Source organism: Hippoglossus stenolepis, chromosome 15 (genome assembly GCF_022539355.2).
Source record: "Hippoglossus stenolepis isolate QCI-W04-F060 chromosome 15, HSTE1.2, whole genome shotgun sequence".
Lineage (NCBI taxonomy): Eukaryota > Metazoa > Chordata > Actinopteri > Pleuronectiformes > Pleuronectidae > Hippoglossus > Hippoglossus stenolepis.
Window position 1 is genome coordinate 10,866,994 of NC_061497.1, and position 123,917 is coordinate 10,990,910.

At 41.0% G+C, this 123,917-nt stretch overlaps 6 protein-coding genes and 1 pseudogene across 11 annotated transcripts; 4 read left to right on the forward strand and 3 right to left on the reverse strand.

The window, feature by feature from the left end:
- Nucleotides 1–2,309: 2,309 nt before the first annotated feature.
- On the forward strand, nucleotides 2,310–2,432 carry LOC118122713 (annotated as a pseudogene).
- A 5,853-nt stretch (nucleotides 2,433–8,285) lies between these two features.
- Nucleotides 8,286–42,162, reverse strand: klhl13 (kelch-like family member 13). Of its 3 annotated transcripts, none has more exons than XM_035178953.2 (8): nucleotides 42,038–42,162; nucleotides 40,370–40,430; nucleotides 23,770–23,911; nucleotides 21,836–21,968; nucleotides 20,532–20,728; nucleotides 18,387–19,182; nucleotides 15,033–15,146; nucleotides 8,286–9,386 (listed from the first exon to the last, which is right to left on the reverse strand). In XM_035178953.2, the coding sequence occupies exons 2-8, from the start codon at nucleotides 40,420–40,422 to the stop codon at nucleotides 8,899–8,901; spliced, it is 1,923 nt and encodes a 640-aa protein (XP_035034844.1). In that variant the 5' UTR covers nucleotides 40,423–40,430; nucleotides 42,038–42,162; the 3' UTR covers nucleotides 8,286–8,898. The 3 variants fall into 3 exon arrangements, with proteins under 3 accessions (XP_035034844.1, XP_035034842.1, XP_035034843.1); XM_035178951.2 differs by lacking the exons at nucleotides 40,370–40,430; nucleotides 42,038–42,162 and adding exons at nucleotides 29,070–29,141; nucleotides 37,484–38,080; XM_035178952.2 differs by lacking the exons at nucleotides 40,370–40,430; nucleotides 42,038–42,162 and adding an exon at nucleotides 37,484–38,075.
- A 1,148-nt stretch (nucleotides 42,163–43,310) lies between these two features.
- Nucleotides 43,311–52,120, forward strand: wdr44 (WD repeat domain 44). Its single transcript, XM_035178947.2, has 20 exons — nucleotides 43,311–43,851; nucleotides 44,635–44,668; nucleotides 45,535–45,612; nucleotides 45,958–46,576; nucleotides 46,671–46,819; nucleotides 46,933–47,028; nucleotides 47,122–47,258; nucleotides 47,649–47,732; nucleotides 47,841–47,947; nucleotides 48,509–48,660; nucleotides 48,746–48,884; nucleotides 48,986–49,050; nucleotides 49,174–49,290; nucleotides 49,407–49,529; nucleotides 49,621–49,812; nucleotides 49,920–50,021; nucleotides 50,132–50,247; nucleotides 50,687–50,814; nucleotides 50,914–51,048; nucleotides 51,132–52,120. The coding sequence occupies exons 1-20, from the start codon at nucleotides 43,775–43,777 to the stop codon at nucleotides 51,218–51,220; spliced, it is 2,739 nt and encodes a 912-aa protein (XP_035034838.1). The 5' UTR covers nucleotides 43,311–43,774; the 3' UTR covers nucleotides 51,221–52,120.
- A 96-nt stretch (nucleotides 52,121–52,216) lies between these two features.
- Nucleotides 52,217–63,184, reverse strand: zgc:163098 (uncharacterized protein LOC100037380 homolog). Of its 2 annotated transcripts, none has more exons than XM_035178948.2 (24): nucleotides 63,024–63,184; nucleotides 61,264–61,336; nucleotides 60,991–61,102; nucleotides 60,399–60,508; nucleotides 60,171–60,238; nucleotides 59,952–60,076; nucleotides 59,798–59,862; nucleotides 59,549–59,714; nucleotides 59,231–59,430; nucleotides 58,560–58,603; nucleotides 57,226–57,330; nucleotides 57,057–57,123; nucleotides 56,686–56,852; nucleotides 56,432–56,594; nucleotides 56,270–56,349; nucleotides 56,085–56,172; nucleotides 55,868–55,996; nucleotides 55,534–55,723; nucleotides 54,587–54,667; nucleotides 54,446–54,509; nucleotides 54,176–54,329; nucleotides 53,861–53,971; nucleotides 52,708–52,886; nucleotides 52,217–52,606 (listed from the first exon to the last, which is right to left on the reverse strand). In XM_035178948.2, the coding sequence occupies exons 2-24, from the start codon at nucleotides 61,327–61,329 to the stop codon at nucleotides 52,492–52,494; spliced, it is 2,649 nt and encodes an 882-aa protein (XP_035034839.1). In that variant the 5' UTR covers nucleotides 61,330–61,336; nucleotides 63,024–63,184; the 3' UTR covers nucleotides 52,217–52,491. The 2 variants fall into 2 exon arrangements, with proteins under 2 accessions (XP_035034839.1, XP_035034840.1); XM_035178949.2 differs by lacking the exon at nucleotides 63,024–63,184 and adding an exon at nucleotides 62,851–63,007.
- A 1,893-nt stretch (nucleotides 63,185–65,077) lies between these two features.
- Nucleotides 65,078–89,921, forward strand: lrch2 (leucine-rich repeats and calponin homology (CH) domain containing 2). 2 transcript variants are annotated; one of them, XM_035179391.2, is made up of 21 exons: nucleotides 65,086–65,430; nucleotides 74,983–75,127; nucleotides 75,352–75,478; nucleotides 75,713–75,818; nucleotides 76,937–77,073; nucleotides 77,280–77,410; nucleotides 77,798–77,885; nucleotides 78,455–78,551; nucleotides 78,670–78,764; nucleotides 78,945–79,012; nucleotides 79,320–79,424; nucleotides 79,821–79,889; nucleotides 80,423–80,485; nucleotides 80,911–80,959; nucleotides 81,046–81,186; nucleotides 81,922–81,969; nucleotides 82,055–82,118; nucleotides 84,032–84,144; nucleotides 85,267–85,404; nucleotides 85,537–85,614; nucleotides 85,977–89,921. In XM_035179391.2, exons 1-21 carry the CDS (start codon nucleotides 65,100–65,102, stop codon nucleotides 86,094–86,096), a joined length of 2,313 nt encoding a protein of 770 aa, XP_035035282.1. In that variant the 5' UTR covers nucleotides 65,086–65,099; the 3' UTR covers nucleotides 86,097–89,921. The 2 variants fall into 2 exon arrangements, with proteins under 2 accessions (XP_035035283.1, XP_035035282.1); XM_035179392.2 differs by lacking the exon at nucleotides 79,821–79,889 and having other exon boundaries at nucleotides 65,078–65,430.
- A 1,238-nt stretch (nucleotides 89,922–91,159) lies between these two features.
- Nucleotides 91,160–100,594, forward strand: il13ra2 (interleukin 13 receptor, alpha 2). Of its 2 annotated transcripts, none has more exons than XM_035177694.2 (9): nucleotides 91,160–91,494; nucleotides 91,755–92,017; nucleotides 93,661–93,817; nucleotides 93,907–94,027; nucleotides 97,376–97,560; nucleotides 97,673–97,827; nucleotides 98,844–98,991; nucleotides 99,491–99,608; nucleotides 99,707–100,594. In XM_035177694.2, the coding sequence occupies exons 2-9, from the start codon at nucleotides 91,955–91,957 to the stop codon at nucleotides 99,774–99,776; spliced, it is 1,017 nt and encodes a 338-aa protein (XP_035033585.2). In that variant the 5' UTR covers nucleotides 91,160–91,494; nucleotides 91,755–91,954; the 3' UTR covers nucleotides 99,777–100,594. The 2 variants fall into 2 exon arrangements, with proteins under 2 accessions (XP_035033585.2, XP_035033584.2); XM_035177693.2 differs by having other exon boundaries at nucleotides 91,866–92,017.
- A 2,871-nt stretch (nucleotides 100,595–103,465) lies between these two features.
- On the reverse strand, nucleotides 103,466–114,465 carry LOC118121937 (transmembrane protein 47). The gene is made up of 3 exons (XM_035178221.2): nucleotides 114,099–114,465; nucleotides 110,030–110,170; nucleotides 103,466–106,266 (listed from the first exon to the last, which is right to left on the reverse strand). The coding sequence occupies exons 1-3, from the start codon at nucleotides 114,313–114,315 to the stop codon at nucleotides 106,085–106,087; spliced, it is 540 nt and encodes a 179-aa protein (XP_035034112.1). The 5' UTR covers nucleotides 114,316–114,465; the 3' UTR covers nucleotides 103,466–106,084.
- Between the last annotated feature and the right edge of the window lie 9,452 nt (nucleotides 114,466–123,917).

Genomic DNA, 123,917 nt, shown 5'->3' on the forward strand with positions numbered 1-123,917 from the left:
GTCTTTATTTTGGCCCGGTGACCTCACAGGTCATGGGGTCCAGAGTGACCAATGGGAGTTGAAACCTGTGTCCCTGGGGGTTTCACCCTCTGTGTGAAGTTGATGCCCTCTGGGAGACTGAGTTCCTTGCTCTGGTTTTTGATGGCCCCTGGGAGACTGAGTCCTGGGGGAACATGCGGCTTCAGGCTTTGATGGCACATGTAGGCCGAAGTGTGGTTTCACAAAAAACCATGGCCCAACAGGTGTCAGATATGTACCAGGAAAAAGGATTGTAAAACTCACACCGTGTGCCGCGGGTGTAACAAATACATCTGCAAGGGCTGCTCACTTGTCTATTGCCCTACGTGTGCATCCTAATATGGGGTGGGCTATGTGAGGGGGCCAACAGCCGGGGGAAGCAGGGACAACACAAGGGTTATTAAATAATTTTATTATTTTAATAATCATATTTTATGATTATTAATAATTAGCCAACATCAAGTCTACCTACTATTGCACAACACAGCCTTATCAAACAGTTCCGCTTCTTGGGCTTCTTCTTCTGAAGTGGACTCTTTTGAACGTTTTTTTCTTCTTCAGCCTTCAGCATTATCTTGGCATTTTTCAAATCAGCCTGGAGCTGCATGATGGTCACTTCCTGGCTCCTCAGTGTATTCTCTTTCTCCCCCCTCAACCGCCTGACCTCAGTTTCTGTGATTTGCTGCACATCACTCATGGTGAGGTGAACCATTACCTTCTCATTTTCCTGAAAAAGATTGACCATTTGGAGCTCAGGACCCTCTTTTACCATTTGGAGCTCAGGACCCTTTTTGACCATTTGGAGCTCTGGATCCTCTTTGACCATATGGAGCTCAGAAGCCTCTTTGGCCATTTGGAGCTTAGAAGCCTCTTTGACAATTTGGAGCTCAGGAGCCTCTTTGACCATATGGAGCTCAGGACCCTCTTTGACCATTTGAAGTTCAGGAGCCTCTTTGACCATTTGGAGCTCAGGACCCTTTTTGACCATATGGAGCTCAGGACCCTCTTTGACCATTTGGAGCTCATGACCCTCTTTGGCCATTCGGAGCTCAGGAAACTCTTTGACCAGTTGGAGCTCAGGAGCCTCTTTGACCATTTGAAGCTCAGGACCCTCTTTGGCCATTCGGAGCTCAGGAGCCTCTTCAGCCATTTGGAGCTCAGGACCCTCCTTGTCTTCCTCTTCTTTTAGTGCCACATCATCTGAGAAGTCAAGCCAAATCTCTCTTAATGATCTCTTCTCAGTTGCCTCAACCTGCATGTCCTTCATGTCATCACAGACATCCATGCACTTTCTTGCTTCCTGGAAGTCTTCTTCTGTCTGCTGTTGTAACTGTTTTGGGATGTTGTTTAACTTGCACCTAAGATCCATGTTGAGGATAGATGTTATACTCAATTTCGTGGCACACATCATCTTAGTGTCCTCCAGCTGAAGGAGGAGATCATGGTATTTCTCATCTACTGCTCTTTGTGACTCATATTGCCTCTTACGCTCTACATGAATCTGGCTTTTAACTTCCGTGGTGATTTTCTGCTGTACATCCAATTTTTCATTAGTTTGACGCAACAGTTTTTCGGTGTCACGCAGCCAATTCCTGAGAAGGGCTATTTCCTCCCTCTGCTTTGTAATAGTGGGATGTTCCTTTTGGGGTTTACCCTGGAGTAGATCAAGGACTGCAGTCAGTGTCTCAATATCTGTTTTTAGAGAAGCTCTTTGATGTGGTTTCAACATAAAGAGCTTTGTTTTGGCAGCCTGTAGATTTTGTGTGACTTGCTGCTCCCATTGTTCAATGTAGGCTTGAACACGAATGTTCAGAGTCATTATTGGTTTTGGTCTTGCCATCTTTCTTCTTCTTTCTTTAGTTTATTGGTGAGTGGAAACCAATGTCAAGGTGTATTACTGCCAGCACACAATTGTTCTTCATTATTCCTTTACACTCCTTTGTGATTATTTCAGATGCTAGAATACTTAGATTAAATGAGCAGACCAGAGGGACAGATATAGACTATAGACTATTCTTTAAATGAGTGATCATTACTCCTTTGTCTGTACTTCAAAGGAATGCTTTTCCTTGAGGAATCAAAGGATTTCTCTTTTGACGTACACTTTAAACGTTTCCATAGCATTATGGCTGTAGAGAGTAATTGATAAAGCTGTTTGTTTTTGTCAATAAACCGAAGAAGGCTGCAGACATTTGAGATCCAGTAGGTGGCAGTAATGCACCTTGACATTGGTTGCCACCCGCTAATAAACCGAACAGAAGAAGTAGTAGTCTGTAAAAAGGATTAATGTGTCCCCTATCCAGGGACCATATATTAAATTGATTTTAAGAACCAGGAGATGGAATAGGGGCTTGCTCCCTCCACTCCATGCATCGACCTGGTATTGCAGTACCTCCAGGAATGGTGCACCAACACAGAAGATGGCGGTAATGCACCTTGATGTTGGACCAAACAAAGAAGAAGAGGAAGAAGATGACACAGTAGATGGCGGTAATGCACCTAAACATTGGTTGCCACCCGCCAATAAGCCGAGCAAAGAAGAACTGGCATTAAACAGTGTTGTACAATTGATACATTAAACGTGACACCATTAAATGGTGAAAGAATATTGAATATTAATATTAAAAAACAACATAACTAAAATAACTTTAATTGATTAAAGTTACCTCAGGGCACCACCCTTCAAAGGAAGGGAAAAGATAGCCAATTTATTGATTAAGTCTCATGAAAGTACTAACTACAAATTTGGAACACTGATTAACAATTAAATTAATAATTATTACCAAAATTACCATATAGATAGTTAGCAAAGTTGAAGGATATAGAGTTCTTGACAGTGTAGAGGTTGGCAAAATTCACACTTGTGCAACATTAATGAAAACAACATTTGTGAAAGAAAAACATTTATTATGAAGATAATAAAGTATGAAAACACAAATTACTAAAGGTGTACTTACTATATAAATATATGTATGTGAGTATGCGTGTGTGTGTGTGTCTGTGTGAGTGAGTGTGCTTTCAAAATGGCGGCTGGCCACTCTGAAGATAACAGACCCCCCCCCTTTTTGGAATGTTTACGACATGTGGCGGGGGTTAGAGAGATGTGTGGGGAGATATGCGTGTGTGTGTGTGTGTTGGTGCCAGGTTAGAGAAAGTAGCTAGTTGCATGCAAAGAAAGCCTGTGAAAAAAATAAAATAACTAACATTAACTTTCAAATAACTTATAACCAAAATATCACAGCAGCACAAATCAAACTTATAAACATCACACGGAATTGAATAAACAGTCTTTGCTTAGCCTAGTATAATTATTAAGCCCAGTTGTTTTACCCGTCCATGAAAAGGGGAAAAAAGTTGATGTGCTGTTTGAAGTCCAGTTAAGTCCAGTCTTGCTGGTTTGAGGCTCCTGTTTTGTGGTTCTGCTGTGCGATGCAGCTCTTGTGCTGAAGTTCTTAGGCAGGCTCTTGCGTCGCTGCCTTTTGGAAGGTTTTAGCAGTCTGCTCCAGGCAGGCCTGCTTGAAGGTTGGTAGAGCTTGGGAGGGAGTTTCCCCCCGCTGGGTGAGCTGAAAAGCTGCACCTCTCCTCCATTGAAGTTGAGCAGAAAGAGAGGTGCTGGAGAAGCCACACTTCTCCTCTTGGAGAGTTGAGTCGAAAGAGTCGAAAGAGCCGAAAGAGAGAGAAGAGAGGAGGGACTTGGCTTATATTGGCCTGGTGACCTCATGGGTCACCAGGCCTCATCACCAGGCCTCATGGGTCACCAGGCCAACAATTATTATTATTACTATTATTATTATTAACAATAATACTTATTATTAATTAATTATAACATGAATTGTTGCTGCTATCATTAATAAAATTTTTACACTTATTGTTTTCATTATAACTAGTCAGAGCTGAAACCTGATGGATTATGATTTGGCGCTATATGTGACTCATGTTGGTCTTAAATATAAGTACAGGTGAACTTCAATGATAAAGCCAACAGTCGGTGTATGTCAAAGTGCCATAACAGGCTGGTTTATTAAAAAGTTAATTCAAAGTTGTTACAGTGGTGTGGCACACCAATCAGCCGGCTGGTGCACTGGAAGTATGCTATTGGTGAGTAACAAAAACTATACACACATTAAACCCTTTTCCCAACAGAAAACACCAAAACTAGTGCCAGTACCAGTGCCACAGCAAACCACAAATGATAATACAGTAACCACAAATCAACAAGTGAACTCCCACTGCACCAGCCACTCCTGTGACTGGGGGCCAACAACAACTACAGCACTAAAAACGATAAAGATGCAGATTAACACTATGCTTCACATACTTTAATACAGGAAATAAAACAATATTAAATGAATATAAAATAAACGGCAACCAGTACTTTGCCTGTAAAATGAACACAGCACATGTTATTTTCAGTCGAACCACCTAATACAGTTTAAAAGTAAGAAAGTCCTTCCAAGGACCGTCACGTCCAGTTGTACATATCCCAGATATGGGATAGACAGTCCATTGGCAGTTGTTTAATCTGTGTTTGTCAGAGTCAAAATTGGCTGAAAAGAAGCTTTCTGTTATTGTCGTAACATTTGATCCTGTGTCCAGTAATGATGGAACATCAACCCCATTTATTACCAGGTTTACAACAGAGCAAGCTGCTTTAACAATGCAGGTGTCACAGGGAAAACTGCTTCAGTGACTTGCCTTCTTGCTGCTTACGGTCATAAAAATGTTGTTGCAGTACTACCAACTGCTTTTTTTCATGATACAGGGCCTTCATAATACTGATAACCTTGACAGGGTTTTCCCTTTCACTGCTTGGGCAGTGCTTTATCTCACTTCGGGGTTCTCCTCCCAAATGATCAAGGAGGAAGATGGCTTTTTCGTTGTACGAGAGGTGCCTGCCTTCCAGACAAGCCTCTACCTCCACAATCCAGTCCTCAAGTCCAATACTGTCAGGTGGGTCTTGATAACCATAGAATTTGGGACATGTAACCGCGCTTTGAACAGTGCGCCCTGGCATACGAAAATAGGGCTCTATGATTTTATCATCATATGATTAATTGAAATGTTTCATCTCTCATCCAGGAGGCTTGTTCGATTCAGTTGGCCCAGTCTTGTCAGTAAAGAATGGATTGATATCCTGTGGCCACAAGTTACTTATCCCACGACTCACCATTACATTTTTCCAAAATGTCACCAGGGGGGCTCCATAACATACGTAAATGAAGTCTTACATGTTTCACAAGTATTGTTTAAGTCCACAACTCTGGTAAAGCTGCTAATTTAATGTTTCTGTGTCACTTTGAAACAAATCCAAGGTGCATACTGCCACCCACTGTTCTTCTCTTGGTTTAAGCCCCGACATTCAAATTCAACTCACGCACGGTCAAGTGTTTTTAGCCTGCCAATGTCTGTTGTGATCCTCCTCCAGAGCCGTGCACACACTGCACACAAGCTCTCGCCCAAGGGTGCGTGGGGTGCTAGGTAGCATTCCTAGTTCCGGTAGCATCGCTGAATAGCTGCAGTTAAAGCTTAGTATCGCTGATGTGTCACATGGCCCTTGGGCCAGAGAATAGAGGGGCAAGCTTGTACCACACAAGAACGTGAAAGATGACATTTTGGCTAAAAACATGATGCAAATGTTATGATGCCGTTGAATTCGAATGTCGGTGCTTCCGGACTCTTGGATGACACCACATGAGCACTATGGAGGAATTTTCTGTTTTTTTCTGTTGTTATTTTACGTTTTGGGGAAGTGGTCCCCAGTTACTTAAATTGTATTGGATTTGGCTGCAAAGCTGTTTACCCCTGAAACTCCAAAAGTGTTTTGTGGACTCAAACACTTCACCCACCCCTCCATCGGCTCAGTGGTGAGTAGATAATGAGTGAATTTTCATTCATTTATTCAGCATCACTGGTGCTTAGTGCCCCTAGTGTCTACAAATATGAATGCAAAAATAACAAATAATAATCAAACTAATGAAATAGCTCCTACAGTTTGGTATCATAGGTAGAAAAATGGAAACTGATATATCTACATATAAGATGGCCAAGAAGAAGAGGACTGGACGCAGCACTGCTCTTGTGAACCATTCATCCAAAATCTTTCGCAGTCAACACAACACTTCCTTGGGTTTTCAACAATACACAAGCCAATTGGACATTCATCTGGCAATTGTTTTGTTTTGTTTAATGTTTAAACAGAGGGAAGCCTCTGCATAGAAAACAGATTTCACCATTATCCCCCTTCAGTAGATTCTGGTTATTCAGATTTTTATTCAATGAATACTGCGGCCCTGACATCTCCTTTTGTGGTCCGGAATGCTAAAAGAGCAGTGAAAGTTTGTAGAAAAGTGTTTAAGTCTATTTGAAAGAAAAATGGACAATGACAGTCATAAATAAATCCTGCCAGGACCTATTGTCCTATCATACTGTCAGTCTGAGAGCTTAATGAAATGGAAACACATACACAGGCATAGGAGTTGATTTATGTAACTGCTGATGTGTGATATTTCTAGTTAAATTCCTGACTCCCACGCCGAAAAGAAACGTTTAGCAAAAACTGTAGCCTACATGATTTGTTTGATTTGATTAGATTTGTTTATTAATTTTAAACATAAAAAAACATAAAATATGTAGAAAATAACAAAGAAAAAACAAAACACAATAAATATTAAACAGACTTTCAATGAGAAACATAAATTAAATGATGTCCGAAAAGTAGGGAGACACTTCACCACTAGATGTCACTAAATTCTACACACTGAACCTTTAATAGAAATGAAGATTTGCAACACGAAGTCAGTCTCTTCCCTCACTGGAGTTGCACTGCACTGCCCTCTAATCCTACGTTTTCAGGAAGGATCAATGTCGTTGTTGTGGGTTTGATTTAGAAATAGCGACACTTCATCTTCTCTTTCGACTCTCCCGCCGTGAACGGGATCTATTATGCTTTTTCTTATTTTCAGAGGTAAACATAATATCACAATGTTGGATTGTCATTTTAATCGTGGTCAGTTTCAAACATTGGCTAAATGCATGTTAGAGTAACAGGGAGCAGGGCTTTTCTTTTCTCAACAGCTTCTTTATATCCTCTGGGTATTCAGAGGTCAGAGAGCCTTGTACTTCCATATTTAGACATAACCACGCCCACCTATCAGCGGGATACACCTACCTGCTCGGTTTGCAACTGCTGTGCTCAGGGGTCCACAAAGTGGCCTAATAGGTAGGGGGGCCTTAAAGCCAAATCCAGCTGTTTCAGAAAAGACAGTGAACTGCAGGATCCATGAGGGGCCAGTATAAGACTTTTGAAAGGTAAATAGATACTGCAGTGGAGTTCAAGAATAAATTAAAAGAGCTGGAAATGAGCATAATTGGTCAGGTGATAGAGAGGGTAGATGGTTAAAAGTGAGTTATGTATTTTCAAAGTTATGTCTATGGAAAGTTGACACTAAATTCTTACCCTTTCACCGTTCTCTGGTTTGTACGCCTTTGCCAGCAGCTGAGCCTGTTATATTATTCCTCTTCTGTTCAGTCAGCTACTTTCTATCACAGGATTACAAACTGCCTATTTTTAAATGTTGGAGAATGATACAAGCTGCTCCATCAAAAGGGCCCAACAATAAGATGCAGCATAAAAATAGAGCTTTTGAACTGCCACAAAACAAAGGTATTAACGTAGCTGCTAAAAACAAAGCTTAACTGTAAAACCAAGCACAAGCCATGCTATAGGTAAAGGAAAATGTAACACAGAAGGGATTCAAAAGCTAAAAGTGAAACATTAAAAAAGGCACAAAATCATCATGAATTTACATGTGAAATAACCTGACATCATGGTGGCTGCACAGCAGAAATTCTGTTGCCACCAATACCGCGGGACCAGCCATTAAAACCTGAGATGTGAGACACCACTGCAGCGGCTCATTAATTGAATACGATGAGAATATAATGAGGATTTAAATCACCAGACCAAACTCACCTGATGACTACACAACCTTTTGTTCCTGGGAGCAGTGTGAGGCAGACGTCTCCGACACCATATGCTGCTACATTAAGGCTTTAATCGTCCCGGAGCAGGTGGGCAGCCTGTTGGCGACACAGCCGTCTCAAATCCATACCAGACAGTCTAATCACTATCCAACCAAAATCTAATTCATATATAAGACTCTGAAATGTCCAAGTTTGTGCACATTCAAAATGTCCATCAACATCCACTTTTTGGGGGGGGTTGGAGGTTTGCGTTTGCTGCAGTCAGTAATGACGACATCATTTTCTTACTTTCAAAATCATGTTTATTAAATTTAGAAAACACCATTTTGTTAACAGTTTCATAGCAACCGCAGGAAAGGACTGAAACTGTAAGAGAGACAGAGAGAGCGAGAGTGAGAGACGTCGATGGGGCCTGGGCCAACCCCTGAGTTAAAAACCAGCTTGTGTTGTTGAGCTCATCTGTCCCTACGCTTCTGCTCTCTGGGGTCACCTGCAGCTAACCTGGCATAGACTAGAAGAGACAGTCAGTGTGGTAAGTCAGCATCTCAGGGTAGAACGCCTACAGAAACGAGACATAAGAAAACTTTGTAGACATCAGGTAGAAAAGTTGATTTGCAAAGTCACTTTTCAAGTCAAGGTATTTCCTGCCAAAATATACCGAGTATGCAACATTAACATGTAATTAGGTTGCCAAATCGCATCGGTATGTAGGTTTTAACCACTTCGGGAGGGGTTTCTGCACAGCTGGAGGGGAGCGGGAGGTACTTGGGGATGCAGTACAGATGTAGTCCAAAGAGGAAGTGCAAACAATGTCTATAAGGTGTGTTTGTTGAGGGGGTTGGGTGGGCGAGGGGTTAGGGGTGCGTGAGCAAAGTGGGTCCCCCCTCCCTTTACTCATCAAGGAGCCGAGAGGGGCGACTCTCTGGAGGGCGAGCCCGAAATATCCTCAGGGGGGAAAACTGTGAGTGTGCAGGCTCGGATCCCGCCCAGCGACTCTGGTAAGTCAAACACTTTGTGCCATTCATCTTTCTCAGGGTCATACTTCTGTACTATTTCCACCATGCAGCGATTGTTCCACGAGTAGCCCCCAACCACATAGATCTTGTTCTCAAACACGGCAACGCCAACGTCGCTCTGGCCTCGCAACATGGCAGCGATAGGTGTCCACAAGTCGAGGGCGGGGGAGTAGTATTCACAGCTGAGCACGTCGTCGTAGTCGCTGGTGCCCCGGAAGTGATTGCCCCCGATGACGTAAAGACGGTCCCCGACTGTGCACATGCAGTGCAGACCACGCACCGTCGTCATGGGGGCTTTCTGAGTCCATTTATCTGCATCTGGGTCAAAACACATTAGCTCCTTCTGAAAAGTGTCATGAGTGATTCCGCCTGCAGGAAGAAAAAAGAAAGAGTGCAAATTAGAAATTTTTATTTATTTGGGCCATGAAGTGGATCAGCCATAATATGTTCACAGTTGCCTCAAAAGCATTATGAAGAATGAGAATCAGAATTAAGGCTGTAATTTGTTTTATCTCACCTTTACGCAATCTTCATTAATTTAACCTAAACTCAAACTCAACCATGAATTAACAGGGTTAAGTGTAATCTTCCGAGCTAGAGTGACACCGATGTTCGTTCAGCCTCTTTTCTGTACCGCGAACTAACACCGATGATGAGCACTCATTACAAAGCTTTGATTCAAATACGCACAACAACAGTCTGTGGATGCCGCGACATGAAAAACTGAGGGAAAGATAAAAACAGGACATGTCTACAGGGAAGGCTTAAAATAAAGAGGAACACAATCCCAGCATGCATTTGGGTAGCAGCCAAGGCGCCAAGCCGCCAAGCCCCCCCCTCCCTGCCAGAGTGACTAGGACCAAATGAGGTGAAGATTTGCAGAGCATGCCGAATAGAGGCAGAATCTCTCTTTTGCTGCTGCCCAGTGATCGTGTGCTTGGTTTATTGTTGCGGCCTAAGCTGTCTATTCAGCAGCCATGACTCAGATCTGTGATGCTGCGCCTCCTTAACTGATCAAATCCAAAGATAGCCTAACTATCCATTCTCTTTATCCAAGTAGCCTGCTATTGAAATCCTGACAAGAGAACAGTGCTGGAGTTGACATAGTAGGGTCCTTCTAATTCCTCTCAAGAGACCGTGCTGCTATTATGATGCAGTTCAAGGGCTTTGGCCTGTCCCTGATATGATGATGTCTGATCAGCATCCTGGTGTTCCATTGTCTACTCAGGTACCATTAGTGAGACTTTGAGAGTAGACAAGGTTTTGCTAAATTGAGCCTAAAAGCTTTTGCCCTTCCATAGACGGCACAAAGGAGAATGGGTAATTGTTTGTATTAGAGCCTGACTGACATATTGATATGAGCCTTTTACAGACGTATCGGAATCTGCCTTTATAGCCGATTTCAGACGTGCACCGAACTCTGGATAATCTCCTGAAATTTTTTAGGAGGGCTATATGTGAAAGACAATGAGATTCGAGGGCTATTGGTGATGAGGGCTGATGCCGGTATCACTGTGCTGTAGACGAAAGCACGTGATCGCCACAGCGGAAGTAATATGTTACATCCTGCCTCCTTCATGCTGTGTCACTCCTCATCTGAACGCTCTGGAGATGTTTCCATTGTTGTGAATGTGTCTGACAGGAGAATCTCCTGCTGCGTTCTTCATATGTGAATAGGAAAACGGCAGAAAAAAGCCAGGACCCCGCTGTGTCTATATATTTGGTTGTATTTCTGTTTTCTCATAATATATATCTTAGGATAATTGGTATTGGCCCCCAAGAGCCCATATCAGTCAGGCTCTAGTTTGTATTATATTGTATATGCTAATAGTTTATCATTTAAATGCACTTGCTTTTAGCCGTGTAGAGTCCACCCCATACAGCTCATTATGATTAAAAGCATCCAGACTTAAATCCCAGTATAAACTTCTAGTGAACCGTACTCATCTCTGAACAAACGCATGTACGATCAGACCGCTTAAGGATTAACTCTGCTCAAAACATGCCATGGATCCAATCAATCATTTTTCTACAGGAGGTCATGGAACATATGAATCAACATTAACATGCAGTGTGCAGATGGTAAAACCCATTTCATTGGCTTCTCTTTTCCCATCACATTAAAACCCAGTGCTTTTCATTATTGTCCCTATTCAGTTAAATTATATGAAGTGACCAGTGTTTCTCCACTCTTGAACTCATACTGGCAAATTTATTCTGCAGCTTTATGACATTTCTGTGTGGTTATCAGTCACTGCGGGAACATTACAATCAAATTTCATCTGTATTGTAAGTCACTCCCTTAATTGTCATTCACTGCTAACTATATAATAGACAATCATTAACTCTACAGTGACACTTGCATGAGTCATTGTGATATTGGGCCATTGCTGACGGACATTGAGTTCCACAACAGTCATTTCCACATCTATAAAACTAAACAACTTGAATTGTGGGATTGCTGGCAGAAGGTAGTGTACATGCGATGCACACAAATTTTTTCATTTCGTTGAGTATTCTTTTACTTTTTGGAATAAATTTCACACTCAGAATTGAGACACAAATAAAATGGCAGAAGATGAACATACTGCATGGCGCTACATAACAAACAGGGTGTGATTTCTGACACAGTCCCCACATTATTTGCAAGAGCTGCAATTACAGTATGTCAATACGTGCAACATTTCAATAATGATCCAGCGGGGAGAATGCACCCATACATTACACATCACCATCCTTGTCTGCTCTGATCTAAACCCACAGTTATGAGGCCGTCATGAACAGCTTTCTTGCAAATACATCAAAACGTCACAACAAACTACTGAAGAAATAATCAATTTAGATTATTCAATGCATATAGTGTCCTCGCTGTAGATGACTCAATAAATAACTTAGACCTCAAGCTCTTCTTCACACCAATCTTAATCTGTGTGATCAGGCTCTGGACCAGAGGCGGTGTGGCTCTGCAAAGGTTCGCCACTCATGTCTGAGCTCTGCCACGCCACTTGAGCTGTGATGGTCCGTGGGCATAGTGCATTTGTCAGGTTCATCCGGCTGACGGGATACCTTCAGACAGCGCAGCACAGCTCTAACTGTGAGACTGTGGTGAGACTGTAGGTGTTGGTCCAACAACATTCCTCTAATGGCTAAAGCTCTTTTACATGTACCTTCTGCACTGAAAGCACTTATACTATTCAGAACAGTAAATACCAAATACACTAAATTCATATAGAGCTTTTTTCGAACCTTAACAAGTCAAAGCACTTTACATTTTCTATATGAGCCATGCACGTTCCTTTGTTGGGTTATAACCTTCACAATGTTGTAGCCGCTGCAGGTGCAGAGCGTGACACCTATTTTGCTCTTGTGACAGCTGGCTGGCTATTACCTGCCTCATTGAAACATGAAACCAACAAAAGAAGAACCCATTACAATATCAAAAGGGGTGAGCCATGAATCCCAATGTTCTGCAGAGTACAGACTGAGGCTGAAAGATTGAAAAAAAACAGCTGGCTACCAGCGGATTAGCTTCGTCCATGACTATTATGTTATTCATCACTCCAGTTTATTTATTTTAATAAGTGAAAATTTGGCTTTCATCTTCACTCCATGATAATGTTACACTTGCCAAATCATGAGCACTGCGTGTTCCCAATTATGCCCCAGTTCTTGGGGTTGCCAAATGAAATACTAACTATATTCAATGTTTTTAAAGTTCTGTTTGTATAAACAATGATCGTAATCATGTATGAAGGTAGGTATGAGTTTCTGGCCCGTTTCCATCAAGTCAGCAATAGATGACATCAAATCAAATTAAAGGGAATACACTCACTATTGGCTTTTTACTTACAGTAACAATTCTTCCTCCAACACTATGGTCTGCAGTCTGTATTTATATAGCACTTTTCTAGTCTTGATGACCACCTTGAGATTTTTACCATTCTCTCACACACACACACACATTCATAGACATATTACACATTCTATGGGCAGCATTTTTTTCCTATGAGATGAAACGGGAACGGGGGTCGAAGTGCCGACCTTCTGATTTAAGGTTTCTGAAGAAAAAAATTAAAATACAATGACAAATCTTTGATAGTAGAGACCAATAAAAGTAAAATAACTATTAAGGACCACTCACACAATCACTAACATGACATAACTGGAGCTAATAGGGGATGTAATTTGCCGTGTATAGAGCCACATAATACTGATGCAGGTTTGCAGGAATAATTAGATCTGTGGATTATGAAATAAAACTGACTGGTGTAGTGCACAGTAATCAAAAAGCAGGGAGTGTATCTAATAACAGTGTGTATGCTGGTCAGCACCTTACAATGTAAACAAGCTTAATACTACCGCTAAAGAGCTTTTCAGTGTTATATTATATATGTTTGGGTTTTTTTTGCCAAAGCCTCCCAGGCGTAAATGTAAGTACAGTATCTGGCTCGTGCAGATAATGTGTATTAATTTGCTGAGGCTAAAGAAACCAGTCTATCCTCACTGCCAATATAACACTTCTTTAAATATTCATTCCATGGATGCTCATGTGTATCAGTTGAAATTTGGACATGGCCATTTTTTACTTGTCTCACTATTCAAAGAGCTAATGTTTATGTCTTTGGTGAAATATGCTCACAGATTTTCACAAGATCTTATGTTGAACCGGTGCTTTTCACTGGTGATACTCAAGAATCTATGCATTGTACATTGAGAGATTACAAACCTCCTAAATTGATTTTTTTCTTTCCCATCTCCTTCATACTAGAAAATACATATAAGAAAAAAATCCTGTGATCCCCTTTTTCATGTTTATGTGTTGCAGAATGAAGGCGGTACCCACGGCCAGTAGGGATTAACACAGGCTCTTCTGTGTTACACCTCCTACACAGGTTTCAGTCCTCTACTTTGCTCCATCCCTCCCCAATTTCTCCTCCACCTCCCCTCCTCCCCTTCCTTTGTAGCATGACTCTGGATTAGTCACAGCGAGAAACTAGGGCTCATCTCCATAATGCAGGATTTGTTTTCAATCCTATGAAGTCAACGACTACTGAGGTGACACCTAAAAGAGTAAGTATTGGCTGCTGAAAGTCTCAGTCCCTGCGCTCTTCCCCGAGCACTGACAAAAACACACATTATCTTCACCTGATCACTCATCATGGATGAATCAAGTGAGTGAGGAATTGTTTGATCAATACTCTAAGTGTGAAAGACTAATACCTATCATTATCAAAATGCGGGTTTCTCACCATGTTATCTCGCAAACTACAGGCAGAGACCTGGTATCCAGGTTTTTTTCAGTTATCACTTTCAAGTTGGTCTCGTTTGTAGCTCTATTACAGTGGGATAATATCTGTATCGTTGAGAATGAACTACAACCCACGCAGACACAAACTATACATACTGTCAGTCATGACACCACACGAGCAGTATGGAGGCATGATATGTTTTTTCTGTTGTTTTATTACGTCTGAAGTATAGGTCGCCGGTTACTTCAATTGTATCGGATTCGGCTGCAACAAAGTTTACCCCTGAGACTCCAGAAGTGCCCTCCAAGGGCATAGTGGTGAGTAGATGAGCAGTGAATTAGAATTTTTTGGTGAACTATCCCTTTACTGTATCAATCATGAACTGAATCATATAAAAAAAATTCTGTTTGGAAATTTCCATTGAAATGAACCAACGCACACATACAGCCCTCTGTCTATGACTCATGGCAATGCATGATACATGAAGTGGAGCTCGGAGGAAAGGTTTCAGATGATGTAACCACAGAGTAGATTTTATGGCCTTGAATGAAATAAGATGTAATCAACTGTTCATTGCCGTGAAATACTTCAGTACGGAAGAGAAAAAATAATCTAATTGTAAACTGCGATAAACAGAAATTAATTCCAATTATGACTCAAAGGCAGTAAACCGATTTTTTAACTACACATTCCCGCAGCATTTCACATCCCTCTTTATTTGGGTTGAGTACAAATGAACTTACTTAAGCTCCCTGGAGCCACTTACCTGAAATATACATATATCCACCATACACTGTCCCAGCATGGCCATAATGTGGCTCATTCATTTTGGCAACGTATGTCCATTCATTTGTCCTTGGGTTGTAGCACTCCACAGTAGCTTGAGGAGAAAGAAAAAAGAATAAGAACGTATTAGTAGAAAGTAGGTCAAGACACAACTAAGGAGGACAAACAGCAGCAAATGAGGCCTTGGAGGGTCTCAGCGTGAGAGCTAAAATGCGGATTTAAAATACAGAGTACACATCCCAACAACCCCACCAGCACTGATTGCACTGACTGCTCCGGAAATAAGGAGATTGTAAGATCCTTTATCTTGATGTCCCTGAGGCTGGTTTCATTATATCTGTGAGACCCAGGAATAAGGACACTGGGATTCATAAGAGATGCTTGTCGGTGAGCGAAATAGTGTCCTAGTGGCCCCTCACCAAGCAGCCAGGGTCCGTCGACATGTGGAGTCACTGTCGAATTATCTCTGCCAGGGAGCAATGTTTTCATCTATGTCTGTCTGTTAGCAGGATTTAGCAAAAACTATTGAGCTGATGTTATTGAAACTTGGTGGAAGGGTGGGGTAAGGGCCAAGGAGGAAGCCATTAACGTCTGGAGCAGATTCAATTAAGGATGTTTTTTTGCACTTTCTTAAACATTGCAAGAGAAAGGAATGTAATAAGAGAAGGGTGTCCTTCCACATTTTCTAATTTCTTTTGTACTGCTACTGTGAATAATCTGGATATTGTGAATGAAAATGTGTATTTTTATGGGATGGCTGATCAGCCATGGTGGAGGTACACGTTCTACTGAGTGTCATTCTAGTTAGAAACAGGTTTTGACTGGGCGCAGAGGAACTTGGACAACCAGCTGGAGTCAGTGTAGTCTTTATTACGTGTGTTTTGGACTTTTTTGCCTTTGCCTCAAATGCAATCGTCAAACATAAAGAGCACAAGTGTAAATTTGATCAACGTATTGTGGCTAACAGATAAGTTATCTTCTCGTTATCTTCCCTGCAGAGGGAGGGAAGTCACATTAGCATATGCCAGGATAAAAGAGACAGCAGGCTTTTGGCTGCATGTCACAAGCAGGGATGGCTAAACCTCAAAGAAAAAACTCAGACAGTAAATGTATGCATTTATTAAAGGCTTTGGTTTAAATCAATATACTGGTTCTATAAACAGCAGTGAGCTCAGGACCACTACGAAGTGTGAGCCATCTCTGGGCGAGCTGAGTAAAATCTCAGTGGAGAAAATGAGTGAACACCTCCTTCTGCTTGCTCAACAGCTATCATCAAAGGCAATCTGAGTGAGGCACAATATTTTGCAGCCGCTCAGAGGAAGTTGTGCAGACATATCAGAAAACAACGACTGTATTTAGCAGATCTAAAACACAACAGTTTAACTGAATGAACTCAGAGCGGGGTTGGACTGGAAAAGGAATGTATGATGATTAAAAACCCTCAATAAATAAATCATAAATGATAGTCTGACACACAAATGAACTGTGACTGTTGCTGCTTTAAGAGACGTCCAGAGACCGATGTTCCAAGTAATTTGATTTACAGGTACACCGATTTAAATTGAACCTCTTTTTCACGCAGTCAGATTTAATCAGATTTTCATATGATCAGCAGAAAAGGACACGTTCCTAATTAGCTGGAGTTTCTCTTTCTGCAGGCTGTGCACCATAAATTAATGGCACACAAGCTGGGAGCTGATGATATCTTTCAGTGGTCGCTCTGTGGCATTATTTTCTGACCTTCATCAGTGTAGATCAGTGTAACTGGTTCTGTTTTTAGAGCCAGTTACATCAACATGGGGAGGTGAAACGAGATCGAATGATGCTGTGAATGATCTGATTGGTACCAATAACCAGATGAATAACAGGAGGGAATTGGGGACAAAACACTGTGAAAAAAAATTGTGCTCCCTTTCACTCAAATTTTAAATGTTTTTTTTTAAGCCAAAAACTTCACCTCAAGATTTTTGCTGATCTACACATTTTGCTTAGGTTAGCCTAAACAACCATTAAACAAGTTTAGAGTGCATTATATATGATGTTGCTCAGCAAGTAGAACATTTACAAAATAAAAAATCTTGCATAATTATCAAATTACCATGTAAACACAGACAACATTGATTGTCTAAACAATGTTATAATTACTTTTAAAAAAGACCTATACAAAGTCAACAGGGTAAAAAAATGAATAATTTGACAAACCTGTAATAAAACTAACATTACTAATGTATTGTAGCTCCAAGAAATCTTAAAATGAGACACTTATATTTTTGTCATTTTAAGATAAAGAATCTGCACAAAAGCTGTCCATGTAAATAATTGCACAGTATTCCCTGTTGGGATTGAAATCCTGCTCCTGTAAATAATTTGTTTTCCTTTTATGTATAATCACAGCATTGTAGCTGTAACAATAAAGCCGCACCCCGTATGACCCCAAAACAAACATCAAGCAGGGGATGGGCAAATCCAGAAAAACATGAAGGATAAAGCACATGCAGTGAAGGAGCGGTGGAACGTGAAGCAGTAAAAGTCAGTTGTGTAGAGAGGCAGCGAACTGAGGCTGTGCTTTTTGGTCTAATTATAACCCAGAAGAGTCGACTGCTCACACAGTGGCCTTGCTCTGTCCACTGCAGTCACAGAGCTGAATTTAAGTATTGGGTGGCACCTCTCTGTGGTCCACAGTTACGGGTACAGAGATTCCACATTGGTTACTCACAAACATTCAACAGCCAAACTGCCCGGAACAGATATAAATACCTTGATTAAGTCAGCTGTTTACTTGAGTAAGTTGAGTATTTAAACCAAAGTTATTTTCCTTCAGTTTGTCTATTTGCAAATTTGCATCTGTACATTTCAATAACGGATGCAAATAGTTTCTTTCCTCATGCTCTTGAGCCAGAAATCTCCACTTCAGTAGCACTTAATTTTATATCTGTTGATATTCTGAAGCTTTTCACAGACAGATTTGTTCATTTATCATTCAAACTATTCATGGAGATATCTTCCAAGAAGATTTTTAACCTTTAAACCTGTAGTGTCTTGCCTGACATGTTACACAGAATTATGTATGTTTTTCTCCTGTATTGAATTCGTATATTTTGTGATCATGTGCACATCCTCTCAGATTATAAATGTGATATGTTGAAAAAGGAAATGAAGTGTAGACACAACACTTGATTACCAACGTTAGTATGCTTGCAGCTTTATTAACCTGCACACTTCGCTCATTTCTTCCCTTGATAATTTAAGTGTGTAATCTCATTAAATATTAATTGAAGTTTTAGTTGTTACTTAAAAGTACAGATAAAACAAACAAGCAGGTAAATAAACTCACCAAGCTCCCCGGCAGCATTCCTTCCACCGACAGCATAGAGGTGTCCCTTGAGTGCACTGAGGTGGAAGAAGGTACGTTTCTCATTAAGGCAAGCCACCTGCATCCATTTGTTGTAGCGGGGGTCGTACCGGAACACGGTGTCCACTGCTGTTTTGCCTTTGGTGTCGTAGTTGCTTTGGCCCCCCACCACATAGAGAAAGTTGCCAATGACAGCAATGCCATGTTGGTAGCGGGGTGCGTCCATGGGTGCCAGTGCCTTCCACTCATGAGCCTTCTCATCAAACAGACGCAGCTCTTTACTCACAACTAGCTGCTGGCGCAGAACACCACCCAGGGTAACCAGGTGGGCACTGTCCGAGCGGATGGCTGTCCGTTCTGACTGCATAACTGGCTGCATGTAGGGCATCATTTGGTAGTTGCTAGCTTCCAGGAGGAGGTTGACACAGGTGTTGTCCGTGCGCATAAAGTCCACTGTCTGCACGTGATTGATGAGCTCCTGTGGGTTCATTAGGGGAAAGCGGATGTTCTTCATAAGCTTTGGGGCAAAGTCCATACGACTGTCTTCATAGCGTAGCCAGCGGCAGGCAGCCTTAAACAGGTCCAATTCAGTGCAGTGTTTCAAGCTGTTACTGGACAGTACAAAAGCTAGTCGGTCAAACGGCAGCTTCACAAACTCTCCTGTGCTCAGCAGTGAGGGGAAGTTCTTCAAGATGAAGTTATTGACATATTTGTCCACCTCTGTGAGGTTGTATGCGTTGGCAATGCGGCCCACTTCTACACAGTTGTCTAGAGAAACCTGTAAGGAAGAAGAAATCAAAATCTCAGAAAGCTGCTAACTGACATTGGGAAGTCAATTAAAGATACGAGTTACTGGATCTTCCCATCTTGTATCCAGAAACTCATCTCCTTAGACAAAACGATTCCTAATTACAAAATAGTGAATGGTGATTTATCTTTGACGGTTTCTGCAATCAGAGACAAATTAACACCCACTCTACAGGTAAGAGTGGATTTGAAAAGATGATATGATGTGTGTTTTATATCATTTTTGGCAGGAGAAGTGAATCATTTTAAATCATCAATTTGGCTCTAGGAATTATTTAATAACTACAATTACCGCACTGCGGTTGTATGCCTCCGCCAACCAGTGCAGTTTCCGTATACATATTTCTACATACTCTTCTTAAACAGATTCATATAGTGTCACAGTGACCTTTTACCTTTGACGACCGAATTGATTTAGGTGATCTAAATTTGATATTTTATAAATATAAAGTGACTGCTTGTTTTTATTCGTATTTAAGTGTCTTTCTAAACCCTGAACCTGTGGCTCCTTGTGACTAGACTTCAGACGACTGACCTGACATAAGTGTTACCTTTTAGAATTTTCTCGCCCCTTCTAACTCATACTCTCACATGACTTCTCATCTGAAGGAATTTTATTATTTCCATGGTTCAATCGTGGGTCACTTATCATAAACCATAGTTCAGTATCCGTCTTCGGTTTAAACATCGCACTGTTTAACATTCACTTCTGAAGACGGATGACGAAGGCACGGATAAGAAACCCAGCTTGCCGACATTGGCAGTTACCGTGGCAACCAAGGTCATCATCTGGACCCTGAACAATATCATAACACAGACAGTCGCAGCATTATGACCATCAGGGTCAGGAGAGACAGGAGTCGTCCCCTAAAGAACGGAAGTGTTACATATAATGTGCAATGTGACAGGGGTCAACATGAATTATGTTTAGGTAACCAACAGAATTTAAGGTGGTTTAATGAAGAATAAACTCCAACATGTTGTAACTTTATCAGATATATACAGGAACATTACACTTGTTCTCCTTGATGCATCATGCTTTAATAAATGCATCTGCGCAAGACATCTGAGGTCTCCTGGAAACTTCCTCCATCAGCTCAAACGATTTCCATCACATCTAGAGGAGCTTGCATCCAAAAGATTAAACCACAGATTTTTTAATCTGGCTTGAAACCCTAAAATCCTTTATTTCAGTCAATGAACTTTAAGCATGCTCAACAACAGTGAGTTGTGAGTTACAACCGAGAACAACAGCTAATTTACAACTGGTGGAGACGAGAGGAAAACCGAGCAGCTGTGGATGTGCTTCTGCTTCCTTACCCCAGATATAAGAAAGACCTTGCAGAAGTCCAACACAGGAAGGATTTGTAAGAAACTGGCTGCCTCGAGTGTGTCTTGCAGGTTCTCCATGTTGAGTGACAACTTGGCTGTGTAGATAAAGTCGATGATCTTCTTCAGGCCTATTCGGTTAACTCCGTGAAGCTTGATGCACATTAAATCTTGTTCTTTCATTCCACCTGCATCAGGAGAGAGGAGGGGATAAATAAAAGTGGATGCTTAGATGCTGTGCAACTCAATCTGATTTGATTGACAGTGCACATAACACAGCAACACACTTTTTACAGGATAAACCTTACATGAATTAACCAAATCAAATTAAACTTATAGTAATAAATTACATTCTTGCAACCTTTATGAATATGCCATTATGCGTTAATGTCAGTGAAATATGTCCCGTGTCAAAAGACGTGTTCAGAAAGGATATAAGGTCGAAGAAACCTTTGCTCAGCATCTCCGCTCACACAAGAAATCCCTCACTGCAAGTACAGTTTCCTCTTCCTCCTACTTTAACAAGATCCTCTTCTGTTCTTATGGCAGAACTTTCTTCATCTTCATCGTATATTTTAAATGTCAAATGTCCAAACTTCTACAACTGCCATAAAATGAGATCCAAAGTAGCCCCGTCAGCTGTTCTAAGAGTAAAACTCACCCTCATTGCTCATTATACATGTACCTTGTAATGCAAATGAGGAGAGTGGTAAATTCAAAGCTCAAGACATAAAAAAAATAAACCTCAATTTAAGTGACTACAGATTAATGTATGGTCCAATCAAAGCAGAAAGGTTACTTTCACTAGCAGTTACCAGTTTGAATTGGGTTTATATTAATAAAATAACATTTGGTACAGTATACTAGTTTAATTACATTTTCCTAATGTGAATGCCTTATCAAAAATTAGGTACATTAAATATCTATTATTCATGATAATACCCTTGTACCACTGTATGTATTTATAAGTACTCAAAGTCCTTCTTCCTCTGCATACAGTGTGTCAAGGAGATGAATCTGGTCAATAGCCCACATTTACATTCAATTTCAATTCATTACGAAAAAAATGACCATGAACATTATGAATGTATGACAATGACTTCACAGGGTTGGTTATATAACATGGAAACTTTTATGTTTACTAAAGAATACAGGGCAGCGGAAAGAAGACACAAGGAAATTGATGGATCTGTCAAGGCAACACAAACCACATTCCAGATGAAAATAGTATATCAGTATTAACCGTAAAATAGCTAACCCACTGTTCCGGTCAGTGTGAGGCTTTGTGGACTCACCTGTGAACATGGCTTTGAAATAGTCGGAGGAGGAGGCCATCATGGCGCGGTGTACAGGGAAAGCTTCATCGCCGTCGCCAGCCACCAGCGTGACATCGCATAGCAAACCCTCTATCCTCAGCTGGTCAAATCCCTAACAGAGGCGGAGAAAAGAGAGATGAGAGTTACTGAAATGTGCAATGATTTTATTCCAGTGAAGTAGGCCATGTCTATTTTAGCCACTACATTTGGTGCAAAAATGTTATTTCCAACAAAAATACTGTTTCCCAACGGCCAGTCAGATTTGAGATCCCAGCATGTGACACTTCCACAGCCATCTTTAGACATGAACTCCCGAAAATGTCCGGACAATGGCTTCTGGACTTTGACCGAAATGTTCAATTCACACATGAAGAACGCAGCGGGAGATTCTCATGTCAGATGCATTCACAACAACTGAATAATCACCAGAGCTTTCAGATGATGGGGTGGTTAAGCAGGAGACAGGACGTAACGATTAAATTCCCCTGTGGAGATAACATGTTTTTGTTTCCAGTACATTGACACCAGCGTCTGCCCTCATCACCAAAAGCTCTGGAATCTTGTTGTCTTTCCGAATTGACATCTTCATCAGAGTCTTCAATGTGTACGACAACTCTTTTTCATCATATTCTTTTTTTGGTTGCAGTTTTGCATCTGTCATGAACTTAAAACATCATCGACACACCGACTGGTGGTGAATCCTCAAAATAATCTCCTGCTGTGTTCTCACATGGGCTCACTTTGAGAATGTTACACACACAGTCTGAGACTTTTTGTCAACCTCGCACCACATTCTTCACACATGCACTTAATTTCCCCCAATGTTGTTTTCTCCGTCAACCACATCTAAAGAAAAGAGAAAGGATGAAAAACTCTTGTAATAATCAATAGGGACGTTTTAGGTGGGTTGCCTCCATATGCACCAGCTAAGACTGATTGTACTATGAGGGAGTGGCCTAGAAAAATCATTATTATTCCGTTACTGTGCTCCGTCACCCAAAGATTAACGAGCAGCAAAAGCAGCAAACAGCCAATCATTTCTAATGAAAGCTGGTGATGAAGGGCAAACACTGCTGTCGCAGCAACAAACAGCGCAATGCAAGCACCCCGCAATAACTTCAGAGTGGCCGTAACTATATGCAAAGTGGTGACATGCTGAAGCAGCCTGCTTCTCCATAGTGGTATAATTTTGATAGATTATTCAGTTGTCTGCTATATGGGAGCTATTTTCTTGATTTTTTATTGTTTCCAGAGTGCAGCTATTATTAACAAGGTGAGATATAAAGTGTGACTAAACCTTAGCAGGGGGATGGTTTAAGTGTACTTTTGCCAATATGGTGCGATGATCTTCAAGTGTTAAGCGACTTCTTGAAATACATACAACAAAGCAGGTGACTTCAAAAACGTATTACAGCTTATTAAAGCTTTTATACTTTATACTTATTATAAGCAGTACATCAAAATATTCATTTTGGCCTCACTCAAATTAGACAGAAACAAAAACCCAATTGGTTTTGGTTACTTCAATTTATCTAAGCTTTTAAATTGTACCCAGTAATTCGTGCTATGAAGTGGTTTTGATTATGCAGAGTGGGACGTTTTTGAATTGCAAATAAATAAAATTCAGAAATTTTTTTCTGTTGTTAAGTCTCATGGTTGGACTAGATTAACTTGGATAAAGCTTAAATTTGTTTCATACATGATTCAAAGAAATCAGAAACACGGTCTTGCCAGCTTGCAATCTGCAAAGTCTGACAGACTTGTGCAGCCTTCTTTACTTATCTTAACTCTAAAGAAACACAATTTTCACATTATTATTATTAACACACATTATCGTCATCATTAGAGCATGACTGCTTTAACTAACATTCACTTCTTAAGAAGTCACTGTCACTGGCTGTCTGAATTCTCACCTGAAGAACAACTGAGCTGTGTGTGTTACTTGTGAAGAACCGCGTGTTTCCAGTCTTTGATGCCTGAAGGTGAGCAGAGACGCCCATATCACCATAGCCCAGAGCAACTTTCATGTGAGCGTCGTCGTCCTCCACGAGGGATCTATTAGGAAAAACAGGAAAGCAGAGTTTTACTTCAAAAAAAGGTTTTTAAAAAATAAACATTTCCATCTAATTTTAGCTTACGGAAAGTAGGACAGAGAAGTTTTCCAAAGTGACTTAAGGACATATTGGGTGTATGTGGCCTAATTGTTAAAAAACGGACACTTGAAAGTTGCAGGTCTGCAAGCCTGGGCCAATTGGGAAAATAGCTTTGTGGAGGTGCACGAGGAATGCTCCACCCTTCCCAAAGTGCCTTGGAGGATAGATCCCAACTCCTCAGTGGCCTAAAATATGATTGGCTGCTTGCGTATTTGATCTTGTGTGCTACTGTAAATCTCCATCTATTCTGTAAATATGTTTGCAATTTCCTGAAAACATATAAGACATATACTGTATAATAACAGCTAAGGACAGTGAAGTTGTATATTATCATTATTATAATTTATATAGCACTTTACACTACAAGTATCAAAGTGCTTCACAACAGTTTATGAAAAAAAACACATCACAATAAAACAACATATTATTCCAAATTAATAATAGAAAATGTTAAGTATAGATAATATTATGGAGACAATTTTCTCCAGAAGGTCAGTGATAATCAACAAATTAACAAAAATCTGTGATTAATGTGATTATTAGAAGTCATATGATCCTTGGGATGTCATATATTTACATTTTTAACTGCAAAGACACGATACAGTATAAATGTATTTCTAAAAATGAAAAGAAATCTGTTATGAAGTCCTAAGAGTAATTTTATTTGAACACAGGTGTAGCTAAATACATATATACTGGCAGGGACTAGGAATTGTGATGCACTGACTGTATGTCATCAACTGGCAAGAGTGTGTTGAAATGTGGCATTCATCCTTTGAATTTGAACCATCCCAGTGATATGTGTGACACTCTGACCTTTTAGTTTGTGCCACTGTCAGGTCAAAAACTTCTTTGATGGCTTTCATGACATTTAACTTGGATATTCACTGCAATCCCAGTATGAATCCTGTATTTTACAGAGACCCTGACCTAGTTTAGTGCCAAAATTGACCATCTCCCTGGAGGCGGCTGTGGCTCAGGACATAGCAGGTCATCCATTGATCACAGGGGTGGCAGTTCAGTCCCCAGTGTCTCCTGTCCACATGTCAAAGTGTGCTTGAAGACCCTGAACCCCAAATTGCTCCCAATGGCCTAGCCAAGTGTGTGTGTGTGTGTGTGTGTGTGTGTGTGTGTGTGTGTGTGTGTGTGTGTGTGTGTGTGTGTGTGTGTTACAATCTACAGCCCTTACCACTTAAACACAATACATATCCAAATCTGATAAGCGGTTTCCATAATATTAATAATAATCATAACACACATTCAAGCTAATTCTCTGCTTTGGATAGTCTAAATAATATATGCCATGTTAGGGGAATTTTTTCTACCTCGCATTACCTATTACACCAGACATTTTACAAAAAAAAGACATGTCAGCTCAATATCTGTGAAACGCTTACATTGACCTTTAACAATAGGCCATTATATAACTTAACATAACTGTAGCCTACAACTAAGTAGTGATAACTAGTACTTTTTCAGTGTGTAACTGATTTACCAGCCTAATAAGTAAAAATCTGATCTGTGGAACTTTTTGTGTTTCTCATGATCTGTAGAGTCCAGTTCTTATTATATTATTTGTGTTTTATGATTTTCTAAATAGAAATGTGTAAAAGGATAAAAACTGCTATAACTAGGACCCTAACTTGTGATCTGTCTCACAGAGAATGAATGTGGAAAGATGTCAAGTGCGGCTCGGCACCCAAAAGGGAATATGGGTACATGGTGTGCTGACCAAACTGCCAACAGTTTGAGTACGAGGCTCATTTGGGGACGAAAAACTATCAACAGTCTGTCGAACAAAAAACCCGGCCAAGCATTTGTTATCTGCTACTAAAGTGCAAAACCATCTCCAAAGGCTATGTCATAACCAACTTGGACTGCTCTGCTATGACTTTGATTTCAAGCCCCTGTGTACTTGTTTTTCAAAAGTGAGACTGCTGCCTGGATAGAAAGAAAAACAGTCGGCCTTGGTGTTAACAGAGTAATTTGTCAAACAAAAGATCACTAAACAACCCATCTGTTAGAGCAGCTGGAGTTTTGGCTGGAGTTTTGGAGGTGAGACACGCAGAGCTTAAGAGTGGTGAGGAAGGTAGTGTTACACCAAAAGTAAAGACTTGTAAAGACTGATAATAATGGTGAAAACCAACCCTCAACTTGCACTGTTTGTGGTAAGAGGTGATGTATGGACAGAAGTGCTGCAAACCACAACGATTCATAACAATCAGTGAAGATTTATATGGTTTATATACTGACTGAAATATGAGCTGAAAATAATACAACTACTTTCCCCGATATAACTCATCTCTAATATTCAACGACTGTAGCCTGTTGGATTGCAAAGGTTGGTTTTCTGATGAAAATTGGCCTGGTTTAGATAAAAATGTTCTTTTACAAAATTTTCTGGCTCAGCATTACAGTGTATTTGTGTCTTCAAACAGGCCCAGGCAGCGCATGTCAGATGTAGAAGACTAATAGTTTTTAGGTGGAATATTTATATACTAATGAAGCAATTTAAGGTCCTTGTTAGGATATACAATATTTTTGTAGTTTTAATATTTTTATATAGACTTCTCCAATGCTCTGAGGGGACATTATTCAACATTTTTCAATAAACCAAATCCACTTGTTCATTATAACGCAAAACTTATTTCACTTCAAATTAAATAAATTCTCTCTCCTAATGACAGTGACACTAAAACTGAACAAATATTTAAAAAAAATGAATACAAATATCCATATAATAAAAACATTTTTCAAACCATTTAACCTTCCAGTGCAGGTCTATTATAAGCAGGATCAGGTACAATGATTTAAACCAGGGGTGTGGAACCTTTTTCCTGTCACGAGCCATTTCAATTTTTAAAATATCCTTTGTGAGCCATACTAAATTATTGAACGTATCACCCTCTTTAATACGATGGCTGGAACTGGCTGAGAAACTCTAAAAATGTCTTGTGGTGTCCTTCAGTGTTTTTTTCAATATTTCGTGCTGTATCAGTAATCTCCTCTTTGAGACAAACTGGCACTTAGGAACAGTATTACTTTGTCTGGTTCAAGCAGATCTGCCGCAGCAAAAGGCTCTTTAGTAAATTCTCCTTCTGAATGAGGTTTCAGCCTATTAGCCATTAGCTCGCTAATCACAGAACTTTGTCATCCCTGCGACCGCATCCCACAAACTAGACACACTGGCTTCCTTTTTACTTCAACAAAAAAATAGCTGTTTGTCCGCCAGTCCACATCGCCTGATTCCTTCTTGACAGTTACCATGATGCTTGTCAACGGTAACAGTAACAGCTATGTTTGTGTTTCAATCACTCTGAATGCAACCAGACAGGCATACAGCTAGAAGGCACCACCCTGAAGAACATGTTAGTTGACTACTTTAGGTTTTTTTCTGTTATCACAGGAGAAAGTAATTGCTGTGATGAAAATTTTCTTTTGTATTTATGAATTGTGTCAGGGGCTTGATCAGATCTCTCAGTCTCGCATACCTTATGAGCATGGCCCAGAGTCCAGAGCGTCCCTAAACCTGATCGGTTACATAGAAACTCCTGTCCTGAGTCATTTTATTCTTTTATAGGTAGCACACCATGACACATCTGATAAGGAGGTTTAATGTTACTTTAGAGCCATTACATCGGGACACATCTAAGCAGAAATGCGGCCATAAAGGCTCAGAATAAGGTTACACTGGTGACTGAATCAATGATCTGTGTCATCTTAAAGGTATAAAGGATTTATATGTTGTTTGTTCCAAAAGGCTCAACTCTTTGATTTAGCCATTAGATGACCAAAACCACCAATAAAAAAGGGACACATAATGTGGAGACTTTTATAAGTCAAATACAACCGCCATAACCTCGTAGAGTAAAACTTTGCGTGAAAGAGTAGCAGAAACCTTTGTTGTACTCTGCTTTGTATATGAAGAGAAAATGGCATAGTTGTCAATGTGCACATTATTATGAAACTCTCATGCTCATAATAATAATGCCTAAAGCAACATTTACACAGTGCAGACTGAACGAGAATGCTGGGAGTCTGAAACAAAAATAGAACATGATACTAGATACTAGGCCAAATGCTTCTAAGCTTCAACCAAATTAGTATATGAAATATTTGTCTATTATTGTATTCGTCATGCATTACATTAATTATGACTAGTTATTCTCAGATGAGGACATTTAATCTTAGCAGAAGTTTGACTTGTCAAGCTGTGCAGTCATGTTACCAGTACTGACACAAGGACAGTGACACACTGGACCGCCCAGCAAGGGCATATGGGCTATTGAGATAATTTTAAATTTTTGGAAAACACCAGATCCACGCTTATTTCAAATGTGGCAATACACGAAAAAAATGTTTGCTTACCACCATATACATTAGGAGAAGGGGGAAGGTGCAGAAAAAAGATAAGCATCTGGAATAATTTGCAAAGATGATCCCCAAAAGTTGAGTGTCAGATACGCTAAATGAAACTTTAGCTACCATTATGAGGAAAGTTAGACTCGGCACAAAGGAAACTTGGGAACAGTTGTGCAATTTGCTCCCGGCCCCCCTCCTTAACACATCAAGAAGACTTCAGCACACTGAACATCGACTCTAGTCTTTTTTGCAGGAAAATTAGACCAATGGCATTTGGGGCATATGATGGATAAACATTAAGAGAAGGTCAGGTAGAATCTAATTGTCATTCCTTTGACATGCCTTGCAAGGGCTGAGGAAAAGGTATGAAGACCAATTTGGATACATCAACAAAGACAAAACAAGGACAAAAACATTGAGATTTCTGCTACCACAAGAGGAAAGGTAAACAAGGTATAACTCTGATCTACCCCACACATGCTTGACGAGTAATTACGACAATACAATACAAATTTCTAAATGAGGACGAGTGGATGGGATCAGTAACAGGGTACATTTTACAAGGAGACAATCATTGACCACAGCTAGAAGGAGTTTGAGAACATCACCACCACTGAACGCTGAGAAACGGGCATGGCTTGGAACAGTGGTCACAATCACACTGACACACAGCACAGGAAATGTACTGGTACATTTACCCCGTCAGGTGGTAAGTCGGACAGGCAGCGAGGAGAGAGTGGGTTGTCCAAACCACAAAGGAGTGTTGGTGGCTGCCGGAACGAAACAAAGAAGACAACAGCTACAACATCCCACATAAAAGTTTGTTGTCATTACACAACAGAGACAACGTTTGTTGTTGTTGTTTGATGTTAATTATAAATAAAGAAGTAATTATAAATAAAGATTTATAGCAGTAATTAGACATCACAGAAGAATTCACAAACTATTTTCGCCTGTCCAATGCCTGCTACCGATGCCAATTATGGGTTAATTCTATTTTAGGTCGGCACTTTTCCCTTCTGATTTAATTAAAAAATATATAAAATAAAAATGAAAAATATCTCTAAAAAGCCTTTTTTACAATTTCCATTGTAAATAAAGCAGTATGTTGCAGAACGATGTTCACAAATCTCTAACAAAATTAGGTTGTACCTAATATAAAACCACATTCAAAAATTTTAATAAAATATACACTTGAGGATAACTGTATGTTAAAAAAGGGGGAAATTAAAATTATCACAAAAACTGAAAGAATGTTTTTGCCAATACACATCATTGGTGACAAGTGATAAATCATAGAAAGGCGAGGAAAAAGAAGGGACTGAAAGTAAACGAGGAGTGAAAAATAACTAATGAAGTAATGAAATTAACAATCTATCCAGTCTCTTTATGTCAGTAGAAGTCTTACACGTCCTTCCACCAGTGACAGTTCACCAAGCTGAAGTCAACTTGGCGTTTTCCCAGGGATGACAGTGGAAGGGTCTTAAAAGATTAATGAGTATAGCTTTGCTCTCTTGTCATGTTTAGCCATACACTGATTGAAACTTCATTAATCTCGTCCATTTCAGGTTCAGAACATCTGAAAGGGCAACGTCATGTTTTATGGAGCAAAATAACTAAGAGCTTATGTGGTGGAAATTACTAGAAAATACTTTTACAGTCATGTTAAAGTATAGGTTGACATTTTTTTCCAGGTCTACCAAAACAATGCATGCCTCATCTTTTCTGACAAGATCAGTATTGCCAAGAATAAATTTGCAGCAGTGTGGTGTGGTTTATCTCGGGTTAGTGTTCGCATGGGGTCAGTTTAAAGCTGTATTGGACATGACGATGCACTAAGTCGATATCAGCCAAATTCTTTATGGATTCACTTCCAGACCCCCACTTCATGGGGGGGGGGGAAATGAGTCACTATCATCCCGAACACAATGTGTCTATAGACTGCATTACACAGCCATTTAAAAGTTTCACTACATTTTTCAAGTTGCCTGTGGTTACTGTGACCTAACGTGACATTCTGTTTCAACAGGAACTAAGGAAGAGCCTGAGAGCAAAAAAAAAAAAGAGACAATGAAGAAGCAGTGGATGTGATGGAGCAGCAAGAAAAGAGCAGCACCAACATTTTATATATAATTGAAAGGATGATAGGATACCTCTGCCACATGGACAAAACCATAGGGGATCATAGGACTCTGTCTGGCTGGTGTTCCCTGGACATACATTCCAGCGGCTGAATCCAAACCACTTATATTAAAAAATAGAAAGGTGATAAGGTGCATGGAAACTAAACAAGGGCAGCTCTCTGAAAACCTCTGTGACCAATGTCAGAGAGTAAATCCCTATTTGCTCTATCAAGCAGAACAATGACAAACACCTACACTGAGGAATCAACTTATAAGACCCCCTGAATGGATGTCAGAGTTCTATCTGATTCTGCACGTTTACCTATTTCTGGTAAAAACAAAAAGCTACGTCACTCTTTGCTGTTGAAGACTTCACACAACCACCTACGCCTGCAGATATATGAGTAGGACAGCGTAACACTCTAGTGGAAATTATAGTCATGGGCGGTGTGTTGATAATTTGAGAAAGCATCTTTATTGGATGCAAAATTAGTAAAAACCCGTGAGCAGTATCAGTCCTCAAACACAGGAGTTTGAGAAGATTAAAAATATTCTTTTGTTTCATTTTTTTGGCACATACTTAGCAAGTAAGAGATAAACGAACAGTTGACATGGGGATGCAATTCGGCCTTTAATCACTGAGCAATGCAATAAAGCATAACGTTACATGTTGAATATCTTCTGCTTCTTGGGAAAAGCAACATCTTATGATGCAGTAACGCTAAAGAGAGATGCAGAAAATAGAAACCCCCTAATGTACAGCAATGGAACACAATGTTCTTGCAAAACAGCACAATTTTATGCCATGAATAAAAAATGAAGAAATTTCAGATTAGTGCATACTACAGACAGCTGAAGTCCACAGAATCAAAAAATGACATAAGCAACAATGATGGAGCAGCAACAGTGTTGTAGCAGTAGCATTACTAAACTGAAGTAAATGTAATAAAGAGAACCTCCTGGAATTTCTGTATTCGTCTATGTCATTTCAAAAAATATTCTGCTTAGTTGTTGACTAGCCGCATGAGTATATTATCCTACAAATATTCCTCAATTCAGCTGCTGCTCAGTTTTTCAGGCTTCTTCACCTTACTGGCAGCAATGACCCTTTTACTTCCACTCTACTGAATAATCAACAGCTGATAGGGAAATGAGAAGGTTCGCTCAACATTTCAGATACCTGGAAGCAGCTCTTGTTTACCTGTTTCCCCACCACACTTTGCAAGAGGCAATGCAGCACAAAGAAAAGGAGGTAGATGTGCAGTCTTAAAATTCTTCTCTCATACCAGCTCCATTCCATCAAACAGACTTTGGCGCATCTAAAATGTGACAATGCGTCTGGTAGTTAGACTACAATATGTATAAGTGAATATGTTCATGATCAGAATAAATATAGACATTTTTGATGCCAGAAAATATAAAAATAAGCCATTATGTATTCAGTGGAGATAATCATTTTCCTTTTTTCGTCCATTCATAAGAGTTCCAGTAGAAAAAGCAAGCGATCAGTTCATCAGAATATTACAAAAATGAAGCACTTCCCTAATTAATGCTATCTATCACAACTGAATAGGTAGCTGCAACTCAATAGTAAGTATTTCAAAAGCTTGATCACATAAAGACTTCTGAGTTTTAAAAGAATGCTGTGGAAACTGTCAAATGAAAAATCGGTTACTCGGAGCAGGTTCTATAATTGAAGAAAGAATTAAAAAGATTTGAATTTGAGATATATTTGAGATATAAAGTACACAAAATGTGATTGCAACCGCCGAGGGTATGCTGCCAGATATGTGAATTGCATGATGCTTTTATGCTCATGTGATTATGTTGCATCTCCTCACACTTTTGAATGCCTCGCAGCGAGTAGGTTCAAGGCTCAAATCCCGTTTCTGCAGGGGCCTCTCTGTGTAAACTTTACATGATGTTCTCTGTGTGTCTGCGTGGACGGAAGTAAATAAGAACTGTCAAGGACACTATATAGCATCAAGTCCACTGATATTTCCAGGACGTACAGTATTTGCAGGTCACTCTGTCCAGGACAAGCTGGCCATGATCTCCAGATAATTGTTCCACTAATGGCTAATAATCTCACCCGTCTGTGCGATATAATGAGTCTGTAATTACACTTTATAATCAGAGAGCACTTTGAGGTCACAGCTTTTATATTAAAAAAGGCTGGGGAATATATAAGCACCTACAATTAAGTCTCAAAACAACAGTTTCAACCGGAGAGGACAATCGGTCCACATATGTAGACGAGGCCAAGTAAGTGTACCCAAGGTCTGCATCCAGATTCACAACAGATATGTAAAGCGGTGATGAGAAGTGTCAGCATATTACTGCTGGGACTCAAATGAGGAGAGAGGCATAGTTTTGTATTCAAGAGAGTTTAGCACACGTCCACAAATTAGTTTAACTGAGTGTAAAAACAAGCGTTTTAGCTCCAAATCAGAAATCACATGACCTTTCAAGTAGACTGGGAACGTGTATGCCAGCGTAAAAACGAAGGAGATTATCCACTCTGCAGTTAGTTGCAGAAAATACCAAGAACAAGGAACAGCATTGGCAAAGTAAGATCTTTGACCATCAACGAGGTGGAGCTGTTACTGACGGCAGTTTGTTATCCATATTGCATTCACCACTGGTAGTCAAGGCTGAAATGACTCTGCTTTAGGTGCTCACAAACTCTAGAGTGATGTGAATGGCAGGTGTTAGTGTAGCAAAAGTAAAATACTCTATAACTGCACAGCATTAGTGGGGGGTGTAGGCCTAATCTGGGACGATCTAAATGCTCATTTAATTGCAGTTTTTTACAGAATCAAAAATGTCCGAAATAGTGTGTGGTGCACCTCCAATTATGTGAGCTGCTGACAAATCCAATCCAGTGGAAATAAGAGGGGAAACAATTTACATCCAAATGAAAAGTCAGTGCAACAAGTGTGAAAAGATGGACCTGATCAAGAGTAAAGTAGCTCAGGCCTGAGCTGCTGAAAGGTCAGGATTTAGAAGTTTACTTTTATTTACATTTCAAGTTACAGTTTACATCTCAACAGACACTCAATGAATCTTATGATATATCCATTGAGGGAGTTTTATGATGCATTAGTATTTTGTGATTTATTTTTTTATCAGACATAACAAGTGCTCCACTGACTGGTCAAGTAGGCGCTGAAACTCCACCCATCACAGTTCAGCTTTCAGTAGGCAAATGTGTGTCCATGTGCTGGTGTGTCCGCGTGTGTGTATAATGAGCACAGACATGACGTTTTCACCTGACTGAACTCACTTGATGCTCTGCCAGCCAGACTGGCTGTGTCTCCCCTCCGGCCTTTCAGTGAAAATAAATGATCCCTGGGTGGCTACTGCTCTTTCTGCAAAATGGCTCCAAGTCAGCAAGAACTTAATGTCCATTTCAAAAGGGCAGGTAAATTAAAAGCTCCACCATAGTGCTTTAAATCTGATAATCTTTCCAGAAGCAAGGCATGTGTCTAAGGTTTACCTAAGACTGATGCGTGTGTTGTGTGTAAAACTGGACACTATGAATATGAAAAACCAATCCATGACACAATACTGGCCTCATTTAAAAACAGTGGCAGATGTTGCTCTCAGGAAGGGGGCATTCAATATTCTGTTTTGGCTTTCAAGCAAACAATTAAGCAAGCTCATCTAAAATGTTTATGAAAATTATCATATGCTGTTTCACATCACTGTGATCAGTGACTGTCTAGCCAGGCATTTACAGGGCATATTAAATAATTTACCTCTTTTAATTTCTTCATTTCAGACCAGGCTGTTTCTGTTGAACTACTTTTTAACTGATATCAGCACACCAGCATTTTTTGCCGTCCATTGAAATCATACAGTGTGATGGCTAAGACCATCAGTGTAATTTTAACATGCCTGCTGGCATATCATCCAATCAGCACATAAAACACAATGATATATCTGGGGAGGCCATTGGGTATAATTCCACTGTTTAATTCAGTTTTAACCATTAAAATGTATTTTTGTCAGTGGGAGTTGATGTTCAAAGGTTCAAAACTAGCTCTTATTCGGTTTTCTGTCAGCTATCAAATCAACTATGTCCTTATTTTAGAAGTGATGCATTGTTTAATTGATCGAACAATTTATTTTAGGATGATAATGAAGTGGGTTTTAAAGAAATCTATGTAAACTAATGGGCCATTTAGCTCAGAGATTGTAAAAACTGTCTCATAGCAGTAGCACTGAGGATTCAGCAGCAGCAGAAGGATTTAACAGCCACATGAGACTTGTGAAGCATCCACATTTGGAAAATGTCTGTTCAAAAGACTTTCAAAGCTTCTGTATGGAATCTATATGAAATTGAATATGGCCACCCGAATGTAAAAATCTAAATCATTATAACCAAGAGACAGGAGCAGATAAGTCATGTTCAATGTTTTTAAACAAAATATTAAGGTGAAAAGAGGTGATTGTCTTTGAAAGGCAGATTTTGTAGCATTTTGCATTACTGAGATTGTTGATGAAAAGCAGCGAGGCACAAAGGGAGAGAGAAAAGAGGTATGACATGTGTTAAAGGTCCCCGACTGGCATCAAACAGGCATTGCAACCGTTAAGGCTGCTGGCTCACCATGATGCCTCCAAGAGGTGATTACTAAAGACAGCAGTCACACATATTAAGTGCTTGGTACTGAAGCACTGTCAGATGAGGGATGACATTTATTTCAAGGACTTTTTGTGGAATGACAGATACACTCAATGACTTCTTGCTGAGCTGAAGATTATTCCATGGGGCCATACTGGGAGGGAACCTTTACCATTCCTCGCTAGCATGAAATCTGCACCACAGGCAGTTCACCAGTCTATATATAGATCAGGGTGGTTTCACAACAGCACAGTACATTGTGCAAACAGATCTTAATTCTTTATACATTATGTATGTAAAATATTAAAAAAAACCTCACCTGTGCCATCCATCATCCTGCTGCTTTGTATACATATTGTATACAAAGACTACCCGACCAGCATACAGAGTTAAAAATGCCTCTAAAGACAAACAGACAGAGGCACCACTCAAAGGGCCTATAAAGAGTGACTTCTCCCTGACCACAGAGTAACCTATAATTGGGGGCCCAATATCAGCGTGCCTAAAAACACAGCTTACAACATACATGTTTTAAAATAGACGGTGGTCTGGTGGGGCCGAGAAACACTGGGCAGAGTAAGGTGGAGCTTCGTGGCTTGGATATGCTTGACTTGACAGTGTGTGCGCCCTATCTGCTATGAAAACAGGCAAGTGTCGCCCACGGCCACTCATATGCACGTGATGCACTCTCATCCTTACGCTTTCATGGGGGGAGTCGCCATAGTCCGCCAAAAGACATGAAGACGTGCTGGTGTGAAAACCCTCTTCTTGCTTTTGTGCAATGTCAAGTGCTGAAAATTAAGTAAATGCTGTACATACACAATTTATACAGACTCTTACTGGGTCTTTGTTAATGCTGTAGCAGGAGGAGACGCCAGCACTCACTTGTAATGTACAGCAGTTAAGTCATTCCAATGCAGGATTTATTCTATACTGTTTTGAAATAAGCTGCCAATATATATCAAAATTATACAAGTGAAAAAGGAGATTTAATGACCTGTGATTTAATATATTATAATGTGCTAAACATAAATGTACAGCACATGACTGGTTTTATATAGAAATTCAAATGAGCAGTATAAACAATTGCTGTGATGCTATAGAAATATACAGGATATTTCACTAAGTGAGAAAAACACATACAGAACTTAAGAAAAAATGAAAAAAAGAAAAGATGAAAAAGGCAAAGCAGGGGAAGGGTGTGTTCCCCTCTATTGCTAAATCCACTAAGGTGCCCTTGAGCAAGCACCTTAACCCACAGCTGCTCCAGCAGAGCTGCTCAGTGACCAACACCTAATATTGTGGGAGGACTGAGCATTCACCATGTTTGAGCCAAGGTATTCCAGTTTAACTACCCTGGTTAAATAAAGATTAAGATCATAATTACCATGTCAATACTGTCAATAATAAAGCATTGTGTCGTTCTGCAAAGAGTCTACAAAGAGATATCCCTAAGTCAAGATTTCTGTTGGGTGTCATGGTTGAAGATGAGCCTATTTAAATGTACAGACATGTTGTATTTGCACATTTACAATCAGCCATGTAGCAGATATCACTTGTTTCACTGAGGACATTTAAATAAACCTGCAAAAAAAGAGGTAAGAGCACATTGCTCTTGCTGTGGTACAGTAATGTTCAAAATAAACATTTCATTTAAACTAACAATATTAAGCTTTTAAGCTGAAAGATAAATGTACTGGACTGCATAAATCAAATTTTGTAAAAATCCATTCATTCTGGTGAGCCCCACTAGCCTATGAAACTACCTTTAGGTAATCAGCTAGCTTAGCTTGTCTTGAAAACTGTAGGTTTATTTGTCTCACTGTTTTGGACGACAGTCGTGTTACTGATCAAAAGTCAAACAAAACACTTGTCCTTTTCAGCAGAGCACAGGAAAAGGGGTGAAGAGAGAGGATGGCGAGAGGCTGTGTGAAGCACTCCTATTCTACCCTTCCCCCCTCCTGAACAGTAGCAGATGACAATAGCTTCTAAACCAGGGCACGCCAGACATCCTGACAAAGGCAGGCTCCTCCCAAGCTGCTGAGTCCCTGTTCCCAAATAAACATAGCCATAGGGAGAGGGCAAGAGTCGGGATGTGGCGCTTGCCATGTCCAGACTAGCGACAAAATGAGTCCTTCAGCCCAGGAGCAAAGCATTCAGCCAGTAAACCGTAAAATGCATGCTGGACAAGGCAATCTCTTGACACAGTACATGGCTCAAATGCATTCTTCCTAATTTGGGCTGCATCAAAAAATAATGTTGCAAAAATATACATATATACAAAACTGAAAAGCAAAAAAAATCTATCACCAAATACACTCCCACAATGGTAAAATATAAATGCTATTTAGACCTTACTCACATGTATGCAGGTGAAAGGGGTGAGGACCTGGATGTCTTAAGAACTGGCACTGGGAATTTCCAGCTGACAGGAGAACCGCTTTTCCATTTCAACGGCATGTTGTTGTCACCAGAATGGTGCTAAAGCAATACCAACAGCAAAGACCATTTCCATGAAAAGGTTTCCAATGCAGTCTTCCATCCCACTCTGCCCACACCATTTAAGGGGGAGGGAGAGCAGCAGCAGTGGCGGTGGCGGCAGCAGCAGCTATAGAAATAAACTGGTAGAGGCAGTGCGGGTTACAGTCAGGGTTGTGACTTTAGCGGCAGCGCTGAGAAGCCAATAGATTGCATCCACCGCGTCTGCTTGCCCTGCTGCATTCACAGTTGTCTTGTGGTAGGAGGGGGAGGTAGTCCTGCCTTACCATCGCCCTTACAGCTTTTGTGAATAGTGCAGTAGCTAAGCAACAGTGCCACCTTGTTAAAAGAGTTGTGATTACATCTCTGGGATTACTATGGAAAGGGGTTGATTAAGTAGTAGCAAAAATAGTACAAAACCTCCTACGAAATTTATACAACTCAATACATTTATTTGCTCAACATGGTTTTGTCCATTTTTATTAAATCAGTAACAATGCTAAAATTTATTCTACCAGATAAACTGGAGAGGTCTTATCTCTATATCAACAAAGTTTGGATTTCAAGTTTTTCAGTAATTTTTCTGAAAACAATAAGTTAGCAATAAACAATTATATAAATAGTCCTAATGACATTTTAGTGGATGTAGAAATTAAATGTTTAAAACAATATGTCTTGTCATAATTGAAGTCTAAGTTTTATGACTGTGAGCTGTGACTGCAATGTAAAAATTCTGAATAAATGCTCACAAACTCCTTCCCTTAACATATGTCTTTATTACTGAAACTAATCACCAGAAATAAATGTGAGTTTTCTTAAGATGAGCCCTTTACATCTACATTAAAAGCAGGTTCCTTCTCCGTGAGTGTCGCCATTTTCCCATACTCAACACATTCTAATGCAACGGAAGGGTAGAGTGCTCCTTCTTCTTCTCTTGGAAATCTAAATGCCACATCCACTTTTGCTGTCACAGCTGCCTGATCACACTGATGCTATTCATTTAAATCTTTGAATCTGTATTTTCTTTGTAATATTGTGGTCTTCCCCCCTCAGTATCATTTGCCGAGTAGAAGCTTGACACAGCAAAGACTGCTGACTTGGGGTAAACAACAACAGCAGCATGCTCAGGCCAAGTCTTTCACAACTTTCCGGAGCTTGATAAATATTAGTCTTTTACTTGGGGGGCTGATTAATCAGGACAATTTATGGCATTTTTAGAGAATCTGCACTGTTGACGCCTGAAACTGATGAACAAAAATAAATGGATCCAAATTAATTGTTTAGGGACTCAGATTTTTTACCTCAGTATCTGCCTCAAAAAACAGCATTGGTTGGTTGTCATTATGAAAAAACATGTGCAGGCATGCATTCATTGCAGACTGCCTCGTCAAAAAGGCCCTGAAACTTGAGCGCATTAACTAGGTCAGAAAATATTCGTGGATAACAAGGGTTTATCCAAGGTCAAAGCTTAATCCTGAAAGCTGTGTTAGCCTTTTAAAGGTTGATCAAATGAAATGATCAGAGGCTTTGACAGAAGAATGTAACATTATAGACCAGGTGGCCAAATAGTTTGTCAACATGCATATCTTGCCTAATTGTCAGTAAATGAGATAAGACAGGGGTAGGTATAGTGATTTAGAAGCTGTCAGAGAGAAGGTACAGTAAACCACTAGGGCCGGACAATGATGAGCTTCCTGGCATCTTCTATTCACAGAGCTGTGCTGTGACAACAGATCTCAGTTCAAACATAATGTACATGATGTCTCTTGATAAGCCATTCATTTTGCATTACACTTGATGTACTGAAGGCTGATTGTTAATGCTCACTTTGATTTCACTCAACTAAAGAAGACAAAAAAAGGAGTCCATATTACAGCAATAGCTGATGTCCCAAACCAATTAGCCACACTGCACCCTATTAACTGATAGTGTAGCGATATAATATTCATAAACCCTGGTAACATCTAGCATACAAACGCGATTAGACCCACTTTATTTGTCATTCCGCCTCCAATCCCTGTCGGTCAGGCCATTTAACTTTAAGTACCCTTTTTATTGTATAATCAAACAAACAGTTCACAGTCATACTAATATACCTCCATAGCCAAGTCAAGAAAAACTGAAAAGGGTGTCGCCTCATCAATAATTGTTTTCCCTCATACTGGAACACTTGGTAAATATAGTCACGAACACACACTGCGACTAGTTAATTATAAACTCCCTATTTCAGTCTTTGTATACAGTGTAACAATCCTGTCTCAGTGACAGAATTAGTGCTGGCAAATATTGAACAGGCCATCCAGGTGTGGAAGACTGTCACAGGTAAATTCATGTAGCAGAAGCACTACAGTGTATTTCAAGTGATTAGCAATGGTTCTCAATCCTGGTCTTTCAGTGCCACAGTCCTGCTTTTCTTTCTCACAATCTAATTAAGGATTATCCGATTAACACCCTTACAATCCAAGTGGGACCCATAGCCTAGCCAAGACTGATACCAAGACGGATAACTGCTGCAATATACAGAGTTTGAGAATGGTCAACCAACAATCCTGTGTCCACAGGAACTTATTTGAAAAAGAAGTAATTCTGCCTGGTTACCATTAATGATGTTGACAGCAATGAAAATAAATTCTTCTCCCACAATCACATTTTTCGTGAATTTTTGGAAAGGTTTGTGAGCCATTAAGTGAAACATATTTAGCTAAGGTGAATCAATCGACATTTTCACAAGGGCTAAGTAAATGATGTAATATGAGATAGTGCTCTTTACCTCTCATGCGGTCCGATGGGCATCGTCTCCCCTCTGTGTACAGGGTGCTCCATACCCTCACCTCAAAAACAGAAAGATGGCACTTTCAACAATTGTGACAAGTCTGTCTTCCATATAACAAACATTCAGCAAAGGAAAAACATTCAGTTTTCTTCGGCCAAGAAAAACAAAATATTGCTGTTAGATGTTGCAAAGTCATTTTTCAGGATTTGTAATTTAGACTCACATGTGCACTTTTAACAGACCTCACCTATTTGTTTCGGCTCGTTTGCAGTGCACCACACTATTTTAGATACAATTTATTGCCAACGATTGTCAATATTCTGATGTTGTAATTGAGAAGCCTCTCTTTACAATAGGCCACGCTTCTAAAGTTAGCAAATATGGTGCTCTGTAATCACAACATACATGGGCAAAAAAAATCATTATGTAGCGCAGATCACAGGTAACAGTCCAGTTTCACAAAGTTTTAACATTTTCAAAAGATATCTACAACTATTTTGTAAAACTGAGGTAGCAATGAGCAGCAACACAAGCTGTCATTTAAGAAAAAAACAACTACTTTATCTTGAAAGCAAAGTTTAGTATAGTTTAGTAAGACTTTAGTATTAAATTGTATATGTGCTGCCTGTAGCTACGTTACTAATGACAGTGGGATAATATAAATATATTCGTTAGCTCATTTTGAATGCATATTGTTATATTGACAAAGGTGGGTGGGTACTTTTTGACCCCTAAACTCCTGCTGAGATGTGACAGCTGCATCATATGTCTATAACTTGTTGCTTTACACAGAACTGGGCTAATGGAAGCTAAAAATATCTTCAGCGTGCGTCACCTAACAGAACAATCTTCCTGTAATTCTGCTAAAATGACGTTCAAAACAACGGGTACTACCATTGATCTCGAGTGTTGTTTTATTTTTAAAGAATGGTAAACAGGTAAACTTTCCTCTGAGGTCACAGCCGGGTTCGCTGTTGCTACTCTTGGTACATGACACACGCTTCAAGTCACACAGAACTGATGGAGCTCACAGCTTCAATGTGCTAAGGGCTGCAGCTCCCACGCATTCTCAACAAGTCGCAGAGGTTTGTCATTTAAAGAGCTAACTGCGACATGTTGGGAGAAAACTAAGTCCTCGGCGAGGAAGCTGACTTTGCTAGCAAAGCCTTTGGGCTACCATCACTGAATGTTAGTGCTTGTTAGCCGGGGGACGACACGGATGTACTGTCACAAGAGGCAACGCTGTCAGCCGGGAGCACCGCTTGTTTTCTGGCCATGTTGCCTCAACACTGTCCTTACATCTCCACTGGGAACAGGCTAATGCTAACTAGCTAAGCTAACCCTTTTAACGTTGGCATTAGCTAGCTGGATATAACATTAGATCAGGACAGTCGACTGTAAGCTTACCGAGTTGGTTGTTGTTTGTACCACTATGGTATAGCTGTGTTACATCAACCAACAAGAGTGTTAACCAGCGGGGTCTTAACATGAGTTAGTTGGGTTAGTTATTAGTTAGTCTGGTTGGTCGCTTTGCCACCCTCAGAAAATGACAGTGACTAACTGTCAACCTGCTGTTTGTTGAGCTTAACACGCTATGTGCGGTATTCTATCCAGTGTATGAACCTTAAATACACTCAGTAAACTTTTAGAAAGCAGATTCCATACCTTCGACAACGAGACAACGTTAACCAGCGTCCTTGTTTTCTTTCCGAGCCCTCAAATCCACTTACACGACGGGAGCCTCCTTCCCGGTGTTGCCCAATGGGGTTGTCGCTTACTGGGGGAGCCGGAGCATCCGAACTTCTCATTGGTGGAAGAGTATGGCAATCTTTTCCCATTGGCTCAAAACTTCCGTTACTAAATAAAGAGGCTCTAAAGGAGAGTCCTGTTTCTTTGGAGCGCGTGTAGCCGGGAACAAGCATCTGCACTGCTGTGACACCAACTCATTGTGATTTATAGAAGTTTACTGTTGTCGTTTATATGAAGTCTAAGTTCGAACTTCTATGGAACTCTACTTAGGAGGTTGTGTTTGCATTACTGTTTCTATTGAAACTAGGTGGAAGTTTGGGGTATGGGCCCAGGAAGAACTCATTCCTTTTACAGTTGATTGCATTATGGATGGTATCAGAGGATACCATATCTCTGAGTGTGTGAAACTTCATGTGGCTTGATTGAATTTAAGGGGACTGTTTGCCCTGAGTGAAGTGTGAATGCCATTCTAGTTCTTTCCATCAGCGAACAAGGAACGTAATGAATAAAATGAATACATCTATAAAAAAATCTTCTGCCAAACATATTTCTTTCTTTTAAGGAATCCTTTCTTCAGCTCCTAGAAATTAAATAAACATAATCTCCTTTTTCCTTTGTCTTCTTTTTTTATTGTCATATTGTATCGAACCAAACAACACATATTTTATTTTAGTATGTCATATTCCTACCTACCTCATTACATTGTTTTCAAATGCAAACAAATACTTCTACTTTGCACACTTGTCTCTTGTTCATAGTTTGCCATCTCTTGTATTTAGTCTCTTGTTTATAGGCTTATTCGTTGTTCTATTATATTTAGTACTTTACTGTGTATTCTAGTACTTTATTGTGTATCATTTACTTAAGGAGTATGCGCAGTTGTTAGTAGACTTTATGTTTAACGCTCTCTCTCTCTGTCTGTCTGTCTGTCTGTCTATCTATCTATCTATCTATCTATCTATCCGTCTATCTATCTATCTATCTATCTATCTATCTATCTGTCTATCTATCTATCTGTCTATTATCTATCTATCTATCTATCTATCTGTCTATCTGTCTATCTGTCTATCAGCACATCCTGGGCTCATCCACCTTGCCTGCAGTTACTCGATAAGTCCAGCGGGGGGCGGACTCGACGGGAACCCCTCCAGCAGCTGCAGTCCGAGTGAAGCAGAAGAAGAGGGCTCCTGTGTTCCGCCCCTATGGCCCCGCCCTTTGACTCTCCTCCTGTTCTCAGATGTGTTTTCTTCTGTTGTGTTTATGACGCTCTGCACTGGCTCCGTTAGCCTGACAGCTCATCAAACACACCGGGTTGGGAAAGGCGATTTTTGCCGTCTGCTTTTATGGAGGATACTTTACCGCGAATGAGAGGAATTGAAAGCAGCGCTGGATGCTAGTGAGCAAGTCGGTGTCGCTCAGTCCTACGACCAGATTACATTTGTTAGCCTAGCTGCTTGTAGCATTCTCACTGAGACGTTATGGCGTGACGTGGGAATAGAGAGTGGTTTTAAATCCTAACGCCGGTATCAAGTGGGCCGTGTCTATAGAGAGACAAGCACATGCGTGCAGCCCTCGGTGTATTCGCAGGTTAGGCTTTTAGACAGCTGCCTGGCGACTAACTTAGACTAGCTAGCGAGCTAAACCCACGTTAGCATGGCGTCAGATACAAGTGACACCGAGGAATTTTATGATGCTCCCGAGGACGTCAATTTTACTCCATCACCTAAAGTGTAAGGAAACATTTTTTTTATAATACAATGTTGATAAAGGGGACCGCTGCTCGTTTTATCCTATGTGCTGTAAGTTTTACGTGCTTAGCCAACTTAGCATTTGCAGCTAACTGGTTGAATTGGCAAAGATACTATTAAAGTAAAGGAAACGTGAACTCTGTCAAGTTGCTTTGAAGACAAGTAAGTTCTAATTAAGTGGCCATTCATTTTTTTTTAAACAATTGCAATGTGCTGTATGGACAGACGTGCAGGTCGCCAGCTGTTTGACAGGGCAGGGAGAGTCCGTCCCGACATACAAATCACATGATGTTATTCCTGAGATCTCGGCCGCACAGGATTTGTTTGTGATAACAGGTTCCCCCTGAAAGCTGAAACCAAGATGAAGTTCGACAGTTTCCATTCAAAACAACTGTGTGTTTTTAACACCAACGTGATATTTACTGGCTGTCAGTGTGGGGGAGCCTGGAGGCTGACGTTCAGACGGCCCAGTTAAAACAGCTGAATATTGACCAAGTAATGTTTGGAAATACAACCACTTTATGTAAGATTTACATCACGATTAATTGGCTACACTGTCTGTTGGATGGTGTTTAAATTATGGGAAATTGTGAAAGATTTGACGCCACCCTGTATCGTGTAATTTGACATGTCAGGAATGAATCACTATTCATTTTTGAACTCTGTATCTATGTGTTTGTTCGCAAGCTCATCCAGTTTTATTTTTATTTTTCCATCTGTTTTGTTGTTGCATTTTGTAACCTTACCTCTTTGTGTGTTTTTTAGGTCTCCTACAAAGTTTGTCATTCCTTCACCTAAGGTATGTTTATCTAAACCCAGGCACTATTGAAACAAGGCAGTTTACAGTATACTGGTGTGCTGACTTGCTGTTGGAGTGATTATTGTAAACAGTAGGGGCCTCACGTTAAAGGTTGAAGTTCAATTACATTTTATCGTACCAGAATTCTCTTGAAATCAAATCTATTTTAGGCAGTTTGTTGTTAGTTATACGTGTTTGTTAGTCTTTGTTATTGGGCAAAATGGGTTTGTTAACGACTTGTCTCTTTGCTAGTTACAAAAAGTGCATCAGAAACAGGCCTTGATTAAGTAATTTACAGGTTTTGGCACCAATGGCTGAACTGAGCCCTACTAATCACTGTTCTAACATTGAGTGTTTGACTAGCTAGAGGTGACTGCAGTGTTTACATTAGTTCTCCTTGTAGTTGCACTTACCTTAAGGGACTTCAACATTAAGATATATCATGTGAAAATGTGTGACACAATCTGTTGAGTTATGAGTCAGGTCTGCAAATATTCAGCCCTTTGCCTGGTCGCCTGCCCCCTTCATTGTGTAGCCGGTGCTACTTCACTGCGAGGAAAATGTAAATGAAATGCAAATTTATCCCTGCATGCCTTTCCCGACAGTTAAAACTGGAATTCAAATTAGCCCTGCTCGTGAGAGATGGCAGATAAGATGTACTCTAACTGTAACACAGCACTGAACTGATATTGGAATGGAACCAGGAGTGAACTTTGCTCTCAGAACTGAAAACATTGATTTTTCAGCAAAGCAAAAGTTGTCTCTCTCTTTTCTTCTAATGTAAACGAAAGCTGGTCTTTGACCTCACTAATGTTCTTTGTGCATCTGTGGTATGTTACATAGTTTTCCCATTCTTTTCTGAACAGCTTTCACAGAGATCACTTGCAAAAGAGGTGAGCTGTGGCACGGCCACGTCTGAGACTCAGCAAGATGATCCCCTCCAGGTAATGCTTTTCTCTGTTGTGCCCAAAAGGACATTATTTTCATCACATGGTCAAAATATTGGAGTTAAGTCCTATTCCCGTGTTTTTATTTAGTTTGAATAAAGTGTGAGATAGTTTGAGCCCAAATTGAGACAACATCTATGACTGTGGGTTTTAGAAATGTCCTTTTCCACACCATACAGGTCTTATGTGGATGGTGTGGTCACTTTTGATCTTTCTCTTTTGTGATGACTGCTTTAAAAACAGGCGTAACTTATTTCTTTTGTACTTGAGTTAAACATGGGAACTTGCATCACAGGTTCTGTATCGTTAAATGAAATAATTGTTATTTTCTCTTCCTCACAGATCATTGATAGCATCATTGAGGAGAGTAAAAAGGGAAGTGCTGGGGAGGTGGGTGAAGTGGCTCAGCTATTAGATCAGCTACATGTTGATGCAACGGCAGAGCCGGAGCTAAAGGAAGAGATTAATGCTCAGGAAGTTCCTGTGGAGATAGCAGCGGCAGATGTCAAACCTCAGCTTGTCGAGAGGCAAGAGGAACAACAGGAAAGTGCAGCTACAAACGGAGCATGCTCAATACCTGCCCCTCATCCCGCAGATCTCCCAGGGCCGTCAGCTGGGTCACAAGAACTTGTTCAGCCCCCAGACATCACCAGCACTATAGGACAGACTCAGTCATACAGGGCTGTTGTGGTTGCAGAGGGGGAGCAGGAGCAAAGGCCTGCAGACATCTTAGAACAGGTACCATTCACAGACGGGCAGGCTGACTCTGACTCCTCTGGGCCGACCAAACCACCACGTCAATTCACTGTAGAGCCAGACATTGTAGCCAGCACCAAGAAGCCTCCTCCCTCACGCCCACCCCCTCCCAGTGGAGGTCCTCCGCCAAGACCGCCTCCCCCATCGTTGCAGACTCTTCCCTCCAAGAGGTCTCAGGAGTGTCTGAGGCCAATTGGACTGGAAGGTAGAGTATAATTAACAACACAAAAGTCGATAAGTGTTTCTTAAATCTAAACTGTGTTTTGAATTATGGAATGTTCTGTTGGATCATTGCTCAGTGTGTACGGTCAGTCCAGTCGGCAGCGACGCTCTGGAGCCCTCTGGCCTGGTCTCTCCCAGCAGCACTGTGAGGAGTTTAACCAAAGAGCTGCAGCATTCCTTGGATTTGGCCAGTGCCACCAGTGGGGACAAGGTGGTAACGGCTCAGGTGAGTGAGCCTGGGAACCGAACCTGTTTTTAATGGTGGTGGAACCACATAGGCTGTAACAGTTCCCTTATCCACAGCACTATTGCACCACTGATTTATTTTAATTTTTTTAGGAAAATGAGGATGAACAGGGGCCATCTCAGGGCGGAGGACAAACTCCAGGCCCTCAGCGTCCACGTTCCAACTCTGGTCGAGAACTGACAGATGAAGTAAGAGTCCCTCCGTGTTTCTTCATAAGTCAACCTCTTGCACATTCCTTCTCCCAACCTTCCACACACCAAATGTTTGATTTCTTAAAATAGGAAATCCTGGCTAGTGTGATGATCAAGAATCTGGACACTGGTGAAGAGATCCCTCTGATCCAGGCAGAAGAGAAACTCCCTGCTGGAATTAACCCTCTCACTCTGCACATCATGAGAAGGACCAAGGAGTACATTACGTAAGAAGAGAATGTTTGCTCTGTATGCGCTGATGAATTGATTTGTCTCAGTGGAGGGGGGCAGTGTTATCTGTCCCTTACATAAACTGTCATGTGAGAAACCCAGTGTGTTTTGAAGACTTAAATGCATTCATAAAATGAAAATAAAAAGGATAAGGAAAACAGTGTTAGATTCACACTTCAAATTTATAAATAAGAAGCAGTTTGTGTAGTAATAAAACACACTGTACACAACTAAAAGTCAAACATGGACAGAATATAATGAATCCAGGCAAACCATCAAATCAAGCTCTGCAGTGTTATTGTCTTTGGATGGTTTAAATATGTATAAAAACATTTCCCCCACAGTTAAACAAATGTTATATTTTCTGTGATATCTTTTCCTAACAGGAACGATGCAGCACAGTCAGATGATGATGAAAAGTCTCAGGCTGCACTGACTGACACAGATGGAGGGAAACTGAAACAGAAAACGTAAGGATTAGTCACTTCCTGAATCGTATTGCTGGGAAATCATGTTTCCCCTTCACATTACAAGATCTAATACTTTTTATAAACTGTTTATACCATTTTTATAAACAGAACCCAGTTTAAAAAGTTCCTGGGCAAGTCTGTGAAGAAAGCCAAGCATCTGGCCGAGGAATACGGAGAGAAGGCAGTCAACAAAGTCAAAAGTGTGCGGGATGAAGGTAAAAGAACACAGCAATTTAAAGCTGTTTCTGAAGACATTTAAACACTTCAAATGTAATCGTGTGTTTCAGTGTGAGAAAATATAATTGTAAATGTACTGCCCAAAACTAGATTGTACAGTATATTGTGGGTTTTTATATTTTACGCTGCACATAAGCTACTCAAATACATTTCACAACAGGGTGATTAGTTTTATATTAATAATTCAAAATACAACACAATGCAGGTAGAGATTACTATCTGTAAAATAATGTTAACAATGATAATATCACAGGATAAAAAGCTTGATTCTAATTTCTCATTGTCCAACTCTTTCTATTCCCTGAGGAGAAGACGTTTAACTTTTAAAAGTATTGGTATTACCTGTGGCTCGAACTCTACATATTCATGAAGAAATGATGGAAATGTACCTGCTCCCACAGAGCACTTGCTAAATTAATCAGTCTGAGCGTCTACATTATTTTTAAAGCCAACACATTCTCATTAATTATGAATGCCTCTGCTGCCGTGCAAGTTTTGATAATCTCAGTTCTGAATTTAGTTTTTTTTTGTGGGCTCAGTGTTTCACACAGATCAGGACGACCCGTCATCCAGTGACGATGAGGGCATGCCGTACACCAGGCCCGCCAAGTTCAAGGCAGCGCACAGCTTCAAGGGTCCTTTTGACTTTGATCAGATTAAGGTTGTGCAGGACCTGAGTGGAGAGCACATGGTGAGAGGAGCTCAGTTCGATTTGTTTCTTATGTTTAATTATAGATGTGCACTGATGTACTACAGTATCGTTGTCTCGTTCTCAGGGTGCCGTTTGGACGATGAAGTTCTCTCACTGTGGGAGGCTGCTGGCTACTGCAGGCCAAGATAACGTGGTTCGCATCTGGGTCTTGAAGACTGCCTTTGACTACTTCAATAACATGAGATTAAAGTACAACACTGAAGGTAGCCTCATCAGCAGCTCAGATTTTGTGTTGGGGATTGAGGGATTATTTTAATTCACACGCTCGGTTTTGGCTGTAATAATTTTCTTATTGTTCCTCCAGGTCGCGTTTCACCATCTCCGTCTCAGGAAAGTTTATGCTCCTCTAAATCTGACAATGATCCTGGGGTGAGTGACATTAATGACTTTTGATTTATGGGTCGTCAGGTCTCTCCAGAATTAATTGCTAATAGTGTGATTATTGCTATATTTTAGTCTTGTGGCTCATAACATATTTTACTCTTACCCTAGGCAAGTTGTGTTCCAGAGGACCCAGACACAGAAGACAGGAACGCCCCTTTCCGTCAAGTCCCCTTCTGCAAGTACAAGGGTCATACAGCTGACCTGTTGGACTTGTCCTGGTCTAAGGTGATGGTCTTATTGTCCTATCTTCACCCTTTTGTCCCCGCTCTTCACATATTTCTATGGAATTGCACGGCTGAGTTTTATCTCGTAACAATTTTCCTATTTTTGTCTCAATCCAGAACTTTTTCCTGCTCTCCTCTTCCATGGATAAAACTGTCAGACTATGGCACATATCCAGGAGAGAGTGTCTCTGCTGCTTTCAGCACATTGATTTTGTCACAGCCATTGCTTTTCATCCCAGAGTAAGTTGACTCACATTGCATTACTTGTCTCCGCACAGATCGGACTTCTATCCAAATGTATTTATAGTAACACTTTTTCCTTATTTCTCAGGATGACAGGTACTTTCTAAGCGGCTCTCTGGATGGGAAGCTACGGCTCTGGAACATTCCTGACAAGAAGGTGGCGCTTTGGAACGAGGTGGACGGCACAACACGTCTCATTACTGCTGCCAACTTCTGCCAAAATGGGAAGTATGCTGTAATTGGCACCTACGACGGCCGATGCATCTTTTACGACACAGAGGTAACCAGATCAACCTCCTTTCTTCTTTATCTGGTATCAGTCGATGTCCAGACAATATTCATTCCAGGTTATATCCAATCAATCTTTCTGTTTGTGCGTCACTTTAGCGCCTGAAATACCACACCCAAATTCACGTGAGATCCACCAGAGGCAGAAACAAAGTAGGACGCAAAATCACCGGCATCGAACCTCTACCTGGAGAGAATAAGGTAATATCTGATTTCCACTACAAATACATCTACAGGATGACTGATGTCCATGTAATGAAGCATATCAGAGAGATTTATTTTAAGACAAATTTCCTGTTTTTCCTTCACAGATTTTGGTGACCTCAAATGATTCCCGCATTCGCCTTTATGACCTGAGGGACTTGTCTCTGTCCATGAAGTACAAGGGTTACGTCAACAGCAGCAGCCAGATCAAGGCCAGCTTCAGGTGAGGAGGACTTGGCTTGAGCATTTTGAACTAGCATTGTTGATACTAAAGGTTTCTTCAGACATGAACTTACCTCGTGTTGTGAGAGTGCCAATGTTGGAATCTGTTACTCCGGACATTTTGGAGAACTTTTCCAGCCAGTCCCCTAATAAAAAAAGTCCCATGTGAGAATATGGCAGTAAAATTCACAGCGACACTGAATATGTCATGTCCTGCACGCTCTACCCAGATGCAGCCCCTCCCCTGAATGACATTTTCCTCTTTTTGTGAACACATCTAACTCTGACACTCTCCTGCTGCTTTCTTCATATGTGAAATGCAAAATTAGCAGAAGCATTTTCCAGAGTTCATGTCTGAAAACAGCTCTTGTAACACTTGGACATGTTGGACTATACCGTTTATGCAAAGAATAATGTATCGTGTGACTGTCTTCCTACAGCCATGACTACTCGTTCATTGTCAGTGGCTCAGAGGATAAGTACGTGTACATCTGGAGCACTTACCACGACCTGAGCAAGTTCACATCTGTACGACGAGACCGCAATGACTTCTGGGAAGGGATTAAAGGTAACTGTGATGAGTGATGAATCACAAACAGCATATTCATACAACTTCCTGTCTAATTATTGCGTCATCTTTACTGTCACTAATTATATTTCCTTTCAGCACACAATGCAGTGGTCACCTCCGCCATCTTTGCACCCCACCCAGGCCTTATTGTTCCACAAGAAACCGCGGCAGAGAAACCAGAAGCAGAGTGTAAGAGCCTGGACTCTGAAGACTCAGAAACAATACCCTCAGGTATGTTCACTTAAATTCTTTCATGTTCAGATTTTAGACGGGACTGTCATTTCAGTGCTGTAACACTGTACTGCCCTTTGCAGGAGCCCTGAAGACAGACCACACAGAGGTTCTTCTCTCTGCCGACTTCACTGGAGCCATCAAGGTTTTCATCAATGTAAAAAAGTACTGAGCAACTCAGAGGGTGAAACATCTTCACGTTCAGGCCTGTCTTGTGAACACTGGTCCTACAGATGCATTTCAGCCCGACAGGAGCCGTCGATCGTCACCCAACTACCTAACGGTTACTGCTCTGAGACAGAGGTCCGGAGCATTTTCAGGATAACAGGGACCCTAAAATGGAGGATGAGAGAACGGGTGGAAGAAATTGACTCTACAAAGCAGACCGTGTTGTGTTTCCCTGTCACATTTCTGTTTTTTATTTTTTAATACCAAGCAACTGTGAATGGTTTTGGCATTAAGAAAAAGGAGAATAGGCCTGAATGCCAACTGTCTGTGTGGTTTGAGCAGAAACGAAACCTGTTCAGATGTGTAAAGTTATAGCTGTATGGAGACTAAGTGTAGCTAGAAAGCTATTTTTAATAGTATGGGCACCTTACTAGTCTGTTTTGCTTCCACATTTCAGAGAAATTAACTCCTAACATGTGCAAGACACTGTCCTAATGTCCGTCTCAAATTTTAATGCGTCTTTGTGTAAACAGATGTAACCATTTGTCTGACAGCAAAGTGGTTTGAAATGTCATTTACAAACTATTTGTGCCTAAGAAATCTAGATCGCTTTTCAAAATTGAAGCTGTCCTCAAGTAAGAAACATTTCAGCGGATCACAGTAAATACAGTGTTTGATACAGGAAATCTGTACACGGTTACAACTGATCAGGGCTGGGTATCATAGGTTTTTTCAGCGAGTACTGGCTCTGAAATACTTTTGATACATTTCTTTGACCAATGAAAGCACATTTCATTATATAAAATAGTACTGTAAATTTACTATGTAACATTGCTTACTTACTGCTTTTGTAAACAACCAAATGATGCTCTCTTAATTTCCTCAATAAAAATCCACACAGAAACTGCTGGTTAAGCTTTTGGTGTAACCTTGAAAATCAATTCAGTAGAACACTAATTTGATACCTGGCCCTATCAATCATTTCCTCCAGACACACACACACAGTTCATCACCAAGAGTGATTTATTTTTGTGTCGGATCTTTGCAGCGACAGTTCTGGTTGACATTTTAAAAACAAACATTAAAACAAAATATATTTAATTAGTTACAGTGTTCAAACTTCATCATACAAAAGGGTGCTGAATCTTGCATGGATAGTGTAAGTCAGGACTAAGTGTACTGAAGTGTCCGTCTGTTCAAAGAGCGCTGCGAGGGGGCAGCGTCCAACTCATGGACACCAGCAAGCGAATGGAGGTCAAGGTCCAGAGCTGAGAGTCAATGTTTGCTCTTCTTCGTCTTCTTGTGGGAGCGGTGAGGTGACCGCGATCTGGACTTTCCTGCCTTTCGGTCAGGAGACGGGGAACGTTTGGACCGTTTAGGAGACCTATTCCTGTTAAATAAGCGGAAACAATAGGAGAGTGATTTCAAGCACAACAATCAGGGTGAAAACTTCAGTACGTTACAAAAAAAACAACCTCTAAGGGCACTAACCTTGGAGGAGAGATACTCCTCGATTTTTGAGTCTTGTCATCGGGATCTCGACTCCGTCCTTGTTTTCTGTCTCCATCTTCACTTCTTTTGCTCCTGTCTTTGTCCCTTCTGTCCTCTTTTGACCTGTCTTTGGACTTTGACGATGATCTCTCGGTCTTTTCTTCATCTTTCTCAAACTCCTGCAGTAGACAGAATGAATTAACAGTGTGATCAGATAGCAGCTTCTATGCAAAGCACCAGATGGAACTGGCTTGTAAAACAAAATCCAACACATTTGCATTTAACAGCCTGCAGGTTCTTTACAAGGGGGAGCTAATCAGTCAATGTCCGACCAGTGCAAGACGCAATGAAATGGAAACATTATTTGAAAAGACCATGTCACACATGAATATTCCCAACTTGAAGATACATGTTTTTAGATGCTTTTTCCTTTGTGTACCTAAAATATTGACTGAATGATCCACAATCCTTATTAGATTATGCAAAACTACAGGATGCATTAACATGAAGCTTGGAAGAATGCCCATTCAATATTGCTGCGGATCCAGGAACGTTTTTTCACTTTTATATTATTGTAAAAATAGGGCGTTTTCCCACATTTTCCTTGATTTCTCAGAGAATAATTCATGGATCTCGATCATCTTGATGGAAATCTGACATGTTTAGAGGACTGACATTTGAGTGTATTCCAATTGGTGCAGATCCAAATCTGGATCTAGAGAATTTAAATGCAGTCTTATACTGTATGTGCCATTCTAGTTTCTTCTTTGGACGAAGGCAGATTTAACACAAACAGCAGCGTACATGTTTTTGCTAAACTTTACTTCCCTGTAGGTGGCGCAATCTGAAGACCTCTTACTGCTGGCCCTGAGGCTGTGCTGTTTCACATTACTGTCTGATTTCGGGTATGTTACATCAGTAATAGCTCTTCATTCTTGATGTTCAGTACTTATAACAAGCACTTTCCTTAATTTTACCCCCTGTTTGTAATTAAAGACCATTTCTATTACACATCCGTGCCACTGCAGAAAAAATACTAGGTGTTAATATTAACGGTGTATAATTAAATGTGTGATATATCAGAATATTTATGTACGGTTAAAAGATTGCAATATAAATTCAAAGCTATGCTAATAGCTGTCCAATAGCTCACCTTCTGCAGCAGTTTGTTTCTGTAGTGCTCCACTTGTTGTTGTATGCTCATTCCAGACTTTCTCTGCCTCTTGCCAGATTCCAGCTCATCTTGGAACTTCATAACCTTCACCTGTGTCACACCCATTTTATCAGTTCTTATCTCGAAACCTTCAAAATATTATAAGAATCACACCAGACAGGCAGCCAACTATTGGTCTCTAATGTATGTCCTTTACTGTTCTATTCAATCATCAGTGATAACTAAAAATGACCACAGTGTTTCAAACACTATTTTCAGCTAACCTAGATAAAGATAAAAAAAATGTGCACTTGCCTCCAGCTCTCTCAACCTCTTACGTTTGCTCTCAGACATCTGAAAACTTCGGAGGGAACTCTGGAAGTCTGCACTTTCATATTTTGCTGAACTGCCGGAGTCTTCATCAGTGCTGTCACTCTCCGAGTCCTCCTCCCCGTCCTGTGACTTGACGCTGTCACCACAAGGGAGAGGACAACTGTAAATCTCCATAACCATTTCTGGTGTTTTATACATTACTGTGAATGCTTTTCACAGATGATGCATTGACAACGACCACTAGGTGCTCACCTGACATTCACTTCATCTTCACCGTCTTGCTCCGCCACGGTGTCCCACTTAGACTTGGCCTTTGCTGAGAGACAAAGGAGAAAGATGAGCAGGATCGCAGGAGGAAGTGATATGATACAAAGTTATCTTGACCTGATTTACCTTCAGAAAAAGTCCCGGTATCACTTGTCTTCTCCCACTTAGACAAAGGCACTATGGAGAGGGGAGCGTTGCCGTCATCCACTGAGAGGGAAAAAATAAAGACAGCTCGTTCAGGACAAGGACAGAGTATAATTGAAAGATGTTTTCTGAAAGTCCTAACCAAGGTTCACGTTTTAGTTGCATTATTTATATTAAAGCCAGATAGTTTGGATTTGACAATGTAATTTAGCAAGCTCACTATAGAATGTTGTAGGACACATGTATATCCTATCAGCTATGTTGGCTGCGTCTACCTTTACTTGAAATGTATTCATTTACATCTGATGTCAATTCAGCACTTCGTAGTCTTTCTACTTTAATGGAGAAAATAAATGAACTGTTTAGTTTCCACTGTAATATCATTATTACATATATTACTACCAGCGCATCACCAACTTCTGGCGCAGGACTCAACACGAGTTTGAATGCACCAAATGATCGTCGAAGGCAAAGACTGCAAGCAATCCTGCGAGCCTGGGCAACTCTGGCTTCCACTTCTCTTTCTTCTTCTATTATTTAACGCTGTCTTAACTTCCTGCAATTGGTCTGAAAGTCTGAACGATCCATTAAAGTGTTTTTACACAAACCCAGCCATGGTTTGATCAGGATCAAGACCCCTTCTTTTCGTCTGATTAAATTTTGGTTTGTTAATCCAGACCCCACAGAGTAGTTGTGAAAGTGTCCAAAATGCCAGAAGTCACGTAATGATTATAGTTTACATTCGCATTTAATTAAATTGATGACCTTTTCTAATCCCTGAAGTAAAACTCACTGCATGCCTTGTTCCCATGGAGACCAGAGTACACACTCAACTACACAATGGGGTGGATCGCTGTATTGATCTGAGACACCTGACTTGGACAGATAATAAATGACAGGAACAGGAAACTATGGGGCATGTTACTCACAGGGCATTCCATCGATGTCATCAACAACGACTCCTAAAGGAACGCCATCCAAGTCATCGGCAGGGACTCCATCCAGAGGGTCCCAGCCCATGGGGCAGCCGTCCAGGTCGTCCACAGGAGCTCGGTCCAGAGGTAACCCATCTATTGGTGCGCTGTCCATGGGCGCACCATCAAGCTCAAAGGATGATTTCTACCAGGAGACATATACTTTGGTATTGCTGGTGTTTTGTGTGATGTTCAAATACATTCTGAACATGAACAGCTGTCTAATTGTCGAAATGTCATTAGAAAAAGGTCATAGTGTCCATAATGAGCAGATGAACATTGAGCTCACCTCTGCTGGCTCCGGCAGCTCTTCCACTGCTTTGGCAAAGCCCAGAAAGATGTTTTGAAGGTGGATGAGATAAGGCTCGGGGTATATGGCCCAGTCTTCCCATGCTCTAAAACAACTCATGACCTTTTGCTATGGAGATAAGATATGAAAATGATTTCTTTATTGTGGTTCTTTTGGGGTAAATGTCCTTGTGTGAGGCAAATAAAGACAGAAATACCTTAAACTGCTCAGCCTGCAGCCTGGCTTGTATATTTTTGTGTGCTGCATTAAGGTCTGCAAATATCTGGGTTAGGTTTGTTTCAAAACTGAAAAGACAAGGACAAAAACACGTCAACACTGTCAGACGGAGAAGAAACAGAACATTATAAATGTGTTAAAGATTTTTTGTGGCAAGTCTCTTACTATTTCCTATAGTACGATGCACCAGCGACTTTGGCACATGAGTTATGCAAGATGTCTGACACGAGATACAATCTGGCAATCTGTGGGAACGAGGACAAAAATACTTTACAAACACATTCTGTGTAAGCTCCTGGATATGAAGACCTAAAAGAAGCCACTAGCCTTCTTCTGAAGGGGCGTCTGAAGCAAAGCGAAAGATTCAGCGATGAGTCCCACTACTTCCTCTGCTGCATCTGCCCGCTCAAGAGAGAACAGCATGGTGCTGGCTATATCTTCTCGGCTTGGAGTGAGGTCTTTAAGCAACATCTCCAGTCTCAGCCTGTGCCTGAAAGGGTGTGCACAGACGTATGAGAGGTCTACATTTCACACTTTTGACTACATTTACAAACCTGTGAATGCCTGTAAGACACACTTACTCATTTCTGAGCTGCCCTTTCTTCACCTCCTCCTCAGGAGAAGCTTCCTCCTCCGCTTCTGTCCCCTCTTCCTCCTGAGAGTAGTTGTTTAGGACAGGGGGTCTCCACAAGGAGCCTCCTCGAAACAAACGGAAATCTGTGGTTCTCCACTCTGTCGGGGATTCACCCTGTGGAAGAGATGGAGGCCAGATACATGGATACTTACATAGAGCTACACCAGTTGGATTTTCATGGGGTAAAATATCTATCTGGAAAGGATTGGGAGGATTCAAATTTGCTATTCCCAATACAAATTTGATTAGCAAGTAAATTATTAGAATTGACAAGTTTTCAGATTTCTCGACTAACCCCTGGAGGTTGCAAGGAAATACCTGGAGAATTGAAAACAGTTTCCAGCGGTAGTACACATGATCCTGGCTTTTGTTGTCAAAAAGGAACCTGAGGCAGCAAAGAAGGAGGAAATTAAACATACTTTACTACTACTTACTTCTTCAGAAGGTTACTTAGGAGAACAACACACTAAAGTACGGCAGCGCTTACTTGTACTCTGCATTGTTTTTCTCCTTGTTCATTATTATGGCTTCAAATACAGGTCCTTCACGCACCACAAACTCTATCATCCTGTGAATAAGTAATAATAGATTCCTGTGGAGAGAGAGGAGAGTATCAGACCAGGGTTTGTGTCAAACTGTCTCTGTCAGATACTACATGAGACTCTGTCAGATACCTGCTCACAGTGAACTGTTGGCCCATGCAAACTGCTGGCTGACTGAAACTGACCCCGACAGTGTTATTCAATGTCATTCACTATCTAAAACACATTGAACATAATGAGGTGATATTACACAAAACTGTCACTCCCTTCCTCCCTTCTAAATGGGACAAGCACTGTGTCAACGTGTTTTAATATTTCCAGATCCAAAAAAAATCTAAGCAATCACAACATCCATTCATAAATAATGACTTATGTTGAAAGCCACAACCCAAGGTTAAAGTTTTGCCATTTTGCCTTGATTGAGGAGAAGAAACTAATTATTATGACTCTGCAAGACTGTTATTATGACCACTACTTCATCTGAACTACAAAAGTCATCCATTTTTTGTTTTTCTGTCGTATGGTCACCAAACTAATGGTCTCTTTTAAGATTAAGTGATTCTTATGTAAGGAAAAAACAAAGCCTGAGAATCTAAGAACGATAACTAGAAAGAGACAGATTTACATCAGGATATGATTGATAACATTTCAACAAGAAGTCTGTTCATGCAGTGTTGCTGACTCTGTGTCTCATCTGCCACTGCAGTAATACATTCATATTTACTGTTTCTCTAACCTGAAACATTACCTAGTTTTTAGCACTGGCGTCCACCTACATCTGACATAATCATGGCTTGGGTTAATATTTAAAATCGATCTGCCTTCTAGCTGTATCGGTCTGCAGTGTCTCAGCCAGCCCACGGGAAACCCAGGGCTCAAAGATGTTGGTATAAATCAATAAAGCTTACAATCATTTGCAAAGTCTGCTGCTATTCACTTCAAAATAACAAGGAATTACTGAAACAAACTAGAGGAGAAAATACAAATGTCTGTATAAAATATGCTAAGCACATTCAATGCACGGAAATCTGAGGCCGAAGTGACTTCTGACATCTACAATAAGCACCCCCCAGCTATGATGTCAAATTGTCCACTGACGACGGAAAGTGTTGCGACACTACAAAGAGCCTGAGGTGAATGCTTGTGCTATACATCGAATGCAGAAACAGCTCTTGGGACTTCCTGCTCTCGGGACATAAGAGGAGTGCACCACAGCCTCCGTCCTGTAACACTTGTGTTATTAACAGCTGGTCAGTCGTAGTAAGAAGAGTGTGTGTACCTTTCGGTTGGGATAACCACTTTGACTACGGCTTCGGACAGAGTCTGTTTGTGAAGTCAAACCAAATAGTGCAAATATTAATAAGTGAGTACTTGTACAGATGAAACACTGCAGGATACATACAGCATAGAAAACCACGATAGCATTCACAGTCAGTGAAATGGAGGAGGGGGCAGGGTGACACAGGTGAATTACTCCAGTAAATTATTCTACAATGCTGAACCGTTTAAACTACCTACATTTATCCGAAAGATTTCAGAGCTAAAAGGCATTAATGCTACACACAGTCAAACTGTTACTGCATTGTACATAGCACTGCATCCTGTAATACAGCACTACATGAACATGGTGATGAATTCAATGAACAAACAAACATGCGACAACATCCTAATATGCGTCCCTCTTTTTTGATTAATGACAAATTTTGCTTCTTACACATGGATTTATTCCGAGTCAGATGCAGAGGTTGCTGCAGTTTGAACTGATTGCATTTGAATTTAGCATAAAGGCCTAAAATTATACATTTTCATTCATCTCATTTTAAAGCCTTATCCTTCCCTAATTTTTTTCAACATAAATTACTTGTCAGAGAAATGAGCATATAGAGCCGAGTGAAAATTCACATTACAGAGAAATAACGGTCACACAGTCGTCCCCAGACAAAGTTTTACCTTGTCAAGCTCCCCTTTGGACACGCCCAGCGGCTTAGTGAAGTCATTGCGGAAGCGACCCCTCGGCTGGGCATTGAACGGCAGACCGGAAGGGGGAGGCGGCGTGGCCCTCACCCCCACCGGTGTGTAGAGAGGCTGAGGTGGAATGCGAGCTGGTTTTCCCCACCCCAGCTTCATTTCAAACCCCATAATCATTTTACCTGCAATACAAAGCATTATTCCTCAAGCACAGACAGTGTGGAACATAACCATACAATAAAAAAAAAAGGGAGGATGGTTATTCTATAAAGCAAAGCTATTTATAAGAGTCAACTGTACCATCAAGTGAAGCCAGGGCTCGCTCTGCATCTTTCCGTGTCATGAACGCTACAAAGGCTCTGTTGGAGGTCCTGTTGCGCTCCTCGTCAGTGCGGGGCCACATTATCTTCACACTGGCTAGGGGACCATACTTACCAAACTCTTTGCACAGCAACTCCTCATTCATCTGAAATATTAGAAAACAGTGTGAGAGTGAGAAAGGTTCATCTGGGCGGCCCTGAGCCAAACAAAGTCGGAGTGCTCCTTTACCTTTGGGCTAATGCAGCTGATGTAGAGGTTAGTGGTGGTTGGCACAGTTAGGTCATCATATAATGCTGAGGGGAAGAAAAATAAGCTTAACTTGATTTAGAGGATCGCAACATTTTCAACTAGTAAAACATTGATATTGAAGAGGAACCCTTACTTGATCGACCTGATAATGGTATATCCAGATCGCCATATGCTCCTCCTCCACCTCCTACACTTCCTCCTCCTGTGCCAGGGTCATTTTTCTTCCTTTTATGCCTTTCCTCACGTTCTTCTTGTATTCTGCATTTTTTTAAAAAAAAGATATTAAAAACAGGCTTACACATGGAAATAAAATATATAAAAAGATATCAGGTTGATTTGCAAAAACACTTACAGCTTAAGTTCTTCTTTGAAGAGTTCGAGATTACTCTTCTTCTTTTCATCTGTCCTTCTTTTAAATGTCTGTGGATCAAACAGGCAGCCATTAGAACTGATTTGTACAACTGTACCGTCCGAAGTGAGAGGTCGTAAACAGCATTTAAAGATCAGTGTAAATATTGTGTTAGCATTTATACTGATTTCAGTAATCACGCCATCACGTAGACATTAAAATGCATCTTACAGCCTTTCTGCTTTCAGTGGATGATACTGGGGAGACATTCTGGGACCCAGGGACAAACTTTGTCGGAGGTCGATAGAGCTTATTTTTCTTGACCTCTGCCGCTTCCTCCTCTGAAAAAAGGACAGAAATTCATGAACACTGACAACTCAAGAATTCACAAGGTGTGCAAACTGTAATTTAGGTAAGAATAATTTCGATCAGTAAAAAGAGGAGAAGGCTCTGCTATTGCCCCCGTTCTGTCTGAGCACCTTCCATGACAGACTGATAAGAATTTAAGTCTCCATCCTGCAGCTGCTTTTGTAGTTAACATTTAGATTAAAAGTACAGTCTTCATGTGTAAGAGGAGGTTTAAAAACTGCTCAGTATTGAAAGAGTCTTATTCACATCAGTGTGATAATGCAGAGCCAACTATTGGTTCTCAAAGTGGGAACTATGAGTCAGCATGATTTTCTTTAGTTAATCTTTTCAGTTCTCCTTTTTCTCATTTAAAAAAACTAATATCTCATAATTCTTTCACAGAGGAGCAGAAATGAGAGCTAGCTGCGTCCTATTATTATGCTAAATTGAAAGTGATGAAATTTTAGCTGCTGACCTTTAGTTGCATTCACGATACCACCGCGGACAAAAGTCTTTACTCCGCTTTTCTGGTTGGTCTCAAACGAGGCCAAGAATTCCTCAAAAACCTCTGCTGCTTTTTCTTCCTCCTAAAAAGTCAAAAAGAGACATACAGAGAATATAGTTATGTGTTTTTATCCCTTAGGTAAAAAATTCAAAATTTTGATGGTGATTACTAATATACATGCACATATATTTATTGAAAAGCACTAAATGATAGGTAATATTACATTTACCCCAACCTCCTTACCTTTTTCTTAATCTTTTCTTGTTCTTTCCTTGTTTTGATCACAGTTTTTCCCTTTTTATCTGCCATTCTCAAACTGCAAAACAAAGAAACAGATGAATAAAATAAAAATGTAAGACTACTGATAATTCTTATGTATAAATAAGAGGATAACAGTGACCCGTTCTACTAAAATCAAAAATGAGACTATTTACCTGAATAAGTCAAGGTTTCGATTAGGTTTGCAAGAGTTGCTCAGGGAATATTCTATATATAAGAGAAACAATCAGCTGGATGCAATGTGACAAGGAGGCCAGTCGGAAACAAGGTAGAGTTTAAATTAAGTGAGCTATGTCTTATGAAAACCTGAACACATAAAATCAGTAATTTTGACAATAAAAATAAACAAGTAAAATAAAAGGTGAAAAGAAAACGATGAAAACACAGTGAAGTCTATAAAAATGGGTTTTAAGAAATGATTTAAAAGAAGTCACTAACTCTGCAAGCCATATCTGCTCAGGAAGGCCGTTGCAAAGCCAAGCGGCCCTGATGGCAAGAGCAATGTTATCCTACGAAAATTCCAATAGGATGTTCTAATGGGATTAAGACGAATATATGTCTGAATAATGTGACTAAGAATGCAAGTACTCCACGGCTTAATTATTGCTTATGATTGTGGGCAGCCGTGGCTCAGGTAGAGCTCAGTTAAAGAGTCGGTGGTGCCATCGCTGCCCGAGTGTCCCAGGGCAAGACACGAAACCCCAAATTGCTCCTAATGTGATGTATGACAGCGAAAGTGCTGCACACATGCACAAGTATGAATGTGAGTGTGTGTGAAGGGCAAAACTGCACCATAAAGCACGGAGTGATCATCGAGACTACAAAAGCACTGCATGAATACAGAGCATTTGTCCTGAGTGTGACCTTATCCTGGGTAAGGTCATCAGTGGGCAGTGTCTCATTCAGACTATTCTACTCATCAGGTTTATATTGGAACATTGGAGTCCATGAAAAAGGTCTGTCATGTTTTACGTTGTGTGCACAGACTGTGCATCTCTCCCTCAGGGTCAGTGGAGAGTCACCTCCCTACTGCTGGGGGGGGGGAGGAGACAGGAGGAGTCTGTGTCTGCAGGTTGAGTCACTTCAGATTATTTGGCTCGTGTAGCATCACTTCCTTCGCACGGTCAGATTGTAAATACAGAGAAACTTTGCACTATGCTAAAGTGCTAATCTTTACCCACATACAACTGCTCAGACATATGTGGGAATGGGAGTAACTTGCATTAGCTAATGTCATGTCACTCCACCACGTCGTGTAGCGGTTTTAACCTGATAATAAGACTACACATATATTCTGGGTGCTGCTTTAGTCCATTTGTAGCTCAGTGTTTAATGTAAAAAAAAGGGCCTGGACTCCCCCCAGGCTGTTTTCCCTTCACTTAGCTAACGTTAGCTTTAGCTAGCTGTAGCTGGACGCCCCCCCCTCCAGTTAGCAGGTAAGCTAGCGTTAGCCTCTACGTGAGTAATACTTATACACAAGCATTGTTTCTCCAGCATTCATCAGTCACGAGCATAACAATATCACAAACACACACGCATGCAAACACCCACCTCCATCTGCATCACTACCAGCTGCTAACTCTGCAGATACAAGCTAGCACAGCCCAGTGCAATAGAGAGTGTCGCCACAAAAACCAACCGAGCGACCGCACAGGACACTGTTGTTAAAAAAGCACACTGCATGCACATAGCTCCCGTAACCTGTGGCTAAAACGGTAACTTACAACGTGTGTCATGCTACTGCTTCACCATTTTTTTTTGGCTGCGACGACGATATGTTTGTATCACAACACGCTATCTGCCAGGAGGCGTGATGTCCGACTGGAGATCCGGGAGAGAGGACGCCTCCTTCAGCGACGAGGCTGCCTCACTGCTCATACATATTCACTCCCAGTACTTCTAAATGAGATGGTTGACTTCTAGGGTTAATCCTTCATGTGCACACTGCTTCCTCCTTTATTTATATATATATATACATGATAGATTTTTATTATTGTGTCATCATGCACATTATTCGCACAGGCCAGTGGTGGATGTAGGAATTTTCTAAATCAGGGGCCCGTAAGGGGGCCACAATTTTCACAGGTGGAGGGGGGGTTAGACAAGATAAGATAAGATAAACTTCCTTGATCCCACACTGGGAAAAATCCCTCGTTATTGCAACAGATTGTAACATAGAGGTAGACAAGTGTCCGAAAGTATAGATTAGACAATAAGAGGTGCTTTTAGTCGGTCAGCGTTCTCCGGGACCAGCATCTAAAGAATGGAATCTGTTGCCAATTCCGATAAGAGAAGCAAGTACTCATCGTTCTTTCACTGGTCAGTTGAAGAAAAGGCTTCTTGATAATCAGATATGGGAACATTAGACTGTACTGACTGCCCATTGACTTTTGCTGCCTGCCTGCAGTTTGTCTCTTGTTGGTTTTTACTTGCTGTGCTTCGTCTCATATGTTGTGTGGTTACTTATTGTTAGGCATTGTACCTGTCTGAACGTTAGTCTGTATCTATAGCTTGTATGTGTTGACTAACAAGTAATTTATTTTAATTTTAGGTTGCCATGTTCAAAACTGGCCAGGGACAACAGATGAAAATTTGCCTGTTGAGCTAACTCTGTCTCATTTGCAGTCATTTTGCTGTTGATTGATGAGCATTGTCCCTGTCAAATAAACAAATAAATGAAATGAAATGAATGAACATAAAAGATACAGAGATAAGTGAAAAATTTGAAAAAGTACTTGAGTAATGTGCAGATACACAGGGTGATTGCACGAGGATACTGTATTTGTGCATTATGTGGAAAGAGACATTGAACAAGATGTTTACATATATGCATATCTAGACTGTAATAAGTATAGAAGCAGGTATGGTATGAATACAAGCATTAAAATGGTATTTGATATATATGTATATATATTTCAAAGTATGTTTCCCTGCAGGGCTTATCAGATAGGGAATTGGGTCAACAGAGGGACAGTTATGGGACATAGGGTCTGGCCCATATGGGATGCTTTGGCTAACTAGAGGGACAACTGCAGTACCTGGGCTGACTGGATGTATCTGGGCCGACCAGAGGACCTGTGGGGCAGTAGAGTGGTGCTTGGGCCGACCAAAGAGACATCTGGTCAACTTTACTATCCCTCTGGTGTTAAATTGGGTAGAAATAAAAATGCCCCTTTAGGACCCATACATTTCTCACTCAAAAGAAAGCTGCTCTAGAAGTTGTCACATCATCTAAGGAGATTCATTTTACTTCTGCAAGTTGCTATCCCATAAAACCAGGTTGACATTTTGTGCCAACAAAGTGCTTCAAACTAAGATATTTTATACAGCCCCACCATCATTGTATTTCATTCTATTTTCATTTTTCCTATCTACACAGTTCTATTTGACCTGTATTCTTTTTATTTTTAAATAATCGACACCCAGTGAATTATTGTTATATGGTTGATGTATTTTTGAATCTGGCATATTACTATCCGATGCATTATGTGGCACCGGGGACACTTAAAATTACCAGTGTCTTATACAGTTTTTATCATAGCGATAAATCACTGTCAGTAGCCAGCCTCCGGCCTCCACCCATTAGAGACTAAATTATATGTGTGCTTTTTATGAAGGGGCCCTCCTGGGATGTAGGTATTAGCAGGTGGAGAAAGGCTAAAAGCCTAAAATGGCCACCAAACCCTGTTCACCATCATCATCCCCATCATCATCATCATCACCACCAGCAGCATCATCACCACCTCAGAAGCCCATCCCCTAGCGTTCGTCCCGGTGAATGCGCCCTGGCCAGTGTGCGCATGGGCGGAGAGACTGCCGCTGTGCGCTGTTATTATTGTAAGAGTAATTTCTTTTTTACGAAAATGGCGTCTAGTCAGGGAGGTGTGGGAGCTGCCGCGGCTCTGCAGAGCTCCCAGCACTCCGGCGGTCCTAGCTGGAGCCCGGGCACCAGCCAGTCTCAGCAGCACCACCCCCAGCAGCACCAGCAGCAGCAGCAGCAGCACCACACGGCCCGCAGCCTGGACCGGACTCTGGATGATGCCGTGTGCTCGGGGATACTGAACCTGAGCGGCAGGAAGCTGAGGGAGTACCCGGGCATGAGCTACGATCTGTCGGATACAACACAAGCAGGTGGGTCGCTGCGATGAGAGACGGACCCAGAGTCAGAACGCGCTGCTGGCTTCACGCGCTGGCTTTACGCATTGTGCATGGTTGTGTCTGCTTTATTCTGGACAGGGGCGCATCAGCGTGTGTAGGTGACAATCATTAAAGGGATATTCCGACTACTGAGGTGGCCTCTGCACACGCACACGCACATCCTGCTTGTAATTACGCTGTCCACTCTAGCCTCATATGTCACACCTTCTTCACCGCACTAAAGGGGCTCAGCTGCTATTGTGCGCTTGTTTTGGTGGAAGCCAGTAGCTTTTCAGTGGCTGCCCCCCCCCAACCCCACCACCCCCTGAGACACATGAATGAGACGGCAGGCGCACCCAAGTCACGCGCTGTGCAGCGGTTCGCACGCCGAGCTGCAGGTTGATTTCGGCACCAGGGGCAGAATGTGGATGAGCCGAGGGGCCAGGTGTACAAATGCACGCTCTCTGAATACGAGTCGTAGTGAGCATTTGATGCACGCACATGCGATCCTTTCGTTTTCGCCAAAAGCAGACAAAAGATGCAGGGTACTTGCAGCCTCGCCTCCTCCTGCCTGCCTGCCTGCCTGGGTGCAATATCTTCTGTCAGAGAGGAGGAAGACACTGACGCTGGTTATGGTTTCATGTGATGGCTGATAGGAATTTATAATCTGATTTTTGAGTTTCCGCAGGAGGTGATTGGAATAATGACCCATCAATCCTGCTGCTCCAATAGCCCGGTCAGTCAGTAGGTCAGTATTAGACTCACGTTTTCTGAAGGCTGTGTCGAACCATACATACTAATTTGTAGTGAGCATGTAGAAAAGGCTTTTTTCCACTTTCATACCCCAAAATACCAAAGATAAACCATCTTTTGGGATTTTGTGGAAGTGTTAGAGAAATAGATATCTTTATATTGTAGGTAAATCGAGTGAGTAGTCATTTTCATTAACCATCAGTGGGACCTCCTCAGTCATTATCGCAGACTTCCAGCAGATGCTCTCTCTCAGAATCACTGTCTCCTCCTCTAAGGTGTCCACTTACCATATGGTGTTACTCTGGCAAGCCGCTGGTTAGTTGGCGAGCCTCATCCACAGGGGATTTCAATTCAAACATTTTGGTATAGCTCGGAGAAAACCCCTTCCCTCCTGGACAACTGAGAGATTTGAACATAAAGTTTAAATATTTAGTGGATCAGATAGTTGATTTTCAGTGTCAGTCATAGTTGTGCAAAAAGACCGTGACATCCATTCAGTGCTCGCAATGGATCCCAAACCCGACATGAACCACTGTTTGAGTTGAGCGTGGTGAATTGATGTGATGTAATGGTGTCACTTTAAATATAGGTTGCGATAAGCTTATAGCTCTGAATATATTGGCTCTGGGGGTGACAGATGCAACAGGACATTTATGAACTGCTGAATTCACACACTTGTTATGATATACTGTATAATTCATCAGCTTGCCTCCATCTACAACAAGATGGTCCAAATTGATTTGAGATCGTTGCATATGGGATTCTGAAATAACTGCTACAATCACGGCTGCACGTGATAGTGATCAAATGAGATATGAGCGAGGGAGCACATGTTTCTGTCACTAATCAAGTCACTTTGAATGCTGCAGTATTTTCACCCCCCCCCCCAATCTTCATTGCTATGCCTCGGATAAAGGGTGTGCGAGAGGAATTCTCACTTTCAAACGTGCAAAGAGCGATCCACACCACGCAGCAGCATTTTCACACGCGCTATCTCTGCTGTGAAAAGAAACAGCTGCACAACGCTGCATGCAGCCTTTCACAGTTCTGTTTCATCACTGAGACGCTCACAGATCACTGACACCTCTGGAACGGAATAAAAGACAAGCTGTTCCCTGACAATTGACTTGTTTGGTATTTGAAAGTCTTGAAATCAGTTGGTATTGAACTCAGTAGGTGCAGCCGCCTGATTACTTTTCCCCATCTCTCAAGTTGACCCCCTACGAGAGATGGCCTGTGGTCATTTAGTAGATAAAGATACAGTCTGTTGACAGTCTGCATGCTTCATAATTACTACCTCCAAGGAAACTAGGTGGAAGGATGTGGTATAGGTCAGGGAAGAACTCGGATCTGGATCAGGGGGCGGATCCACAACATTCTTTAACATTTTTTTTGTCTTTATTTAAAAAAACACATCATTTCTTTTTTTGCCCCAGAGAATAATTCATGGAGCTTGATGCAATAAAATCATTTAGGGAACTGATATTTGAGTGTGTGCAATTTGGTGTAGCCTGATTGAATTTAAGGGAATTGGTATATGCGATTTCCTGTTGCTGTTAAATACACCGTCTCACCTGTGGGACGCTTTGGCCTTGATGGTGATGCTTTAGGTGTGTTTTGGACTGTGCTGGACTCAATCTTCATGTAATCTTCATATAGCTCTTTGAAAGACCTAAGTCTTCTCATTGTATGTTTGCAATCCATTTTATAGGATCCTTGTATCACTGCAACAGCTTTTGACACAAAAGTGGTTCAGACTTGTGGTTTTAGCTCCAAAATTGTTTTCACTCAAGAGGCACTAATGTTTGCTTTTTATGCCAAAAAAGAATGAAGGTCAACATTTGACCCTGTTTGGGCCTCTGTAACCTTGCTTCAGTATCTCTTACACTCATCCTGTCATTTTGGTTGAGCTACCATTCATTAGAGTGCGTTAGGCTGCATTGTTACGGCTTGTGGACAACAGCAGAGGTCAGTAGTAGAAGTTTAACGATTCCACAGCCCCAGACAAAGTTGCTGAAAAAGAAGAACTGACTGATTCCTCTGAAACCGTTTTCAGTTGTTTGTCTCATTGCACTTTATTTCCTCTATCTAGAGCCGGAATGCACATTTAACCACAAGCATGTTTGAGTTTTATTTTATTTTCGATCCATCACATTGCTGGTTTTAGAAATGACGTAGAACTAGGTCAAACTGAGTGGTCTCCATCTGACGGAGGAGAAGCAGACAGAGAGCAGACAGGCCAGCTCACACTAGGGTGTCTGTTTGCAGTGTGCTACTGACAGTTTGGCTCCAGTTGGTTTGTTTTCCCATGGGAAAGTGCAGGAGCTCCGAGCCGCTGCCCTGACCTTGGAGAGAGGCTGGGGGCCAGCAGCATCAACCTGGGGCAGATGTTCAGGTTCATGCGTGCCCCTGCCTGCCATTACTGTGCCCCTAGGGACGTACACACACACACACACACACACACACACACACACACACACACACACACACACACACACACACACACACACACACACACACACACACACACACACACACACACACACACACACACACATTAGAAAGTTTGTGTGGTATAGCTAATACAAATAATTTTCTTAACCAAACACTTTTTTCTGAAAGAACATAAGGATTTATTTACAGGGTACTTAAGAATAGCTTCTTAACAGGTTCTTAAGTGCATGAGATTGAGGTTATAGTTTATTTTCCCTTTTTGAAGATGTCATCAAACTACAAATCTTTCACCTTCTTGCACTTTGAAGGGTTTGGTGTCATATTTAACAGCCAAATACTATTTCACAGGGAAAGAATGTGAGGTCAGAGAAAAAATAAAGAAGTGTGATGTTTGTTTCTAACTGAGGGTGCATGTGTTGGGGTTTTGACGGCCAAGAACAAACTGAAAAGCTGCAACATTCCATGTGTACCAGGTCCATACTTCTATACTGGTTCCACCGGAGCTGGTCGAAACAGGTGGCAAAATGAAAAATGCCCATTTCATTTGATTGTGTGAAGCACATAGTACATCTCACATTGTAAGATTGCCTCTCCGTTGTTACATTCTTTAAAAGTTTGTTTCTTCAAGACTCCACAAGGACACAAAGTGCCAAAGTGGCATTCTTGGGTTTAATGATCAACCAGTGTAAAAAGTGTCAATGTCACTCAAGTACAAGAACATTGCAGGCTGACTCATTTGAAAGGCATCCAGAGCCCTGATGGTTGAAAACACAACAATGCACTTACAGTAGCTACTTAAATATGGTTCACTGTATCAAATCAAATATCCCTGCACGGTCTCTGGAGAATAGCAGATGCGGCTTGGAGGGGACTCAAAAGAACTGGTAGATTTTGTCTGCATGGAATACAAACTACAAAACACACAGAATGCGTACATTGAGAAAATGGCAGATTTTCATTACTAGTAGTATTCAGCAGTTAAAGTGTAGCCTGAAAAAAAAGGTCCAGACTGGTGTTTGCTCCCTCCGGGCTCCTTCTCATGTGCCGCTGCGTGTCTGGGCAAGACATATGCATACCTGCCAGTGAGAGCACAATGCCTTATGTCACTAATGATGCTGCTGTTAAATATTTAGTCAGTAAAAGTAAACTGAGAATGAAATTATGACAGAGAATGGCATTTATCGACTGGAGATCTTATGACGTTAAACACTTTACGTATAAAAATAATGTTTTTTTTTGTTCCTTTGTAATTAGAGATTTTAATCAATGCTCCTCTGTCTGTTTCCAGGATGTGAAAGAGTTTCTCATTAACTGGAGATTATTCCCTTCAGTGGCAACCCGCGAGTTTGTAAATATGATACTGATCTTTTATTAGGAAATATCTGACAAGCTCGCTGAGCCCCCATATAACTTCAGCTTCTGAAGAAATGAAGAGAGCGATCCGGAGACGCTCAGGTCAGAAACTTGTGGTATTTTAGGAGCTAGAACTGAAAATAGCTTGTGAATGATTTAGACCAGAAAATGATATTGAAAAAAACAAGTCATTTTGAATTATATATATGTTTTTTGGGATCAGTTTTCGGGCTGCGATCATAGGCTGCAATTTGTGCTTATTTTTGTTATGGATTAACAACTACTATTACTAATTGATCCATTATACCACTTATCCTTTGAGGGAACACGGAGCTGGACCCAACCCCAGCTGACATTAGGCAAGAGGCGGAGTTCACAGGTCGCTATATTGCAGGCCAGGTACTGTCAATCTAAATGCTTCTTTGCTTCCATTGCAGAATATGGATCAAATTTATGATTCAATTTCATTCAGTCAGCAATTATTAGGGTCAGCGACTAAATATATTTAGTATTGTAGTATATTTCTTGAAATGGCTCCTCAAAACCTGATGAGGAATCACATTCAGGTATCAAGAGCAGATTGATAGCAGAAGCACTTATAGCTTTAATCCCCGCAGGAGGTACCTGCCATGCTCCTAACCCCCTGCAGAGCTGCAGACCACACCCGAAACCTGCCGTCCAGAAACTGTGGCCTCATCTGCTGCCCGACATGATAATTAACCCAATTAATCATGTTTTGGTTGTATTCTGTCTGTTTATTAATTATTTAACAACATTGGCAATTGCAACAGAAAAGAGCTTTGGGATTGAAGTAGTTCTGTGTCTGTTTTCCTGCAGTCTTTGCTCTTGATACCGGGATGTTTTGTAAATGATATTTATGTCCTGTTGTATGAAGCTGATGGACACTTTGAATGTTTTATTGTAGTCATCAACAGATATATTTCCTGTTTCCAAATCCCTCTGCAGCAGCTCTCAGTGGAGAGGGAGTGTATTCTTTTATTTGCTCCAGCACTCCAGCAGGGTGTGAGTGTAGAGTTTGCTGTGTCATGGGAAGACATCGCCGGACATGATCTGCACTACCCACAAAAATTATTAGATTGCTGATCTGGCGTGAGGGTGCAGTGAAGCAGAGTGGAGCCTGAAGTGCTCGTCTGCCCGTCAAAGCCGTGTCCTGCGGGAGCTCTCCCCGACCAGCAGGTGGATAAGAGACCCACTGTGGGCTGCAGATGGTGCACGGTCTGCATGGGTTGGAGGAGGGAGACAAGGGTGGAGATGGATAGGCTCGCACAGACCCCCCCCCATCTCCAATCGACCCACATGATTCAACTGCTGCAGAAGTATCCCCAGTTGTAGGGGCTGTAGGGAGGGAGGTGGGGGAGTCGCCCATGTACAGCTGGGTCACAGCATCAACGGCCGAGCCTCAGGGAGAAGCAGAAATTACTCTTAATGGAAAACAAGTACACGTTATGACCCCCGCTTTGGTCTGTACCCTTGTGGTAATTTCTGTTTCCCTTAACCCCTCGACCTCTCTTCCTTTGTGCTGCTGACTGTGTCATGGTCTGTGTCTCACTTCTGCTTACTGGCTGCTGTCAGAGCTCAGACCACAGCTGCAGAGTGAGGCCTGTCGGGTCTATTGTTGGTCATTTAAAGCTTGTTAGAAATGAATTAAATGAAATGCACAGACACATGTAGTTTTGCTCTTTTCAATGCAGATATGAGCCTTTCATGTTGGTATTGGTATTGGTGTTTATGGCTATGAAAACTTTTATTCTACAGTATATAAATGCTTAAAATATATGCACTTATGTTTAGATTCTAAGTAAAAAATAAATGATTTTTTAAATATTATTTAAAAAAACATTTGTGTTTTCTTTTTATTTGTAGTAATTTATAATAAGGTTAATATTTAAACTGTAAAATATCAAGCCCTCAATAACATCTATTTGTCCTAACGGTCTGATAACGACATCCTAACAATCATTTCCAGTTATTATATATATCGGCCGATGTATTGATATTGGAATTCGTTACTCACGAATATCGGTATTTGCATCAGCCCCCAGAAAATTCATATTTCATATTTATGTATTAGGATAAATGCTTTGAGATGTGCCATCTCGTTTTTGAGGGGGTCCCAACATATATCACTACATAACAGAAAAGAAATACAGTTGTCAAAACAGCATACATTAATATGTCATTATAGCTCAGAGTTTTAATATATATATATATATATATATATTGGCAAATATATCGATACTATTTAATATCAGCATCAGCCAGCAATTTTAGTTGGGCTGTACTCAAAACACCTTGTAACTTCAGAGAGTGAAGATTACATGTTGTTATACTGTTATGATGATATAATGCTAAAATACTGATATCACATTTTGTAAATGCTTTATCCATCCACAGTAAACAGTGATGTCTGAACAGATGGTCAGAGGGTGTTTACTTTCAGTCAAAAGCCCATAAGCTGCAGCTTAGTTATTTGATAAAGGGTGGTAGTGAGATGTAATTGCATTCATTAAGGGGATAGAGTTTGCAGTAGTGTGTCCTCTTCCAGCGGGGACGGAGCAGCGCCTGTGTTAGGTGGGACAGAATAATTGAAAGCTCACTGTGTTTGTCTATGCTGAGCAATCAATCAATCAATCAATCAATCAAATTTTATTTGAATAGCCCATATTCACAAATCACAATTTGTCTCATAGGGCTTTAACATGGTGTGACATCCTCTGCCCTTAACCCTCAACAAGAGTAAGGAAAAACTACTTAAAAACCCTTTTAACAGGGTAAAAAGAACGTAGAAACCTCAGAGAGAGCCACATGTGAGGGATCCCTCTCCCAGGACGGACAGAAGTGCAATGGATGTCAAGTGTAAAGGAGAACATCAAGATAAAGGTTTTAGCAGCATTGATAAGGGTACACATTTTGAAGTATAACTGAAGGTCAGTGAATTGGTGGATTAATGTCATTAATGGTCAAGTGTCTGAGGAGAAATACTATGTATCGAGCAGTCCTGCTGCAATCATAGTCTATGGTCAGCAGCCAGCAAGATCATGATCCACCATCAATATCGGATGCCACTATAGTCCACAGTCATTGTCCACTGCCGCCATTAGGATCCATCATCAGCTGCCACCTCGGTCGTGGTCCACCACCAGTATCTGATGCCAACACGATAAAGGATCTGCCTTTATTATCACAATCAGCCAGCACGATACAGAATCCGCCATACTGGATCCACCATTAACTCCAGCAACTGGATCCAGCAACTCCTCACAGGTCGGCCTCTAATTACTGTGTCACCCAGAGATAGACACACACACGCACACACACACACATGCACACACACCAATTAGAAGCAGCTGAATCAATACGTGTCTGGAGGTGAATTCTGTAAGATGTACAGCAGTCTTCTTCGCACCTTATAGTAGCTCCCATGTATCTTCATTCGCACTGTTTAATATTTGTGTCAGGTTGTATTTATCGGAGGACCAACACAGAGGGTGTAGTGTGGATTTCCTGCACATGTACAGTACGTGTGTGCATGTCTTCCGCTGTGTGAGTGATTCAGCAACCTTGAGGGATAATGGGCCTCAGCTCAGACTCATGCAGACATGCAGGATGTGTAGACCACTAGAATGAGCACGCACGTGGTGCATCATGTATATATATATATATATATTATGATTTTCTTCATGCATGTCTCACGTTTCGGAGCAGCCCTTCCATTTCACTGCGAACACACAGTGAGCTTTATGTCTTCTCACCATGTGCCCATAATAAAAGTCCAGGTATCGGATTTTATTGATCTGCTCTTTTTTTCTTCAGTATAACCCTTTGGGAATATATTACATTTGTAGTCTCGCCTCTCGTTTGGCTGTAAAAATAGCAAAAAACAGCAATATTCTGTTTGTTCCATCTGACTCAATCTAATTCATATCTGGAAGTGGGAACATCACAGCCTTAAAACAGCGGACGAGGGGCTGCAAGCCTCTAGACTTCAAGATCTCAGATGTCTTAGAGATGTTTTATGATAAAATTGTAAAGTACTTTAAGATTTATATGAATGGGGGAGAAATTAGGGCGGGCAGCTGAGAATCAATCTTCACCATTAGTATCTGCTTGAGTGCTTCTTTGCTTTGACGTTCTCGGGCAAGAGTGCCAGTATGTAAATATTTGATCATAGGAGCAGCATGCAGATTTGAGGCAATGCTCGTTTTGATTCTCTTGAACAGGGACTACATTCGTATACTTGTTGCAAAATAGAAGTACCCACTCTTACCTGTTGGGCATTGATTTTGCAGCACATTGGCTTTAGCAGTAAAACAGAGCACAGTAATTTGAATTAGATGCAAAAACTGTACTTTTCTATACCTTCAATGCCTCAATTATTCTGTATTTTAGTGCAAATTAAAACATTTTAACTTGTTAACATGCTAAACTAAGATGGTGATTAAGGTGTAAAAATACATACTTCACTTCTTTATAGTTTTATATAGACCATTAAAATGAGTTAGAATGATCAAGCTCAGAAAGATGAAATATATTATTTAAAATATTTTTGTAAATGGTGCGATAGACAATATTTCCATCATCTTTGAAAACAGTTTTTCTTTTTCTTTCTTCTATTGCTTTCAGCGGATCTTTCAAGAAGTAGCAATTGACGTGATCACTTTCCACCCATTCATAGAAATCTAGATGCATCGCTGTGCCACTCCAGTGAGATCGATAATGGAAAGAGTGGGCTATCATCGCCAGTAATAAAACATCCAGGCCCAAGATTCTGGTGTAATGTTCGACCGGTGTTCGATGAAGAGGCACACCCTCTGCTCTGTCCCAGAAACGTATTGATCAGGCATGCCCATGGCTACTAATGTCTGAAGGAAGAACAATGCACAATGTCCAGATCTTGTAAGGTTCATGTCTTTTGTTCGTTCAAGGTACACACATTTTATCTGCGTCTGTCTCTCCACCCTGCAGATTTGTCCAAGAATCGTCTCACAGAAATCCCTCCAGAAGTGTGTCTGTTCGCCCCCCTGGAGTCGCTCAACCTCTACCACAACTGCATCAAGTGCATCCCAGAGGCGATCATCAATCTGCAGATTCTGACTTATCTTGACATCAGGTGAGTCATTGCTAACACTATTGGGATCAGTGGTGTGTGCTTAGTTTTGTGTCTGTGAAGAGCCGCTTGTTCCCCTTTCAGTGCAGCAACAGGGTGAAAATGCTTTCATGTAAGAGAAGCATTTCCCCTTTTGCTGAAACTCAACTCCCAGACACCAGATACTCGCTGTTACATGCTTCTGAGTGCAGTTTTAAAGCAAGTGGATGTTTTGTCTTGCTCCGCAGTCGAAATCTCCTGTCCGTTTTGCCGAAATACCTGTTCAGCCTCCCCCTCAAAGTTCTGCTTGTGAGCAACAACAAGCTCGTGTCCATCCCAGAGGAGATCGGCAAGGCCAAAGAGTTGATGGAATTGGTGAGTGAGCGTGTGTATAGACTTGTATGTGTGTGTGTGTGTGTGTGTGTGTGTGTGTGTGTGTGTGTGTGTGTGTGTGTGTGTGTGTGTGTGTGTGTGTGTGTGTGTGTGTGTGTGTGTGTGTGTGTGTGTGTGTGTGTGTGTGTGTGTGTGTGTGTGTGTGTGTGTGTGTGTGTGTGTGTGTGTTGTGCAGCCAGGGCAATCCCTTTTCCTACTCTTTGTCTCCCCTTGCAGGACGTGAGCTGCAATGAGATCCAGGTTCTGCCAGCTCAGGTGGGGAGGCTTCACGCCTTACGAGAACTCAACATCAGGAAGAACTGTCTTCACATGCTGCCTGAGGGTCAGTCTTTGATCATCACATTTTATTTTTAAGGCTTATAATTCCTCACTGCCAAGAGATACATTCTCCACATTTGCAGATTGGCATGTCGTGCTGTAATAAAAGAAAAGTACAACAGATTAAAGCCACAGTTACATAATTATCCATGGTTACACAATAAACCATGCAGCCAAGTTACAAAGCTAAAGTATTAGCTGGGGGCCCATGGCTGTGTGCACCTTTGTTGCTCAAGTGAATTTACCAAGCTTGACCTCTGTGTGACAAAGACATAGACCCTGTTCACACCCGATATTAACATCCGTCCTGAGTGATCTGATCACAAGTGCTCAGCGCTAAGTACAGGTCTAAATACACTTAAATGTGTCCTGAGATCTTGAAAGAGAGAAAAAAAGAGATCTTTTCGCTGTGTCCTTGGCCACGTATGAAGCATACGACCCCCCGACCTGCTATAGTTCAAACATATCTCTACGCGTTTCAGTATCCATACTTTGATTTGTGACACAACATTACGACACGAAACACGCACATTGTCATCGGACACCTCTGTAAACTCAAACAACATATTTTGAGTTTAGGAAACACAAATGACAGTCGTGTTTATTTGCATGTTGCGCAGGGAAGCGGGATCGGATAACAAGTGGTCGCATTCAGGAGGAACTCTATTTCCTGGTGTGAAGAGACAAACTTAACGCTGACCTCTTGTGATCGGATGTTGATACCTGGTCTGAACAGGGCCACAGATGCAGTCGCAGATACTTCTTCTCATTTGGCATGTATTTGAATTTGAGCGAATTCAAAAACAGTTTGACACGATTGCACCTTTTAAGTGGAAGATGGTGCTCTGAGACTCAAAATCTGCATTAATAACATTTCGGGAAAAAGAGATGTGGGCATTTACCAGGTAAGGAGAGGTTAAAACCAGGAATGTGATGTACAGATGTTATTGTTTGCATTGTGGGAACTGTGGGTTCTAGTGTTTTGGGAGCTTTACCAACCGCAGGGACAAAGCATAGGGGGTTGCATTATGTGGACTAGATCTATCTCATAACAAAACAAATGCTGTGTTGGAAGCAGTGCATCACATCTTTATAAAACTATCGCCTTATCTGTCTTTGCAGAGCTGGCTGACCTGCCCCTCATCCGACTTGATTTCTCCTGCAATAAGATCACAGAGATTCCTCCGGCCTACAGGAAACTCAGGCAGCTGCAGCACATCATCCTCGACAACAATCCTATGCAGTCTCCACCCGCACAAGTACGTGCAGTCACTTTATGGTGTTCGTGCATGTGGTGTTGAATATGCAGCACAAGTGGGGTTTTCTGGGTTTCCTGTAAATGTGGTCGAGTTGACAGGATTTTTGTGTCCCTCACGTTCTAATAAGCCTGGTACAATTGCACCATCTAGTGGAAAGATGAATTTATTTGTCAGTGTAAATCTCTTTGTGTACGCTTGTGTTTCAGATTTGTCTCAAGGGCAAAGTGCACATATTCAAGTACCTGAACATCCAAGCGTGTCGGATGGATAAGAAACCAGACACCCTGGACCTCCCCTCCCTCGGCAAGCGTTGCCTTCCACAGCCACTCACAGATAGGTACGGACACAAGTATTGCATTGTTTCATTGGCGCCTGTTTGTTCGTCTGCTGGCAAGATTTCACAAAACAAAACTGGACGGATTACCAGGAATTTTTTTTTTACATTGAGAGAGAGGACATTTTTCTACGTCTTCACTGATTTCTCTGATAAAAGTTCATGTATGAAAAACAATCAGGCATGCAGAGGTTTTCTGCTCAACTGAGCTAAATAATAACTAAATAAATCTTTCCTTCAGTTGTGTTGTTGTATATTAATTCATTTATGTGTTTTCATTATATTATGCAATCAAATGACATCTTATCAAGTGCATATGCAAATAAGATTTTTCTCATGCACTGCGATGCACAGAAAACTCAGTGAGCTGTTTGTTTTGTATATTTCCAGCATAGAAGATATTTACCCCAGTAAGAACCACGGGCCTGACTCTGGAATTGGGAGCGACAACGGTGACAAGAGGCTGTCGACAACAGAGGTCAGCGTTCAAGCACACAACATTTACTTGTCACTGCAATGCCAATGCATTACCAGTGAGTTTTACTGCTTTACCAGTGGGGTCTGTGGCAATGGGGTGTCTTTATTCAAAACCAAAATTAAGCCTCGCAGTCAACACCAGAGAAGAAAAAACATGTTCATGAAAAGGATGGATGAGAAGGAAGCTCCTTGAGGCCGACTGGTGGACAGATGGGGAATAACTGGGTTTAGAATGATGAGCCGTGTGTATGTGGAGGAATCGACCTCTGTGCCAGACACAGCTAGTCTCCCCCTGCTGCTGAGCCAAAGTACTGCACAAGAAGCAAACATATATTATGTGTAGAATAACTGCAGAGACTTAATCTAGTCTAAAATCTCTAAATCCTCTTCGTCAATTTCAGAGGTATGAAGTGGGCTATAATTCTGAAATTCAAACTGATGGCAGGAAATGGAAACAGCTTATGTAGAAGTGGAATCAGGTGATATAGAGATAAAGAGTAGTTTAAAATAAAAATCATGTGCAAACATTTGCGCATTGAGTTCAATCCTCATTCTTTTCATCTCCCGCAGCCTTCCGACGACGACACCGTCAGCCTGCACTCCCAGGTTTCAGAGACAGCCCGTGCCGACGCCCTCTCGCTCCTCTCCAAAATGGACTCTTGCAAAGGTTACCCCAAATAAGTATCACACATTGCCTTTGAGAGAGATAGCAGAGACACGGGGTTGTTGAATGAAGTGCCTGAAATGTTTATTTGATCAACGCGGATGCTTCCTCCCTCTATCAGATCAGGATCTCTATGACTTTATAGATCCCAACCACGACGAGGATCCTGCTCTTTCAGAGTGTGAAGGGCAGCAGGGTCATATGTCGTGTATAAAGGTAGGAAACTATCCATCATGCACTCACTCACATGTGGAAAATGGATTTTGCCAGCATTTGGGAAAAGGATAATGACAAATGTCAAATATGAAGAATCTACCCTTAACCCTAACCCTCTTTCTCTGAGAAAGATCAAATCAATTTGTGGTTATTAATATGGTGTGACTGTGTGTGTTTCAGGAACTGGAGAAAGTTCTTCACATGTCTCAACAAAGCAAAGATAAAGACAGCTCGAAAGAGGAGTCAGGGTGAGTTCATTATTTAATCACCACACTTGTTTTGTCGAAAACAAATCTTGTACCATAACATGCAATGCAAACTAACATGTGACTCAGGAGAGTCCGTACAGTCCCCTTATGAAACCAGATGTGGATTAATCAGATTTTTAATCAGATCAGCACAAAATTGCACATAATCATCAGTTCCCTTAACTTGCCTGACTCATGATTTCGCAGAAGTCCAGTGAACTTGGGCCAGATTGCTGTATTTTGCTGGCAGGTTGTGTGCACCCTCTGTGATGGCAACACCTTTAACTTAACGTTGACGTCATTGCAGTTCTGACAAGGAGCAGCTCGTTGAGGAAGAGGACGATGAGCTGAAGGAGGTGCTGGATCTGAGGAAGATCGCTGTTCAGCTTTTGCAGCAGGAGCAGCAGAATAGGTGCGTGGCTCTCGCTCCTTCTTCCATCACCTGATACGAAAACACTGCACATTAGTTAAGCTTTTCATCCACTGCACTGCTTAAATCCATGTTTCTTTCGATGCTCTCTCCTTCTCCTCATCGTGTAACATGCCGCTCTCATCCCCTCCCGTGTCTGTGGGTTCATTCTCTCGTTTCTCAATATCCAGATAGACGTTTTATCCCTGTGTCCCCAAATATCACCCCATCAGCCCCCACGTGACCTCTTCCCCCCCTGCAAATCAAATTCTGCTTTACTTTACTCTCTCCTTCTCTCTTTCTCTCTCTCTCTGTTCACTCCTGTCCTCACCTGATCATCTCTTGTTCCCTGCTCTCTCCCCTGACTCGGCTACCGCACATTTGATGTACGGCTTCTAGACGGCGATCCTTAATCTGTAGAGCAGAGAGTCTTATTCACCGACGGAGAGTGACTGGCCGGGCGCACAGGTAGAGGGGGAGATTTTCTCTATTATCATTTACGGACAGTTAGTGTGTCCTACGGCTGAGCATGCTATTACTCACATTAGTCTCTGGTGTCTTTCTTTGTCGACTAAAGTATTACAGCTTTTAAAAAAGTTTCTCATGCATGCATCATTAGGGTTTTATGGTCTTGCATGACTCAGTATTCTGATCTGTTGAACAATGTTTCGTCTTAAGTGGAATTAGAGCACTTTTACCACAAGCTGGTTCATGCAAATTGTAAATCGTGTTGTAAAAAGTGTTGTGTAAATCAGTACTGTTGCTCAGATGAAGTCTGGCATGTCAACAGAAACTCCTGAATACACTCCCGTTCTTTGTGCAGAGTGGTTTCCAATAAATATGACTCATCCCAGATGTTTAGTTTTTGCAGGCCGTATTTAGAAACACATCTCTGTGAGACTCCAGGAGGGAATGCATCATGTTTTATGTTGTCATTGTAATTTTTAATTATTGTGTTAATAAAGCTTTGCACCTGTAGCTGAATCTCTGTTTTTCTGCAGGTTCCTAAGTCACTCTGGAAGTTCCAGCAGCAAACCAAGGGCTCCCCCTCAGACTGCTCGAAGGTAAGTTATCAATCACATGCATTGTACCAGAACCTGTTCAGCATTAAATTTAACAATGGTGCTCATTACAAGATATGTCAGTGCACATACAAACAAATGTGCATATACTGTGACCAACCACAACAGAGTGTTACATGAATAGGCACGAGACACATAGACAGTCTCCGTCTAGAGGAGAACCGCGGCGACTTCTCCAAAGTGCATGGAACAAGCTTCCTGTCAAGCTCCCTGAGAAACTGCAAGTGTACCAAGGAGGATAAATGCTACTCTAAAGGCAGAAAAGATATTCACGGCATTAATTTGTAAAGTATCCTCATTTGACAATATTCTTTCCATAAATGCTTAAAGCTGTTGCACAGTACAGACATATACGGTATATTCCCCTGAGACCCAGATGAAGGAAAGCTGTTGTGTCTTTCTTCTAGTGCTTCTCTGGATGAAGGAAGCAGTGGAGCATCAGTGCTGAGCGGACAGGTAAATACTCTTCACCCTCCTTTGATATTTTTCTCTCGGGAGGATGCGGGGGAATGATTCTTATTTCTAACTGTCGGCTTTTGCAGCCCTCGTCTTCCTGCTCCTTCGACGGCAGCCTGAAGACGGACCAGTCAGACTCCGAGCCCAAGTGGCCCGAAGTCCCACCCATCCTCAATCAGAATGAAGATCGCAGGAGGACCAAGTACCTGAGAAAAGATTATCTAAAGGTACGAGCACCTAATTTGTGTTTGGTAAAATGGAAACAGAACAAACCTGATTAGTGGTGTGAGGCTAAATTCTGACTCTGGGATGATTAGTATCCAAGGCAGACGTTTCAAAACAGTGGCCAACTAGAATAACACTAAGTAGAGCACGTGTCAACCGCCAAGGCCCAACAGTCGCTTTAGATCCAGTCAAGCTGCACCAAATTACAGACACTCGTAGATATCAGTTCCCTAATGTGCATGTATTTTTTTCTCATCAAGATCCATGACTTATTTCCTGCGAAAATGGGGAAAATGTTGGAAATGTCACTCTGGCAATGTTAATGAAAGTGAAAAAGATTTCCTGGCTCTTCCCGGAGCCCGTACCACATCCCTCCACCAAATCCTTTCAGTCTTTTTTCCACAATCTTGCAATCAAACATCAAGCAAAAAAATCAACACAAATGAACAGGGGTGTAATGATCCGAAAGCCAGGTGACAAAACCTGCATAGCTACTAGATGCATTCACTGGCGGGAGACAACATGTGAAAGGGTTCAGGCAGCAAGATCCTTGGAAAAGTGCCAGGTATAATATGATTCAATCTTGCTGTGTGAAATAATGTACGAGGATAGAATAGAAAAACATACACACAAATGTATTATTCCACTACCAACTGATTTTTAGTTGTCCTTTGATCATCTCCCCCATATTATGTTTATCTATGAAATCTAAATTTAGATATCTTCATTCCTGACAGTACAAGTGTCAGAGTTCTCGGAAAAACAGCGGGAACGACGACTGTGATGTAAGTGTGTTTTATAATCACAAAATAACTTTCAGTTAATTAAACAGTGCACGTATCTGATTTTTAATAAATGTGTTCTCTCCAGGAGGGTTTGCGCAACGCGGACTTCAGCACCACTTTGACTGTGTTTGGACTAAAACCAAGATCAGGTAATGAGATTACGCCGCTTGTTTTACTGCTATTGTCTTACTTTAACGGCTCAGAGGGTTTCCTGTTCACTGATATTCACAGAACCCGTGGATAAACACACACATATTTCAAACGCGTGGTGGACGTGAGGAAATTCACAACAAGCTTCAAAGTCCATGTCCGCTTACGAGACCTTTCTGAAGATAGTAACGAAACAGGCACTAAACACACCAATTCTTTACTTAAAATGGAAGAAATCGGTAAATCTAAAAATGTTCCCCTCATGTATTTGTCAATGAGTAGAAATGTAGTCGTGTATCTTTTTAGCTGAAAATGTGTTTGATATATTTGCAGTGACCTATTTTTAACCAAAGGTTCATGAAGTCATTCCTTATCTCCAAAACCATTTTTTTTGTTTTTGGGAGGAGCAGCATCCTTTCTATGGAAGTGGGGAAGGTTTCTCAGAAACTGCTGACTGTTTTTTTTAATAAGAAGTGCATTGGCTGTTAAGGACAAGCCTGAGCAGGATTAATGTTTCTCTTTTCCTATTGCGGTTGCACTAGTACAAGATAGTTAGAGGGAGTTTGATTTATAACAATTCATCTCATTGCATAAACTCTTCATTAGTTTTGTACATACAACCTTGATCAAAAACAATAAATTTCAGCTGTCAAATAGATGGTGTAAGAATTACCACACCACCCTTTAAAATGTAGTGAATTGCATATAATGTAAGTACAAGTACCTCCTATTTGTTTACACCTAAGTAGTGTACTTGACTAAATATATTTAGTTACATTTCTGTGAATCTGGTTTAATGCCATATAGCACAGGAAGTTGAGTTACAGGAAATCAAGGAACAGCCAATTCAAATGAAACAATCTGTATGTGCTGCCATTTCAACGAAACCATCTAGAGAGGAAACGGCTCATTGAGAATTGTGGGAAAAGTACTCAGGTGGAATTCAAAGGAAAAACGATTTAGAAAAGTGCACACTGTCTGCGTTTACATTTGCACTCGTATCCTGTTTATTATCAAGTCTTTGAAATATCCTATGTGAGCATGTAAACGTCATATCCCAATTTCACTATCCTGGATAAGCCCTTATCCCGTTTTTGAGAAACCTGGTTTTAATAGCCGAGTACTCCTGAGTACTCCGTAAGTAACTGCTATACTGCATGTATACATCTTATCCTGGCTTCAGCTGATGCTTGTATCGTTGTTTCCTGCGAAAGTCTCATGTACGGTTCAACTGTGACAAACAGCCAGTAAAAACGATGCCCTACTCAAAAGTACATTTTCTCTCCATTCGGTGTCACTGAACTCCATCGTGACGACCCTATCCCACCAGTCACGGCTGCGTATCTTCATCCACTGCGCCCTGGTTCTGTGCGGTGGCAGTGACAGCACAACACCAGCCAAAATGTTTCATATTTACCATCGCCCTCGTCTCCCATTGCTGGCAGTAAGGTGGATAAGCCAAATCTGCAACACAATGTTGGCATTTAATAAAGCTATAGCCACTTTAAGCCAACGAGGTCCCACTTACAATAGCCACCAAGCAGGAATCAGGGGTGGGCTGTGTTGAATTAACCATGGTAACGTTAACCATCCCAGTTATGAGGAGCTAGGATAATCTCTTTCATCTTTGTTTCAAAACTGTGCCACCCTTTTTCTAGTGAACAGAAACGATATCCAGATGTTTTCATTGGATGTCAGTAGATACTGGGGCTTTGGTTTCTGGCCTCACATGAATACATTTTACGTGTCCAACTCTCCTGGTGGAATGTGCATGTTCAAATCATGTTTTTTGCCCCGACCTGAAGCAGATGGTGAACCTGCTGTTATAGTCAGTCATACTCTAGCTATCAAACAATGGAGGCTTGTCTTTTCTGTGTATTTCTCGTGAACTATCAGAAATCTATTCTTTCAGCCTTCACCAGAGGAAATCGGCAAGAGTACAGCTCCACAGACCCCAGCTTCACTATGAGGAGGAAGATGGAGCACTTGAGAGAGGAAATGGAGCAGATTGGACTCTTGCGCCAGGTCAGAGGCCCCACGGCTTGTTTGTTCCTTATGCATTTTTTTTACAAGGCAATGAGTCACTCAAATGCCAAAGCCTGTCGGATCCTGCTTTTGTCTCAGTGTTTATAGCTTTCAGTAAATCGGCGGAGGCAAAATCAGGTGTCCAGAGAACATGTGTTGTCGGTAATGTTCTCATTTAGGAATTCAAATGTGTCACCACAACTTCACATGATGTCCTGATAAAGTTGAGTCATATTATGTATCACCATAGCTGACACGTCAGGCGCGGATACAGGGGTGGGCCCATGTGGCGCGCTGGCCCTAGCTGAAATCTGACACATACTAAAAATACAACAAAAAAATATTATTAATATATTATATATATGTGTTGACTAAATCATTTTATTTTCTAAGCATAAGAAGAGGTGTAGACTTTCTGCTGTCCTGATGTCATTGGGGAGCTCGTTCCACCATTTAGGAGACAGCACAGCAAACAGTCGTGATTTTGTAGAGTGGTTAGCTCGCAGTGAGGGGGCAGCAAGCCGATTGGCAGTGGACGGGCTGGGGTGTAAGGTTTGACCATGTCCTGGATGCAGACTGGACCTGATCCGTTCGCAGCACGGTACGCCACTACTAGTGTTTTGAAAAGGATGCGGGCAGCCACTGGTAACCAGTGAAGGGAGCGGAGGAGCGACGTAGTGTGAGTGAACGTAGGTAGGTTAAAGACCAGTCAAGCTGCTGCATTCTGGATGAGCTGCAGAGGTCGGATGGCACTAGCAGGCAGACCAGCCAAGAGGGAGTTGCAGTAGTCTAGGTGTGAGATGACAAGAGCCAGAACCTGCGCTGCCTCCTGAGTGAGAAGGGGACGCATTCCTAGATTAGGATGTCAAACACCGACATGTATTCTTTGGAATCTATCTGGCAACACCTGCTGTGTGAAATGTTTGATTATTCTTTGATTATATTCTTAATTAAAATTAAGAACTGTACTGCCTCTGCTTGAGGCTACGGGGCAGATGGAGCCAATCCAGCCAAACAATCTAACTGGCATGTTTTTGGACTGTGCAAAACAGGCATCTGGATTTGAACCCAGAACCTCTACACTGTGTCATCTATCTCATGATTTGTATTATGTGTTTGCAGAACATCGAGTACAGACTCAAGGTGTTGCTCCCAGATGATGTTGGAGCCGCTCTGATGGATGGAGTCGTCCTCTGCCATTTAGCCAATCATATTTGTCCTCGGTCTGTTGCCAGCATCCATGTGCCGTCACCCGCAGTGGTAGGCACATTCAAACTTAATTTTCAGTTATAAATATACTTGTAAAATGGCAGTTACTTATATTGCTTAATAATATGTTGCTTGTTGTTCTGCTTTTACTTGCCAACATGATTGATATATTCTGGCTTCCAGCCAAAGCTAAGCATGGCTAAATGCCGTAGGAATGTGGAGAACTTCTTGGATGCCTGTAAGAAGCTCGGTGTTACACAGGTAATATGATGCACAGCTTTACACCTTATTTCTGTTCATTAATGCTTGTTTGAGGATTAGTTATGATAAGTTCTTCATTTAGCTGAGCTCCCACTGAGGGTGTTAAGGGGTTAATGGGGTTAAGAAGAAAATGTATCATCATTGTTTTTTGGAAAAAATCTCCAATTACAAATTATTCAAATTCTCACTATAAAGCAGTTACCCACGGAAGGGGGGGATGTATCGGCTGCATATTTTCAAAGTGTGCCCTGCTCTTACTAGCTTTTCCATGATTACCAACCCTATAATGACGGAGAGGAGAAGCTGCCTGAACTCGACCTGTTTTTAATTTCTTTTGCTGTGACATCTCTGTGCGATCTCAGGACAAGCTGTGCCTGCCCCATCACATCCTAGAAGAGCGTGGCCTGGTGAAGGTGGGCGTGACCGTCCAGGCTCTGCTGGATCTGCCCGCACTGAAGCCCTCACAACTGTCGGCCGTTTGACACGAGCCTGATGCATCCAACCTGCAGCCATCCAGCCAACTCCTGCCCCCAGCCCGAACCCACACCCTATCTCCAGGGACCAGAGAGCCCCACAGGGTGAGGACCCGGTGGATTTTCTGCCTGACTGAAACAGGAGATGGGAAATACCTCTCGTCTCCTCAAATGATGTCAGCCGCCGCCCACTTCCTGTCCATCACATCTTTATTTGTCTCCTGCTCTATAGTTAATGGGGTCATCCTGTCTGTGTGTGGACTTGCAATGTGTGTTTTCTGAGCTGCACAATTTTGGGCTTTCTGAGAAGGGACAGACAAGACAGGAGGTCTGTAGACAGACCTTTACACCCCTCTCAACACGCTCAGTATTATCGAGCCCGTAAGTGCCAGTGCTAACAACGTTTTTCCATGCAGCTGTTGGACACGTCGGCAGTGAGGAGATGACGGACATATGACTCACTTTTTCACCACGGAGACCTAAGCGTTAGCTAGCTTCGTAACCCCAAACCACTGCCTGACCTCGAGTGGCTCTCACACTCTTGAGTTTCTGCGTAGTACTTGATTTTATTCTCGTGAAAATTCAATTTGGAATTTTCCAAGAGTTCTGTTTTATACAGTTTGCATCAGGTCCACTACTGCACCTCCTGTTCAGTAGCCAAGCCTGATTCATATTTGCCAAGTATTGCATTTTAGCAATTGCATCCCCTCTGCTTATCGAGGGAGAATGCAAGGCTTGCCCCTTCTGAAGGGAACTACAGTTGGCCCGTTTTGAACACGGGTGTGGTTTTTGACATATTTACAGATCATGCACAACTCTGCCGAAGTTTTTTTTTCTTAATACAAACCTGCATGCACCCGGGGAAGTCACATTTGACCACTGTGAGAACATGTTTGACTGTTGCCAAAAGCATGAAGCTCCTGTTTTGTAGCATTTTTTGCAGTGTACATGCAAGGTTTCCATATTTGAAAAATGATATCCTAAACTTTTCTAACGGTTTTATACTTTCATCCCAGTTATTGCTTCTCATTCAGTTCAGATCATGGGTTTGCCATGTTATATATAAAGCAGATTTTTATTACTTTTCCTCACCTCATTTATAACATGTTTGAACTGTGTGTGTTTATGAGTGGAGGGTTCTGAGTGACAGGCCCCTGTGAGGATCACTCCTGCAATTCTCCCGCACATGACATGGTCTTTTCTCACAGCCCAGCCGCCCTGCTGTTTGTGGTTTCAACTACAGTTCATTATTATTTCAGGGAAATTATTTATGTATTTATTCACTTATTTTATATTTATATTTTCTTGCTTTGTGTTTCTGAGCCCTGACACATTTTCTTTCTAGGCTCGATTCTGCCGCAAGCTTTACAGACATGTAAAGCTTGCGGCTTTACAGACATCAATTTCCAAGTTATCTAAAACAGCATTGTACGTTTTGGCTGCAGGGCAACACCTGTCTTCTTGTCAGGTTGTTGGCATGCGAGTCTAAAATTTCCCGTGGCACTATCTGTTTCAGAATTAACCATCACATCTTCCGACATTTGGCATCTTTACACAGGACAACACATTTCCCGCATGACCATAGAGGACACTGTCTTTGAACAGAGGCTGAGGATTTTATGAGCTGTATTGATGTGACATTAGTTGAATATCAATGAAGTCACAGGCTTTGCTAATTCAGCTACAGGCAGCATTATGACTCAATGTCTTGTAAAGATGTAACAAATTGGTTTTCATGTCATTGTGTCAATTAGCAGTGCAACATCTAAAAACATCAAACATTGTGCCTTAAAGTCAAGATATGTTCATTTTTTTCATTTGTTTATTAAATTCGTCTGTAATTTCTCTCTTTTCAGCCCATGATTTGAGGTTTCTGACTCTATCTGTGCTTCTTTTTTCACATACAAGTGAATAGGATGTTTCAGATTTTGTTTAACAGAAGCAGCAGCTCTGATTGGCTGCTGAACTGGAGGAGTGTCAAGCCCCTTTTCCTCTGGTCCAAAAAAACTACTAACACCCACTAACATCCGGCTTTTGTCTGCAATGGGAATCGAAACAATCGACATTCATTCTCGGGTCCAATGACTCTGCAGTAGCCAGGAGTTTTAATCGGCAGTGATGGACACAGTGATCACCCTAATTTGGCAAACAGCGAGGTGAGAGAGCACCTTCGTTTTTTGTGCATTTGTGACATCGAACAAGATCCACAGAGGAAAGAAAACATAAAGGCAAACTCCTCTACTGACAAAAGGAGTCAATCTCCTTCTTGAGCAGATTTACCCACATTTATGAAACCCATGCATGTGCTGCTAATTATCAGGCCTCGAGTGTAAAATATGCACAAGTTGGCACTAAGTGACATGTGGCACCTTTTTTGTTTTCAGTGTGTTCAGTAAATTACATTTGTGTTGAGCTGCATGCTATCACTCAAAAAACAGTTGCCTCTGGAAACAACATGGTCCTTTTCTCTGTTTCTGCAGACAGGTCATCTTCTATGGTCCTGAACATACATACAAGCAGCTCTTTAAAGGATAGACACATGCCGAGACAAATGTCCATATTATAAATCATGCGAGCATTTGAAAAAAGAACTCAACTAGAATGGCAGAGAACATACCCCCGCTAACAGTTCCCTTATGAAACCACATTTAAAATAACCACATCCAGATATTTATTTTGATATGCACCATAGTGCACCCACTTACAGATATCAGTCTCCAAAATCAGGCTGGTCATCAATCATCAAGATTCGTGAATTCTTGCAAAATGCCAAGTCTCACACACACACACACACACTCACACTCACACTCATCCCTCCGCTTTTGAGGAACTCCTTGCAGCAGTGGTTTCTGAAGTATGAGGTACTCACGAGTCTGATCGGTTCATTGCTAATCTGCTTTATGGGGTTGTTTTAGGGTGATATATTCTCTCACAGTACAGCATTTCATTGGTGGAGGGATACCAACAAAAATATGGAATTTGGTGCCAAAAGACTGTAAGATGCCAAATAGATTTTTAATTCTTCTGACTCTTTTACACAAAACTAGGACTGTTTGTTTTACTCCCCATGATCAATGTTGGAATCCTATCACAAAGACATTTCCTCAGGGCCAGAATGAACTAGAGCAATGACAGTAGAGACTGATGTTTCTCCCCATACACATTTTGAAATGTTTTAAGGCTGTCGTGAAAAAATATGAACCGATCCTTTAACAGGTTTGCTCTGCAAAAATACTGTGGAAATCACACAGTATGCTGGTCATTGTAACACGTGCGGGTCATCTGACCATGGTGTTTTACCTCATTAACTGCCCAGTCCTGTTCTTGTTCGTAGGTTTTGCAGAAGCAAGTTTGACAATGTACAGGATTGCTTTTTCAGTTTGCTTTTTTTTAACGTGCCACTCCCTTTACAGCACACTTAAAACGTTATGTTGCATAAATGTCTGCAAGGTGGAGTCAAACTGACACATCAGCTTCCACAGATAGTGGTACAGATGTATGTGATGAATCCATTGTACTAACTACGTCACGTCTGTGCCGGCTGACTGATTTGCGTGCCACAACAGAGTTGCACGTTATTATTCGTCTTTTGTAATCTCATCCAAAGATTACAGTGGAACAGTGAGTCATGTCTGAATTGGACACTGCCGAGAAAAGCCAATCTCAAGTACACGACAAGCTTTTTGTATTTTAAAACAAGTCAAATGCATGCAACGATACTGAATGACTGAACCTGTACATATCATCTGTATAAATAAATCCCAGGGGTTTTCTTAAGAAAAAAAACAAAACATACAAACGTGGTCAATATGAAATAAAGTCAAATTCTTTGCACCTTTGACTGGCTTGTCTTCATTACATGCTTTCTCTACAGCAATGTAGTTTTGCACCAGATTCAACCCAAATACTGTGTGGAATGATGGCACTCCTGTTTACCAGATGTGGGACACAAGGAAGCTGTAGTAGAACTGCATGTCAACCAAAGTTGCCCCAAATCTGTGTTGTGTTACTTGGGCCATTTTCATAATTTTCCACATGGGCCACTTGAGGATGACATTGTGATTACACCTTGCCTAGGGCACCGCATGTTTACCGAAAAAATGGCCCACTTTTGTTTTGGGATATTGGGATGTCACTTTCCTGGAGCGGAAGTGTCGGGTCAATGTGCAACAACAGCAAAAAATTGTGAGAATGACCTAATTGCAGATATGGTAAGAGATATAAGACATAATAAATGTCAAGGTCAATATCTGTTCAGAGCTCAAACTAGGAATACATGCAGTGCAGGTGCGGCAAGTTTCTGAGTCAACTTCTGTCTCTACTGGATTAAGTCAGTATCTGTTTGTCTTGTTACCATGGCACAGATGTAATCAATAATACCATAAAGCGCTGCATAGAAGAAACAGACATTTTTTCCAAACTTTGAGAAAATGATGTGTAATTAGTGGTTGGATGTAACAAAGTACATATACAGTACTTTGTTAGTACATCTTTCATCAGCAAATGTGTACAATACATTTTTGGCATTTTCTTACATGCTCCTGTTGTCTTTTGTTTATTTTGACAAGTAATCAATAATCTCTGATCAAATCAGAGTGGCTAGGTAACATTACTCAATGTATTTTTACTTTTACTTGAGTACATTTTTTGTTTGTGTATTTGTGCTTGTACATAAGTTAATTGTTAATCAGACACTGAGAAAAATAATACCACCACTATGTGCAATATTACCATTCATGTGCAATATAATATTAATATGATGTTAAGCATCATATTATGTTTGATATCATGTGGTATTTTACTTTTACTGACGCAAGACTTTCCCCAACAATATATCCAATAATATCCATCAGGAACCACTTTGTTGTTCTGTCTGGCTCACACGTGTGGGGGTTTACACATGATCTGACAATAACAAACTCTTTAAAGATTATCTGATGGGACAAGAAAGTAAAAACAAACCCTGACAATCAATGTTGTAGCCCACTGACTAACAAAGAGGCATTATGGGCATGGCTCAGGGAGAATTTCACTGGAAACGACACATAACCTCCTCCTGACATGTCCCTCTCCAATGTCTGCACAGAGTCCAGCCCACGTTGAGCCTCAGCTTGTCTTAACTTGCTGCAGAAGGAAAACACCTCCTCAGATACAGTCGTCTGGAGCTCTGAGAGCAGCAATTATTATTATTAATTTACCTAATTTTTATTTTTATTTATAACCACGGGGAAAGTCTCCCTGAAACTATATTGGTACAGCCTCAAGGTTTTTCTATCCTATTTAGTTTTTATTATTTCAGGGTCGGATACAACCACAAATACACTGATGGGGATGAAACGTTCTGTGACTTATCCAGTTACACTGATGCTGCTCCTGATAACCTGCAAGGACTGCACCGGATTTAACGGTTGGACTGCATTCTTCATTTGTTTATGCTTTATTACACTGTGGAAACCAATCAAATGATGGTAAATAGACTTAATGTGGTGCATAATAAATTAAATAAATTTCTATATTAAATTTAATTCATTTAATGAAAAAATGTCTTCAAAAAACAAGAATTTAAACTTACAGCATATCAAGGTCTTGTTTTCCATTTAAACGTGGTGGATTATTTAGTACAGATCAAAATCATTGGTTGATTTTAACGTGTTTCATGTTGTTCAGTTGACTTCAGGGCCACTGTACTGGGGGTCCGACTGGGTGTCAACACCTACACTACGGGTTTTTTATGATATGGACACAGCCACCAGAGGTAATAAATCTATACACTTGCAGTGGATCCTCCTGAGGACCTCGTGATTCTAGACCCTGGTCATCTTGGACGCCTTGACGTTACATGGAGACCCCCGGCCAGCTTGATCAACATGACAGAGTGCACCATACGGTACCAGCTGGAGTACTACAACACAAACAAGGACAGCTGGACGGTAAGTGATTAGCATTCATTCATATTCAAATAATCAAGCATACAGTCATTTTGTACATGAGCGGACAAGCATAAAAATACAGATTATTAAGTAAATTACAATATATTCTCTAAAATGATGTTCATCTACCACAGTAAACAATGTGTGTATGATTACATGAATGAAGCCAAGTACATGTGTGTCCAACTTTGCTCAGATGACATTTTTCCACCTCAAACAAGCATAATGAAATACTCTATGTAAGTATATGTTAATTAAGGATATGTGCCTGATTAAAAAAGGATTTTCATAACTTGACAGTGAAGTGGCAGAAATCTTAAACTTAAAGGGAAAGTTCACCCAAAAATGAAAACTCCCTCATTATGTACTCACCCCTATGGCGTTGGAACCGCATTCGCGCGCGGATCACAGCGGAAACATGATGTAAATGATACCGTTTCGAGTTGAATTGGAATGTCGGGGCTTACTGACACTTGGATGACACCACAGGAGCAGTATGGCTGTATGTTTTTTTACGTTTGAAGAAGTGGTCACCATTTACTTCAATTGTATTGGATTTGGCTGCAACGCTGTTTCCCCCTGAAACTCCGAAAATGTTTTGTGGACTCAAACACTTCACCCACCCCTCCATTGGCATAATGGTGAGTGGATAATGAGGGAATTTTCATTTTTGGGTGAACTATCCCTTTAAGTCTGGATGATCAATTTAATCGTCACTGATTTAGATAAGGCGATTTATTACTTGATCTATTGGAAATGATGTGTCATAAAATAAGAAGCAGAAAAAGAGATATGGGAATTTGATTCTTGGAGTAAATATTAGTTCACCCGTCAAATAGCATTTCATCAATGCAGACATCTTTATATAACTCAGATGTCTGCCATGCCTAATTTAAAAAAGTATTCACAACATAATCCCTGAGCGGATGTTATTCATGCCCCTACAGGGCAGACTGGGCAAACCTCAAGCGACAACACACAGTAATGTCTCCAAGAGATGCTGGTACATGTGGCATGAAGGAGTCAGGTTTCAGTGTCAATGATGCTGACCACGTTCTCATTCTCAAAAGCACAACAGAGTCAATGATGGCAGGGAAAGAGACTTTACTGTAATGTTCAAAAGAAGGCAAACATACGTGGCAGAGCAGGAACAGCAATCAGGCAGGTTTGTAAAGGTCTAAGGTCTGGAGAGTTTAGCAATGAGCACAAACACTAAACAACTGTTGAGTGGAAACATGGAGGTAGATGCAAAACGGATGGTTGGGTGACAGAGAACATATCTCAGATGGTCTTATCTCATCTAAGGAGGTTATGTTTTCACCCCTGTCTAGCGGTTGAATGGTTTCTTGCAAGATTGTGCATCTTCCGCCCCAGACTAAAAACACATCTCTTCCGACTACACCTTGGTTAAAATTAATAATATTAAATAAAATAAATTGTATGAACTGGATTCTTGTTGTTCTGGGTTTGTACCCTCATGGTTAATGCACTTATTAAGTGAAATGTAATGTAATGTAGTAGTAGTAGTAGTATCTTTGAAAGTGTATCTCATGGAAATTCCAGGCTCTCTGCTGATGGTGTCAACAAAGTAAATACATCTAAATGTGAACTCTATGCTGAACGACAGATTTGTGTTTGTGCAGGCCATCAGGACGCCTTGGAGGTCTTACAACGCTCAGTTCGACCTGATGAAAGACGTCAGAGTGAGAGTGTACACGCTGCTGAATGGACCCTGCACCAATGGCACCTTGGTCAAGAGTGTGAGCTACACAGAACTGGTTCAAAAACCTTCCAACAAAGGTTGGTCACTGAGGTCTTCTATGTGTGACGCGATAGGATGCTGTTATTGGAAATCGTATATGAACCAACAGTGATCTTTCTACCTTTAGGTGTTGTCGGTTCCAGGGTCAAGGATTTCATCTGTGTCTTCTATAGCATGGAGAACATGGAGTGCAAATGGGGAAGAAACCCAAAGATACCAGACAGCTCACAGCAAAATCTTTATTTCTGGTAAGACCTTGTTAGACCTTGTAGCCATGACAGCAGTGGTCATTAGCTCTAATCCACTGAGAAATATCTCCTCAGTATTACTGGATGGAACCCACCCATATTTATTTTTGTACAGACCTTTGGTGATCCTCTCCCTTTTCCTATATAGGACCAACAGAACATTGACAACCTTTCTATCTATAACATTAGTATTTGATGGACTGCTTTGGAATTTTGTAAAGAAATTAATGTTGAATTGTAATTAGATTGGGGATCTGATGTTTCACCTCGAGCAACCAGCAGGTCCGAATTTCACCTGCTTGACTACTTTGGTTTACGCTCATTAGAAAACAGATATGATAAACATGGTGAAGATTATCTGCTAAGCATAAGCGTTGTCACTGATGACTGAAATCTGATTGGACCCTGAAGTGCCCCTGTTCTGTCAATAATTTTTTTAAAAATTATATTATTACATTTCATTTAGCTGACGCTATTATCCAAAGCGAGTTACAATAAGTGCATTTAACCATGAGGGTACAAACCCAGAACAACAAGAATCCAGAAAGTATAATTTTCTTCAAGAAAGCCAAACTACAAAGTGCTATATGTAAGTGCCATATAAGTGCTAGTAAAGTGTTAATTTCTTTAAAAAAAAAAGTTTAATCCAAGGTATAGTCGGAAGAGGTGTGTTTTTAGTCCGCGGCGGAAGATGTGTAGACTTTCTGCTGTCCTGATGTCATTGGGGAGCTCGTTCCACCATTTAGGAGCCAGCACAGCAAACAGTCGTGATTTTGTTGAGTGGTTAGCTCGCAGTGAGGGAGCAACAAGCCGATTGGCAGATACAAAGCGGAGTGGACGGGCTGGGGTGTAACCTTTGGATGTTTTGAAACGGATGCAGGCAACTGGCAACCAGAACCTGTGCCACTTACTGAGTGAGAAGGAGATGTATTCTCCTGATGTTGTCCAGCATGTATCTACAGGAACGTGTTGTTGACGTAATGTTGGCAGTAAGGGAGAGTTGACTGTCAAGTGTCACACCCAGGTTCCTAGCAATCTAGGTGGGGGCTAATACAATGGAAATGTAGTTACAGAAGTTGGATTTGAAAATGAGGAGCGTTTGTCATCTATCTAAGTAGTTGATAAAGTGGCTTGGTAGAAGGGTGGAAGGAGGAGGGGGGCTTGGGGGGTAAGGGGTCTTGAAAAGGTCATCAGGGTGTTTCGATTTTTGCCATTTCCTTTCTGATTCATCGCATAGTGGCTCTGTCGGCATGCACAGAGTCAGACAACCACGGAGCTGGGGAGGACTTGCGTACCTGTTGTGACGTAAGAGGACAGAGATAATCAAGAGGGGAGGAGAGAGTAGAAAGGAGAGTGTCTGTGGCAGAGATAGGATGCATGACTGACAACGAGTCAGTTGAAGGGAGGGCTGATAAAACAGAGGAGGCCAGAGAGGAGGGAGAGAGGGAGCGAATGTTGCGACGGACAGGTACAGAGACTGTTGATGTGATAGGGTTGTCAGTTTGAGAGAGCGGGAGAGAGTTAGAGATAAAGAAGTGGTCAGAGACATGAAGTGGGGTTACAGTGAGGTTAGATGTAGAGCAGTTTCTGGTGAAAATATATTCAAGGTGGTTACCAGCTTTGTGAGTAGGAGGGGAGGGACTGAGTGAGAGAGCAAAGGAAGAAAGTAAAAGTAGTAGGTCAGATGACTTCTCTGAAGTCCCCCAGAAGGACAAGTGGAGGGCCATTTACTGGGATGTTCGATAGGAGGACGTCTAATTCTTCCAAGAAATCTCCCAAAGGACCTGGTGGACGGTAGAGAACAACAATGGTTAATTGTACCGTTTATAAATAAACTAGTCACTTGCTAACAATACTAACAATAGACATGACAATTTGTCTGGAATTTTCTACGCTTTTTTGAAGAACACAATGAAACAATTTTCGATAGATTCAATCATGTGTGGGTTTGCTCAAAGTTATAGAATGAACAGTAAACACAGAATGATTTAAATGTGCACCTGACTGACTCATGAATTGTACTGTGATGTTATATAATTGGACCCTCATTTATGGCATCTGGTTTAGAAAAATCCTAGATCCATCTTTGCTTCAGAATAAGAGTCATTAAAAAATCTGCCACGTTTAACCATTATTCAAACCAACTTTTATCTTACAATTTGGTTTTCTTCAAATTTATTGCTAAGGACTTTCCACGCTCAGTAAATGGTTGACAGACTCTGAGTCTTGTTTTAACTTAAACAGAAAACAGAGATGTTATATAACGACTAAATAAGTCTTTGAAGAGGATAACATGTAAAAATCCGCCAAGGCCCAATAGTCTCCTAAATTAAATCAAGCTGCATCAAATGTCACACACTCATAGATCCATGCGTTATTCTCGGAGAAAACGGTTAAAAAGTTGAAAAATGTCTCACAATTTAAAGAAAGTGATCCAAGATTTCCAGGTCCACGCTGAAGTTTCCTCAAAATACATTCAGTTGTTTTTTGTGTGATCTTGCTCATGAAAACAAACAAACCAAGCAACAATCAAATGGAGAGGGTTGAAAACATAACATCCTTGGTGGAAGCAATGAATGCCCATCACTTTCCTGTAATTGTGGGTTCAAAGCTGCGAGTGTGTAAGCAGGTTTTCATCACAGCTGTGGACCAGAGTTTCCAGACCACGCACGCATGCAGAAATTCATAACTCATGAACTGTATTTACTCAAAAACTAGGTTTCCTTTCATGCAAATTAGGTTTATTGACCTTAAATTCCAAAAGAATATGAAAACTTGTTGGTAATAAGATGGGACGTTGAATGAAAAGCTGTCACACATAATTTAGGGATAATTTTACTTTATGCTTCATTAAAAAAATCCAACCTGACTGAGCCAAGAAGATAAAAGTCTTGTGGTCGACTTGGAGACAACCCAAGGGTTCAACAATTTCCGTGTGATGAGTCATATGTCTTTTTTTTTGTTTTGTTGTTGAAGCTTGAAGCTTTTATCCAACATACATCTTTATCCGAAGGGACACAGTTGACAGGACGAGAGCTTCAGCTGAGGGGAGAGGTTCTGATGAAAGCTTCTCAGCGAGCAAGTAGTAGTAGTTTTTTAGCTTTTATCCTTGACATAGGCAGAGCATTCATGTGAAATTCAATGCAGGGTAAAGCGCACCTTTCTCTTGGAATCAAACAAAGCCATCTGCAATCTCTCTTAAACCCTGTAGAAGCTTTCAAATTGTGGTCAGGTTTCACTGCTAAGCACCATGAACTTTAGGCCATTAAGGTAAGCAAGTATAAAACCTCACCTGATCTCATTTGATGAATAGATAACAGTGTGTCATCTGGTCTGTCTCCTCCACAGGCACAAGGACCTGGAACGGGCTGAGGAATGTCCGAAGTACATCATTTCAGGTGGAGTCAGGAGCGGCTGCAACTTCACGAAGAATGATCTTCCTCATTTCACTGATATAAATTTTTGCCTCAATGGTTCCTCGCCTGACGGACCCCTGAAACCAACATTCACCTCCCTGCAAGTCCAAAACCAAGGTACACGCATGTCTGCTTTCTGTAGAAGAGCAACCACAGCAACATTACTGTCCTCGTGTTTTGACTTCTCGCATTCTATAATATACTATGTCTTGTTTGCATATCCATGCAGTGAAGCCTGGGGCCCCACAGAAGCTGCATCTGCTAAGGGGTCCAGACAAGCAACTGGAAATACAGTGGGAAAGTCCTGTTGGGAGTGTTCCTGAACACTGCCTTGAATGGGAGGTAGAACACAGTCAAGAGGGACCTGACGGAAAAATAACAACGGTATGGGTGACACATCTTTGGATTTGTTTTTGTTTTCACAGATAGCAAACAAGACACTCTGTACTTTCCAACAACCATCAACCAGCCATTCTTTCAGAAATTCCTATTGCGGGTGTGTAACTTTCCACCTTTGTTTCTTTTGAATGGGCAATTGCAGAACCACCTGCACTGTACAGGATAGGCCGGGCTGAGAGTTGTGCAGGCAAAGAGTATGAAAAACTGCAAGAGCATCTTATAGTTGCATTTATTTTACACTTGCAGATGTTACATTCCCAGAAATACTGTTGAATATTTCCATTTCCTAACCTGCTGCCAGCCATTTACTTTTTTCCCTCTGCATGGATCTATCACGTCTCTAATTTCACTCCACTTGAATTGTCAACACTAAATGTACAAGGGGAGCAAGGGACAATACAAATGATGAAATACTAAAAGCTAATGTGGATATGCAAAGATGACAACACACACATAAGAAAAAGAGCACTGTTGAAATACATTGACTTCATCTGTATTAAAGAAACAATTACTACAGAAAACAACAATACGGATATATAGCTATGTCTCTAAGGGGTGTTGGTATCCGAGGCAGGAAGCAGTCAGGTTACAGCGACAAATATAATCACCACATTTAGAGAAACTTAAAACCCGAGGCCATGTGAACAGAATCCGGGTCAGACAAGCAGGAACAAGAATCTCACAGCTTTGCATGTCTACAGATTTGGGAAATGAGGACATACATAATGACGACTGGTGGGTGTAAATAGGGAGGCACGTACAGAGGTGATTGTTGAGTAGTTGAGGGCATATCCAACCTGTTTTATTTGTAGATGTGCCAAGTAAGATATGAAACACAACTATAACTTCTTGAAAATATGTATATTTCTACAGCCAGTCAGAGCAAACACATCCATTTCTCTTTATTGAGTTTGTTTGTGTCACAAAGATTTGTTGATCAATGCAGCTTTGAGCAGGTTTTGCCTTTGAGTTTTGACTCTATGAATGTTTATCATCAACAGCACAAGAGTTTAACCACAGAGAGAAGCCTGACTCTGCCCCTCAACCCCGACAATGAAAGAAACTGTTTCAAGGTGCGGTCCAAATTACATCAGTATTGTGTGGACAAAAGCTTCTGCAGTGAGTGGAGTCGTCCAACCTGTCACCCAGGTGATGAACATTAAATTTACTACAACTTTTCATTTACATCACAATTATGTCTTATTGTCCTGTCCCCATACCAGCTAAGGATCTGGGTCATGGCGAATCCAGGCTTGTTCCGAGGAATAGCTAACAGCTAAACGAACGCTGGTCCAAATTTGATCCTTTTATTAGTGTGTGAAAATTCTACCTTTGACGCACCTTCAGTGGCTCGTATTGTCTGCTAAATAAATATATAAAGTAAGTATTTAGAGCTGCCTCTGGATTCAACATTAAGACTGTGGTTTCATTCGTTTCATTTTTAATTTGAAAATGTGTGCCCATTGTAATTTGATTGATTTATGTTTGGAAGGTTTATTGATTGATGTTTTCTTGACAGAGACATTTGTAAACTGGAAAATAAATAAATTCACTCGATTCATGTTGTTGTTTGGATTTGCCCCCAAAATGCATAACCTCATCGCTATCAATCCCCTAAATGTGTCTGATTTGTGGGTGTGTGCTTTAGAAATGAAAGAAGTCCGCCCTAAACCAGAATGGGACATGGTACGGGTCTATGTATACATTGCTGTTGCCATCACTGCCACACTGGTGCTGACTCTGGGTTTGGGTACAATGCTCAAACTGTGAGTACATACACATGTCCAGTATATTATCCACGTACAGGGAAATGTACAATGCATTTGAATGGTAAACTCACTGCAACACTGTGGTTCCATTCTAGGAGGACATCAAGACAAGCGAAGAAGCGTGACTCTGTGACCTGTTTGTCAGAAGTTCAGCTCCTACAATGACGGAGGCCTGAAGGGATAAGTGTGATTGGAAATCACTATGAAGCCCTGAAACATGGCGTCCAGTCATTGACTGATTGTAACCACTGCTGACACATGAGTGTAGATGCTACATATTAGACTGAAGGCTGCAATAGGTTATTTACAAAAACAAATAATTTGCACAGCAGTATTATATTGCTTCTCTGTGCACTGCGTTTTTATTATATTGTTTCATGCAACGGCTACATTTTTACGATTGCTCTGAGATGTGTTATTAACCGGAATTGTTTTGTGTCAAGTTTTATTGTTTCCTTTTTGCCTCAAATCTTGCCAGTTAGTTCAGACAACAACAGTTTTATTTAGTGTGAATCCGGCACACAGGGATCACATATGTGCAATGGTTTTATGTTACTGCACTCAACTTGACTTTCATCGGCTGCAGAATTCACAGTCTAAGTTTGAGAGATTTACATCTTTTTAAATGGTTAATTTAAAGAGAGGAACTTAGTTTAAAGTTTGAAAACACAATGCTGCCGGCTCACAGGCCATATGTTCACAGATTCAACGCCTTGAGGAAATTTCTTGGAGATGAACTCATGGATAAGCTGATAAAAGTTTGGTGGTAACACATCACTGACCTCACAAAGCACATGTTGTGCCTTGCCTTGCCTTTTTGATGATTTCAGTGTGTCATAAGATGTTTGTTTTTTATTATTATCACAGCATAGCAAATCATGGTAATTAACATTTCAAGAAACCTGAAGTGAAATGTTGACTTTTGAATGATACTGATGTGTCAGCATATTGTGGAGAAAATAACACAATAAAATGTTTAATAGCATTGTGGGGTATACGGTGCACTTCCTCTAATTATTTCAAACATTTATGTGTAAGAGAATTTTTTTTAACTCACTTTATGTTTTTCAATTGATACTTGAAGCGAGACACAACAAGTGAATAGGGAAAAAATCCACATGTAATGCCCCAGTTTATCACTTCCATCAAGACAAATGCTTTTTGTATTTCAAGTTTTCTGAAATGTTATATCTAAATGTGTAAATGAGGTATTATCTGATTAGAAATGCACTTATTCAAATACATTTACAGGACAGATAGCTGAGCATTAGATAAAGCAGTGTTTATTTTGTCTGTTTTGTTGACGCATTAGAGACTATCTATCCGAATATAGATAGAAGTAAACCTAGAGTGGTTGATGTGTGTAAGTCATACTGATTCTGAGTGGAGGTTTATGCCAAGTCTTCAGAATACGAGAAAACCCTCATTTTGAGCAACATGTTATAAAAGTAAAACAGACCAAAATATCCAAATTGAGTGAAAAACAATGTTGTGGCCTTTTATATACATATAATTAAGTAAAGGGGAAGAAATTAAGACAAAATTTCTGGGAAACAAAACTGTAGTTACAAGTATTTTACACAGACTAGATTCTTGAAAGAAAAAATACAATGTAATTGGTGGTGTGTATTAGACTTTCCTCATTTCAAAATATTTCACACAAGCCTTTAGATATCAGCAGTGTTTGTTTTGCTATAATACCCCCATTTCATTGTATGGCCTGTTTGAACTCATATCTAATTTTCTAAATAATTAATTACTAAGAAGAAGAAGAAGAAGAAGAATAAGAAGAAGGTGGCCTACATCAGATTAAATTAAAGACAAGGGGGGACACTGTAGTTTAAATGAATCACATGAACTGAACCCACAGAACGTCTTGTCTTGTCTTGAGTGTGAACTTCAGGTCTGTAGTTAGGACAGTACCTTGTTTTTCTAATGCTCATGATGCCCTCTAGTGTTCAGATGATGCATAGCACCCACCACATTCACAAATAGGTGCTATCATGGTGGCACTGTGTCGCCTCACAGCAAGAAGGTTGTTGGTTTGAATCCCGGGACCTTCTGTGGCTGTCTGAGTTTGCATGTTCTGTCTGTGTCTGTGGGTTTTCTCACACAGTCCAGAGACATGCTGAATGGGGTTAGATTGACTGGAGACTCTAATTGGACTGAAGGTGTAAATGTGGAATGGCGACCTGCTATTCACACTGATATATTTTTTATTTAACTTTTGATAAGAACATTCTGACTTATTCAAATGACTATGATGCCACGCGTCATCTTGTTGAAAACACAATCTCTCATCACATTTACTCTAGTGCCTGTTCTAAACCTGCCTGTTTGAAATGGGTTGTTTGGCGTCTGGAGCTGCTTCAGAATTATTAAAACAATAATTAAGGCATAATTAATCTGTGGTGCAGAGTGAAGTTAGAAAGTTTTGTTCATCATACCTGGTTTATCTTCAAAGGATATTTTATAGTCAGTGTTTTTCATAAAATAACACTGAATTAGTTTTATTTCTGTTAGGTTTGAATCACTTACTGAACTGTTGTTTTTTTGTGTGGGTGTTTGCCTGAGGAAGACCAGAGTTAACTTAAATCATTGACCTAATTAATCACTATGATCCAGTGCAGGTTTGTTCCTTGCTCCCGATAAACAAACGCTATTCTTTTGACTCCAAACAATACATATTGATTTCACCAAACTGTTAGCAGTATAAGCACATAAGCACACATTACATAAAGAGTTTCCACTGTGTGATACTCTCCTTCACGTTGGGAAAGTGACCATCTGACTCCAGGCTGGGCGCTGTTTGTGTTTGATCCAACATTCACTGACATCCTCAAGGTCATCTCGGCAGCTGACTGCTTCCCACACCAAGTCCATACCCTCCATGTACACGTGTGTGTGTATGGGTAGATGTGAGAGAAAATACATGAGAAAACTGAAGATAATGGAAGATAATTAATAAGAGGAAGCACAGACGTGTTTTTCATGTAACTGGAGTGTTGTATTCATGCCAGGTTTTCCATGAGCAGTCCTGGGGTTTATCTGGACCACGCAGACTGCAGGGCAGCACAAGCTGATAGTGGAGGAGTGAGTAACCTTTTTCGAAGTTAATGTGTAATTTTGGCGGGGCCAAACTTGATGGAGGGTCGGTAGGAGGGTAATGTATAGCCCAGGTGTTACTTTCAGTCCATTTATTTGCCTCACTGCTCTGTTGACCCTCGTCTGCAGAGGACTCCTCGCCTCATGCTGAGGATCGCACGAAGAGCTGGGACAACTTCAGGTTTGCATTCGTACTTCCCTCGGATTTTCCTTAAATATAATCATATCACTCAAACAATGATTTTCCTCCTTAGGCAACGAGCTGTCAGGGCCCACGTTTGTCTCTGTCCCCCAGGCTCAGTAACTGGAATCTGTCCCTGCAGAGTGAAAGTGTGCAGGGCCTGGCTGGTTACTGCACCTGGGGGCCAGCCGTGCTCCAGAGGCTGCATCATCTCCACTACAGATACTATCCACTGCATGAGATTCACAATGTCCTGTCCTGACAACTGGGGTAAAATATACTGTATGTGTCTTAGTTTGGTTTTGCTTCCTTCACTGACACGAGTTGAACTGCTCCTCTGCAGCCGTGGGAAAAGCTGCAGTCGTAACCAAAGTATTCAGAGATGAGATGAGAGAATGTAGCAGCAGCTGCAGAAATTATCCTCAGCTGCCCCAGTCACACTGGATATTTTTTTTATATAATAATACACATCTATTACAAATTCTTACTTGTTTGTTTCCTGCCTGTCTGAACTAAAAGAAAAAGTAAACGCTTCATTTGAAAAGATGCAATTTTTTTTCTCTCTCTCTTTGTTTCGGTCATGTCTTTATTTTCATAAAAGCATAGATAAAGAGTTAATACAAACAAACCAATGTGAAACACATTAGAGCTGATGTTGGATCTACATTTCTTAGCTAAATGATTGAATCTCAACTTCAGCCTCCCAGTTCCAGACACTGACGAGATATGATCAGTAGGTGGGGAAAGACCACGTAAATGCATGTGATGCATTTACTGTGTGTGGGTGGAGGGCTGAGAATGAAGAACCCCTGACATTTTGACCTTTGACATTTACAACACACCAAAGTTAGAAAGTGCATAATTTGAAACCGTCTTCCTTCCAAATAAAAAGCAAAGAAAAATAACCATGGGAGGCTGATTTGTATACTAGAAACTTCCACTAGCAGTCCCCTTATGAAACCACTTTTGAATTCACTAGATCCAGATCTTTATTTGGATCAGCACCAAATTGCACACACTCTGGAAATATAAGTCCCCTAAACATGCCTGAATATTTTAATCAAGATCCATGCCACATAAAACAGATTCTTCCTCCCTCCACAAAATGTAATGGATATCGGTTGGGTAGCTTTGACATAATCCTGTTTACTAACAAATAAATGCAGACGAAAACATTAACTATTTTACTGAGGTACTGTAAAAACGTTGATATAGTGATATATATATTGTGTGTGTATCTCAATCTTAGAATATTTCTCTTAGAATAAATTGTTCCGAGTCAACGTTCCACTTGTTTAAACAGCCATGTCCTCTCACTGTGATATTGAATATTTTACTTTGGGTTCTAATGTTTAACTAAAGACAACATGCGCAAGATCTGGGATGAGAAAAAAAAAAGATCTAAATCTCTCACACACACACACACACACACACACACACACACACACACACACACACACACACACACACACACACACACACACACACACACACACACACACACACACACACACACACACACACACACACACACACACACACACACACACACACACACTGTGTGCGTGCGATCTCTCTGCCACGATGTAACCACGACGTCACCTTTGACTGGTAAGTCACATTTCAAAGATTCCAGAGAGGTCGCTGCTATTATAAGACAACCACTGAGCTGGCACCTCACACATTCAAACACAACTTTAAGCTGCTCACAAAAGCCAAGCATCAGGTTAACATTGGGATTTTGTGTCGTATTCGTTTTCTTGGAGCTCCGCAGCTGGAGCGTTCACACTGTTGCAGCAGCGGAAACTGTTCCTCCCTTTAGAACGATTGTTTGAGCAGCTGTTGCAGTTTGAACTCCGTGGAGTTAAAAACAAGTGTGAACTGGGAGATGTCACACCGGGCTGCTCACATGTGGCAGCAACACCTGTTTTAAACACCCAGGGAAATAATATAGATGTTTTTTAATGTTCCTTTCATAAACACACTTAGAAATTAACAGCTTTTCATCAACATTTGATCTGTAACCTGTAATATCAATTATATCTTTTCAAAAATGACTCTAACCTTTTTTTTTATGATTGTAATGTTTAATAAACACAACCATAAATCCTTCAAGCACAATTATCCTTGACAAGTAAATAATATGACAATTCAGTAAAAAATATCTCAGTAATTACATGACATGAGTACACCAACTCTCAGACGGTTTTAAATTTAATTGCAAAATATGCCTCTTGGTGAGAGTAATACATGTTATTATGTTGCTGATTATTTTTTTAACGATGCATCATATTTTCACACAGCACACAGCCTGGTGCAACCTCCTCTGAGGAATGAAATAGTTTGGCAGCTTTTTTTCTCTTATTAGGCATCGCTCTAAAAAGTCTGTCAAAGGTGAAATTGTCAGAATGCCACATGATCGCAGCAAGAATTATTATTTTAACAATAATCAACACTCCTAACAATCCCGAAAACTACAGCTGTTTATTCTTCTTCATGTAGAAACACTCTGTACACATTTACATGTTTTACTTTCAAACAAACACTTGATCGCTCCAGGTGACTAATCTACACTTCTAATATCCGAAGGCTTTCGCTTCGCTAGATATGTTTGAGCCATAGAACACGTGAAGGGCTTTCAATATTTATAAAGTGGGATATGAGGCCATCAATACATGAACAACAAGCTTGTCCTCGTAAAATGCTACAAAAAAGAATTGTAAAAAAAGGCATTGTGGAGATGCGTCAGTCCCTTTAAATGTCCAGCCACTGCACAATCACATGTCAGGGAGAATCTACTGTCCTGTTCCTCTGACAATAGGAGGGATCCGGGCCAACGTACTGTGGAAACGTCCAGCAGCATCGGAGGCTCGCGGCCTGTCCAGAAAGCTCTCTGTGCTTTTGCACCTCACTGTTGACAGCGGCAGGGCTGAGGGACCCGCTGGCTGCATGTGGAGAGGGATGAGGGGGGGTGGGTGTGAAGGCCCTATACAAACAGCCCCTGGCCTAAATTAGGCCTTCACAACCTGTCTAAAAATAACAGAGAGAGTGAGACGGCGAGAGAGAGAGAGAAACAGGGTCTGTGCTTGCAGGGTGAAGAAAAGTAGCACACAGCGTGTGTGTGTGTGTTTATGTGTGTGTATTTCCAGAAGCAGGGTGTGGGTGGGGGAGGTGGTTGATGAGGGACTTAGTACATTGCATCCTCGTATATGTCCGTCCGCAGGCAGAAGAGGATCCCTCCGCCCAGCATGAAGATGGTGGCCCCCCAGCCGAGCCCGTAGCCCCAGTTAAACTCATGGTACGTCTGGAGAACCGTTCCGTCGATGAACTTGATCGGGTAGAGGACGAGAGCGCAGGCCTGCAGAACCACTGGAACACCCCCCCCAAAAAAGAGAGAGAGAGTCAAACATGAGATATCCTAAAAATCATACAGGCAGAGTTCTACACTTCCACTCTCACAGTTTGTATTCTTGCTGAAAGCATTAAGTCATTTAGGTGACTCTGTTTGATTCTCGTGTTAAAACACAAATGTGACAGATAAAAGCACGGCTGCGAACACCAGAAACATGACTGTGGCTGGTTATGAAAAGAGGCTGAAGAATTGAAAGAGAGTAGGAAAATGTTTTTTAGTTTCTGCAGAGACCCGAGAGTTACTGATGTTAACCAGAGAATTATTATATACAGCGATTAGATGAAAACAAGCCTGTCAGGATGTAACGCAACAGACCCCTTATGAAACCACGTTTTAATTCCATACATCCAAATTTTGATCCTGTTCTGCACCAAATCACACACACTCGTGACTATCAGTTGCCTAAATGTTACATATTTTAATCAAGATCCATGAATTATTCTCAGAGAAATCAACGAAAAAGTTAAATAAAACAAAAACGCCCTTTCTCACAACGTTAAAGAAAGTTCAAAAGAATTCCTGGAGCCGCCCCCAGACCAAGATCCACACCAAAATGTGTTCTTCCCGGACCCACACCACATCCTTCCACCAGGTTCCCTGCTAATCTGTCCAATCGTTTTGGCGTAATCTGTCTTAACCAACAAACAAACAGACAGGGGGTGACGTCCTTGTCGGAGGGAAGAAAGAAAACTGTGTGTTTTTAGAAGCATGTAAGTAAAAAATGATGTATGTGTCAAAACAGGTTTAAACAAGTCCAATACTCTTTTTCCATTATAAAACAATAGCCTGAATGCATTTGGCTTATAATGTATAAGATCAGAATTTAATTTTGGTTGTCGATTTAAGCAAGACAAAGGAAGTGATTTGGAACAAAATGGATTTCTATTTCTTGCAGAGTGTGACACCTCCATCAAAAGACAAAAAACACTTTGAAAGACACGTTGATGTGACACATCTCCCTGTGGATTTCTCTTTCAGTTCAAAGTAAGAACTCTTCTGAAGTGGCCGGCTTTTTTTCCTCGACAGTGATTGACTTAAACAGCACAAGGCAAAGTCTGTGCAGGGGCTTTACTTAGTGAAATGTGGAATGAATAAATTTCTTGTATTATTTGTTTATTATAGAGGAGAAGAACCAAAACAGCAATAAAAACCACAGTACAAACAAGGGAAGGTTCAACGACATAAAAAACAATGGGAGGTGAAATTAAATGTCTAGAGTGGGAAGATACAATCCAGCAACGTATTAATAAATGCTTTGTGTTAAAGGAAGGACTTAAGGAGAGATTTAAATGATGCCTGTCTGATTTCAATAGAGAGTTCCACAGTCTGGGGGCGCGGACAGCAAAGTCACCTTTAGTTATATAAGCTGGATCCTCAGCCATTTCTTACAGTCGCCCTTATTCTCTTCCACCTTGAGATCTCAAAAAGACAACCACTTTGGTTCCTCCATCTTTGTGAATCATGAACTATAACGTTGTTGTGAGCGTGCACGTGCACGTGTGCGATCAAAGAGGAACCGTGGTCTGTCCTCGCAGCAGTTTCCTCTCCGTGCGCTGCTCGGTGACTCCTGGGGAAAGGACTCTCTGTAACCGTGGCTCCACCTTTCCTTCCTACAGGACGGCACGGTGGGCGTGCTTGAGGTCCGATGGCAGTTCGAGAATGCAGCGGTGTTGATGGAGCCCATACTGAGCTCGCAGCCCGCTGAGGTCATATTTCTGGACAGAAAATAAATACCACAGCCATGCTGCTGCCAACGGGCATTTAACGACCATCCCCTCTGCTGCTGCTGCTGCTGCTGCTGCTGCTGAGGACTGTGTGTGTCTGTGTGGAGGCCTTATTCTCTTAAGACTCTTAAAGCAATTACACACAGGAAAGGATAACACTGCATTCCCACGCTTTTCAGTAAATGGCTAACAGTCATTCAGACGGGGTCATTAAAATGGCTGCACACACTGGTCCTTTGTCACTGATATTTCCAGGGACAGAACAAGACAAAAATCTCCTACATTGACCTTCCATCACTAACCCTAACATTTTTTTTATCTATCTGCCACTTCTGGGAAATAAACCCAATGTAAAATAATAGATTTATCAGCTTGTTGTCTTATTCTACATTTTACAGTAATATACTTGTTAATGACCTGTCCAGGGTGTACCCCCCCCCCCCGCCCCTCGCCCAGTGGCAACTGGAATTGGCTCCAGCCCCCCCACCGCACGCGACCCTCAGGTAAGCAGTATAAATAATGGATTATGTGTTTCCAGAGAAATAGGACTTAAGAGACAGATGGTTTTGCCCTTTTTAGGAAATATTCTCAGTCACTTTCTTGTGGAGGAGTTTGCGTAGATGGACAGACACAAACCACGCTTGTGTGCGACTGTTAAATGTGCGACAGAGCACAAAGACCGGAAACAGAGGGAAATACCACCGCCAAGGCCCAGCAGTCCCCTTAAATTCATTTAAGCTGCACCAAATTACACTCACTCATAGATATGAGTTCCCTTAATGTGCCTCATTTCTTTTTCATCCAGACCCATGTTTAATTCCCTGGGAAAACTAAAATATCCAAATATGGATATTCAGGTTTGTTTGGACGTGGAATTCGTACTAATGCTTTGATTGATTTATCTTTGGAAGGTTCACTTATAGATGTTTTTTTAAGAAGAAATTTGCAAACAAGAGTCCAACAGTCCCCTTATGAAACCACGTTTAAATTCACCAGATCCAGGTTTTTATTTGGATCTGTACCAAATTAAACACAAGGAAGCTTGTTCTTGGTGCAAGCTTCCTTCCACCAAGTTTTGTGGAAATACAATCAGTTGTTTTTGTGTAATCTTGCTCACAAATAAAGAAACAGGGGTGGAAACATTACTTCTGTGGCGCAGGTAGCAGCTCTGGTCAAAGTTAAGTGGACAGCACCTCTAACGCTCATGAATAAACATGCTACAATAGATATAAGAGAGAAATTACCATCAAGAAACCCAAGGAGTGTATGGATTTCCCATCTATTCCTTTAACTTGAGTTTGCAGGCGTGATGAGAAACTGCAGGAGGTGGAACATTACTTGTGACACATAACAGGATGTCTGATTTATTATATAATCCAATTTTACTTTGGAAACTTTGGCAGGACTGGGCAGAGTTAAACGTAAGTGGTAAGTGGTTAGCGTTTCATCACCGTTCTTAAAATAGAGTAAAAGCACAGGCTGCGAGGCAGTTACTTCAACGCCTGTATAGTATATGAAGGAATGTGCTCTGCTAAAACTTTCATTATAATTGTGTGTTTCATATAGATCCTCCCTCTTCGGTGTCAAATTTTAGTTTCAACCGCGGGACATTCTCACAAAGCACACAGTGCAGTCCAGCAGTGAGCCAGTGCTGGCTGAGGAGTCTGTGGTTTTCTTTCGCTCAGTGACTTCACTGTGTTGGTAAGTCTGCAAATTCTGCGGCTACTTTTTCTTGGCACACGAGCCTGCAGCTCCTCACCACAGAAAAAATGAGCTCAACAAGCAAGCTTCTTTTCTTCTGCACCCTTTTATTTAAAGTGAGCACTAGAACGAAAAAAAAAAGAAAAACACTGTGTATGGAAATTGTTGGGGTTGTGGTGAATGCATATGAGCTGCCTTTCTGTTTCCAAATGTTGTATAAATATTCATACGGGCTGATGTTTTGAGAAGCCGTGTGGTGGCAAGGTGATGGGGGAAGGTGGAGGAAAAGACGTACCGGCAGTGAAGAGGAGCACAGCCACGGTGCGGTAGTGCTGTCTCTGAGTCCCCCGGCAGAGGGATATGAGGGCCACCAAAAACGCCACCAGAGTCGCCACGGCGCCGGCCACCAGGAGCACCAGCGTGGCAATCTGCCAGTCTGCGGAAACGGGACACACGCAGGTTAGAGAGGGAGGAGAGCACGCACAAACACAAAGGCTCGATTGTTGAATTGCAGCGCTTTGCTGACAAGCACGAAACAAGAGCGGATCCCTCAGAGTGAAGTGAGTGAGGCAGAACAAACTCAGGCCTGCACGACAGAGCCATCAGGAACACACGTAACCTGACTGGTAACTCAGTCGTCACAGTAACTGGGTTAAATAAGTAGAATGTACCTGGATTGGACATTGAAAGTGACGTCTGTTGTACTTGCACCATCACACACAAGTTTTTTCCCTGTAAATTTATTCTTTGGTAGTTTTTCTCACTAGTCGAGGACAGAGGATGTAGGACCTTGTCATTTTTGGATGAACTATCCCTTTAAACCCACTGAGGCAAACTGTGATGTGTGAATATGGACTATACAAATAAATATGACTTGTTATTGCAGGTCATTGTTTAGAGGGTTGAACTTTGTCTTTCAAAAGCTAAGATACAAACATTTCCTTATCTTAAAAGCTGCTTTCAGACATTTGCACTGGTGTCCACACATTTCTCCCAGAATTTTGTTCTAGAGGGGCTGAATAAAGTAAATGCCCCAAACATTTTCTGGAAATTTTCCCGACAGGCCCCTGGTAAAATGTCAGAGAGAGCCCATGTGAGAATACAGCAGGAACATGTCCAGAACATTCACAGCGAGCGAGTGGGCGTGTTGGTGACGTTTCTAATAAGCGGAGGACAGAAAACTGAAAGAACACAAATATCTCAGCATGAAAAAGAGGAGCCATATGCGTAGAAGACACCAACGAAGATGTAGACGAGACCATAAGAGTTTTTGGCGAAGGCAAATGCCGGTGTCGAAGGGCTGCAGACAAAAACATTGAGTTTTTCCGGTTGTTAGGAATGTGTCTGACCCTTAGAATCTCCCGCTGCGTTCACCATATGTGAAAAGCTAACTACTGAAAATGTCCAGCCCCACTTTTTTCACGTCTGAAAACATCTCAGAAGATATTCCAACCACAGCTGTACCCCAGGCTTAATATAACTCTCTTTATTTATGAACTTCAGTATTGGTGATAGTTTACACTTCGCGCTAACCTTTTCCATGTCATGGTGGCTTTTCAACAGCACATTTAATCTGTTTATTGCAAACAAACTGCAGTAGCTCCTGCTGGAAAAGCAAACCTCATCGGTTCCATGTGCGTCAGAGGATTCGTCCCTGGAAATACCTACACATCCCTTTAGAGCTTTTTTAATATTTTAAACTAAGCTTAACTCTTTATTCTGAAAAGAGAGAGAGTCTGATACCAGATACAAATGCATTCAGGAGAAATGTTTAAGTCTTCCATCCCTGCCTGTGCCGCCGAGTATCCTCTCTTTGATGTCCCACTCGTCACCATCAGGAGACAAAAAGCCCGACCTCAAAAGACGAGACTCAAAAGGAAAATTTGCATTTGATGAAGCTGAGTGAACCCTCTGTGCTGGGTGTGTCTCTGTCTCTCTGAGCGCTGATTGTCTTCAGTGTGGTAGAAATCAACGTTTTTGACATTGACACATGTGAATCTCGTTTCATTCATCCCTCAGGAAATACTTTTTTCCCCCCTGACATCTTTGCTCCATTATGTGGTTGTAGCCTCTATGCGGTGAACTCTACAAAAAGAAAAACAGTGTTCTCACATCACATTTCTCCATCACTCGTCGCGGCTGTGAGTGTTAATACTGTTTTCATCTGCGTTACTTCAGACGCCTGAAGCTTATTCTGCCTGTCGTCGCGTCACATCGCCCTAAAGATTATCTGCAACTGAATAACGTTGGAGATACGTAATGAAAATATGTGCGTAAATGAATCTGCTTTGCCTTTTTGGTGAACTGCACCTTTAACCCTAACACACACCCCCCCCACACCGCTGCCTTAATGAGCTCTGCAGACACTCACAGCAACAAACCCGCCTCCTATTCACCCGTGACACATTCCACAATATCAGAGAGCACTCAGCCACACCAAGCTCCTGTTTCCCTCTTTGTAGCCGTGCCTGTTTGAGTCTGTGATGGTGGTAGATAAGCAGCAAAAGTCACTCACGCCTGTTCAAGGAAATATTGTATTATATTTAGCAACCAAACAGGAGAATATTCATATGTAATTCTATGAAGTTTAGTTTTAAGCTATCTATTCCCCTTTGTTACAGTCAGCTATTGTATGTATAATGGGGACGAGGCTCCAGCTAAGCCAACCTACAGCACTGTACCAGCCACCAGCCAAATGAGGGTAAATCCGGGACGTTTAATGCGGATTTCCTCCCCCCAGTGGGAGAAAGGAAGGAGGTCGAGGGCGTAAACACCCGTCATGTGGCTTCTCTGCTGGACAAAAGGCGGCCTGGTGGGTCCGGGCCTGGTGAGGTGGACGACGATGGGGGAAGATGCTCAATGTGTCTCTTCAAAGCCTGAACTGTTGCTGAGTGTGTTCACTCTTTGTGTGCCCAAGAGGATTACATTTATGTTTCTACAACGTGTGAAGATATGGGGCTCGGGCGTAATGGCTACAAACTTTGATCAAGATAAATGTTTTCATATCAGTCGGCATTTATGTCATATTATTACTTCTTTTAAGTCTAAAGACGGATTTTTGCACCAAAGTGAAGGTTGTGGTTTTAATCTCTTGAAAAAACACAAATATTTGAGGTTGATCAATTATGGGATATAGCCCCTAACTTTGCTTACACAATACGTAAGCATTATGTTGATATATGTACATTGAACTCTTGCTACATTTGTATATGCGATATTGTCTATCGTCCAGTCCTATGTGAATTTTTTTCATTTTGGTAAATTTCTTATCCTAAAGATGGAAACTAACATTAAAGGTTCAATGTGAAGAATTTAGTGGCATCTAGTGGTGAAGGTGCGGGTTGCAGCTGAATACCCCTCCCCTTCCAAACCTGAAAGAGAACTGTGGTAACCTTCAGTTGTCATAAAAACTCAAAAGGTGTTTTGTTTGTCCAGTTTGGACGACTGTAAAAAACATGGCTGCCTCTGTAGAGAGGACCCGCTCCCAATGTAAATATAACGTTTTTAAATATAAAAGGGCCTATTCTGGGGTAAAGAAAACAACAATTCGTACACGTTAGATGAAACACACTAGTGAAAACATCACCAGGGTTATCTTTTCTATTCAATAAGCCAATAGATCCCTTTTATCTAAATCTTACAAAACTTTCTAAATCACAAAGACTAAACATTTACACCTCCAGCCCTTAGTTGACGTATTTATTTATCTCTGTGCGGATAACAACAGTGAGAGTTATTACTAAGTCAACATGGTTTCTATTCAAACTTGTTTCTCGTGCTTGCTCCTGAGCTATGGTTACACCACAGTGACTGGGCTCAGCATCACAGTGTTGGTCCTCAGTGACACCACGTCACTGCTGTGGTATGGAGAGAGGAAATTCATCAGCAGCACAAGAAACAATGGACAGAGACCAACAGGGACAACTAACTCAGACTGTGCCCATGGCGAGGAGGTGATGGCTGCTGTAGGTCGGTTCAACAAACACTCAACTCCTCTTTGTGTATTTCCAACAGTGTGCGTGTGTGTGTGTGTGTGTGTGTGTGTGTGTGTGTGTGTGTGTAGCCTCTTTGTGGCTGATGAGGAACTAAATCCACTGATAACATGCTGCTATAAAACCACTTCTTCAACAACACAAGGGATGATTACCACAGCATTACGCATGTGCCATAATGAGAGAAATCACTTCCAGCCTTTGGATTTTACTTTTTCCAAGAGAAGCAGCTCATTTTTTTCAACATCACCCTCCACTGTGCTACAACAGTAGTAGTTTTTTTAACTGTGTCCCAACCCCCCCCCAAAACAAAAAAAAAGTTACAAACAACACATGGAATGAAAATAAACATGTTAAAGCACTGTTCCCTACCAGATGTGAGTGTGGAGAAGCAGCTCCACTGAGGCTCGTCTTCCGAGTGCCGTGCGTCGGACTGGGAGCAGGACTCCCATAGGGAAAGGGAGAAGTGGTCGGCGGTGACCCAGGCGGGACTGAGCAGAGCCACCAGGTCCAGGCACAGAGCCAGGAAGACGCACAGCAGCGCGATCAGCTTGAAGGGTCGGAACACGTACACCTCGTTCACAGACATCTTCGTCCTCAGCCTCCTCTTCCTCCTCTCACCCAGAGGTACCGCTCACTGCTGCGGGTCAGGCGCTGCTGGGAGATGAGCTCGGTCCTTGCGCGTCCTCTACCACCATAGCATGCACTGCTTTGTGTGCGTGTGTGCGCGTGTGTCCAGCTGGAAAAGTTTACTGGGAGACATCCGGTTACATCGGGTTTTCACAATAAATGTTGTTTTGCTTGGCCAGGCAAATAATATATAGACTTTTATTCCAGGGCTGGATCATATAGACATAATTATATAGAGATGTAAATATTCACATCAGTTCATATCGATAATTATCATGTTTAATGTCACATTATAATTTATTAAGTTTAAAGTCTGATTTTTTTTAAAAACTCTTCTTGACAATGACAAACACTTAATAAACAGCAATCTAATTGCATTATATCAGACTTTTGTTATGTTGCTATTGATACAAATTACAGTATTATCATTATTGATAAGTTTTATTGCCCAGTCCTACTCATTCCCGCACTTTTATAAGTTTGCACCTAATATTTCATTGGTAATAATGCATCATCCTATAATTCTTTACTTTTTATCATGTAGTGTAATATTCATTAATAATAAATCATGATAATATGTAAGCCTGTGAATTGGCTGCCATTTTTTACTGCACAAATCCAAAAAGAAACAAAAGCATGGACAACAAAACAACGGGTAAAATGAACAAAGCACAAACTGGATATGAATAAAGATACATGGCAGAAAGTTTTAAACTGGTAGTCTTCCTTTAGTGGATGACAACAACCTTTGGAAAACTGGACACACACATGCAACAGTATATGGGAGCGGTCATGTCAGGTTTGGGGCTTTTATTTTGAAAGCCTAGTTAAGACCCCTCTACCTTTATGACAGTCCCTGCAATGTTTTTATAATAAGAAAGTAAATTCACTTAAAATATGTTGAAATAAGAGTTATGAATTCAACAGTGTTTCAACAACAATATTACCACATCACACCAGACAGAGTATTCATTCAAAGTAGAACAGAATATAAAGTTTATATAAAGTGAGTATAAAAAGAGAAACACCAAACCAATAATAAAATGACATTAAATGTACTTTACTACTTGTCTAAAACCCAAAGTAACACAAAGTTTCCAAATTTTTGGTAACTTGACACCATGTTATACCTTCATAAGAGGGGAAGTGATTCTGATACATGCAGCCAAAAACACTGAAGTATATGAGAAGATTAAAAAGTTGTGTGAAGATTAACTTCCACCTCTCAATTAAGACAATAATCCATTATGGGGTTAAAGGCACAGTCCAGATTTAGATTGTGACAGGAAGTGGTGTGATACTGGTGCATGTACATTAACTCAGTCTTTACAGACTCTGAGGTTGGGGAGTAGTTAATTCTCTTTGTGAACAATCCCTTTAGTGTCATTCACTAAAAACCGAGGGTTGGATTATATGTTGTAATGTGCTAATGATCCAGCAGATGGCAGACATGTGACATTATGGCTACTGGTGTCCATTTAAAACACTATTTTCAGTGGATATGAGGTGCAGCAGGATCAGACATGAAAAATCCAGTTGCTGGCTGAAAATTGTTGTGACATTTTAACAGTAAAACCGCTGATTAGCTTTTTGGTCTCGTCTGCTAATCCAGTTCTGGCTTCTTCACACAGCCTGGCATGTGTGTAGGCCGAGCTCACCGATATTTGTACCTCCTTTAGGAATCAACCCTTTAATCCGTGCTCACGCATACGTTGGGTTTAATATCTCCAATGAACAGCCACAGAAAAATGTAACACCTGATAAATCCACCGAATGAAATGACAAGTATGAAATTAGACTCGATTTGACGACAGTGTGGGTTGTCTTCATTCACGCCACCAAACTGTGGAATATTTCCATCGAACCAAATAATAACAGGAGCAAATATGAATAATCGGCTGGATGTGGGAACCACTAATGTTCGATCATGGCGCTCGTAAGGTGCTTCTGAGGCCTAAATGTTTCATCACATGACCAACAAGGCTACACCTTCAAGTGTTTATATTTAAAGACAACAAGAAGCTACTTAAAATACATAACCAACCTGGTCTCTGAACCTATTAATCCTTTTTTTATGTATTCTATTCTATTCTATTCTATTCTATTCTATTCTATTCTATTCTATTCTATTCTATATATCTATTTTATTTTAATTTACATTTAGTCAACTGCTTGTAAAGCACTTTGAACTGCAATCGATTTGTTTGAAAGGTGCTATATGAATAAAGATTTGATTTGATTGATTGATGTAGCTGGTACACTTATCTACTGTTTTGACGTGGATCCAGACAAATTGATCAATTCACTCCTTGATTGCATAAAACATTACTCGTTACTTCTGCACTAAATTGTTTCTCAAATATGCGGAGAACTTCCAACAAACCATATGGAGAAACATTTGTAACACATGTATAAAAGCAGCCTTTTGTTAGCACGACTAAAGGCCAAACGTTGTCTTGTCAGACCTTCTTCTTCACACATTTTTGGTTGAATGATTTATTGACCAACTGTCATGCATCTGCCTGGTAGTGATAACATGATGTCAGGGGCAACCAGTTAACTAGTTTAAGTCCCCTTTACATTTATATTGTTAAAGAGCATAATTTGATCACAACATCAAGCAGTTGATAACTGCCGTACATGTCGATGTTGCAAAATGCTTTGAAAACGATGGGACGTATACATGTTGACATAATGAGACTGATCTCAGAATACTCCACATGTCTTAATTTGATCTTACTCTGAGTATGACCTTATTCGTTTCAAGGTCCTCAGAAAATGCTATTTACATAACAGTTTCTTGTTCAGATTTTTGTTTGAACTGGATTGATATTGGAATAATTGTGTCCATGTAAGTATCAATGAATCAATCAAATTGTATTTGTATAGCCCATATTCACAAATCACAATTCGTCTCATTGGGCTTTAACAAGGTGTGGCTTCCTCTGCCCTTAACCCTCAACAGGAGTAAGGAAAAACTACTTAAAAACCCTTTTAACAGGGTAAAAAGAACGGAGAAACCTCAGAGAGAGCCACATGTGAGGGATCCCTCTCCCAGGACAGAAGTGCAATAGATGCCACTTCTGAACATCAGAAAGATAAGGGTATTTACAGCATTGGTTAGAATAAACACTTTGTAGCATAATGGAAGGTAAATTAATTTATGGATTATTGTCAGTAATGGTAGAGTATCTGAGAAGAAATAATAGCAGTATAAGCAGAGGGGAAGGTGGTAACATTGCAATTGATTAATAGGAAAACGATGGATTGATAGTTACTTTAAGTATTTCATTACAAGTGAATATTCTGAGCACAGCCTTTACTCAAGTGCTAATGTACAAACTAAACTGTTTCAGGGACCTTGGATTCCACCTCTGCTGCTTTCTTGCCCAGTCTGGTTTAATTCCACCCCTATCATTAGGTGCCTAGATTAGAGGTTTTCAGTGTGTCTGACATAATGAGAGTTTCAGACTAAATGCCACCCTTCTCCGTCCTAATGGTACGACCAGGCTGCCAGCGGGACATCGGAGGAGAGGGTGGGGGTTGTCTAGTATCAGACATATCCGTGGACAGAGCATTTCTCATTTCCTTTAAATGCACCTCCTCCCCCGGCAGTACAGCCAGAGCGCTCTGTCATCCTCCTCCAAAAGCCCCTCATTAGAAACTCTGCCGAGCAGACAAAGCTACTTGAGATGGCACAATGGTGACTCCCCACATGGCGATATGAACGAGCGCAAAGGAAATCCAGGTCATCTTGTACTTTTTCCCCTCTCCTGTCTCCCTAATTCTAACTCGAGCTGCCCACCTACAAACCTGTTATACCCCATCCGCCATGTTTTAGATATCCTGGCGATTTCATACAGACTCACACATTCCAACACAGTCATAATGTAAAGTGACACATGATGATGTCACACCTCTGTGATTCATCAGACGTTGAATTGATAATGAGGAATGTTTCAGCGTCTCCGAGGTTGAAAATGCTTCTTCAGAAACTATGACGTGATCCTCTGTTCCTCATTGTGCTCTCTCCGGAGCGACTGCAGCTGATTAGGCTCAGAATAAGCCTCTCAAGGTTTTTACGGCCATGAATAAGCTTCCATGGTAACTGATTAGGCTTTGTTTAATGATGCTGCCATTACTACAGAGGTCCGCCCGGCTCATCACTCTCTTTACCGTAACAACACCATCACACCATCGTGAGTCACGCTGTGGTCAGACTCTGGCTTTTAAAAATTTCAACATGAGTCAGGATTATTTACTCACTGTCTAATTCCTTCAGTTATTATTTCACAGTATTGGGAAATGTCACTACTTAACTTTATCGCTTAATTATTTAAGTTCATCCTTACTTTTCTTTTCAAGTATCAAATGACACTACTTTTCAAGTCAAAAGAAATAAGAGAGAAGTGGAAAAAAGAAATACATTTATGTGATTTCTTCTTTTGTGCACAGCCACACTTTTTATTTCAAAGCACAGCCGTGACTTTAGCTAGATGTTAATACAGCATGCTAGGCTAACACAAGAAAAATGCTAAAATATTGATGTTTATCAGGTGTAACATGTGCACCATGTACCATCTTATTATATCATCTACACACGCTAACCTTTGTTCAAAACATATATTACAGATGGATTGGAATTACAAATACTTCATGGTGATTGTATATGTATATGAGTCAGGAGTAAAAATTAAGTAAATTTTCACAAGTCATGTATTTGAGTACAATTTTGAGGAGCTTGTACTTATACATTTTGTACCATTTTCCATCCCACTTCAATTCAGAGGCAAATTTTGCACTTTTCACTTTATTGCATGTGACATAAGTTTTTCAGATTCATCATATAAATATTATCAACAAAAAATACATAATAATGTGTTCTTACAGTTAGGATATATAGCAGTAGTACCAGCCCAAGTTTACCTGCTACAACATTACAGCAATATGCATAAAAATATTTCTAATCCATTTGGTTATTTAATTAACATATTTGTATTATGAGCAATTTTACATTTGGTGCTTTAAGTTATCACGATACAAATAATTTTGTACTTTTACTTGCAGGACTTGAGTGTTTCTATACTGTGGTATTGTTATTTTTAGTAAAGTTAGATATCTGAGTATGTTTTCAACCATTTGGAAAAGTTCAAGGATTCCCAAATTTATTGAAGTTCATCCTGAGTGTGAAATTAATGTGCATAACAACGTTCACACCACACAATCTAACAGTAGCTGAGACATTTCACACAAAACCAGACATGCCAACCTCAGGGTGGCGCTATAGAGGTCACAAGGTCACAAGAGTCGATTCCATTTAGAGCAACATGATGAACAGGGCGACAGACTGACATGTTACCCCACAGTTTAAACCAATTCATTCATAAACTAATTTACTAATCCATTCATTCATTGATGTACATGTTCAGCTTGTCTCCAGTGGCCCATTAAGAGACACACTAACCCAAACATCCTCTCTGGACTGTGCAGCTCGTTGAGCTCATGTCTGTCCCTCCATGTTTAACCTCGCTGCACACTTCGGATGACATGTGGCACTGGTGGCGTCACATTGTCGCTGCTGTCTCCTGAACATCACAGCCGTCAGAGCACATGAGGTTTGCTCAAAGTCGCCTCCTTGAACCCTCGACCCGTTGAAACGTTGCATTTTTTCCCTCCTTCACTGAATTTTTCATAGTCTCTTAGACGTGAAGCGAGCAGCTGGGATTGAAGTGTCCTGCTGAAGGTCCCGTTGACAGTTGGTACTGAGGGAGGCGACTGCATGTCTCCCTCACTTCCTGCCCTCCGATTTACCAGCTTTCCAGGGGATTTTAAAGCGATGGCTCTCCAGTGTTAAAGTTTAGTCCTGAGACCACTGCTGCTGCACTGACTCCACAAAATGCTGAAGTGCGTTATAAGAACATGAGTGACGGATAAGCCTCGACTGCTGTGATGAGGGTTTTCTCTCCACATCATCTTCACTGTCACATCACCTCAGGATTTCAACTTACATCAAAGTGGAAGAGACGGCCTTTAGAGTGATGAAGATGAGGAAAATGCTGTGTAAGCCTGTTACGTTTTGGGAATCATCATCAACTGGCCGAGAATTTTTTACGCAGGACTGTCTCAATAGTTGGACAACACTAAATGGAGTCACATTTTATTTCATTAATTAGAGTCCAGGTATTGTAAAACAAAACAAAGGACCCCAAGTTATTTGGACGCAGTTTCTCAGGGTCTGACTGAGACAAGCTCATGCAGCCAGTGCCTAAAGTACCATGTGGTTAAGTAAGATTTTGTTTTGTGCCATTTAGATATAGATAAATTAAAGAGTTCTCATCCAAACAGAGCCAAGTTAGGAGAGAGAGAGAGAGAGACAGTCTGGTGATAGACCTCAGAAAACATTTTACTTAATAAGCTCTGTTAATTTGTCAAAACAACAATGAACAAATCTTTGATTCACGGCCCCACGGTGGTGACCGCACGCCTTAAAAACACCAAATAAGGGCTTCATTTATGTTAAGTTCACTAAATTATACAACGACAGATTTATTTATGAGAGCCTCCAGTGTTTGTGTTGGACACACAGAGCCCTGCTTGGCCTCACAGTCTCTGCAGTCCCACTGTGTCTCCTGAATGTCCACCTGTCTCTCTGTGGCTCGACCACTCAGGGCCTGTCTGCCAGCTTGTGGACATCTGTTTACTTCCTCCTCCATCGGTCGTCATGGCCACAAACCCACCCCCCCCAACCCCTCACTATTACCATTCTCTCCTCTCCCCTCCCCTCCCCTGGCTGGCCGACCCTCTCCACCCCTCTCTCGTGTTTCCCCCTCACACCAGCTGTGAACCACTTATGCTTATCCTGCAGTCCACCTAGACTTGACACATTGACGGATACAGCACAGCACAGCACTCTTTCTGAAACGGTCACTGTACTTTGCTGTGTGTGCTGGTTTGCTGATCCAGAGGCACCTTATCTAAATGTTGCCCACTGACACTGGACACGTGTCTAAATTTTATCAACGGGATTTACATTATGCCCATGGTTGAATGGCAAATGTAGTTTTGTTTTTTATTGCAATGCACAGCAATAGGAAGGTCCAGCAGACGATACATTATACGATATTATTTTATCAATTTGAAATATAGAAGAAGTGCCTTATGTAGAGCACATTTTGATTTGATCCGCAATTTATAATCTTCGATATGTCTTTAAATTCAAATTGAAATCAATAACTGTAATGGCACATTATTTATCATATGCCTGTTGCCCTGGAAACCCTGGTTGACCTTTCGAACCTTGACCTACGATGCCAGTTTGCTCATCTTGAAAAATATCAGCACTGTGGGACTTTTATTCACTGGCATACTTATGTAAAGTGCCAGAAAGCAACATCTTTCTTTATGTTACATCATTAAAAGTTGTACAAAAGGTTTGAAAGGCAAAACATGTGTGTAAATGTGGATCATGCATCTGACATATTTCCAGTGTGTAGGATTTAGTGGCATCTAGTGGTGAAGTTGCATTTTGCAGCCTCTCACCTCGCCCTCCCCTTCCAAGCATTCAGAAGAAACAATGGTGACCTTCAGGAAACATAACGAGGAAGGCCCAGGCTTGAGCCAGTGTTTGGTTTGTCCTTTCTGGGCTACTGTAGAAACTCCGTGGAAGAAAACCTGTGCCCATTGTAGATATAAAGGCTCATTCTAACAAATCAAAGGCACAATGATTCTTAGTTTCAGGTTATTATAATTAAGAATAATATATTCAATTCCTCCTAAATCTTACATACGGGACCTTTAAAATGATTGGTTCTACTCATATGTACCCATATAACATTTCAGTATTATGATACAGTGTTCTATGTACTGTATCCTGTTTTTTAAGATTCATGAATATTACAATGGTATGAAAATATGTGCAACACATGGAATAAACTCATGTGTGAAAGACATTGAGGTTATTTGTATGACACTGAGGATTAAGTGAATGGATATCTCCAGTTTAAATGGGCACAACATAAGTGAAAAATGAGTGGACAATAACACAGATGATAACAAATGAATTCAGTCTGATGTCATGTAGGAAACACCCTTACAGCTGAGTTCAAGCATGTGACTTCAACTTCATTGTCCCCGAGATTTGTTTTGCAGCCAGGCAAAAAAAACAAAAAAAAAAAAACTCACTGGACAAACGGGCACACAGTATCGGCCACAAGAAAGAAAAACATTGAAATACATAAATACATGAATACATCACAGGGCAACAGAAAACCGAGAGCGTGTAAATGTTTGCTCTTGGTTGGTGATAGACATCTAAACTACTTGTGTGACCAAATAATACATGATGACATAAGGAGATGTCCATGTCCAAGTTATATTCTTGCCTCTGATACTAACAAAGCACCAGATTTCTGAAGTCGCTGAGCACATGTTCACTTATGACACGAGGCTCTACGTGACGCAGCGCCTGACTGAGAGCCAGGTATCCAAATCTGCTTCACGTCCCATCTGCCCCCATCCTGATAGACTACCCCCCCCCCCCTGCACCCGACACTCTCTCCCCTTCCGTCACACTGCGGGGCAGTGGGCGGCAGCAGCTCACAGAGGGAGGTGTGGAGCAGCCAGTGATCAGAGTGAATTAGAGTTATGCTTGACATGCAAAGGAGAGGCTCCAGAATGTGACAACAGCTGAGTTTTAAAGTGAAGCTTTTCTGCCTGAGGGGAGACGAATAGACGACAAAGAGAACGTATCCCGCTGTGAAAAGAGTCAACCCCCTTTTTGTTGGCTCTTTATAAACAGAGACCTGTTATCCACTGACCATCTTAGAGCAACTGACATCTTCAGTCTTTAAGTAGAGCAATGTATTAATAAACAATAATCTTTATTGTTCTTCACACCAGGCTTAGTGGATATCCTTAACCCAGAAGAAATCCCATGTGCAACCATTTGGACAATGAAAAAAACAAGTTCTACGTCTTCAAATTCATGTTTTACCACCTTCATATTTTTATGTTGTTATATAAAACTTGACCAATGAATCACATCAGATTCCATTTGTTAACTTTCGAAATATATTTGCATGAAAAAAACATGGTTTTAATTTAATTCTGAGTGTCCAAGGTCTTTATTTGCCTAAAGCAGATCCTGACCCTGATTTTGTGATGTTGTACGTCTTAATAAAATAATGGAGGTTTATAAAGTTAATATTCTATGATCTCAGAGCCAATATCAGCAGAGACGGGTATGAAGAATGCAGCTTTCCTGCCAAGAAGATCTGTGTGCAATGAAGCTATTATTTTGTATTTTGATAATCCAAGGAATTTCTGGAATAATAGAGTATTTCATACATAGTTGGCTTAGAAAGTTATTTTCTATATCACAGAGTATATAAAACATTTCTTGTGCTATTGAATAAAACACATCAGTATTAAAAAGGGAGTAAAACACTGTGAAGTTGTATCTGCCCTCAGGCTGGTCCTCATCGAGCCTCAGCCCAAAGAAGATTTTTTCCTGCAACCTTATACTGTACATTTATGCTGTGGCCCAGTTTTTCAGGCCCAGAA

Coding starts and splice junctions, on each gene's coding strand:
- lrch2 (XM_035179391.2), top strand. CDS start 65,100: ATGGGCGGAGAGACTGCCGCTGTGCGCTGTTATTATTGTAAGAGTAAT. Junction 75,819..76,936: donor TCTTCACATGCTGCCTGAGG/GTCAGTCTTTGA, acceptor CTGTCTTTGCAG/AGCTGGCTGACCTGCCCCTC. Junction 78,765..78,944: donor GTCATATGTCGTGTATAAAG/GTAGGAAACTAT, acceptor TGTGTGTTTCAG/GAACTGGAGAAAGTTCTTCA.
- wdr44 (XM_035178947.2), top strand. CDS start 43,775: ATGGCGTCAGATACAAGTGACACCGAGGAATTTTATGATGCTCCCGAG. Junction 43,852..44,634: donor TTTACTCCATCACCTAAAGT/GTAAGGAAACAT, acceptor TGTGTTTTTTAG/GTCTCCTACAAAGTTTGTCA. Junction 46,577..46,670: donor GAGGCCAATTGGACTGGAAG/GTAGAGTATAAT, acceptor ATCATTGCTCAG/TGTGTACGGTCAGTCCAGTC.
- zgc:163098 (XM_035178948.2), bottom strand. CDS start 61,329: ATGGCAGATAAAAAGGGAAAAACTGTGATCAAAACAAGGAAAGAACAA. Junction 58,604..59,230: donor CCAAAGGGGAGCTTGACAAG/GTAAAACTTTGT, acceptor CTTCACAAACAG/ACTCTGTCCGAAGCCGTAGT. Junction 53,972..54,175: donor AGAGGTTGAGAGAGCTGGAG/GCAAGTGCACAT, acceptor GGTGTGACACAG/GTGAAGGTTATGAAGTTCCA.
- LOC118121937 (XM_035178221.2), bottom strand. CDS start 114,315: ATGTCTGTGAACGAGGTGTACGTGTTCCGACCCTTCAAGCTGATCGCG. Junction 110,171..114,098: donor CTTCTCCACACTCACATCTG/GTAGGGAACAGT, acceptor CCGTTTCCGCAG/ACTGGCAGATTGCCACGCTG. Junction 106,267..110,029: donor TGTGCTCCTCTTCACTGCCG/GTACGTCTTTTC, acceptor GGGGTGTTCCAG/TGGTTCTGCAGGCCTGCGCT.
- il13ra2 (XM_035177693.2), top strand. CDS start 91,413: ATGGGGATGAAACGTTCTGTGACTTATCCAGTTACACTGATGCTGCTC. Junction 92,018..93,660: donor CAAACAAGGACAGCTGGACG/GTAAGTGATTAG, acceptor GTGTTTGTGCAG/GCCATCAGGACGCCTTGGAG. Junction 97,561..97,672: donor CCTGCAAGTCCAAAACCAAG/GTACACGCATGT, acceptor ATATCCATGCAG/TGAAGCCTGGGGCCCCACAG.
- klhl13 (XM_035178951.2), bottom strand. CDS start 37,581: ATGCCGTTGAAATGGAAAAGCGGTTCTCCTGTCAGCTGGAAATTCCCA. Junction 21,969..23,769: donor ACAGCTCAGTTGTTCTTCAG/GTGAGAATTCAG, acceptor CGCCTCTGTTAG/GGATTTGACCAGCTGAGGAT. Junction 9,387..15,032: donor TGGATATATGTATATTTCAG/GTAAGTGGCTCC, acceptor TTCTTCCTGCAG/GCGGAATCACTCATGACACT.